At 38.3% G+C, this 144,179-nt stretch overlaps 1 protein-coding gene across 1 annotated transcript; it reads left to right on the top strand.

Moving 5' to 3' along the window:
- Nucleotides 1-101,242: 101,242 nt before the first annotated feature.
- Nucleotides 101,243-143,900, top strand: VWC2 (von Willebrand factor C domain containing 2). The gene is made up of 3 exons (XM_058183377.1): nucleotides 101,243-101,962; nucleotides 124,141-124,270; nucleotides 142,600-143,900. Exons 1-3 carry the CDS (start codon nucleotides 101,243-101,245, stop codon nucleotides 142,749-142,751), a joined length of 1,002 nt encoding a protein of 333 aa, XP_058039360.1. The 3' UTR covers nucleotides 142,752-143,900.
- Nucleotides 143,901-144,179: the final 279 nt, after the last annotated feature.

Here is a 144,179-nt window from a genome sequence, read left to right as displayed (position 1 = left end):
CAAACAGAGAAAGATGTATCAGAGAAAATCTGAAATTCTCAGTAGTACAAAAAAGGATATGAAAAGTGGATGAAGGAAAGTCTGACTGGCTGGAATGAACCCTTGACAAAAACAGCTTCAGAAAGACACACAGATATAATGCAACATTTTTCTTACTGTTCTTCTTATACTTGTTCCTACCTATTATCTTCTATCTTTAAAAAATGTTAGCAAATCTGAGCAATCGCATTGTAATGCATTAAGCCAGCGGGGTCACTGACATGCAGATGTCCTTTGATAGGGGTCTCTTTAGATGCTTCAGAGAGATGAGGGAATTCAGATAGTCAAAATACACTGCAAGCCAACTACTTCCTTTATCCAGTGAATTTATATTCTTTTATGTTATGCAAAGTTGACAGCGTTTCCATAATGCAACACAATGTGGCCCCTTTTTTCTTTTTCTGTAGTTACAAGTACTGAAAAATAAAAACAGAGGAGGAGAGAAGGGGTGGAAAAGAGAAATCTTATATATTTTTTGTCTTGTACTGTTTAAGGTCATGAAACTCATCAAACAGAGTTAACAGTCTAGTTTAGTTTATTGTTTGTGAATCTGCCCTTTGAGAAAGTGTCTCATCCCTTTTTCATCTGTTCCTGACCTGCCACAGTTGGCTAAGCAAAATGATTTGTGTTCACTTTATCAGCTCTGACCTTTTGCATCAGATCAGCACAGAGAACTTTGCTCTAATCTGGGCAGACCCTGGGGACTGGCACTCCTATTCTTGTTTTAGTTTACTGTATGGACCAAACAATCAACGTGAAACATGATTAAAAATTAAATTTTCTGCTTTTTCTTAAAATGGATTCAGAATAATGGAGAGAAACAATATCCAAAAGGACTGGGGATGTGGTGGTGAAGCCTTCAGGGAAAAGAAGTGATGCTGTTTTTACATTTCCTGTTGTTAGAAAAGGTTTTTTTTTTTTTAGTCCAATTCTTTAACCTGGATCATGAATAAACACAAATAGGCAGCAACTAGAAGTAGTTTATCCATTCAACCACATAAATGATTGAAGTAGGGGTCTACCAGTAGAGGTACATATAATGACAAGCAGGCTTTGATGTTTAGAATGTCCTTTTAAAGTAATCCCCGGGAGGGAGGGGGACAGGGGAGGACCAAAAAGGGAGCAGCAGCTCTGCTGTGAATGGAGAGAGAAAAGTTGTGGCTTCTCTCTGCCACAGCATTCACTATGAGCCTTTCTGGTGCTCATACACACATTTTTTCCTACCGGGTTCTGTGGGTGTGGCTTGGTGGGGGGGGGAAAGTGACTGAGTGGGCATGGGCGTGAGTGACATTGAGTTGGCCATGCCCACTCAGTCACAGGACACCACCATCCCCAAGCTGTGTCCACAGATCCAGTAGGGAAAAAATTTAAATGTCACCACTGAATCACATGTACTTGGAGGCTGAGAATTGAATGGGTACAGACCTGTCTCATTTTCAATAGAGAAATAAAAATCCATTCCATATTACCTTGCTCTCCTTTGGCATCCAGATTTGACTCATATTTATACCCTTCAACATAACCCTTTTTGTTATTTAGGAGAGCTATGATTATGCATATGTTAATTACTTCAATAAGAATCAAAACAAATGGGGAAAATAGAAATATGTCTTCTCTATAGGACACGCTGTATAGTATTTTGAAATAAACTTCTAGGCAATACTCTATGGTTTGACCTTTTATGTAACAATTTCTTTAATAATTATTAAATAACAAAATTGAAACTGGATCAATAACATACAAACAGTATATGAATGTTGATTCTGTTTACTTCATATTATGTACTCAATACAGACAAGCCAATTTTATTATACTAGTCATGCAGGCTAGAGAGTATGGGAGTTGTACTCCAACTCAACAAACTAAGATTGCTTATTCTAGTAAAAATGAGTCATAAGCATTTTCATATCCCTTAAAAGCTAAGCTGAACTTAGTTGATTTGTACTAAATGCCTGACTCCTCAAAAAAATACATGTAAAGTGGTACAATGTAATAGAATGTATTTTTCAAAAGAGTGTACATCAGATTTTGCTAAATGCAAATAATGGTTAGTGATAAATAATTCCCATTTAGTTTCTGAAAGCTTATCACTTCATTAGTTTTGCACAGTATTATCAAGTGGGCTAATAAAACTCCTTTCTTTGTATCTTGTTCACTAATTGTTCATTTATCAAAACAGAGTGAGAAATGTGTTGGCATTTACCACAAAATTTATCAAAAGAGTTCTCCCCACTGAACTGTAGCATACTTAAAAGTCCAATTATTTGTTGTAGCTCTATGCTAAAATTTAAATAATCTTTATTGATAGGGAGTTAATTTAGGTGGTTAAATAAAGTAGTTTTTGATAGTAGAAAACAGAGTTCAGGAAAAGTGTAGCCCAATATTTCTATTTCGAATTTTTTAGAATTATTTTTCAGTTTAAATTGTACCCCACTCCAATACCAAATTCTATAGAACCAAGTGACACATACAGGTTTCCTGGAATTTTCTTGGAAAATTACATACATTGAGACAGGTTAAATAAAGTATCAATGTTAAAGGATGGTATGTGTGCCATCTTTGGCTTGGTGCCTTGCCAACATCCTGCCATCAAAAGTTAGTGGGGAGGGGACAAGAGGGACAAATGGGCAATAAACATGTATGGGGATGTGATGAGAAATAGGGTAGGGGGAATGACAGCTTGATGAAGACCAGAGAGGTACAGAAGCAGTTTCTGCCATCTTCAAGGCCATGCAACCTGATAATGGAATGTGAATTGCCCCAAACATATCAGCAATTCTCAAAACTCCTATGCAACTCTTCATTGGCTGCAGATGAAGTGGTCAAGGAGGCAAGGCTAGGATAAGGGGGGAATCCTTGTAAACTTTCACACTGGAATCTTAGTTCGTTTTGAAGATCCCCTGGTCAATTGTAAAGCCAGGACCAGGATCAAGACTATAAACCAGGGCCACCTGTAGCTGGTCCAAGACATGCTGACTGAGTGTTTCCAAGATGGACTGAATGACAATGTCTACAACTCTGGGGGCGCTCCAGCCACTTTCCATAGTCTCAAACTACCAGCTGATAAATCCTAGCTAAAAAGTTGAAATTGACCTGGCCCAGCCATGGCAAAGATCCCTCCCAAAGAGAAGGAAACCCAAAGCCATCCACTTGCAAACAAAACCCACACTGATGTTCTACTGGCTGCTTCAAGGGAGGGAAGGAGGCACCAAGCTGCTGAATGCTGAGTCGTATGCCCAGCCCAAAAGGCACTCTCTATCATGGCATCTGTCCTGTGGAATGAGGTCCCGGTGAAATCTAGGTAACTCTCAACTTGATGGTACTCAGAAAGAACTTAAAGGCCCAACTGTTCTCCCAGACCTTAGAGCAGAGTAGATGGAAATTTCCTTATTAGAGATAATTAATACTTTTATATTGCTCTCTGGGCTGTCTCTCATTGTATTTTTTATTCATGTCATTGTATCTGTCTTCTGTTTTATGTTGTGACACAGAATTTTTCTGCAGTTGGGTGGTGCAAAGTAAAATAAAATAAAATATTAGAATATAAACATTTCCTGGGAAGTCTATAATGCTGGGAAAAGTGAAAATAAACAGGATTGAATGGACTGAATTACAATAATAATGGGTGCACCATTGGAAGACCTGAAGAACAAGGTTGAGGGCTGCTCCCCCAGGAGGACAATTGTGTAGTCACTAAGAATTTATTTATTTTGTCACAACAATATATGTAGGTATCATACAAAAAGATTGTATAGTAAATAAACACATATATGGGTAAATAATCAATCTGACTTGATGACACATACAAAAATTATATACAAATTTCTTTGTGTTGATGATAGATGTCAGCCTCCCTTCTAAATATGAACTAGTAGCTTCAAAATGCTTTTAAAAGAATCTGGCAAATACATCGAAGATTGTTGTATCAAATATCACTGATAGCAAAAAGAAACCAGTACAACTAATGCATCTTCCAATCTTCTTATTCCATCAAAGATTTTAATCATGTTAAATCAATGAAAACCCCCAATTCAGGAAAGGAGTTGGAGGCAAATTTATGATGACTGACTGATCAATTCATTTTCTATAGCCATCCATCAAAGCAACTCTAGGCAGAAAGCTGAATTCAATAATATAAATAACAAATCACAAAATAATCAAAATTACATTATAAAAAACTAATAAGGGGCATCCAAAGATAATTCATCAACTACAATGAACTTCTTTAATGTATCATTCTATTTCTTTAGTGTATCATTCCCAGTTTGCTTTCTTGAAGTTCCACCTCAGTTTTTGAGTTGATCTTAATTGAGGTAATTCAGTCTCACTCATTTGGCAAAAGGCACTTGTTTTGGATTAATTTAACACTTCTAAGTTGCAGAACAAATTCAGAAATATGAACCTTAGATAAGCAGATTGATCTGTCAATCAAACAGTGTCAAGAAATAATGGTTGGAAACTAATTAAAGAGAGATGCAATCTGTATGCTTGAGCAGGGGCCTGGACTAGAAGATCTCCAAGGTCCCTTCCAGTCTATTCTACTCTATGTTGGAGTGCTATGCAGATTGGGAGACGTGCTCAGAGATGCATGAGAAATATCAACATGTGGGACATTTTCAAATGCATTATGGATTTATTAACAACCTTAAACAATTTATGATAAGTCTTTTACAACAGCAACTCATCTAAATTTTTGGAATCTTGAATAAGTTGCCATCACTAGGAGCATAACTCAGGGATTTCTATGAGTTATGTCCCCTGTTATTTGTATTTGTCACTAGGCTCAAACTATTAGATACTATCAATTTAACAAATGAATGATGGCCGCTTCAAAAATGGTATCCACTTTCAAATTGAAGACACAGCCTAGGAACACTGAGGGACAGAGTTGTCTGCTCCTCTTCCCCAATATGAGCTCTGGAAAGCAGACCCCAAGGAATGGGAAGCAGAGCAAAGGTAAAGATGTTTGAGAGGCCTGGGGCAGGTAGCCTTGGACCTGCACTAGGTCTCCCAGGGCTTCCCTACACCTGAGACACCGCATGGTCTGCTTAACACCCCTCACAATTGTTTAACAACTGTATCAGGAAAAGCAAAGATAGGAAGGGGTCACTAACAAGGTGACTGAATAGATGCTTTGCTTATGGATCGTCGCAACTGGCAAGCATAATGGGCAGGCTCCATTATAGCCATGAGTCAATAATGATCTATTTATCTATTGCTCTATCTATCTATCTATCTATCTATCTATCTATCTATCTATCTATCTATCTATCTATCTAATCTTTCTAGTCAAAGTGGATGAAAGATGGGGAAAAACAGGTTATTCACCTCTTGGAAAGCAAAAAACATCAGAAAGAGGTATCAATCAACCCAGTTTTATTGTCAAGAAAAGGCATTAGATAGGTTTTCCAGATTCTCTCAATGTATCCTACAATAAAGCAGCACTGGGAATATTTGTGGTGTCTGCTTCTTGTCCTGATCAGTCTTTATTAATCCCTCCTATCCAAATGCCTCTTGAAAGAGGACTGTCTTTTCTGAAGGATAAAATGGGGGTGGGGTCAACATGAATTAAGAGTCATGCTTCTTAAACTGAGAATGCTGCTATTTATTTATTTATTTATTTATTTATTTACATTTATATCCCGCCCTTCTCCGAAGACTCAGGGCGGCTTACAGTGTGTAAGGCAATAGTCTCATTCTATTTGTATATTTACAAAGTCAACTTATTGAGAAGGTTGTTTCTGATTTCAACATATCCATTTCTCAAAAAATTAAGAAAGGGTGCATTAAGCAGGGGATTTCCCTGCTATATCATACAGAGTATATTAAGAGAAAACAGTCCTGAAGAAAACAAAGTCCCAAGCTGTATCAATAAGTAGTTACCAACACCTCGAATAGGGCAGGAAGCAGTGGTGAAATCTAAATTTCTTTCTTACCGGTTCTGTGGGCGTGACTTGGTGGGCGTGGCTTAGTTGGGGGTTCATGTGACTGGGTGGGCATGGCTATGTGATTGGGGGATCAAAAGACAGAAACTCACTAACAATGTCCTACTGGAGCAGGGTTGGACTAGATGACCTCCAGGTCTCTTCCAGCCCTGGATTGTCCTCTGAAGCTGCATCTAGTGCCAGGTTTGTAGTCCTTCATTCCTTCCTTTTTCCCTCGCTCCCTCCCTCCCTCCTCTTTCTTTCTTTCTTTCTTTCTCTCTCTCTTTCTCTCTCTCTTTCTCAAATGACTCCCCCCATTTTTTGCCTAGGAGGCTTCAGCTTTTTTACCTTTTAAAAAATGCTTTTAAAAGTTTTTTAAAAAGCCTCTGATGATCAGTCATCTCAGCTGGGATCATCAGAGCCTTGTTTTAACCCATTAAAAGCATTTTTTACAACCTCTTCAGCCAAAGAGGTTGTTACAAAAATGCTTTTAAAAATTAAAAAAAAGGCTCCAATGGTCGCATGGCTCAGCTGGGCATGGGGGGGGGGCAGGACAGGGTTTTTTGCTACCTGTTCTCCGAACCACCCGCCACCATTTCTACCAGATCAGCCGATCCGGTCCAAACCAGGAGTATTTTTCACCCCTGGTAAGGAGCCTCCCATCATCCTATGGGGCTCCTTCAAGATAAATACTCTGTGAATAGTCTTATACTTTCCAAGAAACAGGCAGCAATTTCTGAGTTGTCTTCAAGGAGAGACCCAAGCGGAGTTAATTACAACAATCTAGTTGACATATAATGAGGGCAAGAGCTCCTGGCATTAGCATTTCATGGTCCAGGAAGGAATATATATGGAGGACTCACCAAAGCCAGCTTGACGTATATTGAATAGAGCAAAACATGGCAGATATGTTTACATGCATATGAAATCTATAAAATAATGTAATGGATTGTTCATAATAACAACAATCCTTCCTTTTGCCTGTACTTGTTTTGTTGTTGTTGTTATTTCTGGTGGAAGGAGAATTCTCTGCATGTAAGTTTCTACTAAAAAAAAAACTGTTATAAGAGAGAAAACATTGATGATGGGATTTGTTCAAAAATAAAAAAATGTAGAAACAAAAATCATTGAGCAATAATCAGGATATGAAGCAAAAATAATTTCAAGAGTTGAACATGTAACTTGTAGGGGCAAGCAAGAAACAAATATTGCTGAATCTGGAAGAGGAAGCTGAGAGGAAATTGGGAGCAAAGAGCCAAGGTTACCGTAAATGTGTTAGCCAGTATAGCAAGTGCAGAATAGCTTTGAAAATTCACTAAAATTCAACCAGTTATATTATATAAGGTCCAGGATATAATTGGCCAATTTGACAGAGTTGAATCCTGTGACAATAACAGAAAGCTGATAGATGGTTCTCTGGGGGAGGCAGTTATCAGCAACGCTTCTTTGGTGATCTTGGATCTGAATCTCAGAAAAGATAATTGAGGAAATGGAGTTGCCTGAGTATGTTTTGTGCATCAGAATTCTTGTCTATTATATAACATCTATTTTTAAAAAACACCTAATTTTTTTTTTAAAAAAAGCACCACCTGATAAATCAAGCATTTGAGCAGTTAATATTTCCATGAAGCAGGACTGGCAGGTTTCATGGACAGAACTATCTGAAGTACCAGTTGCATCAATCCACATGAGAAGGCAACCCACACAGGAATGAAGCAGAACATTTCATTGACTGGCATTGCTGGTGTGGAAGAAGATGGGCATTGGATATGGGGTGGATCTGAATCTCATTTCAAGCTAATCTCCTTTGCAGGATGAGCCCAATAATGTGATCAATAGAACATAAATCAGGGGTCTCCAATCTTGGTCCCTTTAAGACTTGTGGACTTTAATTCCCAGAGTCCCTCAGCCAGCTGGCTGAGGGACTCTGGGAGTTGAAGTCCACAAGTTCTTAAAGGGACGAAGGTTGGAGACCTCTGACATAAATTATCATCAAAATGGGCAAAACTCCCAAAATTCTTTATTTAGTTAGATCCATCTGAATTCCTTCAGAGAAAATATGGTATACCAAATGATACAATGCATAAAAGTAAAAGGCAAGTTTCTCCAGCTTAACGTAGAAGCTATATTGAAATGCTGCTTATAAGTTTTTGGTATGGAGGGCAGATTTCTCCGAATATATCAGCAAATCATCTAAATCAGAGGTGGGAGCCATGGCCCTTTTATGATTTGTGGACTTCAACTCCCAGAACCCAATGGGCTACCTTGACTTCCTCAGCCTCAGTCCTAATTTCTCCACTGTCTGAAGGCTAATAAGGCATTGAGTCCATCCTGAGTCCAACAAGACTATAAGGACTTCCTTTACTCCTGAGGAGGGAAACAAAATCTCTACCTGGGTTGTCATAGGGATGATGGTGCTATTTACCATCAGGTTGTCTTTCCCTTTGCTGTTGCTTTCATAGAAGACCAAGCCAGGCTTGTTGTGAGTCAAAGTTCCCGCCCCTTTGCTGAATTGGGGAGAGACCTCCATGACCTGTTGAACTACCCAAGTTTTCTTTTTCGGCTTCATTGGTGGTTTTCTCAACTTCAGTTGAGGTGGGCCTCACTGTGCAGATGCCGACCATGGCATGAAGTAATTGGCCTCTTGTTGGCCTTCCTTCCTACATTGGAAACATGCTCCCAGGCTCTGGCAGGGATTCTAACCTGTGGCAGGGGGTATACCCCCTCTTCCTCCATAGGATGCTGGGTGTCTCTCTGGCATTCGGTGGGACTGATTCTCATGTGCAGCATGCTCCTGGTACTCAATGCTCAGGTCTTGCTCCACATTTGTGGCTAACAATGACAACACGCTTAAAGGTCATGAGGCACCCCCTGGGGCAGGCAGTTGTGATACAATTCCTTGTTCAGCTCTTCCTGGAATTAGTAGACCAGCATACGCTAGCACCAATCTCTCAGGTGAGTCACCATGCTATGAAAATCTTGGATGTACTCTGCCATTTTTCCTGATGTAGGGAGCGGATATGGGTCTCTGCCTGCCAAGCTGCTGTAGAGTCTTCAAATCTGTCTCACAATGACTGTATGAAGGCAGTCCAGAGCCCCCTCAGCTCCAGAGCCCCCTCATTGTGGAGAGACACCAGCCATCCTGCTGCACTCCCCTCCAGGGTAGATGTAATGGCATTGACCCAGGCATGCTTGTCTGGGTACATCCCTCCATAGTGTTCCATATAATTCCAGACCTGGGTCAGGAAGTAGGCCAAATTATAGAGTTGCTCATCCATCTGGATTGCTAAGGGATGTGGCAGTTGGTCCTGTCATACGAAGACACACTCAGTCAGCACTCACTGCTGCCGGAGATGCCTGAACCAAAATTCCAGCTGCTGCTGGGGCTGCATGTGCTGGCCCCTGACCCACCAGTGGGAAGGCAGCAGGGGTGGGAGCCACTGTCCCTTGGCAGGGGACTCCCACTGCCCTGAATGGAGTTAGCATCATTGGCTATAGGCAGGGAAGAGACAGGATAGGCAGCAGTTTCATGGCACCTATCCCAACTCCCAGGATCGCAGCGATGAGGTGTGGTGATTCCCAGACTTCCTGGACTTCCAGTCCACTGAACTTCTCTCTCAGTTGTTCCATCAATGGACTGCAAGCTGTGGATGGGAACTTCTACTTAGCTGGATCATCCCACTCAGCTGCTCGTCTAGCTCCCCTGGGCCATCATGATCCCTGTTGGGGGTTCAGTCGGTCCTCTGCTTCTGCTACCTTCTCTACATGGCTCACCCACCAGTCCTTGGGGCCCAAATAGGGTCCTTCCATCACTCTCTCCCTCTTGAGCACAAGTGTTGCTCTAGCTTCTCAGCCTTCAGTTTGGGGTTTGCACCATCCACTAGCATTCGCAGCTTGGGCCACCACTAGAGTCTCTTGAGAGGAAAATTCCCCTGGCTTCACAGCTCCCCCCCCCATTCATTTCTTTATCAGTTGCCAACATCTCAAAATGACCAACCTCCTGTTGGAGTCCAGTTAGGCTGCTACATAGAAGAGCTGTGTTAATGTTAACTGTCCAGTTGGAGAATCCAGAAAAAGAAAATCTTAGGACATTATTTTACCAAGAGTATAAAACTTTATTGAATAAACAACATTGGCACAGAAGAAGCAAAACCAGCTCTGGGTTTCCCACATAAAAGCAAGCGTAGTTAATTCCCCCTTTTCCCTATGGGTCACCCACAGTTCCAATACTCCAACTTCAGTTCATTTTGATATGGGAAAAAGCCAGCTGTCTGCTAGAATCGTCATGAACCTGTCTGATCTTCAACAAGGTGCACAGTTTGTCTTCCAGTTGATATCAGGATAGTTAAAGTTCCCCATTACTATTATGGTGTGCTTCCTGAACTCTGTAGCTAACTGATTAGCAAATAGTTCATCTATTTACCTGTTTGCAGATTGCATGATCTGTGATATACATGTATGGGAATGTCATTCCTTTTTCCTTTTGTACTAAGCCAAAAGCATTTGAGAAGACTCACTGTTTTTCTGTTGCATTTCTATAGAGGAGTAGATATTTCTTACATATAGTGCAATTCTGCCTCCTCTTTTATGGTAAATTTGAATGTTTTTTTTAAAATAGTTTAAATCCCTTTAGCTGTACATTCTAATCATGGGTTTCATTCCATTATGTTTGGATAATGGCAATGATGTCACATTTGCAGCCATGTACTATAATTTCAAGTTCACCCTGCTTGTTCCTCATATTTTGATCATAGGTGTATAGGCATCTGAGGGTTTTTTTATTAACAATGTGTTTTATTTCTGCTTTTCCTGCTTTGTGTCTGAGTTCTCTTTCTTTTTTACCATTTGGTCGATTGCCCTGAGCTTTGTACTTTGTACTTAGAATTAGCTGCTAAAAATTTGTTTTCCTCCCCTTCCAGTTTTAGTTTAAAGCCTACAGATAGCAAGCTGCTTGGTTTCCAAAGATGTTTTTCCTGGTTTTTGTTAGATGTAGCCCAATGGTGAAATCCAAATCAGTTTGCTACTGGTTTGCTGGGTGCACATGCGCACTGCATGCCAAACACACACCAAATGCATTCTTTGCTTGTGTGCATGCATGTGCAATATGCACATGCGCAGTATGTGCCAAAATGAGGCTTGGGGAGGTAAGTAGAAGCGAGGGGGGATCAGCTGTGGCATGCGATTTAGCTTCGCTAGAAAGCAGGATTTCCTGCTTTCTAGCAAAGCTAAACTGCGCTACACAGCTGATCCCCCCTGCTATTCTACTTACCTTCCCAAAATTCCTTTTGGCACATGCTGTGTGCACGCACATGCACAGTATGTGCCAAAGGAGGCTTGGGAAGGTAAGAACAACAGCAAGGTGGGGGATCAGCTGTGGTGCGCAATTTAGCTTTGTTAGAAATCAGGATTTCCTGCTTTCTAGCAAAGCTAAACCCTGCTGCACAGCTGATCATTGGAAATACCGGTTTGGAGAAACCAGTAGCTTTTTTAAACTACTGGTGTGCCCAAACCGGTAGCTTTTTTTCGGTTGGCGGTCCAACCAAACCGGTAGCTGACTACAGGTTCGCCTGAACTGGTAGCTTTTTTTTGCTACCAGTTCTCCTGAGCCTGCAGTTTTTATCACTACCGGTTCGCCCCCATTTCTTTGGCTTTCATTCCTCATTATTCATAGTCTCTTGATTTTGTTTTCAGGGTCTTTCTGATATTATTTATCCCCCATGGAAGAGAAGAAAAAAATAATAATCTGTGGGTTTAATTATTTTAGTTAGCTCTTCAATCACGTCTTTGACAGGTTGTTCAAGACTTCAGTATTCTTGAGCAGAAGCTCCCATCACCAACACCCAACTTTTTTTTTTTAAGGAAAGTCTGGTCTACTCCGGTTGCCTGCACACTTTCTTCCAATGGGACTTATGAAATTGATTGTTTACTCCAGCCGGGCTGGACCAAACTAGTTTATTTTTTCTTCTTCTTATAGATGATATACCATTGGTCTAAAAGTTCATTTTCAGTCTTAGTTAATAGTTCTTTACAGTGTTCAGTTTGGTTACAGTTTTCCTCCTGTAACTTGATTTGCTGTTTGAGGCTATCCTTGTTTCTAAACCCTATGATTTTTCCTCTAGACTTTTAATTTTTTCCTAAAGTGTTTCAATTAATTTACATTTGGTAGATATAATTTGGGTCTTCTATGGGTGTAAGTACTACATGGCACATGTTTTACAAATCAGAACAGAGATTTTTTTGCATGATTATTTTTAGATGTGATCTTTCAAAGGATAATGAAACATTTTACAAAATTTTCTCTTTTGTTCAAAATTAAAATATATAAAATGTTATAAAAATTTTTAAACTTTAAAAATTTGAAATATATGTAAAATGTTAGAAACTGAAAAGTTGTAATATCCATGTAAAAGTTTTTTTTAAATTTACAAAAATTTTAAAATCAAAAATTTTAAAAATTACAATTAAAATTTGTAGTAAACATACAGTATAAGAAAAACATACCAAGTTTAAAGATTTTAGAAATTTATATTTATAATTGAATGCATTTGTATTTTTTTTCCTGCTATAATTCTTTTCTGCTGTACTAGAGTTATTCCTTTATTGATAGAAGACCATTTCAATGTTTTGTAAAGGACAGTAGTATCTAAGCATTTTCAACAAATAAATGAGTAAGGAAGCAAACAAATGATCTGTCCTCTGATCAATTCAACTAGGGCTCCTCATGAGGCAGATACTGTCACTGCCTGACTAAAGAAGTTTTGAAACCCTTCCAATTGCTTTGTAGCTTTTTTATCCATTTTTCTTTTTGAAAAGAGCTCTGCCACTCTTTAAAGCATACAGGGAAATTGCAGCTGGAATGAGCTGGTCCAGCCCTGAAATTCTATTAAAATGTAATGAAATTCTTACAGCAAGCCAAAAGGGAGAGAAGATGCTGATCCAAATCAAGCTTAATGGTCATACATCAGTCCTGTCTCTTCGCTGACTGATGAAAATGTGACCAGTCAGAATGAATTTGGGTTTTGTGTTCTGGGAGAAAAGGAACTAGCTATGTGGTTGTTTCCTTGGCAGAACTAACAATAATTGAGCTGGGCATCTGAGAAACAGAACTCCTCCTATACAGCTGCTGTCATATCGATGAAATGAAGGTTAAGAATACAAATTATATGCTAAAGAATAGAGGCTCTCTTACTATATCTGCAGTCTATTTTTGCAAAAGCCTAAGAACAAGAGAAAATCTTGGAGAAAGAATATGGTCAAACACAGCATTTCCTATGCTTCCAAATCAGAAGGACTAAGAATGACTAGAACGGGGGTACAGCAGCACTTCTCATATCATTCTGGTGTGCTGATTTCTTCCAACTTCAGAATGACTAAGCTGAAAGCAGTTCAGATGGCTGATAACAGGAAAGCATTGTGGAGAGGATCATGCTGTTGCATCTAGAAGCAGAGCTGTCTCTTAGCTATTCCCATGGAACAAATGTAACATTGAATCAAAAGCAAAACTGAATAAAAATGACCGCAAGATGTTCTCTGTCTTAGAATATGGATTTCATCTCTTCCCCACCTCAAACAGAATTGTTGGACACAAATTATTATTATTATTATTATTATTATTATTATTATTATTATTATTATTATTATTATTATTATTATTATTATTATTATTTTATTTATTTATTAAATTTTTATACCGCCCTTCTCCTGAAGGACTCAGGGCGGTGTACAGCCAAAGATAAAACACAATACATATACAATTAAAACCAACAATTAAAACCGAGCAAATTACAAAAGGCTGATAATTAAAAGTTTAAATTTAAAATTATAAAAGAATTTAAAAAACCCAATAAAAACCCCAGTTTAAGATTAAAACTATTAAAACCATTATGCCAGTCCCGCTTGAATAAATAAATGTTTTTTAGCTCACGACGAAAGGTCCGAAGATCAGGCACTTGACGTAGGCCGGGGGAAGTTCATTCCAGAGCGTTGATGCTCCAACAGAGAAGGCCCTACTCCTAGGGGCCGCCAGCCGACACTGTTTGGCGGACGGCACCCTGAGGAGACCTTCTCTGTGAGAGCGTACGGGTCGGTGGGAGGCATAGGGTAACAGCAGGCGGTCTCGTAAGTACCCGGGTCCTAAGCCATGGAGCGCTTTGAAGGTAGTAACCAGAATCCAGGAGGACACCCAAGTTGCGAACCACCTCTTTTGGGGCCACTAACTTGCCCCCAACAGTCAGCTGCGGACGCAGCTGACTGTACCGGGGTGCCGGCATCCACAGCCACTCCGTCTTGGAGGGATTGAGCCTGAGTCTGTTTCTCCCCATCCAGACCCGTACGGCTTCCAGGCACTGGGACAGCACTTCGACCGCTTCGTTGGGGTGGTCCGGGGTAGAAAAGTACAGCTGAGTATCATCAGCGTACAGATGATAACTCACCCCGAAACCACTGATGACCTCGCCCAGCGGCTTCATATAGATGTTGAACAGGGTAGGCGAGAGAATCGACCCCTGAGGCACACCACACGTGAGGCGCCTCGCGGACGACCTCTGCTCCCCTGTCAACACCGTCTGCGACCGGTCAGAGAGATAGGAGGAGAACCACCGATAAACGGTGCCCCCACTCCCAAGCCCTCCAACCGGCGCAGCAGGATACCATGGTCGATGGTATCAAAAGCCGCTGAGAGATCTAATAGGACCAGGGCAGAGGAGCAACCCCTATCCCTGGCCCTCCAGAGGTCATCCACCAATGCGACCAAAGCCGTCTCCGTGCTATAACCAGGTCGGAAGCCGGACTGGAACGGGTCTAGATAGACAGCTTCATCCAGGTGCCGGGGAAGTTGCCATGCAACCACACTCTCTACAACCTTCGCCACAAAGCGAAGGTTGGAGACTGGACGGTAATTCCCCAAAATAGCTGGGTCCAGGGAAGGCTTCTTAAGGAGAGGTCTCACCACCGCCTCTTTCAAGGCGGCAGGGAAAACCCCTGCTGCTAAATTGCTGCTAAAACGAAGAAAGGCAGGAAGCAAAAATTAAGAGTTAGAGAGAATCTTGCTGAATATCAAGCAAGAATTGAGAAGGGGTTATATATAGATAAGCAAAACAAAGAAAACAAACCGAATAGAAAGAACAAGAAACATGGAGTATCATCTTTTTATGCAAAGATGGTCATTATGATGATTGCATACCATCTGTCTATTTCTCATTATTTATTCATTCAATTTGACTATGATCTATCACTATTGTAGGTACACTGAGAGCTTATGCACTGAAGAAAAATTCATTGTGCGTCTAATCACACTCAACCAAAAAGAACTCTAAAGGTTCTAAAATTTCTATAGCTGTCCATGGCTTTGGGTGGCTAAAATTATACAGCAATTACAATTAAAAAAACACAATAGAACACTAAAAACATCCAGAATCTAAATACAAACAGCAGCCAAGATTATTAATCAACTAACAATAAAGCCAAGAATAAGAGCTCTTAACACATTCCAAGTCCTAGTTTTGGGTACATAGCCAAGTTTTTAAAGGCCTGTGAAAGGTCAACAGGAGCCATTCTAATCTCCAAAGGGAGAATATTCCACAAAGCATGGGCTATAGCAAAGAAAGCCCATTTTCTAGTTTCCTACCAGTTAACATTTTTGACTGACAGGATTTGCACCACACCAATTTTGCTGGCTTGAATTGAACAGGTAGAGATTCTTGGAAGCAGATGGTCCCTCAAGTAATCTAGTCCCAAGTCATATAGAGATTTAAAGCTGACAACCGACACTTTGAATTACATCCAGAAATACAATGGCATTATGTCCCTGAAGGAACTCTGTCCATGAATAAATCTGCTAGTACTCTAAAACAGGGGTCTCCAACCTTGGTCCCTTTAAGACTTGTAGACTTCAACTCCCAGAGTCCCTCAGCCAGCAAAGCTGGCTGAGGAACTCTGGGAGTTGAAGTCCACAAGTCTTAAAGAGACCAAGGTTGGAGACCCCTGCTCTAAAATCACCCCTCAAAACTTTCCCCACAACCACCTGCCTTTGAGGGTAATGAAGATGGTGGTCGGTAAGTGAAAAAGGTTAGTCTCTGTTGTGCCATCAAGCTGCAGAATGGTGTCCTTGGGACATTCATTTGATGGCAGTTTTTTTCAAAGCCAGATGACAATTCTTTAATTTCCGTAGGTCTTTTAATGTCAGTAACAAGATCTGTTTTATGCTGATGCCTTGGTCATTTTTAATGAAATTGCACTTGTTCCTGCTATTACTAAATTATTAATGCTGTTATTTATGTTGTTTATGATTTTAAATGATGCATTGCTCTGAAAGTCTCCAAATTGAAGAACAGCTTATAAATATTTAAATATTATTTAAAGAATACTAGAGTTAGATTCAGACTTAGTGATCTCTTGAATTAATTCAGTTTATTTAATTGTTATTGTTGCTGCTACCGCTGTTGCTGTTTCATGATATAAATAAACACAAATAAAATATCCCCGTGAGCCTGTTCACTATCTGCCCATTTTTGGTGACCTTTCTTATCACCTGAAATTTTGCTGGCAGAGACATAATTTTCCTACTGACTGCTCTCATGAATCCCCTGCATTATGTTTTTCATGCATGTGGAAAAATATGTTTTTGTGATTTTGCCCTACTGTTTGACTGGCTGCAGTTCTGTTAGTCTTCTATCTTTTTTATTGTTTATGTTAATTTGTATATGGCACATTAGCATGAATCGACACCATTTTTTTCTGGTTTTTAAACATTTAATGTTAACTGGTTGTGTTTTATAGTTTGTAAAATAATTTTATATGTCTTTTAATCTTTGATTGGGAACAAAACAGAGTTAGAGAAAAATGGGCAGCTATTTTCTATAATCAACCAGATGTTTAGACTGGATTTGCCATTTGTGTATAAGGACCTGTGATAGGCAGGTGTTGTTGTTTAATATATTAAAGGATATATATATATTAAAATATATAAATTATTTTAAAAGCTGCCTTTTTCAATTGACAAGTGGTGATTTTGTCCATGCTGATGAGGTTCAAGTGGTGCTCCAGATGTTTTGAAATTGCACATAATGCGCCTGTTACTATTGGTCCTATCTTTGTGTTCTTTTGCTACACTCATTCCAGTTATATCTGCATGTCTTTATATTTTGTGATTTTCTCCAGTTGTTTCTCTCCAGTTCTTTTTATTTTGCTGTCTCCAGGTTATTATTATGGTTCATCACACAGTTAGCCACATGTTTAGGCTGGATATGGCATTTTTAACCATCTATCCCTCTGTTTTATCCCTCTATTGAATCTTCCCCAAGGACTTGGGATAGGCAGATATTGCTGCTGTTGTTGTTAAAGATATCACAGGGTGGAAGCTGTTCCAAGTAAAGTGGCCTTTTGCAATTGAGTTTAGCTTCCATGGTTTGCACACATCTGCTTTTTGTAGGTATTGACAGTATTTGAAATGTCTTTTCCAAGGTTTTCATGGTTACTCTACCATATGCAGCGTATTTCTTGATTGCTTGTTTTCTTGATAGTTGATCCATCACTTTGATATCTTCATTATCTATTCTAATATTGACATTAAAAAAGTAAATCTAATATAAGCCTTAAAACAACTAACACATGGCATCATCATAAAAATCCAGACCCAAATTCCTACAGAGGAGGAGGAGGAGGAGGAGGAGGAGGAGGAGGAGGAGGAGGAGGAGGAGGAGGAGGAGGAGGAGGAGGAGGAGGAGGAGGAGGAGGAGGAGGAGGAGGAGGAGGAGGATTGAAATAACTCAGAGCAAGGGAGGGAGAGAATTCATGATCTTCTGTGTGGATTAAGGCAATGTACTCAGCATGAGGTTTCCTTTATAGAGTATTTAAATGCTTCAACTGGCTCAGAATGCAGCTTCACAGATAGCTACATTCAACACATGTAATACCACTTATCTGTGAACTCTATTAGATGCCTGTATTTTTCTGGGTGTAATTCAAGGTGCTACTTGTTAAACATCTTGTCAAGCAACTACTGGTTGTTTAAAACCCATCATGAACTTGGGTTTCCTTCCTTCCCCCCAATTGTTTCTACCCATTCAATCCAATTTGCCAGAACATGCATGCTCTGGGTCCCATCAAGAACTGTTTACTGACAAGATCTAGGAGGAAATGTCAGCCAGCCTTCTGCCTCCTGCCATGGAAATGGGGGGAGGGATCAGTGCAGAATTTTTCATTGTAGCGTTGCAACTACAGTCTAGGCTTTGCTTATGTCCAATGCTTATCTTCAATGCTTTGCTTCAATGCTTATCGTAATTTGGTATGTGGCAGCCAGAGATGATGCAGTTGAACCAAAGACTTTCTCAAAACATTTCCTGGCCAGTGGGGTTGGGCTCTATGGTTTGTTTCAACTTACTGCTTCATGCGCTTTTGCCTCAGATCTTGCCTGAAAATTGTTCTCCCCTAGTAAAAGTATTTTTTTCTCTGAAACTATGGTGCCAAGGTTTTTTCTTTCCTAGGAATTGGATGGAGGCAGTCCTAACATTAGGCAAGATATGCTTTCACAGTCAACCCGGAGACAGCAGTCTGCTCTGAGGATCGAGCATCCAATATCCAACCATGGGAGTGAGCTGAGGGAAACTGGAGCTACAGTCAGTTCCCCCTCCCCCCCTAGACCACACCATGGTCAAGATGAGGCAGAGTGGAAAGAGGAGCTAGACTTCAATGAGAAGCCTCTCAGGCTCAGATGGTGAGGGGCATGAGGTAGAAGGAAGACCCTCCCATAGAGAGAAGCCTGGAGGAGGCCATGTGAACCAGGCCCTGTTCCTAATTTATTTTTTTTAATTTTTTATTTATTTTATTTGTCATAACAGTATATATAAGCATAAGCATGAAATAACTATATGATATATAAGCATAAATATAATCATAAGTATTGTTATAACTATATGAAATTGGATGCAATCAAAGGGAACATTAGGACAGGAACGGTAGGCACGCTGGTATTCTTATGCACGCCCCTTACAGACTTCTTAGGAATGGGGTGAGGTCAATAGTAGACAGTTTTTAGTTAAAGCTTTCGGGATTTTGGGAAGGGACCACAGAGTCTAGTAGTGCATTCCAGGCATTAACAACTCTGTTACTGAAGTCATATTTTCTGCAATGCAACAGGTTACGGTGGGTGTTGGCAATCCGCAGCTCCAGAGACATATATGGCTCTTTCATCCCTCTGCTGCAGCTCTCTTTCGCAGCAGAGGGATGAAAGAGCTGTCGCCCTTTCACGGTGGTGACAATAGCCGGAGCCTTAGGACAGGAGCAAAATGCCCCTGCAATTGCCGAAACAGCATTCTGCCTTTGTTGTAGTGCATTTGCTGTTGCTGCCTCCATGACCTCCTACTGCTCTCACAGTGCCTTGTGCAGCACAGTGAAATTTAGAGTGTGCCGCGGTGTGGCGGTGTGGCTCAGGCTGTAAGAAGCCTGTTATTAAAACACAGCTACCTGCAATTACTGCAGGTTCTAGTCCCACCAGGTCCAAGGTTGACTCAGCCTTCCATCCTTTATAAGGTAGGTAAAATGAGGACCCAGATTGTTGGGGGGCAATAAGTTGACTTTGTAAATATACAAATAGAATGAGACTATTGCCTTACACACTGTAAGCCGCCCTGAGTCTTCGGAGAAGGGCGGGATATAAATGTAAACAAAAAAAAATGGGGAGGGGGAAAGAGAAAGATGGAGGGAAAGAAAGAGAGAGAGAGAAAGAGAAAGAGGGAAAGAAAGAGAGAGAAAGAAAGAGAGGGATGGAGGAAAAGAGAGGGAAAGAGAGAGAGAAAGAGAGGGAGGAAAGAAAGAAAGAAAGAAAGAAAGAAAGAAAGAAAGAAAGAAAGAAAGAAAGAAAGAAAGCGAAAGACAGACAGAAAGAGGGGGGAAGGGAGAGAGAGAGAAGAGAGACAGAGACAGAGACAGAGAGTCATGCGATTGAAATAGAATAGATTTTTTTTTTATTGGCCAAGTGTGATTGGATACACAAGGAATTTGTCTTGGTGCATATGCTCTCAGTGTACATAAAAGAAAAGATACCTTCATCAAGGTACAACATTTACAACACAAATGATGGTCAATATATCAATATAAATCATAAGGATTGCCAGCAACAAAGTTACAGTCATACAGTCATAAGTGGAAAGAGATTGGTGATGGGAACTATTAGAAGATTGATAGTAGTGCAAATTTGGTAAAAAGTTTGACAGTGTTGAGGGAATTATTTGTTTAGCAGAGTGATGGCCTTCGGGGAAAAACTGTTCTTGTGTCTAGTTGTTCCATTGTGCAGTGCTCTATAGCGTCGTTTTGAGGGTAGGAGTTGAAACAGTTTATGTCCTGGATGTGAGAAATCTGTAAATATTTTCACAGCCCTCTTCTTGATTCGTGCAGTATACAGGTCCTCAATGGAAGGCAGGTTGGTAGCAATTATTTTTTCTGCAGTTCTAATTATCCTCTGAAATCTGTGTCTTTCTTGTTGGGTTGCAGAACTGAACCAGACAGTTATAGAGGTGCAAATGACAGACTCAATAATTCCTCTGTAGAACTGAATCAGCAGCTCCTTGGGCAGTTTGAGCTTTCTGAGTTGGCGCAGAAAGAACATTCTTTGTTGTCCTTTTTTGATGATGTTTTTGATGTTAGCTGTCCATTTTAGATCTTGCGATATGATAGAACCTAGAAATTTAAAAGTGGGTGGGAGTGAGTGATGCTGAGTTGGCCACGCCCACCCAGGTTTTGTTGCTCCCAATATTTTCTTTTCTGTGAGAAATGGTCCAAATGCTTCTTTGAATGTTTAAGGTTGCAGACCCCTGGGTTAGGGGGAATCAAAGAGATCAGGAAACTCTTGCACAGGCGGCTACCCAAGGTTCCTGGGTCACCCCAGGCAAGGCCATGGACGAAGCTACTACAGTGTGGGGGGGGGTCACACCCACTTTACCTGAACTAGTGCCAGCACAAGTAATGCCACCCTGGCAGAGGCTGCTGTGCAAGTCACTCTGCCTGCAGAAACAGCTCCTCAAAGGCCCCAGGCCCCAAAGATCCCAGCCTTGGAGATGAAGTATGGCAGAGACCCTGAGCAACTGGGGTTCTTCCTAGTGCAAGTCTGGAACTACATGCATATCGGGCAGGGGTGAAATGCTACCAATTTGGGCTGGTTAGCTTGAACCGGTAGTAAAAAAAATGCTTAAAAAGTAAAAAAAAAAAAAATAGTTCCCACGATTGTGTGTCACTCAGCTGATCTTCGGAACTCTTTTTTTAAACTTTTAAAAGAATTTTTAACTACCGGTTCTCTGAAACCAGTAGTTCAAATTTTTTAAAAAAACTAAAAAAAAAAAAAGAGCAGGAAATCAAAAAGCACGTGTTTGGTGTGGACTGTGCATGCGTGGGCAGTGTGCGTCAGTGCAGACTGTGCATGCATGCACACAGCACACGTCTGGTGCTCACCGCGCATGCGCAGGCAGCCAATCGGTGCCAACCGGTGGAGGATTTCACCACTGGTATGGGGATGAAATGGAGATGGGAGAAGCCCAAACAAGACAATGGTTCTGGAGGGTGCAGTGCCTCCACGATGACAACACCCCCCAACTGCAGAATTATGACTATTTTATGGCAGTCCTTCAAGTTCAAGGACCCACTGGCAGAACCCAAAGCTTGGACCCGGATGAAGACCATCACCAAATGACAATGGTCAGTGGCCACATACATCCAGGAATTTCAAGAGTTGGCATGCCAGCTAGCTACATCGCCCAAAGACATAATAATAATAATAATAATAATAATAATAATAATAATAATAATAATAATAATAATAACAACAACAACAACAACAACAACAACAACAACAACAACAACAACAATAACAACAACAACAACAGAGTTGGAAGGGACCTTGGAGGTCTTCTAGTCCAACCCCCTGAGCAGGCAGGAAACCCTACACCATTTCAGAGAAATGATTATCCAACATTTTCTTAAAAATTTCCAATGTTGGAGCATTTATTTATTTATTATTTATTAATTTAATTTATATACCATCCTTCTCCCGAAAGACTCAGGACGGTTTACAGCCAAATAAAAACAAATTTCACAAAAATTTAAAAACATTTTAAAAAGCTAATTTGATTAGGCCAAAACAGACTAAAACTATAATAAAACCCACATTAAAACTACATTAGCCAGCCCTGCGCGATGAAACAAAAAAGTCTTTAGCTCGCGTCGAAAAGTTCGGAGGTCAGGGAGTTGACGTATCTCCGGAGGCAGCTCATTCCAGAGGGCAGGAGCCCCCACAGAGAAGGTCCTCCCCCGGGGGTCACCAGTCAACATTGTTTGACTGACGGCACCCTGAGGAGACCCTCCCTATGGGAGCGCACGGGTCGGTGGGAGGCTATTGGTAGCAGCAGGCGGTCCCGTAAATAACCCGGTCCTATGCCATGGAGTGCTTTAAAGGTAGTAACCAACACCTTGAATTGCACCCGGAAGACCACCGGAAGCCAGTGCAACTTGCGCAGGAGAGGTGTTACATGGGAGCCTAGAGTTACTCCCTCTATTACCCGCGCAGCTGCATTCTGGACCCGTTGGAGACTCTGGGTGCTCTTCAAGGGGAGCCCCATGTAGAGAGTGTTACAGTAGTCCAGGCAGGAAGTGACAAGGGCGTGAGTGACTGTGCATAGGGAAACCCGGTCTAGGAAGGGACGCAACTGGCATATCAGGCAAACCTGATAAAAAGCTCCCCTGGCGACGGGCCGTCATATGCTCTTCTAAAGACAGCCGTACATCCATGAGGACGCCTAAATTGCTAACCCTCTCCATGGGGGCCAATGACTCGCCCCCAACAGTCAGTGATGGAGTCAGCTGGCTGTACTGGGATGCCGGCATCCACAGCCACTCAGTCTTGGAAGGGTTGAGTCGAAGCCTGTTCTTCCTTATCCAGACCTCCACAGCCTCCAGACACCGGGACAGCACTTCAACGGCCTCGTTGGGGTGGTTAGGGGTGGAAATGTACAGCTGAGTATCATCAGCGTACAGATGACATCACACCCCAAAACCATGGATGATCTCACCTAGCGTCTTCATGTAGATGTTGAACAGAAGAGGCGAGAGAACTGATCCCTGTGGCACCCCACACATAAGGCGCCTCACGGCCGATCTCTGCCCTCCTGCCAACACTGTCTGCGACTGGTCAGAAAGATAGGAGGAGAACCACCGGAAAATGGTGCCCCCCACTCCTAAACCCTCCAGCCGTCGCAGAAGATACCATGGTCAATGGTATCAAAAGCTACTGATAGATCTAATAGGACCAGGGCAGAGGAACAACTCATGTCCCGAGCCCTCCAGAGATCATCTACCAACACGACCAATGCCGTCTCCGTGCTGTACCCAGGCCGGAAGCCAGACTGGGACGGATCAAGATAGACAGTTTCATCCAGGTACCGGGGGAGCTGTCATGCCACCACACTCTCAACAACCTTTGCCACAAAACGAAGGTTGGAGACAGGACGATAGTTCACTAAAACGGCTGGATCCAGGGAGGGCTTCTTGAGGAGGAGCCTCACCACCACCTCTTTCAAGACAGTAGGGAAGACACCCTCTATCAAAGAAGCATTGACAATTCCCTGAAGCCAGCCTCGTGTAACCTCCTGGGTGGCCAGTACAACTTCTTTCTTCCATTTACAACTTCTGCAGGCAAGTTGTTCATTGACTGCTTCAAAGATGGCCTCAACAACAATGTCTACCACACCTATGTGTTGCATGACACACACCCTACAACACTGGTATGTGTTGGTAGATGAAGTGCAGAATCAGGATTCTAACCAATAGTCAATAAGTTATCACTGATTTCAACTTCAATATCCAACTGCCAGGTTAAAATCCAGCTAGTATTTTAGAACTTCTTATACAGAATAGAATAGAATAGAATAGAATAGAATAGAATAGAATAGAATAGAATAGAATAGAATAGAATAGAATTTTTTATTGGCCAAGTGTGATTGGACATACAAGGAATTTGTCTTGGTGCATATGCTCTCAGTGTACATAAAAGAAAAGATACCTTCATCGAGGTACAACATTTACAACACAAATGATGGTTAATATATCAATATAAATCATAAGGATTGCCAGCAACAAAGTTACAGTCATAAGTGGAAAGAGATTGGTGATGGGAACGATGAGAAGATTAATAGTAGTGCAGATTTAGTAAATTGTTTGACAGTGTTGAGGGAATTATTTGTTTAGCAGAGTGATGGCCTTCGGGAAAAAACTGTTCTTGTGTCTTGTTGTTCTGGTGTGCAGCTCTATAGCGTCCTTTTGAGGGTAGGAGTTGAAATACTTTATGTCCTGGATGTGAGGGATCTGTAAATATTTTCATGGCCCTCTTCTTGATTCGTGCAGTATACAGGTCCTCAATGAAAGGCAGCTGAGTATTAGTAAAATTAGTAAATTTTAGTAAAATTAGTAGTAGTAATTAGTAAAATTAGTAAAATTATCACTCAACCTACTCATCTAAGGAATAACTGAAGGGAACACTTGTACACCTTCACAATCCCAAGGAAAGAAAATTTCAATTTCACTTGCAAACAGATGCAGTGTTTATATTCTTATGCCTCAGTGTATTTTTTTTCTTTAATGCATTAATTTACATACCTTGTGTTCTAGGTGCAGGCCAAATTACAACAAGAAATTCTTGAATGTACTTAAAGGTGTGTACTTAAAAGTATTGTAACCAGAGGTAGGTTTCAGCATGTTCTGACCAGTTCTGGAGAACTGGTAGCAGAAATTTTGAGTAGTTCGGAGAACCGGTAGTAAAAATTCTGATTAGCTCTGCCCCATCTATTCTCTGCCTCCCAAGTCCCAGATGATAGGGAGGAAATGGGGATTTTGCAGTTTCTTTCCCCTGGATTGGGGAGGTAATGGAGATTTTACAGTATTCTTCCCTTCCCACGCTCACCAAGCCATGCCCACCAAGCCACACCCACAGAACCGCTAATAAAAATTTTTGAAACCTACCACTGATTGTAACATAGACTAGATATGATTCTAGGTAGTTGTTCACTTGCCTGTTCAAAGATAAAAAATATATAGACTATCGAATAACTGTACTGTACATGTTTACTCTTTTAAGGTATATTCATTGGAGGGCAAGTTTGATGCATATTTAAGAAGCCATAGTGCTTTCATATGCATCTTGGTTGGCTCCAGATTTTTTAAATATTTGGACTCACATGCCAATATAATCCATGTGGAATCTCTTTTATGAACCGTCTGAGAAAGAATTCAGAAGAAACCATAAAGTGAATTCATAGATGATGAATGACAGACCTATATGATATATTTTTAATTCATCTCAGTGTAGTGCTTTGTGCCATGAATACAACATAACATGCAATCAGACGATGCAAACACTCATCACTTCCTTCACTCTTGAAAAAGCCAGAAAATTTTCTGCAGGTGCACATATGCACATATAAAAGACTGTTCCAGTTTTTACAAGTGCTAAAAAAGTTAATCAAAACAGACAAACATACACTTTTCAGTCAACTTTTATTTATTTATTTATTTATTTATTTTATTTAAATTTTTATACCGCCCTTCTCCCGAAGGACTCAGGGCGGTTCACAGCCTGATAAAAAATACAAAATAATACAATATAAATACGATTAAAATATAATTAAAAAACTTATTAAATTGGCCATGATTAAAATTTAGAATAAAACCCATTAAAAACCCATAAGTTTAAAAACTAACCCAGTCCAGCGCAGATGAATAGGTGAGTTTTAAGCTCGCGACGAAAGGCTCGGAGGTCCGGAAGTTGACGGAGTCCTGGGGAGTTCGTTCCAGAGGCGGGAGCCCCACAGAAGGCCCTTCCTGGGCGCCGCCAGACGACACTGTCGCGCCGATGGCACCCTGAGAGTCCCTCTCTGTGAGGCGCGGGTCGGTGAGAGGTATTCGGTAGCAGCAGGCGGTCCCGTAGATAGCCCGGCCCTATGCCATGGGCGCTTTGAAGGCGTTCACCAACACCTTGAAGCGCACCGGAAGGCCACAGGTAGCCAGTGCAGCCTGCGCAGGATAGGTGTCACGTGGGAGCCACGAGGGCTCCCTCTATCACCAGCGCAGCTGCATTCTGGACTAACTGAAGCCTCCGGATGCCCCTCAAGGGAGCCCCATGTAGAGAGCATTGCAGTAATCCAGGCGAGGCGTCACAAGGCGTGGTGACTGTGCATAAGGCATCCCGGTCTAGAAAGGCGCAGCTGGCGCACCAGGCGAACCTGGTGGAAAGCTCTCCTGGAGGCGGCCGTCAGGTGGTCTTCAAAAGACAGCCGTTCATCCAGGAGAACGCCCAAGTTGCGCACCCTCTCCATCGGGGCCAATGACTCGCTCCCAACAGTCAGCCGTGGACTCAGCTGACTGTACCGGGATGCCGCATCCACAACCACTCCGTCTTGGAGGATTGAGCTTGAGCCTGTTTCTCCCCATCCAGACCCGTCGGCTTCCAGACACGGGACAGCACTTGATAGCTTCATTGGGGTGGCCGGTGTGGAAAAGTACAGCTGGGTGTCATCAGCGTACAGCTGGTACCTCACACGAAGCCACTGATGATCTCACCCAGCGGCTTCATGTAGATGTTGAACAGAAGGCGAGAGAATCGACCCTGCGGCACCCACAAGTGAGGCGCCGCGGGCCGACCTCTGCCCCCGCCAACACCGTCTGCGTCCGGTCGGAGAGATAGGAGGAGAACCACCGATAAACGGTGCCTCTCACTCCCAATCCTCCAGCCGGCGCAGCAGGATACCATGGTCGATGGTATCGAAGCCGCTGAGAGGTCTAATAGGACCAGGGCAGAGGAACAACCCCTATCCCTGGCCCTCCAGAGATCATCCACCAACGCGACCAAAGCCGCCTCAGTGCTGTAACCGGCCGGAAGCCGGACTGAACGGGTCTAGATAGACAGTTTCCTCCAGGTGCAGGGGAAACTGATATGCCACCATATTTCTACAACCTTCGCCGCGGCGGGTTGGAGACCGGACGATAATTACCTAAAACAGCCGGGTCCAGGAAGGCTTCTTGAGGAGGGCCTCACCACCGCCTCTTTCAAGGCGGCCGGAAAGACTCCTCCACCAAAGAAGCGCTCGTAATCCCTGGAGCCAGCCTCGTGTCACCTCCTGAGTGGCCAGCACCAGCCAGGAGGGGCACGGGTCCAGTAAACACGTGGTGGCATTCAATCTACCCAGCAACCTGTCCATGTCCTCGGAGCCACAGGGTCAAACTCATCCCAAACAATATCACCAAGACCGCCCTCAGGCGCCCGTCCGAATCGCCACAATTTTGGTCCAGACCGTCCCGAAGCTGAACGATTTTATCGATAGATAACGTTAAACTCCTCAGCACGCCCCTGCACGGGTCATCCCGCTCCCCTGGTGAAGGAGGGAGCGGGCCACCAAACAGGGCAGCTGGGCGGTTATCTGCCGATGCAATGAGGGAGGAGGCGAGCAACGCCGCTTCCTCAGTGCCACTAGGTAGGTCCTAGTATAGGATCTAACTAGTGTCCGATCAGCCTCTGAACGGCTGGACCTCCAAGAACTCTCTAGGCGTCTTCTCCGGCGTTTCATCCCCCTCAGCTCCTCGGAGAACCAAGGAGCCGGTTGGGATCTGCGCCGGGTCAGAGGCCGCAGAGGCACGACACGGTCTAAAGCCCCAGCCGCAGCCCGTTCCCAGGCTGCGGCCAGTTCCTCTGCCGTGCCGTGAGCCAGACCCTCAGGGAATGGCCCAAGCTCCGTCCGGAACCTCTCTGGGTCCATCAGGCGCCTGGGACGGTACCAACGTAATGGTTCCGTCTCCCTGCGGTGTTGGGTAGCGGTCAGTTTTAAGTAAAGGAGGTGAGTTACAAAGTGAGCTTTGTAGATTCCAAAAAAAGATTCCCTTAAAATTTCATTAAAACGAAGCATCCTCAAGAATGTACACAGCCTTAATACATAATATACCATTGAATCTTATCTCTAAACTTAAGTTGGTTCATGTCTGAGAATGTTCAAACTCTCAAATTTATAGGATGTAAAAACAATAGAAACTACTGTGCTTTTGTGGTTTGTGTGAGGAAATCAATCAATATAAAATATTAAAAACAATTCAGGTCAGACAAACCTTATTGCCTTATTTCACAAAGTGACTAAATTGGTGGATCAGGGAAATACTGTTTACATAGAGTCAAATAAAGCATACGACAAAGTAGACCATAGCCTAGGTTTTGGTAAAACAGAAAAATGTTAGGTTAGATAATATGACCAACAGATGGATTCTTAACTGGCTGACCAACTGTACTTAACATGTAATCCTGGAACTATATGGAGGGAAGCCTGGAGTGAGGTACCCCAAGGTTCTAAAAAGAGACATAAAAGGAAAGTAAGAACTGGATGGTTTTAATGTTAAAACCTTCTTGGAAACTTTTGAAAAAGAATGCCTTTTAATTTACAATCTCCAAATTAAAGTCTAGACAAAAAATCTAGACAAAAACAACAGTTTTAAATCAATTTAAAGAAGACATCCAGGGATTTTCCCTAACATTGCATTGAATGGCAAGGGACTTACTATCTCTTTTTCTGCTATCTTTGCTGCCAGAACTTTGGCAGTCTGTCCCAATGGATTTGAAAGGAGGCACTTAGGAATGACCCAAATGACTTTTTGACGGCTGTGGAAAGAGAAATCTTGAAGATTCAGCTCATTGTGGAAGCAGCTAGAGTCAATGGGTTTTTTTTACATCTCTTCCTACCAGCAGAACATTTTCATAAGCATACCTGGGACTTGTATTTTTAAGAGAATTTTTCTTCTTAATGCCTTCACTTGTATTTTTCTTCTTTTGCCTCTTTTTAAAAATATTTTGGCATTTTTTATCTTAACTTTCTTTGAATAAACTAAATATTATATAGAAATAAAAGATGACATCCAGATTTAGGTAACAGCAGCTAAATCACTAGCCCTATCTAACAAAATGAAATTCAATGGTGAGATAGCATATGGGGATTGCAGAATAGACTCATATCATCAGAAGACAATGTTGGGAGAGATTGTATTTCAATTTGTGGAGAAACCTATTAAACAACAAGTGCTGCAGGGATATTTTCAAATAAGACTTATGACTTTGGGGAATGAGATGCAAACATCTGAAAAGATCCCAATTATAATTTCAATGAAAAATTTTATTATCAAGAATCAGTTGAGGATATTTGATCTTGGATGATTCAGAGATAAAAATTGTAATAGGTATGTGGAAGATTAGAAGTCATTTATGGATTTTCTAAAAGTTAAATACAATAATCATTAACAGAGGGATTTGAAGTTTAGCTTGCTGTTGGGATCACCTCTTAACTGATTTGATGGTGGTCAAATTTGTTGATTGATAATAGATTTTCATATTTGTAATATTTTAATGTCATATAGTAGCTTAGTAAATAGAGATGTAGAAGTTCATAAATTGTAGAGTTGTTTTGCAAAAAGGGAAATTATTAATATTGAGATATATGTACTGATATTCAACCGGGGTGACAAACCATGTGTATCTTTGTTACTTTGTCTTTTTATGTATATTTTTCTGATTTTCTTTTGTTCTACTTTTGTCTTTTTTCCCTCTCTTTTCTTTTTGGATTTTGTATTTTAACTTTGAAAAATAAAATAAATGTTTTGTTTTAAAAAATATATATAGAAGGTTCTTGACAGAGTTGAATATTGAGCCTTATACAACAAAATGCACTGGTGAGAAAAGTTTTACACTTAGGCAAGAAAACCCAAATGCTCAGATATAGAATAGGTCAGGGGTCTCCAACCTTGGCAACCTTAAGACTTGTGGACTTCAACTCCCAGAATTCTGAAGTTGAAGTCCACAAGTCTTAAAGTTGCCAAGGTTGGAGAGCTCTGGAATAGGTGATACCTGGCTCAACATTGTTAGAGGGATCTAGGTATTTTAATGGACAGCCACTTACATGTAAGTCAATAATATTCTGCAGTTGCTGAAAAATTCTAGCTGCACCAACAGAAGGGAAGTATCAAGATCACATGAAATGATAGTACCACTTTATTCTGGCACAGGTAAGACCATAGCTGGAATACTGCAACCAGTTTTAGTCACAATGATATGAAAAAGATGTTAAGACTCTAGAAAGAATACATAGAAAAGCAAAAAAAGATGATCAGGAGTCTGGAGGCTAAGCCATACGATGAAATGATCAGGGAATTAGGTAATGCCTAATCTAAAGAAGAGAAAGGACTAGGAGTGACATGATATTGGTAGTAGTCTTCTACTATTTATAAATATAAATTAAAAGAGTTGGAAGGGACCTAGTCTAAGCAGACCCTACACCATTTCTGACAGATGACAGTCTAGTCTCTTCTTGAAAGGCTGTCACAGAGGAGAGGAGTCAAGCTATTCTCCAAAGCTCCTGAGGTTAATACAAAACTAAAGGGTGGAAGATTATTAAAGAGGGTTCCAACCTAGAATTAAGGAGAAATTTTCTGACAATGATAACAATTAATCACTGGAATAGTTTATCTCCAGAAGTTGTGGATGCTTCAACAATGGAGATTTTTAAGAACAGATTCGATAACCAGTTGTCCAAAATGGTATAAGATCTCCTGCTCAAGCAGATCTCCAAAGTCCCTTCCAATGTCATTATTCTATGTTCTACTAATATATGGGTGTTTCTTTTTTAATTTCTGCTTAAATTTGGATTTACCATATTTTTTGCACTATAAGACACACCGGACCATAAGACACATATCAGAGGAGGAAAACAAGGGAAAAAAATCTGCCTCTGCCTCCCAGCATCCATCCGGTATTCATCTGGCTAGTGTCCTTGCAGCAAACAGCCTGGTCAGCTTCAGCACGTTATCACAGCCACAGCAAGTGGCTCATCAGGGCTCTGCTCCATTATGCCCACCACTGGTCAACTGAGCTGAGCTGCTGCCACCGCTGCCGGGAAACGCTGTAGCCTTTGCTGCCAAGCAGCTGATTGGTGGTTGGATCGGCCTCCTGGAATCCTGCCAATCAGCTGTTCTAGAGTGCAGGAATCACTACCTATCACACCCTATCACCTCCGTTTGCTGCCATTTTCTGCCGCCATTCACCATCGCCACTATTCATTGCTGATTGCCACCACTGCCTATTGCTGCTGTCCCCATTCAACAGCGGTGATTGGCGGTGGCAGCAAACAGCTGCCATTCAGTGGTGGCAATTGGGAGTGGCAATCAGTGGCGGCAATCCCTGCTGCCTAGAACAGCTGATCAATGGTATTCCGGGAGGCTGATCCAACCGCCGATCAGCTGCTTGGCAGCAAAGGCTTCAGTGTTCCGTGGCAGCAGCAGCAGCAGCTCAACTCATTTGACCGATGGTGGGCACAATAGAGCAGACCCCTGATAAGCCATGTGCTGGGGCTATGATAATGTGCTGAAAGCCGACCAGGCTGTTTGCTGCAAGGATGCTAGCCAGATGAATATCAGATGGATGCTGGGAGGCAGAGGCAGATTTTTTTTTCTTGTTTTCCTCCTCTAATGTGTGTCTTATGGTTCGGTGTGTCTTATAGTGCGAAAAATATGGTAAATCCGAATTCATTGTTCCCTGGCGGTGGTGAACAGCGGCAGTGGTGACAGATGGCGGTGGTGACAGACAGCCATCCCCTCCCCTACCGCAATATTCACTCTATAAGATGTACAGACATTTCCACCCACTTTTTTGGGGGTGATGAAAGTATGTCTTATAGTTCAAAATATATGGTAATACTTCCACTCTTTCAAAAGAAGACTAGCTCAAATCTTAGACCATTATACAAACATACAATTTAAAAATACATCATTTTCTTAGGACTGCATTCTGAAGTATTATTCTCTCCAGTTGCTATTACATAATTATATAATCCATACAGTGATGTGCATGTGCTAAATAGATATTCTTCTTGGCATTTCAGATAAGAGAAGGGACTCAGAGCTATCTGATATAAACAAATTCATTGTGCCTTATTTTTACAGTAAACATTTGAAATATTTACTACATTCTTTTTATTCATGTGTCACGCAAATGGATAAATCAGACAAGTGGTGAGATATTAAAATACTAAAATAATGGGCATTTGGAAAAGGAATTGCTCTTTATATTTCCTAAATGAACAATACCAATGCATTCAGCTGCTTAGGAGGAAAGAAGTAGTTATTTCTATGTCTTGAATAGAACCAGAATTATTCACCCATGTCTGATTCACTCTGACATTGCTAAAATCCCATCTGTACCATGGTGACTATTAAATCATGCAGTTATGTAACCCAGCAATAGCAGAGCAATGTAACTACTGCTCTGCCTTGTTTTGACCCACATGATTTTTCTGCAGGTGTCAATTGTGTGTTAATCATCATCAGTCAATATTATGTCTTTTCCGCTGCTTCTCTTCCAGAGGCATAAATCCCTCTTCATGGAAGTGAAAGGTATTAATCAGCTCTAGTCTCAATGGTATGTGTCTTTGATATTTGCAACAGGATTGCATAGTGGATTGAACAGGAGTGCAAAATAAGACAAAAAATAAATAAACAGTGGGTACAAATCTGTATATCAGGCCCATGAGGCTTACCTCACATTTTCTGAGACTAAAAGTTTCACATTTTCTCCAATCACAGACCTTATAGTTCATTGTTTGGAGAAGAAAAGGTGAAGGTAGTAAATTACAGAAATGGTTATACATAAAATGTCTATATTTCCCACTTGCATAGATTGAAGTTTACAATAGGGCATTTCGATCACATTATTCTCATTTGGGTAAATTTGTGCATGGTGCAGAAAGAATAAAAATAGTGGCAAAAAAAATTCAAGGCAGGAAATCTGACAAAATGTTCTTCTTTTACTTGCTTCGTGCCTTTAAATTTTTGTTTTATTCTTTTTTTAGTTCTTTTCTAATTTGTGTGTTTGTCTACCAATCTCAATCAGTGACTCTGGGCATCATACATCATAAAAACATAAAACAGTTTAAACAATACAAAATAAATACATGATAGATGAGTAAAACATTGGAATCTTCCCAAAGAGAAATACAACATAGATAATTTTTTTGACTGTAAGAGCAATTAATCAATGGAATAGCTTGTCTTTTTAAGTTGTAAGTGCTCCATCACTGGATGTTTTCAAAAATAGACTGAACAATTGTTTCTAGAAGCTTCAATTGATAATAAACTAAAGGGAAATTAATTAAGTAAGAAAGAAGAACATGTTGGACCAAAAATATGAAATCAGCTCATTTTTATAAATCATCTAAAACAAAAATTGCAATTGTCAGATGGGTAATTAGAGTAACTGGTTTCCACTCCTCTAAAACCTGTTCAGCAGTCCAAAAGGGTTGAGAGTGGGACAATTGATCATAGGGGTCATTCTGATTGGAGAACAGAGTTCTGGACTCAGAATTCAGAAGTATCCTTCCCCATCAAGCATCTGCAAATAATATTTTAAAATTTTTCCTTTTTGGAGGCAGTGATAAGATAGCCTGTTTTTTTCCAGCATGCTGACTCCTTGGCTATGCATAAGAGGCACATACATAAAAGAATTTAAATCAGAGACAGGCTAAGTGAGATATCCTTCCAAGTGAGTTGTAAGAAAAATCATCCAATTCAGCAATTGCAGACCTATATCTGAATCAGAATATTAAAACAGAACAGCCAAGATGAACGCATCTTTTCTTTTATGTACACTGAGAGCATATGCACCAAGACAAATTCCTTGTGTGTCCAATCACACTTGGCCAATAAAATTCTATTCTATTCTATTCTATTCTATTCTATTCTATTCTATTCTATTCTATTCTATTCTATTCTATTCTATTCCATGACTGGTTTAGAGATTTAGAGAGGAGCAGAGTGCATAGAGCAGTGATTGAAAGCAGCACAATGGACCAGCAGTGTCTGAGAGCAGCATGACAGACCAATTCAGCAGCGGTAGAGCAGAGCTAAGTATGATAGCAGGCTGCAGTGCTCACAGCAGCGGCTGAGCACAGCATGGTGGAGCAACTGAGCAGCAGCTAAGCACCCAGATCAACACATCATACCTGCAAAACCAAGCAGTGGCCAGGCAACTGAAGGGCAAGAAGGCAGGGAGGAAAAGGATAAGTACATAACACTTGTGGACAGAGGGGAAAGAGATAAACTTTCAAGATAGGATATAGAAGATTACTATTCCTTTCTTCTCCTGCATGTGGGACCAATGTACCACAATGAATCTAAAAACAATAATAAGATATGAACGCCAAGAAAAAAAAAATAAAGAATTAGGAACTCAAGTGGTGTTTTCATCTATACTTCCCATAAAAGGCCAACATCCAATGAAGGAGCAAAGGAGTTTAGAAATGAACCACTGGCTTAAAAACTGGTGTCATCAAGAGAACTTCAGTTTTGTAGACCATGGTCTGCATTACCTACATGAAAGGCTCCTGGCAAGAGATGGAGTGAACCTCAGAAGAACTGGAAATAATATATTTGGAAATGACTGGCTCATTTTATTAGAAGGGCTTTAAACTAAAATTGATGGAGGCAATCTTCAAGACCTTTACAACCTGATTCCAAGCAAAAACCACTAGACAACCAATTATATAAGGAGGTAGGAGTAAAGAGAAAGAAGAAAAAAGGAAAAACATAGTGAAGTAGAGAGTGATGGAAAGGATGGAAAACCCAGATACAAAGTAGGAAATATAAGAAACATACCCAAGATCCATAAAGGATTCAAATGCCTATACACTAACACTAAAAGTTTAGGGAACAAACTTAAAATACTAGTACATAAAGATAAATATGATATAGTTGCCTTTACAAAAAAATAGTGGGATGAAACTCATGCATGGAATGTACTAATGGAATGTACTGATACAAGCTATTCAAAAGAAACAGACCTAAAAAGAGGAGGTGGAGTTGCATTATACATACAAGATCACTGCATCTCTACAGAAATACCACCTAGAATCCAAATGGGTCAATGCAAAAGGAAATAGGGACCTTGGAATCCTCACAGGCAATCACTTAAACAGCCATCAGTGTGTTGCAGCAGCCAAAAAAGCTAATAAAATCCTTGATTGTATAAACAGAGGCATAGAATCAAAATCATGTGAAGTATTAGTACTGCTTTATAAAGCCTTAATAAGGCACCACCCGGAATACTGCATCCAGTTTTGGTCAACACATTACAAAAAAGATGTTGAGACTTTGGAAAAAGTACAAAGAACAACTAAGATGATTAAAGGCATGGAGACAATAACATATGAAGAATGGTTGCAGGATTCAATTTAGCTACTCTAGAGAAAAGAAGGACTAGGGGTGACATGATAGCACTATTCCAGTATTTGAGAAATTGCCACAAAGAGGAGGGGATCAACTTATTTACCAAAGCTCCAGAGGGCAGGACAAGAAACGATAGATGGAAACTAATGAAGGAGAGAAGCAACCTGGAACTAAGGAGAAACTGCCTAACAGTATGGACAATTAACCAGTGGAACAACTTGCCATCAGAAGTTGTAGATGCTACATCTCTGGAGATTTTTAAGAAGAGACTGGACAATCACTTGTCTGAAATGGTATAGAGTCTCCTGCTTGAGTAGGAAGCTGGATTAGAAGACCTTCAAGGTCCCTTCCATCTCTATTCTGACTGAGATGACCCATATAAACTTCCTGCTATTTTCTATGGTCATTTGAAATGCACAAATGTATTGCAATGGGTATACCGTACATCGTCCTAATTAATATCTACTCATTTGTTTCAAATAACGTTTCCAGGTCACCATGACTGGAAAGTTATGAATCATCATTTTTTTCTGAGCTTTCTCTGTTTGCACTCAGATACCACATAGAGAAATATACAGAGACAAAAAAAATAATACACATCTGCAGAGGTCCATCCCTTGACTGGCAATCAAGTAGCAATTTGTAAGCTGCAAAGTAGAGAACAGGATTTCCCTGGAGGAATGTAAGTGCTTCAGAGGCTGATATAATTGCAGATGTCCTTCAAAGGAACCTGTTCCCAAGTTCTTTTAAGCTTTGTACATTAGTGCACTGACTTGAATTTTGCTCAGAAGCTGACAAGCAGACAGTGAAGATCTTTTTATATAGCTTTTAATGAATCTTTTATTGTTGATCCTCCCCACCAACCGCACTCATTCTTTTTTGCAGGCCTTTAAATGAGGGGATCCAATCAAATATGACCAGCTTAGTAAAAAGCTACAGGAACAGATAGTTCTATGGGAGAAGTGTTTCTCTAAATCCAAATCAAGAAATACATCTACAATAAACAATGGCACATAAATAGCACGTATGTGTTCAAATGTACAGAAATATGTCATGTGTAACTTTGTACCATCTAGCGGTTTTGTCAGCGTCTATTGGCTTAGGGATTCATTGAAATATACAATATTACCAGGGATGACCGAACCTTTGCATGGAGCTGTAAATAATAAGTGAAAGCTAACAGAGGTTAAAATAGTGGTATGAGAACAGTCTTTTCTTAAGCCTTAACCAAAACCAAGGTTTAAATAATGAATTAGAACTAATTGAGGCTGGTAGGGTATCTAAAGTGAAAAGCATTTTCTAAAAGTCTAGAAAAGATCTTTCTCAAAATGACATCTGAACCCAGTGAAAAGTGATATCTAAATCACTAGAACTTTATGATAATTTAGAATACCACTAGTAGTCTCTTTCCCAACGCATTGTATTTGTACATATATTTCTTATTTATTTCATCATCTGAAAACATTTTGTGTACGAATTTATCAAAACTGTCATTTATAATGAATTCCAAATGATACTGTGTTAAAAGTAATTCAAAAAGTAGGAGTGTACAGTGCTGTTTATTGCCAGATTCTAGCAAAACCATCAGTGCTCATGAAGATTTTATCAGAAATATCAGTTCTCTGCCTCTCTCAATCTTACTCATCCCTGGATGTACTAGTTCAAAGTGAAGGCACCAGGAGTCGGGCTTTAAAATCAGCTTCATCAGCCTTTTATCACTAAAAGAGTATATGGCTAAAAGCATATGCTTTGATAGCTCTGTGTATGGAAATTATTTTTTATTGACCAAGGTTGTAGACACCTGTGCCAGAAACCCTTTGGAATGGCTCCACTTGAATGTGTCTTAGTAGTTACTTGTTCTACTGTTATTTTGCAAGAGGATACCTTTACATGGCATCCATCCTCTAATCTCTATAGCAGGGGTCCCCAAACTCTTCAGCTCATCAACCCTTTTCAGATTGTTTATCAAGCTACAAACATTTATTACATGAAAATAATATAATCAATATAAGTTAAACGAATAGCACTATGACAACAGCAGCAGCAGCAACAACAACAATGGACATCCCATCTACTCTTGGAAGTCGTGTCTGCACTATAGGTTCCATAACATCTTGCCCTCCTGGAAAGTGAAATGGGAAAATGCTAAAAAAAAGAAAGAAATGACTTCTGTAATACCACCTCTTGGTCCTGTACTATTGAGTTGTATGAATATGGAAATCTGTCCCTTTTTCTCCTTGGTCTAGAATAGAATGAAATGTTATTTATTTTTTAAAAAGATAAACAGAGAATATATATAAAAAACTGTATATCTATTTTAGTCACATATGAAGCAGTGTTTTCTATATTATTATTCTGATACATTCAATTGTAATTACAGATATATAAATGGTGTGGCAGAATTAAACCATTAAAGTTTAGTGACCCAGATCAAAACCACAACTTGAGATGCATCTATTTCATAGTCCTACTTTATTCTCTTTTAGTGGTTTATTTTGTACATCGCAGCAAACCATATGTGACTTGGTTTGCTTTAGCATTCTATGTGAGCCTAACCACGGTGGTTTGTAAACTACAGTTTTGGCTTAAATGGCTGGATTGTTTAATTATCTATGGTTAAACAAAGCATCCTGTACTGCAGTATTCCTGATTTTTGTCCTTTCTCAGCTAAGCCTTCTCTTTTGGTTTATATTAAGTCATGAGAACAAGTCTCTGGGACTTTCACTCTTTGAAGGAGAAAGCTGTCAGCAAGACAATTAGACTTTCCTGTAAGGATCTTCTTGACCACATTATAGAACACTTCTGCATTTTTCTGTACTGCACAAATATTTAGTTAAGACTTTAAGGCAGCCATTATGTGCTTACTAACCAGGAACTATTCACTCACTCACTATGGACAATCAGCAGTTCTCACAGCACATAACTTGCAGTCAACAAGTATTTTTTCCAGGCTCATAAGGCTGCTTCCAGCAGCATGCGTGCTCACATCACACATACAAAGTGTAGAATATCTCCCTCTTTCATTTAACAGGAGGTGTCTGAATTGGAGATGAAGAATCCAGTGCAAGGATTCCCACAAAGTACCTCAGAGAGGAGCTGTATTAGAACTGGGTTTTTATTTGATCTCAACCTTTTCCATTTCAGAGTCAATATGTTCCTTTATTTAGCCAACAAACAGAAATCTCAAAGAGGAACAGGGAGAATAGAGGCAAAAAAAAAAAAAAAAGCCCAGAATCAAAGTTCTAGACCAGGGGTGTCCAAACTTGGTCCCTTTAAGACTTGTGGACTTCAATTCCCAGAGTTCCTCAGCCAGCTTTGCTGGCTGAGGGACTCTGGGAGTTGAAGTCCACAAGTCTTAAAGGGACCAAGTTTGGAACCCCTGTTCTAGACTTTTTTGTAGAGAAATTTGGCAGCCTCTGTTATAACTGATAAAATTAATTTGCTGAGTTCAGCAAGAAAATTTCACATGTAGCACATTTCCAACTAAGATCTTGATTGGTGATTGGCAGATTTTTCACTAATGTTTAAAAAAATGGACAAGGTTGACTAGTAATATCAGGCAGAATGAAATTTCTTCTGGGCTCAGGCTAGTAGCAGACTATTGATGAAACCCAGACAGGCAGTTTTGTTCCTTAGACTTCTTCCATAGACCTCTTCCTTTTTATCTGTTGGTTGGTCTAATAACCTCCCCTTCACCTTTGATTTTCTATAACATTGTTAGGAGTTATTGCTAAATTGACTGTGTGTCTGTTCAGACCTGCATTAGAATTTATATTTCAACAGGCTAAATACTGATATTTCATTCAGGAATCATCATGAATAATTTGCTGCTTGACCTCATCATGTTATATCTCCTTCTTAGGTCACAGACAGTTGAATATTGGAGATCACAAGGATCTGATTTTGAAATACATGGAACAACAAAGACGCAGACGCAGACTAGAATAGCTTCCCAAACAGCTTATAGCCCTTGAAAGTAGAAAACATGGATATAAAGAAAAGGCATCCTTTGTTTTCATAGCAATATAAGGGTGGGAATGCATAGATGAATGTGCATATTAAAGCTGAACTTTTTCATAGATATTAAAGGTACAAAAACAAGTCAAGGAAAAGTTGGCACTGTTTAATATATAATTTGTGGACAATGTTTTAAGTAATGTGCTCTGGGAATTCCAAATAACATATGTCTTCACCACAAAGCTGTTCTAGTATAATATTTATACTCCTTTAGTGTAAGTTATATTATAAATAGTATAATATTTATACTGTCTACCTCTCCTCTCCTTTCCTTTCCTCATCTTCCCTCGCCTTTCTATTCCTCTTCTTAGGTATGGAAATTTTATACCAATTGCTAATGTAAATCTTGCCCTATTCCTGCCTGCAAACTCCTTCTATTAGATATAAAGTTATCAGCTGAACAACTTTTGGCCAAGAAAATAATGAATACATTTTAGGATTGTGTATTAGTCTTGGACAAACCTCACATTCTAAGGCACTGTGGGATTAATTTAGAACATTGCCTCATTGAATCGAGGCAAAGTCAATAGCTGTAATCCACTCTGTTCTCCATTAGAAACATAAAGTCATATTGTTGGAAGTGATTTTGGATGGCATCTCATCCAACTTCTTGCTCATTGCAGGGTCTACAGAAGCATCTATGACAGATGACTATCAAGCTCTATCAGGAAACTTCTAGTGATTCACCAATTTATGTGGCAGCTGATTGACAATTTATACAGTGAGAAATTTCTTCAGATATCTAGCTTTCTTATGATAACTCATTGGTTTCTGTTTCTGTCCTCTAGGAGAATAGAACTTACATTCTATTTCTTTCTCTGCATGAAAATCCTTTAAAGTCTGCTTTTCTATCTGCCCTCATCATCTTTTCCATAGACTAAACTTTTCAAATCCTTTAACCATGCTTCAGAGATCTTGGTTTCCAGATCATTTACCATCTTAGCAGCCCTCCTATGAACTCATTCCTATTTAATAGAATGTTCTTGAGTTGTCGTGCCCATAACTGGATACAGACAAACTGTGTTTGACCAAGACAGAATGAAATTACTTCTATGCTCATGTTAATATATCCTTGACTTTTAGTAGCACTCTGTTGGGGCAAGGAACCCAAGCCTCTTTCATATATACTACTGCCAATTCAGGCATTCCCATTTTCTATTGATGTGTTACATATTTCCTATCTAGATGTATCCTATACATCACCAAGTTCCATTTCAGATCAATTGTTCTAGAAATACCCAACATGCTACAAAACGTGATACCATTGCAGCAATTCCCAAAAAGGTGGGAGAGGAGTGATGTTCTAAGAAGATTGTGCTGGGATAGATGGAGCTAATGATTGTCCTAATTACAATTGTCCTAATGTACAATTAGCACAGGGGCCCCCCAAGGCTGTGTGCTCTCCCCACTTCTCTTCTCTCTGTATACCAATGACTGCATCTCCAACGATCCATCTGTTAAGCTACTGAAGTTCGCAGATGACACAACAGTGATTGGTCTCATTCGAGACAATGACGAATCCGCATATAGACGAGAGGTCGAACGACTAGCCTTGTGGTGCAACCAAAACAATCTGGAACTGAACACACTCAAAACCGTAGAAATGGTGGTAGACTTTAGGAAAAACCCTTCCATACTTCCACCTCTCACAATACTTGACAACACAGTATCAACAGTAGAAACCTTCAAATTTCTGGGTTCTATCATATCGCGAGATCTCAAATGGACAGCTAACATCAAAAACATCATTAAAAAAGGACAACAAAGAATGTTTTTTCTGCGCCAACTCAGTAAGCTCAAACTGCCCAAGGAGCTGCTGATCCAATTCTACAGAGGAATTATTGAGTCTGTCATTTGCACCTCTATAACTGTCTGGTTCGGTTCTGCAACCCAACAAGAAAAACACAGACTTCAGAGGATAATTAGAACTGCAGAAAAAATAATTGCTACCAACTTGCCTTCCATTGAGGACCTGTATACTGCACGAATCAAGAAGAGGGCCGTGAAAATATTTGCAGATCCCTCGCATCCTGGACATAAACTGTTTCAACTCCTACCCTCAAAACGACGCTATAGAGCACTGCACACCAGAACAACTAGACACAAGAACAGTTTTTTCCCGAAGGCCATCACTCTGCTAAACAAATAATTCCCTCAACACTGTCAGACTATTTACTGAATCTGCACTACTATTAATTGTTTCATAGTTCCCATCACCAATCTCTTTCCACTTATGACTGTATGACTATAACTTGTTGCTGGCAATCCTTATGATTTATATTGATATATTGATCATCAATTGTGTTGTAAATGTTGTATCTTGATGAACGTATCTTTTCTTTTATGTACACTGAGAGCATATGCACCAAGACAAATTCCTTGTGTGTCCAATCACACTTGGCCAATAAATTCTATTCAAATTCTATTCAAATTCAAATTCAAATTCAATTATCAACAGTCTAAGAACACTGGCTAACTTAATTATTATCTTCTTTTATGGAAAACAGAGACCACTATGATACTTCCACAGTATCAATTCCTTAAAAAAATCAATTTATGAAGACTCATACTTTCTTACAGTTTTTTCTTTTTTGCCTAATCTTTTCAGAAAGTCAATATGAAATTTGCCTGCTATTCCAATTTTTGCTGCAAATGTCACCCTATGATGTCTCAAAACAAAAATCTTACTTTAAAATATATATTCTTCAAAGGAGTTTAGCATGGAAAAAATAATCTGCTTTGACTTTTATGAAATGTGACACCTTTTCTAGTCATCAATCTAGTCATCTAGACTAGACAAAGTCATTTTCTTTCCACAAAACATCAAAATGTTTTGTGGAAAGAAAAAGACAGCTGTTGAGACATATATATCTTCCCCCAATTAAGATGGAAAGACAGGAGAACAGAGTATCATTTTAATCAGTTCAGATAAGATTATTCCTGAAATGAAACAGGACACTTTTTGGAATCTAATCCTCAAAGCACATGATTCTGTCTATGCGTGATCCTAGAAGGGTATATTAAGGGCCAGCACTTACATTAGCACAGCCTTGAGCATTTGACAGATAATATTTGTAGTTTGTAGCTTGTGGCATTATATATTTAATTCTTCTCAAAAAAATTGTGATAAAAAAGCTTAAAGTTTTTTAGATTTCTTGCAAAATGTCTATTACTGAATGTGCAAAATCTAATGTTGAATATAGCATTTTATCTTCAAGGCAGCATTCTACTTGGTAAATGCCTTGGAAATAGAAGTTCTTACTGTATTTAAATCTTATATCCCAGAAGATGGAGAAGTATGAATTTTTTTTAATTTTTTTTTATTTTGTCACAACAATATACACAAGCATCAACATAAAATAACTACATATTGTATAAGCATATATATGAGCAAAAGTATGCAATAACTATATTAATTTGATGAATTAATGAATGAAAGGAAACAATAGGACAGGAACAGTAGGCACTTTTGTGCTCTTATGCACGACCCTTATAGTCCTCTTAGGAATGAGGTGACGCTTTGGTTAAAGCTTTTGGGATTTTGAGAAGAGACCACAGAGTCAGGTAATGTGTTCCTAGTGTTAATAACTCTGTTGCAGAAGTCATATTTTCTGCAATCAAGATTGAAGCGGTTAACGTTAAGTTTAAATCTATTGTTTGCTCTTGTATTATTGCAATTGAAGCTGAAGTAGTCTTCAACAGGAAGGACATTGCCATAATGATTCTATGAGTTAAGCACAGGTCTTGTCAGAGTCGGCAGAGTTCTAAGTTTTCTAAACCCAGGATTTAAAATCTGGTGGTATAAGGTATTTTGTTGTTTTCAGAGGAGCGGAGAATTCTACTTGTAAAATATTTCTGGACACATTCAATTGTGTTGATGTCAGAAATGTGGTATGGGTTCTAGACAGGTGAGCTGTATTCAAGAATAGGTCTAGCAAATGTTTTGTATGCTCTGGTTAGTAGTGTAGAGTTTTTGGAAAAGAAGCTATGCAAAATTAGGTTTACAACTCTTAGAGCTTTTTTTGCTATGTAGTTGCAGTGGGCTTTGGCACTTAGATCATTTGATATGAAAACTCCAAGGTCTTTAACAGGGTGGGGGTCATCTGTAAGGTAATGTCTATCAAGCTTGTACTTAGTTTTTAGGTTCTTTTTTCCAATATGTAAGACTGAGCATTTGCTGGTTGAGATTTGGAGTTGCCAAGTTTTAGACCAATCGGATACAAAGTCAAGGTCTTTTTGAAGGGTAGTAGTATTGTTGGTGGTGTTGAATAGTTTAACATCATCAGCAAAGAGAACACGATAACTTGAGATATAGTCACAGAGATCATTTATGTATAGTATGTAGAGCGTTGGTACAAGAACACTGCCTTGAAGAATGCCTCTCTTGACAGGAACAGGATTTGATAGAGCACTGCCTATTTTGACCACTTGTCTGTTTGACAGGAAAGCAGTTATCCAATTGGGGAGGGGTCGTAGGATTTTAGTTTTAGGAGAAGTTTGTCATGTACCACAGAGGCAAAAGCTTTACAGAGGTCTATGTAAATTGCATCTATTGCTTTGCCCTTTGTAGTCCATATGTTTTTGCAGTGCAGAAGTTATAAATTACAGGATAATTTTTTTTCTGAAACCAAATTGTTTATTAGAGAGTAGGTTGTTTGTTTCTAGGTGGAGGGTAATGGATTGGTTGATGATATATTCCATTACTTTGCAGGTGATGCAGCATAGAGAGATTGGTCTGTAATTTTCAACTAGGCTGGGATCTCCTTTTTTGAAGATAGGGATGACTGTGGCTAGAGACCAAAGTTTGGGAAGGGAACTAGTCGTGAAAGCTTTATCAAAAATTATGCTTAGGGGTTCTGCTATATTAGTGGAAAGTTTTTTTTTAAGAAGTATGCACATAGTCCATCAGGTCCAATAGATAAAGTTGGTTTCAGTTCGTGAAGAGCTTTTGCAACATTATCTTCTGTGAAGTTTATATGTGTTAAGTCGTTGTACTCATTGTTGGTACGATTGGGGAATGTCGAATATGAGCCATCACTGTTAACAAAGACTGAGCCAAAGAATGTGTTAAAGAGGTTTGCTTTAACTGTTTCATCATTACATTCTTTGCCGTTAGATTCCTTTAGTGGTGGGATGGATCTTGATTCTTTAAGTTTATTGTTCACAAAATTATAATTCCAATTACGATTTGAATTTGTGCACAGAAGGTCTTCTTCTTGCTGGTGTGGTAAATGATGTATTCAGTTTTTATTTGGTTGCAAATACTTCTGTATTTTGAAGTTTGCTACGTAGCCCTTTTTGTTTCTTCTCCAGAGGGTTTTTTTTTTTTTTGGATTGAAGCTTTTTTATTGATATGGGTAATTTGCTTTTTTTGATTTTGGTGGTGATTTGTGGTACGTATAGTTTAATGATTCTATTGATTTCAAGTAGGAAAACTCTATAGTGGTCATCGGCAGTGATATAGGCTGAGAACAGATTTTGCCAGTCAAGAGATGAGAGGTAGTTGAAACTTCCCAACTGCCAGATGGCTGGGAAAGAAATAGGCTTTTGAAGTGAGAGCAGAGGCCAAAGCAATGGGATCAATATTATAAATTCAGGAATGAACATTAGAAAATGTTTTGAAAAAAATAGTTGATTTACTGAATACAGCACCATCCTTAACCAGGGATGTTCCAGCTGCTATACAGGCTCTGAATCAAATGACACAGAATGAAGATGAGTCACCTTAATTTAATAGGTCTAAGCTTTATCACTGCATTAGGAAGGATTATAGAATGGATTAATGTGCCATTATTCTTTCTATTGGTTGGGGAACGCATACTGTAATTTGGCTACATATTGTGGCTTAACTGGTACCTGAACTGGAGAAATGCATTAAGAGATCAATCTTTTGAATATGTTCAGAAAGCAACTGCAGCTTTACGGACAATAATTTTAAAGGAATTAATACCAAATCCTATATAGTACAATCAATATTAGATTTTTCTAAACAGCAACAAAATAGCAGTTGGATAGAGACATAGGTGTTTGTCAGATCAACCATGTATATCTCTTCTTCATGAAGAGCAGCTGCTGATATATGAGATGATACTTGGAATTTTTTGCATTTGAATACCCAATTCTGAGTAAAAAGCTGTAAGTTTTATTTTCATACTCCAAAGCTACCAACTTAGATATTTTTGAGAAGATTGTGGAATACAAATATCTCAATTATGCTCATCATGATAACAAAATGGCACCTCCATATACCAAGGCAGCTAGACACTAAAATTTCAGGACAAACGGGAGATGGCAAACTTTCTGCTGGCTGTAAATGCTGGTAAATTTTACCCTAATCCAGCAGAGCAGCAGTTCTTTTGCTTGTGATAAAATAGAGCACTGATGGTTAACCTTTTTGGTGCCAAGTGCCCAAAGCACGCAAGCACAAATGCACACATGCGTGCCTGAACTCCCAAAATGCAATGCGAGCATCCCCAGTGCATGCATGGGCATCCCCTATGCATGAGCCCGGCCCCCCATGCATGCACCCCGCCCCCCATTTTGGGCCTGGAAAGCCTTCTGCACCAACCTGGAAGCTAAAACAGGGCACGGAGGTGCGTGAGGCCCCTCTGCACCACATTTTGGGCATGGAAAGCCTCCTACACCAACCTGGAAGCCAAAATGGGGCACAGGGGTGCTGCATGAAGCCCCTCCACACCATGTTTGGGTCTGGAAAGCTTCCTGCACCAACCTGCACCCCCGCACATGGGCCCAGCCCCCCATGCATGCACACGCATCTCCTGCATGCACCCCGTCCCCCACACATGCACAGTAGAGACTTAAAGATCAGCTGGCCAGTGGCATGCATGCGCAATGGAGCTGGGCTGGGGCAACAGCTTGTGTGCCCGCAGAGAGGACTCTGCGTGCCACCTGTGGCATGCGTGCCATATGTTCGCCATCACAGGAATAGAGCATGAATGGTCTTAGCAGCTACTTAGAGAGTAGACAGTCTAGCATGAATCATTCCAAAGAACATCTAATACTGTGGTAGTGCAGTGGTGAGAATGCGTATTGCAGGCTAATTCTGCCAATTGCCAGCAGTTCAATCCCATTTCCCATGTTATTGTTACTTTTATTCCATTATTAAGAGCCGTGGTGGTGCAGTGGTTAGAGTGCAGTATTGCAGGCTATTTCTGCTGATCACCGGCTGCCAGCTTGGCAGATTGAATTTCACCAGGCTCAAAACTGACTCAGCCTTCCGTCCTTCCAAGGTTGGTAAAATGAGGATCCAGACTATTGGGGGCAATATGCTGACTCTGTAAACCACGTAGAGAAGGTTTTAAGCCACTACGAAGCAGTATATAAGTCTAAGTGCTATTGCTACAACCAAGCTCAGAAAGCGCTAAGAACCCCACAAATATGGGTTACCAGTTGGCTAGAGAAACAAAAGTCTTCAAAAAAGATCAGAAGGTATATGAGTTATAGAATTGCTAGACAGGAAAATTGTAAAATTGACTGAACTGCAGGAGTGAAGAACTAGTAGCTAAGTCCACATTTTAAAATTTAATGAACAAGCAAACATTTGGTTGCAAACCTCTACTAGTAAATCAGTAATCAGCTATATAGTATTTGCCTTAGAAGAAATCTGGTTTCTCACAACACTTGAACACAAACATGAAACCAGAAACTGATCTGCATAATAAATTGTTTCAATTAGTTACATCATCTGATTTAAATTCAAGAGCATATTCACTATTAGCATAAATGTATGGGGAATAATATATTGTGAAAAATGGAAGTGTGGAGCGACACTCTTGAATAACAGATGTTGCTGCTAATGAACTAGCCAAAAAATCTATAGGGTAATGGTGCATTGCAATGATTATTCTGCCAAAGCAAGTTCACTGCAGGTATGGGTATTTTTCAAAAGGTCATTTTTGCATTGTTCTTCAACACACCAATAAATATATACAAGTGTAGCTAATGATGTGTTATAGCTGGAGCCTAAACAGTATTGATTTTTCCCCAGCAAATGAAATAAGGAGGTGGGGAGATTCAAAACTCCCCACCTAGTTTAATATTTAGCCTGTCAGCTACAAGTTTGTCTTAACTGATCATAATACCTAAACCTTTTTCCCCAACTATGAGACGTCATATATAAGTGGAGTGGGTTAAATAGAATTGTCTTGGTTACTGTTTTTCTAATGTTTCTGGTCCAAAGTTTATAAAACTAGCTTAAAGTTTTCAACAGCTAAATTCTCACATTGTGCTAAGGTGGGTTTGTTGAATCAACCACAATTGACTAGTCTTATAAATCATACTAACTTTAAGTGCACGTAAGTGGAATTACATGGCATGCAAAGTATTATATGGTTGGTTCGATGTTGGCTTATTACACTGCATGAATTCATCACTTTGGTTTATAAACCCTGGATTTTGGCTTAGTATTTTGTTCCTGGACAATTGCAATATATTTAGAAAATTATTATAGTTTATTTATTGTAATGTATTTAATAAATTGTAGTTATATCATACTTCAGCCTGACATAGGACCTACTTAAAATGTTTAGAAACCACAGTCAGATGTAACCAACATGTTGAGCCAAACCCAGGCAGATTCATTATACAGCTTTTGGAAATATGTCTCAGCTGGGTTGTCTTTATTTTTTGTCCCAGAGCATACACAGTGCTCACTGCAGATTATGCTTATACAGATTTTATTTTCATATTTCTCTTTTCACTTAAGTTGGGTGGTTTTATGTTGTTGTTTTTTAAGAATCTCTTCACTTCTCCTTGGAATCCTTTGTAGGATGTCCTGTCAAATATGCTAAGTTGCACATTCTGTTCTTATGGGATGTAAACCAAGTCTCTCTGGCTGCAATGCCAATTTTAGGTTCTGACGTTTTGGGATCTTATGCTTAATGTAGGCATAACACAGTCAGACTGGCAAAAGAAATCACCTCTGACCTGTCCGTGCTCTTATTTGCCATGCAAAACTACTGCTTTGCATCCTTTCTTTGCTCATTGAAAACATTAGCTTCTTCTCCATCAATAAGTAAACAACTCAGCTTTATTTTTGGCAAGGTCCCTTGAAACAAAGTTTCTTTAGTCAGCCTCTGATAGAGGCAAATACCACATGAATTAGTTTTAGCACTTGTTTTAAGAAAATAGGAACAAAATCTCTTTCATAAAATGTGGATGAAGATTACCTGACCATGGTAACAATTTTTTTCTCATTCTATTCAAATGTTTTACAGCTTGTGGTGGCATTATTTCATTTTCTTCTCAACTGAGGGCGAGGGGAATCCAGGTGCACTGGTTTTCTCTTTCCTTGTTTAGTTAGTTGATTGAACCATTTTTCTCTCCAAACATTCAGGGAATTTTAATTTGTCTGAGTATTCTAAAGGTAGAAACTGTGTATAAAGTCCTGCCTCTCCTCCCCATGCAAGAAAGTGCAGACTCTTGAGACAGCAGCATTTCAAAACAAACCTTTTATTGAAAGGGAGTGTTTGCAAGACAAAAGCAAAGCGGGCTCTAAGGTCTCCTTAGGCAATTCTGTTAGGATAAACGAGTTAGAAACCCCTCCCTTCAGTCAGATGGTTGAATGAGCCAATCCACAGGCATGAAGATGTTGTGAAGATGGTCATCCTGGGAAGGAGTTAAGGAATTTTCCCCATGCACTTCTTTTAGGAGGCTTCAGTACTGAGACAAAACAGATAGTCCTCCTCCACCACCACCCCACCCCCATTCCCCAAAGGTAAATCAAAGCACAGGGCAGATAGATGTCAGAGCTAAAGTTATAAACTAAGGGATTACAGGATATGTAGGAAAAGGAAGAGGGTAATAAGTGAATAAATGATCCAGCCTCCCACCCCTAAGTGTCAGTATCACGATAGGGACCTGACATGAGACTGTGTTTGAATTCTACCAAACAGCTGCAAAGATATTAGGTTGCTTTGAGTACTTAAGATAAAGCAAGCTAGCTCTTTGCAAAAAGTGCTGAGCTAATCAGTTTTCATTTTCTGGAAATCAAGGGCGTGGGGGGGGGGGGGGAAGGAAGAAAGGAAGAACTAGATTGTAACATTGCTAACAATTCCTGTCTGGAATGAATCGATATTTCATTTTCTGGCATCACTTTTAAGGATGATGCCAGCAATGAAAAGAAATGACATATGACTTCTGTATTTTCTGAATCAGAAAAAATTATTATATGGCCTTCTAAGAACGCCCACAATGTTTATGAAGGGGAAATAAGGATGAGAATAAATTATTTACAGCATTTGAAAAATAGTAATTCATTACTAAGATACAAGCATAAGCATATCTGTAATTCTTGTATCTTGATATAAGTACTTCTACAGGGTTTTCCTTTGATGCTTTATAAAATAACTGCATATTTTATCTTTTTTAAGCAAAATATTTGTGCCTTTAGCAGATGTAAAATAGACTTATATAATCATCTATAACAATGCCTCCTCTTAATATTAATAAACCGATATTAACAGTGCACCTTTTAGTTTAAAGATTAGAAGGATTGCTGCAGAAATCTGCTACAGCTCTATTTTTTTTAAGGCAGATTTACCAGATAAGGTGCTGATGTGTAAAGTGGGAGAAAAATTCCTCAACAAAAAAAAGCATATATATCTTTTGAGACCTTAACTTAAACCGTTTTTGTTGTTGTTGGTGGTGGTTTTCTTTTTGCATTTGGTTGATATCTTAGCCTTTGAAGATCATCCCCTTCTGCATATCACTAACTGGCAGGAAAAATATAGCACTACAGCAAGAACAAGTGAGCCATGCTGTCAGATCCTGACCTTCCTAGATCCTCATTTGTTATAATCTTTATTGAAAAAAAGTTTTAAAAGATCACTTTCATTAAGGGACATTTTTATTTAAGGTGTCAATTGCTTTGTTTTATGTAAGTGCTGTCTTCCAAATTTCTTCCATGCTTTGTTCAGGAGGCAACAGGAACCAGTCCAGTCCTATTTCCATATCACACTATCCCATTGCTTCTACAGTTTTGTTATTGGAGCCTTGCTATAGATTTACTTAGTTGAGGCACTTAGAAAACTGCTGACTGAGCTCGCTACTGCTATTCATAGATCACTAGCACAGCAGGGCAATATCCAGCCCCTTAGAGAAATAATAGCACAATGGTGGCTAACCAGATACCAAAAAGGGATCTGGCCACATAAATTTTACATGAATAATAAGCACAAATGAATGAAGAGAATGAATGAATGAATGAATGAATGAATGAATGAATGAATGAATGAATGATCTTCACCCGCAAAGCAATGTTAACAGAGTTACCACAGAGAATAGGTGCACTCAAATGGTACACCAGGCACCTGAATAAGAGAAAAGAGCATAGGAAGTACATTACATCTGAAATAGAGTGAAGAAGATATACTCTGAAGCTACAGTTTAGAGCAGGGGTCTCCAATCTTGTCAACTTTAAGACTTGTGGACTTCAACTCCCAGAATTGAAGTCTGGGAGTTGAAGTCCACAAATCTTAATGTTGACAAGGTTGGAGACCCCTGGTTTGGAGGACTTGCTAACTGATGGAAATAGCGAACTTGCCTACAAGAAAGACCAAATGAAGAATAGAAAAGAGATATGGCAAGGCAAAATATTACATGGTCACTACATAAAAAAAAAAGCAGGCAAAGCAAATAATAATATCTGGTAATGCCCCTGAGCAAGAAAATTGAAGAAAGGGATAGAGGTGCTAATTCTGGCTCCACAAAGTATGCCTTAGGTATGCCTAAGAAGAAATGTATATAAAGCCAGAATTGAAAAATCAGAAACAAAATGCTGCCTCCGCAAAGAAGCTTAAGAAACAATGGACCACATAGTTACACTGACTGCAAACAATGGCATGACAAAATAACAATAATGGTGCATTACAAGATCAACAAGAAATACTTTTCACCTGCAAACAAGAGGGTAGGACTATAAAATAGAGGAAGTAATAGAAAACGAAGAAGTTAAAGTATTCTGGGAGTTTAGACTGCAAACAAACAGCCACCTGCCACATAACACCCCAGACTTAATAATTGTTGATAAGAAAGACCAAAACATCTGTATAGTAGACATGGCAGTACAACAAAATAGAAGAGAAAGAACTGGAGAAGATAACAGACCTGCAAATTGAAATATCATAAGTCTGGCAAAACAAGGCAGAGGCAATACTAATAGTCAGAAGCACTTTGGATGCAATCTCAAGACAACTGGAGCACCATTTGAACACCATTGGCATTAACAAATTCACCATCAATTGCAAAGGCAGCTTTACTCGAAACAGGTTACATCCTGCAATGATACCTCTACTTCAGTCAAACATCTACATCTGCCTTTCCCTGATTCTTGGGAAGAATCAATAGGCGGACAAAAATGTCAAATCCAGTCTGAACGTTGGCTGATTAATATGAAATAATTTACTAAATGATATGCTGCCTAACTCCCAGCAACTCTGGATTCCTATTGCTCAGATAGCAGAGGAAAACACCTGTAGAGTGATTGATTAGTTTTGAATGAAGCAATATCTAAGATATCAGATGTCATATCATTGACATCTGCCCATTCATCCAGGTAAACAAAGCAAGACACAACTCTTGTATTGCCTATATTTGTTAGCATCTGAATTATGAAGCATAGCCGTGATTGAAATTGATAATTATGAAATTATCTACTTGACAATTTGAAAACTGTTGCCTCTCCAATACCTTTTGACTACAACTTTTCCATTGTTTATCCAATGTCTTCCTTTCCTCTCAGTGGCGCTTGATAAATTACCAAGGCTGTTTAAAACTGAACATTTTAAAAGTACACACATTTTGGCATGTTAAACCTTTTGCTTATACCAAGAAGAGGGCATTAGTTGGAACTTAAACCAACATAGCATTTAACATTGAGTAAAATAAGTGGTTATTACAATAAGGCTCCTTTTATCTACACTGTTTTGGCAAACCAAAATGGGTTCAGTAGCTTTGATCAATGTGCCTTTTGGAATTAATCTGCTGAAGAAGGCAACAAAGAAAGGATATGTGTGCAAGAAATTTCCTTTCCTGAAACCAACAAATGCTGGAAGAATTTTCATTCATCAGAATGCAGGAGTTGCCTAAAGGAGTATTAGAGTTACCTTTGCTGCATTTCTTTTGAAATAAATCACAGTTTTAGATCCTACTTTTAGGTATGCTTCTCTCAGCGTGGAGGACATCACATAATAGCTATTTTTTTTTAAGGTAATACTTTCATAGGAAAAAATTATACATTTCTGAACTGATGTTATGGTTCAAAAATATAGAACACATACCGGTACTTTAAAATTAACGATAATTCAGACAAACTGGGTAGTAGAGAATCACTAAGTTAGTGGTTAATTTTTTTAAAAAAAAAACTGGGTTGGAAACAAAAACTGGGCAAAGTTTCATATGAAAGGCTAATGGGAGGCTGATTTATCGGCAAAGATAATTGCTGAATTAAGTGCAGCAAGATTCCAAGCTGCTTATTTGCTCTGTTATATCTGTCCTGTAACAAATAGTGCTGCCAAAAAGAGGCTTAATAGCTTGTTGTTTAACTGTTGGGAGAAAATGGGAGCCTGAAACTGAACTTGAACTACTTTTATGCAGTTATAAAATATTACAGTGCTGACAGAGCCCACTCTAATTAGCAAGAGTGTATAATAACTGTTATTCTTGTTCAGCCCTTTTGATTGTTAATAATAGTAATAGCAGCAGCAGCAATAAGAAGGATTTCATTTGGCAACTGTGAAAACAACCTGATTTCACCAGATGTTTTTGAGATACATGATTTGAATCAATTTAATTCCAAGCAAGATTGGGAGAAAAAAAAATGAAAAAGCTGTATCTCATTGAATACTATGTGAATAGCATTGCTTGTTTATCTAATGACTTTTGGAGATAAAAGTAATTTTTATCTTTTCTATTTTCCATGTTTCTTTTTAATAGTTAATTTCAAGTTTATATTCTGAGAGTTAATATTTCTCTCCAAGATCGTATTAACATATGGAGCAAACTGAAATCAAAATAAGGCTATAGTGAGCAAAACCCAATCCCATGAGTTATAAATTTGTTAGAATATAACATAAGGAATCCAATATCTGTCACCTTTTAATTTATTTTTCAAGAGGCCCAATAAAGATAAAATAATATTTTCTAATGAATTAATCTCATTTTTAGGTCATAAATGTATTTCACATTTCTTACTCTCTGGACCAGTGGTGGGTTTCTATCAGTTTGCATCGGTTCAGGTGAACAGGTAGTGGTAATTTGGCTTGGGTCATGTTTCAGTGGTATATATTCCCAAGGTAAGTACCACGTAATTTCTCATAAACCTTAGAGATCAATTGATCTGATGTGTTCAATTTTTATTTAGCCCAAATAGTTCTATAAAATATCTCCAATATTTTCAAATTCCACTGTGCCTGTCAAATTTTCAAGGTGGAAAATGAAGATCCCAGATTAGTATATCTAAAGTCTAAAAAGGTATCAGACATGTTGCACATTTGCTCTCCAAATGGGTCCAGAGGGTGGTCCCATAAAAAAAAATCTCATTCCCCCAAAATATTGTTATTAAAATGCTGCAATTGAAAAGCTAGTAGGTTAAAGCCACCCTCAACATTTTAACCAATTATATCCTAGGGCCTGCCATAAAATTTTGTTATTACTTTCCTTTTATATCTAATAGGAATTAAAATTAGAATCCCTCTTATAATAATGTAATATTCATTTTATAGCATTAATGTTGCCCTAAAGATTTAATAGGTGCTTTAACCACTGATTTATATCTACTGAAATTGCATCAATATATTTAGACATTTTTAATTCTATGTATTATGATAGATTTTGAGAAAGACATAAACCCAGAATCTGTTCAAATTGTAATCAGTAAATATAGCAGACCCCAAAGGGAGCAAATTCAACTTATTCCAGTTAATGATATAATTCAAATGTAAATCACATTGTGCATTATTATAACAAATTTTGGTAAGAGCATTACACTAATATCAAGAAGAATCAAAATATAATACATGTATTAAAGCAATTTATATTCAGTATTGAGTGCCATCTCCACACCTAATAGATGCAGATGCTAAGAAATGGATGAAATAAAAAATTAGAGATTTTTATATTATCTAGACTGGAAGAGCATCTTAATTTCTATAGCAAGAATGTCAATGGACTTTAAATTATAACTTTTAAAACAAAAAATAACATTTAGAATGTTACATTTATATAGAAAAGGACTGTCCAAAACATCATTTTGTCGAAGATGAAGCCCATATCTTCTTAGAACACCCTTCATAATCCAGTCTGTACCATACTAATTTCCAATGAAATTAGAAAAGCTGATTCCAATTTATCAGCAGCAATATCCATAATAACAAGCACCAGGCAATTATTGTCAGATGCTTGTCTAATTTTTCTAAATACAGACTGGGATAGGTGAGTTATGGTACTATGTTTTGTGGTCTCCTGCCTAATGTAATAGTTAACATTTAGCATTCACATTAAGTTAAATAATTTGCATAACTTTGGAGTTTTTCTAAGACTTTAACAAACACACACACACACACACGTGTGTGTGTGTGTGTGTGTGTTACTTGTGTATGTGTGTGTGTGAGAGAGAGAGAGAGAGAAAGAGAGAGAGAGAGATTAAATTAAATTAAATTAAATTTAAATTAAATGATTGATTGAAAACTTTCAGCAAAGTAGATGCCAATAAGTCTAAAAATGTTGTATATAATAATACTGATAAATCTTTTCCATTTCATTATGTCCCAGGGAAACTGATGATTTGCTGTTCAGTTACTGGAGTTGCTAGTGAGTATAATTGAGTGAAGCAATCATAAAACTGATAATTAGTAGATTCAGTCTCAGTAAGTATCTATGCATTGGACTGAATGCCAAATATAAAATGTAATTGTTTTTGTGTTTCAAATAATAAGCCTATAACTTTCCTAGTTCCTAGTCTTTCTGGTGAATACATATAAAAATATTTAAATTGTTCTAATATAAAAGCCCCATTTCAGTTTTGTTACTATAAAATCTTGATAGGTTTAACCAGTGGATTTTTGAGTATATGATATAAGAAAAAAATTAACCTTCTTTTCCAACTGTTTAAGATTACAGTCATTGACTCTTCTGGGCTGAGGCAAAAGCAATAGTGAATCCTCTAATGATGCTTTAAACATATCCCAGAAAGTTGACATATTAGTTGAGCCTAAACTTTTGTTTTTTTTAAAAAGAAGAAATTTCATTCATAATATATCTCACAAAAAAGCTATTTCCTAACATACTGTAGAAATTTTCAAGTAGTATCCCAAATTGGTTAATGTAAAATTATTAAATTTGGGGGATTGCTGAAGAGTCAATTACTAGATCTAGAAACTGTAGACACACACACACGGGCGCGCGTGCACACACACACACACAGACACAGACACACAAGAGGTGATGTGTGTGTTTGTGTGTGTATTTACTTTATACATTTTAAATGGGATCCATAGGTTTAATCAAGCTCCCAAAGGGGACCATGCAACAAAAAGTTTAAGAAACCCAGCTTTGAGAAACAGTTATGAAATATTTGCTTTAGTATCATTAGATGCTTTAGTATCCACTAATATAAGCTTGTCCAATCCAGCTCTTAGGTTTAAAAAGAAAAAGCATAATTCATTAAATAGAACATATATTTTTTGCAACATGACAATATCTGATTGTAATTTTTCCAATGCATTATAAATTTGTCCATTCTTATCTAATTCTTTGACATTGCACTGATTATTGTAAATAGCATATTATAATCCAAAAAAATTATTATTATAAAAATTTATTAGAGTTAGTTTTCCAGAATTAGTGGTGTTTTGTACTGTAATAAGCATACTAGGAAATAAATATATGAGAAAAAATAAAGAATAATAAATGTGGATCTATGTTAAAGAAAAAATTATAAGGAATACATAAAGAAAAAAGATGTCCTTCCAATTGTGTTAGTATTAAGAGAAAAGATTCCATTTTTCCTTCCAGTTCCCTTCATCTTCTGGGAATACAGATTTAAGAAAATAGTTGTCATACACTGTAGTGCAGGAAAAAAGGGAAAGGGCTGGGGGAAGGAAAATCGATGGATGAGAAATAGTTATTATCTTTCAGTTAAGAGCAGAAACTTTAAAAATGCCACAGTGGCAAATGGTTTTGTAAATCCTTTGTTCTCATCTTCATCAAAGGAAAAAACATTACTGAATATAGGAAAAATATTTAATTTTCTCAGTTCTTGTGAATGTATGTGCCAAGTCAAAGACTTTCTATAACTGGGACCAGAGATCTGGGAAAATCATAACTTTATTCTGACATTTCAGTTCATCAGTTTAAGATTATTGAAATTTATCTTGTTGATTTCTGCCCATTATTCCAGTTTGTCAAGTGCTCTTGAATCAAAGAGAAAATGTCTGTGTCTGTTTGTCTGTGTCAGAGTTTCTTCAGTCTATGATTGTGTAGTGTAGTGGTTATGTAAGCACAGTCACATGTTTCCATTAGAGCTTTACTACAGGCTGGGAAGTTTCTCAGTAGTTACATTTAAAACTAGGTTCATCACAAGTTTGTGAAAGAAGAAAGAGAAGAAAAATTAAATTGAGTAATCAGAAAAGTCTATCAAAGCAGTTGTCAGTAATATGTATGAGGCACTAGAAAACTAAGGTATGAGGATTTTCATTTATTAATAATTATATTCAATAATTAGGAAACAACATTTGCTGTAAATTTAACATGGCAACAATTAAATCTTGGAATTCTTTAAAAGTGATTTTATTCACATTGTGTCTCCGTTTTTAGTCTTTTTAACAAAGTAAGTCCTAACGGCTTGTCTTTGTACAAATATTTCTTGTGGATCAAGATGTTTAAAAATCTATTATTATGCATGACAACAGCACAAACTATATTTTCTAATTGTCCTTCTTTTTTTCTTTTGTGTGCTTTCTGCTTTTTAAAAAACAACAACACTTAACTGAATTTATTTATGTATAAAGTGTCAAATTAAAGAATGTGGAGTGGTAATATTTTAATAATATACTGGATTTAATTTAAACATTGAGTACAGCCAAAATAATTTTGGCAATTTTAAAAACAAGTCATTACAAGGTCTAGAGAATTATTTATTTAGGTATCATAGACAAATTTTAATATAATTGTAGCATTAAAATGAATGAAGAATTTATATTTCTGTCCTAAAAGATGTAGAAATCATGAACATTAGATAATAACAAGAATTATTGACAGGGTAGAAATTATAAAAACAATAAAATATCTATTTAACCATAATTACCATGAGTGATTCTAAATTCTTGTTATGCTTCCTTCTTAAAAGAAAATAAGTAATTAAGACCACAAAACTACTTTAGGACTATTATGGGAGAGAACATTTTGGAAGGCAAGCAAACATGAAAGAAGCCATAAAGGCACCAGGTAATTGAAAGACAAAGGGAATAGGATAGGCCAGAGCAGACTACAAAAATGAACAATGAACATGATACTCTCTAGACAGATGGAGCATTATTTTCAATAAGAAACTTTCATGGGAATGCAAAAGCACTTTGTACATTGAAACAAAATATAGTCTTGTCCTGCAAAACTTGCTGAAGAAACTACTTTAATGTCTACTACATTTTTATTGTGATGTAAGAGGACATTCTAAGGCAAGACTGGCCAATGAGAATTAAGCAGTGGTGAAATCCATTTTTTTTACTACTTGTTTTCTGGGCATGGCTTGGTAGGCATGGTGTGGCTTGGTGGGCGTGGCTTGATGGGCGTGACAGGGAAAGAATACTGCAAAATCCCCATTCCCTCCCCACTCCTGGGGGAAAGATATTGCAAAATCTCCATTTCTACCCCACTCTGCAGCCAGCCAGAGGTGGTATTTGCCATTTCTCTGAACTACTCAAAATTTCCACTACCAGTTCTCCAAACTGCTCAAAATTTGTTACCTGTTCTCCAAATCCTGCTGGATTTCACTCCTGGAATGAAGGGAACATTTTATATGCCCAACTATCATTCTTAAATTGTATATACAAATTATAAACAGACACCAGTTAAAATGCACATAAAAATATGGAAATACAGTGAAAATATGAACAAAAAATTATTTTTGAGGAGAAAAGAATCCACAAAATAGTATTATAAGTAAAAATTGCTTGTAAAGTCTGCTACTTTAGAGGAGCATCACATGAAAATCCATATATTTCCTGCAGCCTTTGCTACAAAGTGGGTGGTGAAGCATTGCCAAGGTATAGAATGAAGGCACAAAATGACTCTGAACAGAATCATAAGACTATTGGCATAGGAGGCAATAACATACGTAGTTAAGTTTCAAAGGGCCTGAAGACCAGGTTTTTTCCCCAAGACTTTGGTGAGACTTTTGAAACCCACTTTTGTCTTTGCTTCAATCCAGTTGTGTCATTTCTGCAAATTTCATTCTTTTACAGGAGGGTTGTGGCAGAGGTGGGTTTCAGCAGGTTCTGACCAGTTCTGGAGAACTGGTAGTGGAATTTTTGAGTAGTTTGGAGAACCAGTAAATACCACCTCTGATTGGCCCCACGCCCATCTATTCTCTGCCTTCCGAGTCCCAGCTGATCGGGAGGAAATTGCAGTCATCTTCCCCTGGAGTGGGGAGAGAATGGAGATTGCCATGCCTATCAAGCCACACCCACCAAGCCATGCCACGCCCACCAAACCACACCCATAGAACCAGTAGTAAACATTTTTGAAACCCACCACTGATTTGTGGTTATTGTTGTTGTTTGTGATTATTATAAACTATTTTTAACAATTTATAAAATGCCCTGCCCAGAATCATTAGGAATCAGAGGGCATATCATTTAATAAATTATCATTATCATTACAGTAGCATTATCATTTGGTTTCTATAATTGTGTCAAGATCATCCAGTTTTCTGTCCTAAGGTTGGAAAGCACTACCCTGCTTGAGTTGTATAGTATTTCCACAGTGCCCAAAGCAAGCGGCATGGAAGAATATTTTAAGATATATATTATACTACTAACTATAGCATACAAAACATTTGCTAGACCAATTCTCAAATACAGCTCATCTGTCTGGAACCCACACCTCATTTTGGACATTAATACAATTGAGCGCGTCCAGAAATATTTTACAAGAAGATTCCTCCACTCCTCTGTTCGCAACAAAATATCTTATGCCACCAGACTTTGAAATTCTGGGTTTAGAAAATTAGAACTACGCCACCTTCAATATGACCTAAACATAGCTTATTGTTGTGACTCGTCCTCCCTCCTCTCCTCAGCTGGGCCCCACCCATCTCCAACCGGGCCTGTTATCAGACTCGGAGTCTGATAATGAAGATGAACGGCCTGTCATGCCTCCAGCCCCCGGCCCTGGCCTCATGCCTGGAGAGGATTCCAGGAGTGAACAAACAAGCCCGATAAACCTCACTCATACGGTGTGTGTTCCTTTGGCTCAGCCATCAGAGGAAGCCAGCCAGGGATTGGAATTGCTCGGGCCTACTCCTTCTGACCCCTCCCTTTCCCAAACAGCAGAAGACAATTCAAAGTGGGAGGATCCTCGCTTCCGGAGATCTGAGAGGCGATGCCAGAAGAAGGAAGGGAGGATAAATGCTGAGTCATGGAGCCACACCCCACAGCCTATATAAAGGACCTGCTTTTGGCATTCCAACCTTGAGTCAAGCAAAGTCTCATCTAGTTTGCTGATATCGGACTCTATCACTGAAGTCACAACTTGGACTCCTGCCTGCCCTGATAAACCTCGAAGGAATTTGGCAAGCTGCAGAGGCTTCGTTGCCACGTTTGATACGGACTTTCTTGACCCGGTCGTCGGAGGGGGAGGGGGACACGACACTTATAAAATCATCTGATACAATGTCCTACCTGTCAATGATTACTTCAGCTTCAACCACAACAATACACGAGCACACAATAGATACAAACTTAAACTCCAAACTCGATTGCAGAAAATATGACTTCATAACAATTGTTAATACCTAGAAGGCACTACCAGACTCTGTGGTCTCATCCCAAACCCCCCCAAACTTTAACCTAAGACTGTCTACTGTTGACCTCACCCAGTAGTGGGATTCAAGTAATTTAACAACCGGTTCTCTGCCCTAATGATTTCTTCCAACAACCAGTTTGCCAAACTGCTCAGAAAGTTAACAACCAGTTCTCCCGAAGTGGTGCGAACTGGCTGAATCCCACCACTGACCTCACCCCATTCCTAAGAGGTCTGTAAGGGGTGTGCATAAGAGCACCAGCGTGCATACCATCCCTGTCTTAATGTTCCTTTTAATTGTATTCACTTTATGTATTCAATTTATGCTTATACTTATATATATTATCTAATATGTACTCAATAAAATAAATAAATAAATAAATAAATAAATAAGAATCTGAAAGCTGACTAGATCCAACTATCCAACACTGTCTAAATGTTGCCAACAAGTAAAAAAAGATTAAAACACAGAATCTAGAGTTTATCATTTTACTTTTGGAAATATTTTCTTTTAAATTTATACATGTTTTCTTTTCTTTTCTCTTGGTCTAATGGCCATAATTAAGATTAGATTTGATCTGGAACTGGAAATATCCTTCTGCCAAAATCTGAGAGTAGCTTGGAATACAGTTTAGTGGAAGCTGATTTACACATAGGCAGAACCTCAGATATTTTGCAAGCAAACCTGAGGCCTAAATGACCAGTATCTCAAATTCAGTCTTGCATGCCCACTTTTCCACATGTCTGGTCTAACCAGCAATATCACTATATATGCTGGCTTGAATTGTACAAAATAAAAATGTGATATAAATCTAATATTGTAAAATCTTTCCAAACAGCTGCAATATCTTACAACTTTTTAAAATGAAAAATGTTTAGCTTCTAATTATAAGCAATGCATAAATGGCAAACCTAAATGATAGTTCTTTAAAGGCAAATATTTATAGCTCAGGTTTGAAATGATAATTTCTTGGTGCTTTTAAAGTTCGATTGTTTTCTGGCGGAGGTTTCATTACCTAAACTAGGTAACATCATCAGTGCTAGTAAGGAGTAGCATTTCTTCACATTTTATATACTGGTGGTTTGCCCAGTCAATGTTGGTGGGAATGGTATTGGAGGTTCTTTGGTTGGGCTATTTAAAAAGGTAAACATTCCCCTCGCACATATGTGCTAGTCGTTCCTGACTCTAGGGGGCGGTGCTCATCTCCGTTTCAAAGCTGAAGAGCCAGCGCTGTCCGAAGATGTCTCTGTGGTCATGTGGCCAGCATGACTCAACGCCAAAGTTGCATGGAACGCTGTTACCTTCCCACCAAAGGTGGTCCCTATTTTTCTATTTGCATTTTTATGTGCTTTTGAACTGCTAGGTTGGCAGAAGTTAGAACAAGGAACGGCAGCTCACCCCATTATAAAGCACTAGGGATTCGAACCACTGAACTGCCAACCTTTCAATCAACAAGCTCAGCATCTTTTACCCGCTGAGCCACCACGTCCCTATTTACTATTTACTAAATAAATATTTACTATTTACTGTTAGCTTATTTGGGCAGTTCTTTGATTGGGTTATTGTTTATTTCTTGATTGTTCATCTGATGTTAATCTTGGTCTCAATTTTTGCTCATCAGATTGTTGATTGATCATGGGATGTGTTTTGATCTTTTTGTTCACTTTTTGTCTTTTCTTGAATGGCTTATAGATATTGTTTATCTCTAATCTGTTTGTTCATGGCCAATGTCCAAGTGCCAGACTTCCAGGAATTCTGTAGCATTTTTGGACTTTGCTTGATCTAGGATCTCATAATTTCACTATTGAAATTATGCTTAAGTCTGTCCATGTGTTAATTAAGGCGTTATTATCATGTATTCTGAGTGCTACTTGCTTTTTCATGGATGCACTCTGATTGTCTTCTGCCTTTTCCTACATAGCAATAGCAATAGCATTTAGACTTATATACTTCATAGTGCTTTTACAGCCCTCTCTAAGCGGTTTACAGAGTCAGCCTATTGCTCCCAACAATCTGGGTCCTCATTTTACCGACCTCAGAAGGATGGAAGGCTGAGTCAACCTTGAGACGGTAAGATTTGAACTGCCGAACTGCAGCTAGCAGTCAGCTGAAGTAGCCTGCAGTGCTGCACTCTAACCACTGCACCACCTCAGTTCAAGAATCCAATATTCTTGCACTTTGCAGCTTTCCTTATATAATTAGGGTTAGGTTCTTAAGCTTTATTTTGCCTTGGGACCTATTTCATCTATAAATCTCTCCAAAGAGAAATAAAACCTGCTGGTTGAAAAGGTTTCCCTGCTGCAACTTCTTCTCTCTTCCCTGATAAACAAAGTAGTATATATTCCACACCTTTTTAAAATAAAGGCATACGGGATAACAGCAGGAGTGGTATTCGACTGGTAGGGACGATTTGAATCGGTTTGCCAAACTGGTAAAAACCACCCCTGGTTTGCCCCACCCACCCTGCCCACTCATCCCTTCCGGCTGCTCGCTCACCTCTTCTGGCTGCTCGAGGACAGACTTCCTGACATTGAGAACAATTAATCAGTGGAACGGCTTGCTTCCAGGAGTTTTGGCAGATCCATCACTGAAGGTTTTTAAGATGAGATTGGATGACTATTTGACTGAATACACTCAAGCAGGGTTTCCTGCTTGATTGGGGGGTTGGACTAGAAGACCTCCAAGGTCTTCCAACTCTGTTATTCTGTTATATTTGCAAAGACAAATGAGGAGCTGTTGGAAAAGGCAGATAAATGTGATACAAAAGAAAAGCAATTTTAGAGCAATTGGTTGTGAAACTGAGTATAATACCAGCTTCAAAAAAAGTTCATGTCCAACAATACAATTATTGAATCAACCAAGAAAAGTATGTCTCTCTATGTTATTTAAAGCCAAACAATTGTAATTTCTGTAATTTCAATCCACACTGTAGTTTCTCAGGAAAAATGGTAAGTGCTAGTATTTAGACTTACAACAATATGCCTCACGTTTAGACACACCAGATGGGCAAGTTTGGCAGCATATCACAACTATTATACTGCTGTAAGAGTGCAGGAGATGGATGAATAAATAGAGTTATAAAGTTATTTCCTAGAATGGATTGGGAAGATGTCCAAAACCACGCAAATGAATTACATCCCACCCCCAACATGAAGAACATGATATTTTAAATGAAGCAGTCCCACATAGCAGAGCTGGCAATATTTCAGGGGAGGATACACTATGTGTTGGATCCGATGATGGAAGAGACAGACACAGCTCTTCCAGTAACAACAGCTCTTCAATAGTAGACCAGTACTGAGTGCTAGTCTGGCAACTAGCAGTTGCCAACTGAGTGCTAGTCTGGCAGTGTCCTCTTTATATAGAGGGCTGCCAGACAGCTTAGCCAATGAGATTCAAGTATTTTTCCGCCTTTTTGGAGGACCTGAGCGAAAACTATAGCACACTCCTTATATGGTATATAACACTATGGAACTCTTTAGAGCGAGAGCCATAGGCCACTAACATTAGCCAAGGTATTGTTAAGAATTGGGGAGATGAACTGATTAGAAAACTGTAAAAATATGCATATCACAGGCAATATATGATCAACTATAATTGCATCTTATATTACCGCTAATTGTACAAAGTTAACAAAAGCCATCAGTTTTTAGAGCATGGGTGTCAAACTCGCTACTTCATGTTGCTGTCATATGACATTTCATGACATTTTTCCCATTCACGGAGCTGGGGATGCCATGGCCTGCATATGACGCATCTGGTCTGCAGCTGCCAGTTTGACACCTCTGTTCTAGAGCAGGGGTCTCCAACCTTGGTCTCTTTAAGACTTGTGGACTTCAACTCCCAGAGTCCCTCAGCCAGCAAAGCTGGCTGAGGAACTCTGGGAGTTGAAGTCCACAAGTCTTAAAGAGACCAAGGTTGGAGACCCCTGTTCTAGAGTATCCCACTAGAACTTGGAGTTATGATCTATAAGGGTTCCAAACATACAATAAGCATTTTTGAGATGCTTTGATATCTCTGCTGAGGCCTTGAATGCCATTGATATTGAAAATCTTCATAATAAAAGCTAAGAAACCTAAATGCAAGGACACACAAGCTTTTGGCTCAGTGGGAAAACTTTGTAGCTTACTTAACAGTTAAATCAGCAAAATCACAAAATCAAACAAAATATATTTTCAAACCATTATTTTCCATTCATAAAAGAATTGGGCTCTTAATTTTTTTATTGTTTTGGATTTGACATATCTTAGTTTTATTGTTTTGAACAAAACCGATTTATTATGGGTTAATTAGCACTTACTTTGGACAAAAAGCAGCATGATAATAATTCAAAGCATTGCTGCTTGAATGCCCCAATACTGGTACATGAAAATCAATGGAAAACACCAGAGTTCAAGATGAAGGTTATCAACTGGCTTGAAGGGATGGTGGGCCTTGGTGAGAGATTACAATGGGAGGAAGCTGTTTATGGAATTTCATGTTTTGGAAGATTACAAACAACATATAGGTATGGTAATAATGGGCTTTAAAGCTATTGTGATAATTCTTTAGTTGCCAATGCCTGTATCAAATTTTTGTTTGTCAGCTCTTTCATATACCACAGAGTGACATGATACTCTCATAATCAATGTGAACTACTTGGTTGTTTCTTTGCTTGTCTGCAATTACATTACAATTACTTCTTAATTAGTGGATAGGAAAATACTATGTTGTTAGTGGACAAATAGTTGCTCCTGAAAAGGATAGCCAGTGAACTCATTAACAATACTGTATTTACCTGATAGGAAGATATGGCTTTTCTCCCAGATAATTACTAGAGAATTGGATTGGAATTAATACCACATCCGCTGAGAATAAAAAATGCATTGAAAACAAATAGCTGGGCAGGTGATAAAAGTGGCTACAGACATGCTCTACGGAAGTCTGGATGCCTTTGAAAATTAACCTTCTAAACAGTGGTGAAAACCAATTTTTTTTTACTACCAATTCTGTGGGTGTGGCTTGGTGGGCGTGGCAGAGGAAGGATACTGCAAAATTCCCATTCCCACTCCACTCTGGGGCCAGCCGGAGGTGGTATTTGCCAGTTCTACAAACTATTCAAATTTTCCGCTACCAGTTCTCCAGAACCTATCAGAACCTGCTGGATTTCACCCCTGCCTTCTACCCGTTCAACCTGGAAAGATGGAACTCATACCTATTGTATGCCTACTGAGTTTTAAACCTTTTCTCAATGACCTGCTCAATTACTTCTTTTTTTTTGCCTCATGCAACTCCCTTCTCTCTTTTTTCTTGATTTTTCTCATGCAGCTATCCCTTCTTTGAACTCTGTCTTATTAACTTTTTGAAGTGTGGTTTTTGGCAGGCAAATAATCGCTCTTATAAATATTCATGCAGATATATAAACAGATCAAATAAAGGTATTTTATTTGTACAAAACCCAGGTAGTGAAATCCTGGCACTTAACCACAGTGGTTAAGCTTCAGATTGGGTCTATATTTCAGTGAATGTAATACACATAAATACAATATGTGCAGTGCTACCTCTGAAAGGACTGCAAGAGTCCAGATCCCTCTGTCCTTTTCTCCCAGGCAATTTTGTGTCTTCCTATACTTAGTGACTGGCCTAATGTCTCAGGGTCTTTTGCCGTGTGCCTTGCCCTGGCCATCATCCTATTCTGGTCATTCCCCTAGGCAACTCGCCCAGCTCAGTTCACCTCCACTGTCCTCTGCTGGATCAGCTCATCTCCACTTCCTTCTAGTGGATATGATGCTCCCTCTGGTTGCTGCTCATTCACTTGCTTGGATCAGCTTTCATCTGCAGCCTCCTGGTGTGCCTGGCATCCCTCAGGTTATTGGCTTGCTTACTCACATGGAACTTCTTCACTTCCTTTGTACCTTGGATGACCTCTGCTCTCTCTCTTTTTCTGGATCAGCTCCCTCTGGTCCCTATCACATGTCAAGGCAGGATCAGGAACCCTTCCTCCCCTCTCCTCCCTTTATCTCTGCTTGCTTTTCCATTGGTCTCTGCTGTCTCCCTTTCTTTCACACTGCTTCTCTGCTTGCTTTAGTCTCTCTCTCTATCTCTCTGTCTTTTTGCTTTTGTTCTTCCACTTTGCACTACGTGCCTCCCCTCTTTATATCTTCTTTCCCTGGGTCACCCCTTCGCCCTAATTTCTGCCAGGTCTCCTGTCCAGTGGATGAGCAGCCCCCTTGTATAGCCAAGCCTCCAGAGTGCTGCACAGATGGATCAGGGCTGCCCAAGACACCCTGCAGCAATAGGAGCTGCCTGAATGCTGTGCAGTCACCCTGTGTCAAATCAGACCCCCACCCCAAGTCAGCCTGCAGCACGCAGGGCTCCCTGACACTGCACAGCCGTCATGTACCAGTTTGGGGCCACCTGTAGTGCTGCATGCTGGATTGAGGCCCCCTGCAACACTGAATGCCAGATCAGCCCATCCCAAGCCACCCTCATGGTGCCTGGGGCCATCCGAGCAGCACTGTGTACTGGACTGGGGTCTCCTGCAGTGCTATGAGCTGGATTGGAGCCATGCAAGCTGCTCCGCAGCATTGCGCCAGATCTGGGTACCCGCAGCACTGCAAGTCAGATCAGGGGCTCTGCCACGTGTTGGATCAGGGGATTGCCCCACTACATTTGCAACATAGTGAGATAACCAAACAATGTCTCAAAGAGATAACCAAACAATCTGCTTCTTTCTCACCAGAGAAAGAGAGAGTAGAGACATGTTTTATTTTCTACTTTACTAATGAAATAACTTTTATCACATTAAATATTGGGTCAGGACTTTATAATATGGAGCAGCTAGTCATCAAGCAAACAAGTTTCCAAAATTACAGAATCACACTTTTGAAACTACCATATCCTACAGGATCAGGTTCTTGGAAATGCAGAAAGAACATGAAAGAGAATGGCAAGAACAAGGAGAAAAATTTCACATGCAGAATTATTTATGTCTAAGCAGTATAATCAATATGCTATCAGATGCAGGAGGCTGCTGAGTTCTAACCAGATTTTTGCTGTAAGCAGTGTAGGTTCTATTTTAATCTTGTCAAAATAATACTTTCATCAGTTCTGATTGTAGGGCTTTTGCCTTCTTGCTTGCTTGCAGGGCTTTTTTTTCACTCAGCATGCCATTCCCAACTCTGTGCTTTTCCTCATTAGCTGAAATATCTTTTAAAAAAATTGGAGACAAGAAGAAATAAATAGGAATAAAACAAGAATAATGAGACAAGAATAAACAAACAAACAAACAAACAAACAAACAAGAATGAAAAACAGTTTCATCTAGCCATACCCCAAGCTGAGTTTCTTCTTAAAAGGCTGCTTACAGTGTCATTCAATACTTTCTCACTTCTCAGTTGACCATTTACCATACATCTTTAAAGCTCTAATACTGTCCCCAGCCTAAAATAACACAATTCACTGCATATTTTACATGATGAGGTTGAGCAAATAAGTATAAACTCAGTTCATTCTGCTGTCCGATTTAGAAAGACAATATTTCATTGGGATTTCTAAAACAAATTTTGAACGAAATTGTAAACATTGATTTTGAAAAATATAAATTCATTTTCACAACTATCACTGTGTGCATGTAATTGTTGATGTCAGTTCCTAGAAACTCTTTTTATAACTTAAGTTATTCTATCATTTTTCATTATGTAGGATTATCTAATATCATTTTTTTAAAAAAAATGTAAATACTATTCTTTCCAAACCAATGGAACACAGATAGTCCTCGATTTACAACCGTTTGTTTAATACCATTTGAAGTTACAATGGCCCTGAAAAAAGTGATCTAAGACCGTTTTTCACTGCTGCAGCATCCTCAAATAAAATTTGGTACTTGGCAACTAGCACATATTTATGACAGTTGCATTGTCCCAGGATCATGTGATCACCATTTATAATCTTTCCATCCAGCTTCCCAAAAGCAGTAAATGTAGAAAGCCAGATTTGCTTAACAACCACATAATTCACTTAACAACTTCAGTGATTCAGTCATAAAATGGGGCAAAACACACTTAACAACTGACTTGCTTAGCCATAGAAATTTTGGACTCAGTTGTGGCCATAAGTCAAGGACTACCTATATTAAAAAAAAATATGTAAAGGTATTGGGCCTCCATCTACACATATATCTGTCCATCAGAGCAATAGTTATTTGATAATTGAATAGAAGGGACCAGATTTACTGTAATAAGAGAAGCAGACAAAAAAAGAGAGATTGAATTGGAATGTGATTTGGCAGAAAAAAATCCTTAATATTTTTTTCAATGCATCTTTATATTGAACAGACTCTCTAAATTTTACTAACACTTCCACTCTAAGTACCCTTCCTCATAGTTAAGTGATCTAGAGAATATCTATTATTTTTAAATTTATTTTAATTTTAGATAGATAATTTAGATAATTTTAGAAACCCAAGTTTCTGTGTACCTCAACTACTGATTCTAGGTAGGTTACATTCTAAAAACTTTAATATGAATTACTGAACTTGCATACTGCTAAGGTTCAGATTTATTTCTTATTCTTTTTCATCTTCAAAGAAAAAGTGAAATTGCTTTTGACCAATTGAGTCCCAAGAATACAATTAAAATACACAGTGAATAATTAGCTCAGGATAAGCAGATCAGTGAAAATCGAATGTGTGTGCTGTTAATGCTGTATTTTCTTACAGATTTTCATTTCATCTTATTTCTCAGTGATTCATTTGAAGATAAATGCCTAAAAAAATCTATAGATTTTTTTGGAAAATTTTAGTTAATGCAAATTGCATAAATGCCCCCAAATATATACCAATATCCCCAATATTTTTCGAAGGTGATGCAGTTTTCTTTAAATTCCCCTTATCTAACTAGAACACCCCTGTTTCTTTAAATTCCCAAATGCATACATTTTAGACATTTATATTCATAATTCCATGAATTTTTATTTTTTTTTAATTTGGGAAATAAGGCATAGTGTTCATTACTTCTATAATTATTGTCAGTATAATTCTTTATTTCTATCCTGACATTGCTTAGACAAGGATAAGCCCTGTTGCATTTTTAAAACCTTTCAATTACTGATCACATGATTGAGGCATTCTTGTGCTGCTTATTTTATCACAATTAAACTGAAATTCTGTAAAAGAAGGAGGTGTTATGTTATATATATATATATATATATATATATATATATATATATATATATATATATATATATATATATATATGTAGGTCTTTGGTTATTCAGGTTTTCTCCCGCGTAAAATTGGAAGTGTCTTGGCGGCGTTTGACGAAGTCTGATTCGTCATCTTCAGGCTTCAACCGTGCTTCTAGGAGCAATGTGTGATTGCAGCTGTTTCTTCCTTTTTAACTGCTACTGGGGGTTTGAACTGATTGGGTGGGAGCTTGGCTGTGCTCTGATTGGATGGGGTTTTTTTGTGCTCTGATTGGCTCAGGGTGTGTCCTGTTTGGGTGGGGGCTTGGTTGTGCTCAGATTAGTCTGAGTTGCAGGGGGATTTGAGCTGGTGAGCTGCATTGCTGTTGTTTGGCTTCGTGTTCATGGTCGTGCTACATCTTCATAGTGGGTGTCAGTCTGCTGCATGTATGGATTGGAGGGGTTTGAAATGGCTAATGTTGCAGCTGCAGTCTGGCTTCTGGTTCTTGGTCGTGCTTCATGATCAGTGTGGGTTTGGGTCTGCTTTCTGGGTGGATGTGTGGTGGTGACATCCTGTGTGGACCTCGTGAGTGTGGGTCTGGTGTCATTCCTCGTGTTAGGGACTCGTTTGTCAATAAGGGCGGGTTTCCAAATGACTGGTAGGTGGGAGGTATCATCTCGTTTGTTCATGCTGTGTGGGCGTTTTTCTATCTCGATGGCTTCTCTGATTATTCTGTTGTTAAAGTGTTCAGTTTTGGCGACAGTTCTGGTCTTTTTAAAGTCAATATCGTGTCCTGTGGCTTTAAGGTGTTGGACCAGGGAAGAAGTTGGTTCCTCTTTTTTGACTGAGTTCTTGTGTTCTTCAATGTGTGCAATGAGTTCTTGTGTTCTTCAATGCGTGCAAAAAACCCCCATCCAATCAGATCACAGCCAAGCTCCCACCCAATCAGTTCAAACCCCCACTAGCAGTTAAAAAGGAAGAAACAGCTGCAATCACACATTGCTCCCAGAAGCACGAAGCTGAAGCCTGAAGATGACGAATGAGACTTCGTCGAAACGTCGCCAAGACACTTCCAATTTTACGCGGGAGAAAACCCGAATAACCAAAGACCTACATACAAACACCCGCGAAAACCTCAGAAAACAAATATATATATATATATATACACACACACACATACACACACACACACATACACATCTTGAATAATATCTGAATGAAAATTCTTATAATGTGGAACTGTCATTACAGAAAATTTTCACAGAAACCTAAGCTGAAAATTAATAGGTACAAGAGTACAAGAAGTTTTGATCAGTAGGTTTATAGTAGAGAAACTTAAAAAGCCTTTATGACAGAATTCTAGTAAGGCCTGTGTCCTGTATGCAAGACCTATTTAAGCTTCACATCCTTGTGACTCTCTGACTTGTGATATAATGGTAAAAGCCAATCTCCTCAGAGAGAGATGGTTTTCATTTGTTTCCTCTTTTGGTAAGTCAAACTTCTGACATTGGTTATCACATATTCCCTTTCCCTAAAAGTAGTTGTTTTCCTCAGATATTTTTTTAAAACATTGTGTTGCAGCAATTCCTTCATATTTCAAGGATTACTTCTTACAATGAGCATTTTTAACAACAAAAGGGTTATATAGACTTTATAACTCCAGAACTCTAATTAAATAACGTTCTATAGACCAAATATTATTTTGCCAGCTGAACTATCAGCTTCAAAATGCTGTTAACTTACATGGGAAATCAGGAAATGTTCACTCTTCATTCACTCTTAAGAGAAGCTTTTTCATTTCCCTTTTAGGATTCAGTGCTCCTTATTATTTTTCTGTAACCATCAAGCTTTCAGTAATACTAGATCATGCTATTCGTAACAGGGGAGATACTTATGTTGCTTCACAATCAGGCTATTTAGGAACAGAAATCGGTCTGCATATAGAGAGATTGTATATAGAGATTTCATATTTCAGCCTTCATTTGTCATCCTTTCCTAGCCTATTCCATGTCCAGTTTTATTTATTCTCATTGTTAGTGCACCAAATCTCATCTTTGCTGATCCCATCAAACCAATTAACAAATAAATTTCATTGGGTCTGTAATCCATCAGCTAAAATGATTGGCAAAATGGCATCTTAACATTGAGGGAAGATTGGAAAAGCTATCTTTTAGAACTAATAATACAATACAAGTTCTACCTATCTAAATATTCCTTTTCCCAAACGGCGGGCTACCATCTATTTATAGAAAACCAGCAGAGGCAGTCCAATCCCGCTAATGCATCTGATTAAAGCAACTGACCTTCAAAAATCTTCAATAAATTTCTGGAAGAATAAATACCTAATTTTTTATAGTGCAACTAAAACATATAAATATTTAAAAATAAGCCAAGACAAAATAATTCTAGCATTCAATTGTTAAGCACACTTCAAGCTGTATGGCTCATCTAATGTAGCACTATGAAAGTGATAAACAGCAAAACTGACTGTTGTTAAGGTAAAGGTAAAGGTTTCCCTCGCACATATGTGCTAGTTGTTGCCGACTCTAGGAGACAGTGCTCATCTCCGTTTCAAAGCCGAAGAGCCAGCGCTGTCCGAAGATGTCTCCGTGGTCATGTGGCCGGCATGATTCAACAACAAAGGCGCACGGAACACTGTTATCTTCCCACCAAAGGTGGTCCCTATTTTTTCAACTTGCATTTTTACGTGCTTTCAAAACTGCTAGGTTGGCAGAAGCTGGGACAAGTAACAGGAGCTCACCCCGTTACATGGCAGCACTACAGATTCGAACCGCTGAGCTGCAGACCTTTCGATCGACAACTCAACGTCCTAGCCCCTGAGTCACCGTGTCCCTTTGATTGTTGTTGTCAACCAGCATAATGACATAGCAACATTTGTTGTTGAAAAATTCAAGCCATGGAAAATATATTGAACATAGCTGACTATTAAGAGAGTAGGGGTATTTTATTTATAACATTAACAAAACATTTTGTAAACTGAAAAAGCTGTACTGTCAGTTTACAGACATACAATAAATATAGACATCAGTGATGGGATTCAATTTTTTCTACTACCGGTCCTGTGGGTGTGGGCATGGTGGGCATGGTGTGGCTTGTTGGGTGTGGCAGGGGAAGAATACTGTAAAATCTCCATTCACACCCCACTCCAGGGGAAGGTTACTGCAAAATCCCCATTTCCTCCTGATCATCTGGGACTCAGGAGGCAGAGAATAGATGGGGTGGGGCCAGTCAGAGGTAGTATTTACCGGTTCTCCAAACTACTCATAATTTCTGCTACCAGTTCTCCAGAACTGGTGAGAACCTGCTGAATACCACCTCTGATATACATATATCAAAATTAAAAACAATGTTGAATAGGAGAACATTTTATCATATTTAACAAATACACTGTGTGCACAAATATTAGGCAAGTTGTATTTCTGAGGATAAATTTTATTATTGAACAACTACAGTGTTCTCGGTCAATCCAAAATGTTAATAAACCTAAAACATGAATATTTAAGAAAGTAAAAGTAAGGTTTTGGCTTTCTTAGGAGAATATGTGTGCAAATTACTGGGCAACTATTAGTGTGCAGAATTCTTATGCAAGTACAAGGTGTTGCAGTTCTTGAATATGACAGCACTGGAGGATAACAGATTCCTGGTAGCCTCACATTTGATGCTACCAGGAATCACAAATCTTTGGCAGTTAATGTGTGTTTTTTCTCAACACATTTCTTGCGACCCTGTTGACTATTTGCAACAAAACATTTGATGGCTCTGTAATCATGCCCTAATATCTTAGCAATTTCAAGAATGCTGCATCCCTCTGAAAGACTTTTTCCAATTTTGAGTTTTCAGAGTCAGTTAAATCTTTTTGGTTCATTTTGCCTGAGGAAAAGATGCTGCCTAATAATTATGCACACCTTGATATAGGGTGTTGATCTCCTTAGGTCACACCCTCCCTTGTTGCACAAATACACATCACCTGATATGCTTATATTCAATAAGCATGCAAGTTTACACAGCTTGGAATGGAAGAGATGGAAAATATGCATTAAAATGATGATATGGTCAAAATACTCACTTGCCTAATAATTGGGCACACACTGTATTTATAGCTTTCCAACTCACAAGCAAGTAACCCTGGACAGTGTCATATAGTATGACAATATAGCAACAATGGTGCATTGGAAGAACTGCAAGAAATTACCATTTATCTGCAAGCAAGAACTGTTTGGAACCATAAAATAGAAAATGTGATAGAAAATGAACAAGCTAAAGTGGTCTGGGAATTTAGAATTCAAGCAGACAAGCATCTGCCATATAACACTCCATTCTTAACAATTGTTGATAAGAAAGACAAAAAACGACTGGATAGTGGATGTGGCAGTTCCAGGAGACAGCTGAACAGAAGAGAAAGAACTGCAGGAAATAATAAAATATAAAGACCTATAAACAGAAATAGAATACTTGTGGCAAAACTAATACCAATAGTAATAGAAGATTTGTGTGCAATCCCAAAAAAACTGGAACACCACTGGCATTGACAAAAATCGCTATGCAAATTTTGTCTCTTGGCAATGGCAAAAGGCAAATCTATATGGAATTGCTTACATCTTGCAACAGTATCTTTAACACTATCTGCCTATTCCAGGAAGGAACTAACAGGTGGATAAAAATGCCAAATCTAATCAAAACATCTGGCTGACTATGTGATGAACGATAATAACAACAATAAATGTGTCTCCACCATAATATAAATCAGAAAAATTCAATGGTTGTGAAATTTCATCCAATAAATTAATTCAAAATTTAACAACCAAGCCAATAAACAAAAGTTAACACAAAAAACAATCACTAAGCATAATTTAACAAAATAACAATAACACAGTTGGAAGGCCCCTTGGAGGTCTTCTAGTCCAACCCCCTGCTCAAGCAGGAAATATCAGTCATGTCCTGAGCTACACATATTCTACTATTAATATCAAAACTCCAAAACTACACTGTGTACTTTAAAAGGGACCTCGGAAATTCAAATATTGGACAATGCTATTATCTTTTTTGGCACCTAGAAATTCAGGATCTGTCCTTTATTATCTCAGAATATACAGAATTCAGAATAACAAAATTGGAAGGGACCTTGGAGATCTTCTTATTCAACCTCCAGCCTAAGCAGGAGAGCCAAAACCATGGGTGTTAAAATTGTAGCGTCACGTTGCCGTCACATTTGCACATTTTTCCCTTTCGTGGAGCTGGGGTGGGCATGCTCTGTGTGTGATGCATCTGGCCTGCGGGCTGCCAGTTTGGCACCCCTAGCCTATACCCTTCTGGACTAATGGTCCAGTCTCTTCTCAAAACCTGAAGTGATGGAGCACTCACAATTTTTGAAGGCAAATCATTCTACTGATTAATTGTTTTTACTGCCATGAAATTTCTCCTTAATTCTAATTCTCTTTGATAAGTTTCCACCTGTTACTTCTTACAGCACCCATGGGTGCTGTGCAGTGGTGGGATTCAAGTAATTTAACAACCAGTTCTCTGCCCTAATGATTTCTTCCAACAACCAGTTTGCCAAATTGCTCAGAAAGTTAACAACCGGTTCTCCGGAAGTGGTGCGAACTGGCTGAATCCCACCACTGGTGCTGTGGAGAATAGATTGACCCCCTCTTTTTTATGGCAGTTCCTCAAATATTGGAACATTACTATCATGTCACCATTAGTCCTTTTCACTAAATTAGCCCATACGCAATTCCTCCAAATGTTCTTCATACATTTTAGCCTCCATTCCCCTAATCATCCTTGATGCTCTTTTCTGCACTCTTTGAAGTGTTTCAACATCTTTTTTTAATATTGTGATGACCAAAATTGGATGCTTCATATGATCTTGAGTCTATCTCTCTATAAATGTAGCCTAGGATTGCACTGGCTTTTTTTTTGGCTGATGCTGCACACTTTTGGCTCAGATTTAATCGATTGTCCACTACGACTCCAATAGTTACTGGTATTCACCTAGCCTGTATCTTACTTTTATCCACATTGAATTTCATTTTGTTAAATAGAGCCCAGTGCTCAAGTTTGTCAAGATCCTTCTGTATTTTCTGGAGTGTTGGCTATTTCTACTAGCTTGGTGTCATCTGCAAATTTCATGAATTCCCCTTCTATCCCCTCATCTAAATCATCTATGAAGATATTGAATAGTACCGGGTTTAGGACACAGCCTTGGGTAACATATTTACTTTTATGTGGATGTAGTTCTATTAAGGATCACACGCTGAGTGTGGTTGGTCAGCCAGTTATGAATGCATCTGCTGGTACCTAACCCATGTTTTTAATCTTATCAAGTTGGAATGTGACAATTGAATGTGGCTGCCTGATCATGTCTGCTTCACCTTGGGGCCCCCACTGCAGCCAACCCACTCTGGACATGCTGGCATTTTATTTTTTTTTACATTTATATCCCGCTCTTCTCCGAAGACTCAGGGCGGCTTAAATTGTGTAAGGCAATAGTCTCATTCTATTTGTATATTTATATACAAAGTCAACTTATTGCACCCCCCAACAATCTGGGTCCTCATTTTACCTACCTTATAAAGGATGGAAGGCTGAGTCAACCTTGGGCCTGGTGGGACTAGAACCTGCAGTAATTGCAGGCAGCTGTGTTTAATAACAGGCTTCTTACAGCCTGAGCCACACCGCCTGCCACTGCTCTCCTGCCACTGCTCGCACATCAGTTTTTTTTTAAATTTGAATTTATATCCCACCCTTCTCCGAAGACTCAGGGCGGCTTACATTGTGTTAAGCAATAGTCTCATCCATTTGTATATTATATACAAATTCAACATTTATTGCCCCCAACAATCTGGGTCCTCATTTTACCTACCTTATAAAGGAAGGAAGGCTGAGTCAACCATGGGCCTGGTGGGACTTGAACTTGCAGTAATTGCAAGCAGCTGTGTTAATAACAGACTGCATTAGTCTGTTGAGCCACCAGAGGCCCTTTGTTTCTTCCCTGGGCTATTCGCAGAGGAACCTTTGTGTCCAGACAATTGGCTGCACAAGACAAGTAGCTGGGCATCCCAGCAGCCAATCTGCACACTGAGGGGTGAGCCTCTGCCTTCCCATTGGATGTGGTGATGCCGGGTGGGCCTCAGGCACTGGGGAGGCAGTGGTTTCTGTGCATGTCAACTAGGCCACTCCTCTCCACCAGGGAAGAAATGATATAGAGTCTCCTACATGAACAGGGGGTAAGACCTCCAAGGTTCTTTTCAAGTTCGTTATTCTGTTCCTTGGTATGGCACACACTTTAAAATAGTAGTGTAAGGTAGAAGACATATGCGTAATTAAAATAAAACAAGTATTAATCTATGACATTTCAAGATCAAATAATGTATTAATTACTCTATCTGTGCCAATAATCCATAATTTAAATGGGGACTGGCTGCAGATAGAAGAGCCTGTAAAGCTGCTTTTAGATACTCCTATATAAATGCAAGGCTATGTATCACATAAATTCAATTTCTTATGTAGAAAAAAAATCTAGCTCTGCATTTGAGGAAAACATTGTAATTGGGGGAGGGGGAACTTGCTGATTCATCAGGATGTCAAACCTCCATTAAGATGTAGTTTCTAGAGAAAAATGTGCCCCTGGGTATATAATTACAGCTGTTCTCCAGTTAGAGAAAAAATTCAGTCAGTAGCAAATTAGGACACTTCTAGGCAGATTTTTAAAGGTAGATCTAATATGACTAATATTTCAGTTGGTTATAACTGTTTCCTGGAAATGTGTATTTTGTATTGTATTGTATTGTATTGTATTGTATTGTATTGTATTGTATTGCATTGCATTGTATTGTATTGTATTGTATTGTATTGTATTATGTGTGTATGTATGTATATGTGAGGTGTGTGTGTGTATACATAAATACACATACATACACACACATACATACATACATCTTACAGAAATACTAAATGCAACTTATTATTCTGGCTGAATAGACTAAGAACCTTGCAATATGTTTTGGTTTTTTATATATAGCTTTATTAAAATTTTAAGAAGAGATAAATCAACAAGAACTAGTATGTAAAATGAAGAGGGGGAGGAAAAGAAGGAAATAAGAAAAGAACAAAGCCAAAAGTGCAGAATCTCTCTCTCTCTCTCTCTTTCTGTGTGTGTGTGTGTGTATGTGTGTGTGTATTAACTTCTGGTTTTCTTTTATATCAGATACAACTACAAATATAAATTAACAACTTATTCTATGGTTATAGCATTACTTAACATTCATTTTGTATTCTATTTTTAAAAAACATCAACACCATATGTCATAATTTTATTGTTTTTTCTGTTTCATGCAAAATTGGGAACAATTTCCAGTCAGCATTAGACAATGTCTTATCTCTAATTAAAACTGTCAATTTGGTCATCTCAGCAAGTTCTACCACCTTCAACATCCATTCCTCCATCATAGGTACAAATAGTCATAGACTTACAACCATTCACTAAACAATACTTAAAAAACCATTTTAACACCTATAACTATTGCAGCATCCCTATGGTCACATGATCAAAATTCAAATGTTTGGCAACTGGTTCATATTTATGACTGTTGCAGTGTCATGTGATCACATTTTGAGACCTTCTGACAAGCAAAGTCAAAAAAAAGAAGCCAGATTCACTTAACAACATTTTTACCAATTTTACAATTGCAGTGATTCACTTAATAATTGTGACAAGAAAGGTCATAAATGGGGGAAACTTACTTAACCATTTGTTTTGCATAGCAACAGAAATGTTGGGGTCAAATGTGGTTGTATGTTGAGGACTATCTGTAAGGTCAAATATTTCTACCTTTGTGTTTATAATAATCTCACTGCAGTTGTTATATAAAAATACAAACCACTAGGTGTTTTTTTTCAGCTGTTTATTTATCGATTCTAAAAGAAAAGACTCTGGCACCAATCATATATTATTCTTTAAAGAGTATGTAATTGAGTCCAGATTTCTAGTTGTTTACATGTCCAACAAGCATAATGAAATGTTTCTTATTTTTACACTTTGAACATAAATTTGAAGTACCTATATATACTCTAATTTTTCCAGTGACAAATAACAATACATCATTTAATAAAAATTGTTTTTAAGATTATAATACAATGTATATTTCAGTCCTTTCAACCAATACTCTTTCATTATTCTATTTCTATATTATAATAAAAAATTTCAACCTATTTGGTCATATATTCTTTCACTTATTTTTCTGCTCAATAAAGGTTTACATGTTTTAGCAATAAAATGTTCTTAATTCTATTTCAATGTAAAGTCTTACAATGTGGAAAACCTAAAGTCATTTTATCTATCATAATTTAAAATTGTATATAAGAAAACTATTGACATGTCTTTCCTTCTATCTTCAGTACTTTTCAAGATTTTATTTTACATTGTTCATGACAAAAATACAGTATATAAGATATTTTTATGTTAGTTGACATTTCTCTTCTATAAAATGCTTCTTAAACTGAAAGCCACAAAGGTATTTTGGTTATATCCTAGGTTTATATTTGTTCTATATAGTCTCAGTACAGCATGTCTAACAAAATTATTTTTAAATTATCTACATTAACTTTAACTTTGTCATTCCAAACATAACCATGCTATCTAAAGCTTAAGTCATGTTAACTTTTTTTTCATGAAGTACACTAATCTCCCAATCTTTCTATAATGCAGGCCAAATGTACCAACAGTGGAGAACTGACCACATCTATGCCAATCTTACCAGGCCTTTACAAAATTGATCTTTATCCTCCGTCCCTGGCTCTTAATTTAATCTCTATAGTATTATGAGCTGAAAATGCTGCTATTTTTTCTGCATCCTACATGGGGCTGTGACAAAACCTTTGTGTGCTACACTAAAGTGACCAGATTTCAGCGATGGCAAAGCGGGACACCATTGACGGGGGGGGAGGGCTGCGCATGTACGCTGAGTCTTGCCACCTGCCTGAAGGAGAAGGAGCGGCTACTGCTTCTCCGCTCTTCCAGGCAGGCTTGGCTCTCCTCGGCTCTCCTCTCGGCTCTTCTCTTCCCCTCGGGTGAAGTCAAGTGGCGTCTCTCCTCCCTATCGCGCCCCCTTCTCCGCCACTCTCCCTTCTCCACCTCTTCCTCTTGCGTTGCCGCCTCCCATTTTCAGAATGGGAGTGAAACAAAAAAAAATCGGGACTTTTGGAATTGCCGCAGGATGTGGGACAAATTATTAAAAAGCGGGACTGTCCTGCCAAAAGCGGGACGTCTGGTCATTATATGCTACACTGTTTGTCAGACCAAAATGTTGGAAATCAAGTCCACAATAACTACGGTAGTGATATTTCATAAGCAGCATACAAATCACTTTTGGAAAGTTAATAGCAACCAAGTCAAGCAGGCAAAAGCTTTCAGGTATTTATTTTCAGGCCTCTGCCTCCTGGAAACTCCACTTTCTAACTTCATGCTGCAGGCACTAAAAGCTTCCAGTGCAGTAACCTGATTTTCAAGATGTAAAGAGAATAACGATGTGCCTACAGCAATTAAACTATTCAAGGCTAAAATGCTAAATATTTTGTTCTCTAGCTCAGTGTTCTCTGTATAAGGATAGCCCTGCACTAAAAGCAGTCTAGTCTAGATTCCTGAATTCCTTACAAATGCATATAAATTGCATGTTTTTCCTTTGAAACTAAATAAAGCCTGAAGTGATGCTAAGTAACAGATTTTAGATCTTCATGTGCAAACTAATAGAGCTAACAAGCCACAATTCTGTTTTAATGCCTTTGTTTATCCAATTGTTATCATTCCCCAAATATTTTAATAATGTCTTTCTACTTTCACATAAAATGACACTGTTGCACCCAGATAACATGCCTTCAGTGAAATCAAAAGGGAGATTGAAAATATTCCCTATCAAAAGTGTTTATACATTTGTTTGTATCTCCAGGATTGAGACAAATCATACATGTACTCTTGTGTTGTCCTATCTATCACTCTTGGAGGACGGAGCTCATCTCGCTTTTAATTGCAGATTATTTGGGTGATTTCAACAGGCGCCGCTGCTTCACATTAAATTATTACACCAGTATTGTGAAGACTCTAGTAAAGGGGCCAAATTTGGAGTTGTAGTAGAACTGCAGTTGTTAGAATCTACTGGATGTGAATGAACGTAATGTTCTGTATGTTTGCTTTTTTCTGCAGTGTATGGGACATTTACACTGGATATTTTATATTTTAATTCTACATTTTGATCAATAACTATATAAATAATAAAACACTAAACTAGGATACCCTGTCAACATCCAGTTATGGTGCTGGGAGTATTTAAAGTTCTTTCCTATAACACCCAAATAATAAAGGGCCCAATACATCATCTGGTTTTTGTCTCAAGGCAGTGATACTGAGAACTATTGTGGGAAAACGTTACGACTAATCTGTTGCCAGCTTTTTTTTGGTTTCCCTCTGGCTTGCTGGACCACCTGACATACCTGGCCCAGCTTGGTCCTTTAGGAAAGAAACACTCTCAACTCTATTTATAGCAAAAAAGTTACTTTTATTAAAGCCAAGGATTTACAGGAGGCAGGGCCAGATGTAAGAGTTTCTGCATGAAGATTCCCTAATTAAGTCCTGTTATGCAGATTGACGTGTAGCTCAGTAAAATAAAAGACAGAATCTAGATGTATGTGATGATAAGCCAATGTGTTTATTCAGCTGAACAAAGATGGGTCCCTCAGAAGGAAGGAACTCAGAGCACAGTGCAAGGCAGTTATTTTTATACATTTCTTTTCTTTTCTTTCATTACCTAGTATGCATCTGACAGCCTATAGATAAAGATATGGAAAATATAGAAAGCATCAAAATAGTCAAGCACTCCTTGATCTCTCCTAACCTGGAGGCAGTTCCTGGAAAGCAGTAAAATCCCATTCGAAGTGTGACAGATCATAAAAACCTAGAAGCGTTGAAGATTCCACAGAAGCTGTCTCCTAAGCAAGTACATGGGCTCAATATTTCAACCGCTTCAACTTCACCCTCCACTACATATTGGGGAGGGGGGAGAACTTCTTGGTGGATGCTCTCTCCCGCATACCACAGCATAACAGTACCCCAGAGGAAGTCGTCAACTCCATGATCCCATCCCATAAAGCAGAGGTCTTCAAACTTGGCAGCTTTAAGACTTGTCGACTTCAACTCCCAGAATTCTCCAGTCTATGCTGGAGGCCACACAAGTCTTAAAGCTGCCAAGTTTGGGGACCCCTGCCATAAAGGAATCATAAAATTGTCCTTTTCAAAGAAAAATCAAAAGAGATTATTTTATAATGGAACATTCCTAACATTAAGACTGCAATTTTCTGAAATGTTTCACTGATCAATATTTGTGTTGTATTTATATAGCACTTTGATCTGCAGGGTTGTTGTTGTTTTTAAAGAAAAACAACGGCTCTTCAGGTCCCATTACTTTTTATTCATCAAATTTAGACTCTGCTGCATTAAGTCACATTCTGTGGGAACAGTGGCAGGTCTCTACATAGCTGAGTATTCTATTCTTCCCTGACTCTCAGCTTTGTTTATTGCAGAGCAGCTGGTAATAAATCTTCAGACTTGACAAAGTCTATCATATAATTCCTGTTGCTCTACGTAACTGAGGTACATTCCTGTTTAGAAGGAAAAGTTTTGTTCTTATCGAAATAAGTATTTTCTAAATCAGGATACTTCCTGTTCAAGTCCAAACTGGTAATAAGGATTGAACTCATCATCCTTAATTCAAGCACTCTGCTAATAAGAAGAGTTATGGAGGTTTCCAAAGCATCATCATTCGAGAAGAACATTTGTTGTGTATCAAATATAAGATTAAAGTTAATGGATTTATTTCATTGCCATTATGTAAATGAATGCTAATATTGCATATGAATTCTGAATGCCACTTATCCATTCATCATTTTTTATTTATTTATTTATTTATTCGTCGTAACAATATATACAAGTATAATATAGAGGATTATATATAAACATATATATGAGGAGAAACAAGGTAGTATAATCACATATATATATAGGGGAAGAAACAATAGGACAGGAACGGTAGACACGTTTGTGCTCTTATGCACGCCCCTTAGAGTCCTCTTAGGAAAGTGGTGAGGTCAACCGTGGATAGATTTAGAGTAAAACTTTTGGGGTTATGAGAAGAAACCACAGAGTCAGGTAATGCATTCCAAGCATATATAATTCTGTTACAGAAATCGTGTTTTCTGCAATCTAAACTGGAGCGGTTGACATTGAGTTTAAATCTGTTGGTAGCTCTTGTGATATTGTTATTGAAACTAAAAAAGTCATTAACAGGAAGGACATTACAACGGATGATTTTATGAGCTAAACCCAGGTTTCTAGAATTAACTCAAACAGTATAGGTTTTGGGGACAGTTAAATGAACAATAGAAGTTCTGGCAATTTATACTAACAGTCTTGTTGACAGATCACTCATAGTCCAAGCTTAGGCACAGAATACACGTTTCCTTGCTTCAAACAGAAACAAACATCTCAAACATTTCAAACATCTTCCTGAGGGAGGTATGCCTTTTTTATCAAAAGACACAAACAGACAACTCCAACTCTTCCCTCTCTCTAGAGAATCCTTTTAGAATGAAGCACAAATTCTTGGACAGAGGCTGGGAAGTAAGTACTATATACCATTTTCCCAGACTCTGATAAATAGGTGAGGAACAATCTGCAGCAGAGTTCCCTTACCTTTCCAGCTTTGTAAACTGGCGGGAGAAGTGGAGGAGGAATGGTTCTGTGTGAGTGGTGGGAAAATGCATATGCATGCATGCAGCTCCATTTGCACAAATGGGGTACGTATGCTCATCCCCTGCTTGCACAAGTGGGGATATGCACACACATGCACAGTCCCCCACTTCTGCAGCCTGGTTCCGAACAGCTCATAAAAATAATTTGGAATCTCTGCTGAAATTCTAGCTGGAAACAAGCCATTATTAGCAGATGGCACAATTCTGCTTTTATTGTGTGTGTGTTTTTTTAAATTATCTCTATTTGGAAATCATGCTCATTTATCTCCACTGACTATTACATTTTTAGCATTTAAGTACTAACTTAATAACTTACTTGAATTGTGAATATTAAGCAAGAAGCTGGGCAAGGATATGAAGAGCCAGAGGGTTTCTGAAAGAAGAAATTAAAAAAAACTTCTAGGGAATTAGTTGTGTCCATTATAAGTTTTAAACTGAAACTCACTCTAGCAAAGTAGCCATTTTTTAAAAGTCTTTTTTTCACAAGCAAAATGGAAAGAGTAGAGTAGAGAAAGGTTATAAAGAGGGTCTGAAACACTTGTCAGCATTCCAGAAAAACCCCTCCTGCAGAAAAAACTCCAAAGCAAACATCTTTCAAAGTTCTTTTACTAGCATAGGTAAACTGGCACAACTGGGGAAACTCCGAATCTGAGGATCCGGGCTTTTTCTCAGTAAGACAAACTCCAAAAACACCATCCCCTTGACCCCTCTGCCAATCACATGCTCCAATTGCCAACCGCCCCACCTCGAGACATCATTCCGGCCACTCCTTCTCCAGATGCAGTCCTGGCCTGACCTTGACTGGCAGGAAGAATATTATTATGTCTAATGGCCCCCTCTACCAAACCCCCCCCTCCTACTTTCCCACACATGGGAAAGTGGCAGCGCGGAAGTCTCCGGCCTAGTATGGCTTCCAAAGCTGACACTTGTTTTGTTTCACCTTTCTTCGATACTAATGATTTGTAGATTCTTCTATGTTTTGACCTTATTTGTCTTTATATAAAAACAGTTCCCAAGAACTCCTTTAAGTATTTCAATCCATTCCTTATTTCTTCTGACATTTCATACTGCCACTCTACTTAATTATTCATACTTTCCCATTTTGATAAATATATTTATTATAATTTGTATTCTTTGGCATAATTTATTCATTAATCCTTATGAAAAGTTGGGATTAATTGGTCTATGCTTTTGAAATATATATAAAATCAGATTCCTTTTTTCTGTCTGAAATTTGACCAAATTAATGCTTTGGGATAAGGAGAATGGATTAAAACAATTTTGTCATACAAAAGGTAGGGAAGACAACTAGAGAGCAGAAAGGGACAATTCTGGGTCTACACTGCTGAGTCACCACCATGTCTCCACACCACCGCTGGATTGGGTTGGACATGTCAACCTTGCTGGCTCATCTTGCTGGGTCTCCACTGCAAGTCCGCTGCCATCGAGTCAACTCAGCTCGGATAGCCCAGCTGGGTTGGCCTGACCAGGTCCCCCTGAGCAACTTGCTGTTGGATGACTCAACCTGGGTGACTTGCCCTGTGGGACAACTCACCACAGGTGAGACAAGTTTATTAGGGTGCTAATTCTCATAACGGACTTGACAAGAGCAGGCATCTCCCTTTGCTGCCTCTTCTTCCTCCTCGTCTTCCTACCACTGCTGCTTCATTTTGGCCAATAACAGGTTGGCAATGCAAAATAATGGTGGGCCAAACTCTGTTCTTGGGGGCTAAAGTGGAAAGAGCAGGGCAGGTGGGTGAGAGGCAAGGATATGTAAAAGCCTGGCTGGGCTTTGGTGCCTCAATCTTCTCCAGACCTGGCACTGGCCAGTTTCCCCAGGTAGGGAAAGCTCCTGAAATGAAAACCTGGTATCTGACCAGAACAGAGTGCAATGTGAGCCCAGTGGAAGTCTTGCTTTGCTGTTTTAGCTTGTAATCTCTTTTCCATCAGGCTCATCAGGAGATGGAAATGGTGTTGAAACAGACCACACCAGCAGATTTCCCTAGGGAGGGGAGCTCCTGGAGCAAGAGCCCAGTACCTGGTTACTTTCTCTCTGAAACCCAAGGCCTCACAGTGTCAAACTGGACATGAGAGAACTGGAGTTGACAAAGGCATCAATCAAGATGCAGCAGAGAAATTCTCCTTCGGCTCAAGGGTTGAACATGGAGGTACGCTGCATTGAGCCCAAAGCTAAGTGATGACACTGGACTTGATACGGCATTTCCTACCATTGGCAAGGCAGGGAGGGGAGGGGGCAGTCAGCAAACCAACTTGAAAGTAAAGCTTTGGAATTTTTCTTCTGGATGGAATTTCTCTCCCTTAAGCAAAAGCACACTTTGTTTTTCTGCATGGACATGGCTTTCTCCTGCACATAAGAATATCTTAATGTATGTGCAACGTTTATGTTTCTTGGGCTACGGAATCACTGTCTTCCTCCCTACTTTAAACCTGATGTATCAGAGTCCCTGCATCTCAGGACAGTCTACTCCATGAGTTGTTTAGGAAAACTAGGAGGAAATGTTACTCTCAAGTACTGGGGGTGGAGGACTAAAGGAGGGCCAAGGCTTGGATTGGGGTGGGTAGACCCCTAGCTCCTGACCAATAGCACTTCCTTTTCAGGGAGAACAGCACAGCCATAAAACTTTACAATTTACAAGACATTGATGCAAATTCTCTATGGGGAACAAACAGGGTGTTGTTGTTTTTTTGAAGAGTCTTTGGAAACCATAAAAACAGAATTCCTGTGATCCGTTTTAGCTATACCTAGCAGAACATCAAACACCCAGTTGAGAACTGAGACAGAAATGTCTCAAATTCATGGAATGGAAGGGCATAGAAGATGATAATTTACTGGTTGAAAATACAATTGTTCCCAGAAGGCTTGCCCCCTTTAGTCCTGAGATATAACTTCCCCTCTCCCTGAAAACAGGCAATAGAGCACAAGCTGGCCTTCTATGGCTTTCCTCACTGTTTTTAACAACCCTAGGCTATGATAAAGCCAAGCAAGTGGTTACCAATAGAATAAGAGACATGGAATTCTATCTAGAACTTAGCAGAACACTCTCCAAAGCAGAAATCAGATTAAATGAGGTATGTGGGAACCATCAAAGTATTTGAAAGACCTGCATTTTTTAGTGCCAGACTTAATATCCTCCCCTCAGGAATCCTGCAGGGCAGGTATGATAAAACAGCTGAGCGAGTGTATGTGGCAATGTATATGTGGCAATGGGGAAGCTGAATAACAAAATAGTTGGAAGGGGCCTTGGGAATTTTCTAGTCCAACCCCTTGTCAAGCAGGAGATTCTATACCATTCCAGACAAGTGGCTGACTGGTCTCTTCTTAAAAGCCTCCAGAGATGGGCCACACATAACTCCTTGGAGGCAAGCTGGTATTGGGCCTAAGCCGAACCTTAGAGTACTCCACTGCTTACTTTCCCTCCATGTAGATATAGTTCCATTTAGGACTACACACTGAGTGCAATTTGTCAGCCAGTTATAAACCCATCTGGTGGTGATGCTCTCTATCCCACGTTTTTCTATCTTAGCAAGAAGTAGGTTGTGGTTTACTTTGTCTTGGTAAATGCAGTGGTGGGCTGCAACTGGTTTAACAACTGGTTCTCTGGCCCTGGGATACAGAGCTAGGCCCTAATCTAGCTGGGCTCTTCCCCGCTGCTGGGCTGTTTCTGATTTTGCAAAGCATTTTTCTGTGTCCTTTATGCACCAGCTGAGAGGTACCATGAAGTACCCCATGTTCACTTAATGATCTATGCATCCGTTAAATGGTAGCAATAGGGAGAGCAGGTTTATAGGTCATTAAGCAAGATTGCCTCACTTAATGGTTGCCCCAAATGCTACCATAATGGCCAGGTTCACTATGTCCCCATAATGGGCAGAACATAGATTGAGGACTACCTGTTTAACCTACTGGCTCTGGTCCTGCTTTCACTTTTTTATATAATACTTCTTCAAATATTTCAAGACTGCTACTGTATTTGGCTTCAGTGGCTAAGATACTAAGCTTGTCGATCAGAAAGGTTGACAGTTTGGCGGTTTGAATCCCTAGTACAGGTCTCCTGCTTGAGCAGGGGGTTGGACTAGATGACCTCCAAGGTCCCTTCCAACTCTGTTACTGTTACTGTATCTCTCTTCAGTCTTCTCCTCAGCAGGCTAAACAGAACCGTGTAACTAATGATAACCTTTAATCATTACTCAATAGGACTTCCAATAATATAGTTAAGCCCTATATTCTTATTTGCCCCAAATATTAGAATAGACAGATAGGACCAATTGACGTGATCTTGTTCACCTTCTATGTATCTTTCTATACAATGAAGATATGGTTGCATGGTTTCTTTGTAAAGCATTGCATAAACCTTAAGAAAAATTATTAAGACCTGAGAATTAGATGCAAGAACACCTCTATTGTTTTCAGGCCCAGGGTGACTAAAATGGCTTTAATCCCAAATTTAGACTTGAGATAAAGGTGTGGCACAGCAACATAATTTTCAATTTCTCTCAAAAGTCTTTTATGTTACCTAGCCTTTTCATACTCTTCCTAATACTCAACTAGAATCTGACTTTCTATAAATTAAGTGGATTATTCCATTAACTATATTGGATGGATGAAAATCTTGAAAAAGGGAACAACAAGAAGCTTAGGAAACTCTGAAAAATGAGATTATAAAATCCAGCACAATATACTGAAAGACAAAAATAAGAGATCCAAGAGGAAACCAGCATGGTTGCATAAAGAGCTCTCTGATAAACTGAAAAATTAAAAAGGACAAGTATTAAAAAATGGAAAGAGGGATAATAACTAAGGCGGAATGCCAGCATAAAGCCCCGAATCTGCAAAGATGAGATCAGGAAAGTTAAAGCTTAGAATGAACTAAGACTTGAAAAAAAATGTCAAAAATAATTTTAAAAAGTTTCTTTCAATTTATAAAAAACAAGAAAAAAATCAAAGAAATTATGTCACAAATGGGAGCAAGCAAAGCTGTTAATAGAAGCCATCTACTTAAAAGACAAATACAAATGCATAATAGATTGATGTTCAATGTCCAGGTATTGTTTGTGGAACTTTTAAAAGTAATTTAGAAGCTCTAATGTGTTGTGAATCCACCCATTCTGTTTCAGACAATAGAAAGTCTTCCCGTGTCTAAGTATTGGGTCCCCCCACCCCCAATATGTTCATGAATCCAAAATGTCTTCTACTTCAAAATGTTGCTCCCCTTCAACATAGTGGGATTGGGAAGTGGTTTAATTGTCAGATATAGAGAAAAGGTGGTTGTTGGTTTTAATAGATTGCAATGGAATACCAGGTGAACACATCTGAGGGTTTTGGCCAAGGGTGAAATCTAAATTTTTTCCCTATCGGTTCTGTGGGTGTGGCTTAATTGGTGGGTATGGCTTGGTGGTCAGATGACCAGGTGGGCATGGCCAATAACAATAAATAATAAAAATAATAAAGTACACAAAACAATAAGAGGTACCAAAAACCAACTTTCACACTTTACACACACACAACACAACTGACTCACACACAATGTAAATGCAGCTGTATTTCACCCAAAATGGCCCCTGCAACAAGCAGGAACCTCACACAGCCACAAAAAGCTCAAAAACCAACTTTCACACTTTATACACACACACACAACACACTGAGGCACACACAACGTAAAAGCAGCTGCACTTCACCCAAATGGCCCCTGCAACAAGCAGGAACTTCACACAGCTACAAAAAAACTCAAAAACCAAATTTCACACTTTATACACACACAACACAACACAACTGACTCACACACAAAGTAAAAGCAGCTGCACTTCACCCAAATGGACCCTGCAACAAGGAGGAACCTCACACAGCCACAAAAAGCTCAAAAACCAACTTTCACACTTTACACACACACAACACAACTGACCCACACACAATGTAAATGCAGCTGTATTTCACCCAAAATGGCCCCTGCAACAAGCAGGAACCTCACACAGCCACAAAAAGCTCAAAAACCAACTTTCACACTTTATACACACACACACAACACACTGAGGCACACACAACGTAAAAGCAGCTGCACTTCACCCAAATGGCCCCTGCAACAAGCAGGAACTTCACACAGCTACAAAAAAACTCAAAAACCAAATTTCACACGTTATACACACACAACACAACACAACTGACTCACACACAAAGTAAAAGCAGCTGCACTTCACCCAAATGGCCCCTGCAACAAGGAGGAACCTCACACAGCCACAAAAAGCTCAAAAACCAACTTTCACACTTTACACACACACACACCTTACACACACACACACACACACACAAAATGCCACATACAGTTGTGTGAGATTTTGTGTGTTTGTATAGTTAGAGTGAAACACTACAGAAACACACCAAATCTCAGAAAGCTGCACAAATATTTTATTTTATTAATTTTATTTATATTTTTTAGATAAAAGCAGCTAAATTTAAAACTTCCTTAACTTTAAATTGCTGTCTAAAAAAAACTCCTTAAAAAACCCAATTAACTATTTTTTAAAGCTCCCCGCCCCAGTTACTTATGCAATTGGAGGCAGGCAGATTCAGTTGCTCACTGATGAGATGGATTGCAGGCAGGCAGATTCAGTTGCTAGCTGATGCAATTGATTGCAGCAGCCGAAGCAAGGCTTAGCGAGCCCGAAAGGAACAGCAATTAGGCAAGTGGGGACCGGGCAATTGCGTGGGCATGGGTGGGGGCTGTTGTAAGAGGTTGTAAAAAAATGATTTTAAAAGCTTGTGATGATCAGGCGACTAAGCTGGGATCGCCAGAGGGAAAAAAGCTTTTAAAAGGCTCCACTGATGATCCCAGCTGAAGTTGCCTGATCGCCATAACCTCTTGAAAGGATTTTTTTAACAAAAAAGAGCTTGTAGAAAACATGCTCTTTAAAGGTTCTGGTGATCAGGCAACTCAGCTGGGATCGCCAGAGGAGCCTTTTAAAAGCTTTTTTTTTTTACAACCTTTTTGTCCAAAGAGGTTGTTTTAAAAAAGCTTTTAAAGGGTTCTGACCATCCCAGCTGATCATCCCTGCTCGATCATCAAAGGCCTTTTTTACTTTTAAAAGCATTTTTTCGGCCGAAGAAAAAATGCTTTTAAAAGTAAAAAAAAAAACCCTCTGATAATCGCGTGGCTCAGCTGGGGCAGGGGTGGGGCCAGGGATTTTTACTAACGTTCTCCGAACCACCTGCCTCCATCGCTACCGGATCAGTTGATCCGGTCCGAACCGGAAGCATTTCATCTCTGGTTTTGGCAATTCAAACTCAATAGTCATCAGGTTAATAAGTCTTTTTATGGAGAAATGACCAACATTGGACTCAGTTTCTTTGAGGGTTGTCTAGATTGTAGATATTTGGTAGATAGACTTTATCCCCAATTTTAAAATCTTTTGGTTTGAAGCATTTCTTATCAGCCTGTTTTTTATACAATTCCCTTGCTTCCTCTACAGACTTTCTAACCATTGGCCAGGAGATTTGTAATTGTGCAATTCATTACTTTAAAGACACAGTTTGTGGGGTAGCCTGGGGTAGCTCAGGAATAGATACAAAGCCCTTCCCAGTGGCTATCTTGAAAGGGGTGAATCCAGTGCTACTATGTACTGAGTTATTATAAACCACCTAAGCGAAGGGGAGGATGTCCATCCACTCATCCTGCTAATAGTTAATATAGCACCTGAGTTATTGTTCTTAGACCCCATTTGTATGTTCACAGGCCCCGTTTATTTTTGAATGATGCGAGGAGCTAAGCCCCAGCATGGTCCCCAAACTTTTTAGGAATTCTTGCCAGAACCAAAAACTCTGTGAATGGAACTCCATGATCCGATATAATTCTCTCTGGAGTCCAATGGATTCTGTACACATGCTGCATGAACAGTTTAGTTAAGGTGTGAGCAGAAAGGATCTTTTGGCATGGCACAAAGTGGACCTATTTAGAAAATAAAGTCAGTGCCTATCACCCAAATTATAGTCTTCCCTGAACTTTCTGGTAATTCTACTATAAAGTCCATTGAAATCTCTTTCCATGGCACTTTGGGCTCTGTCACTGGCTGGAGGAGTCCTGGGGACTGTAATTTGGGTCTTCCCCTGGTGACTTTTTGCAAATGGACAGCTAGCTACATAGCCCTCTATGTCCTTTTTTAATGACATCCACCAAAACTGATATTTAATCAGGTGAAGAGTTTTTACAAAGCCAAAATGTCCCACCAATTTTGAATCATGACTTTTCTGTAAGACCATTAAGCACTGGCTTTCTGGGACATATAGTTTGGCTCCAACCCAGGCTAGGCCATCTTGCATCATGCATTCATTTTTATGGGCTTGGAACCCATTTGTCTTTTTCTAGCGCTACTTTTAATGCATTGCTATTTGGCATTGTCACTGCTATTTGGCGTTGTCACATGGTGACAGGACCTCCCAGCTGCCAGGATGGGATAACCAGTCTAACAATTTCAGGCTTGGAGCTATTATACTACGGCAGCCTGGACAGAGCATCTGCCAAAATGTGTTCCCCCCCCCAGCAGTACCTCCTGAGTAATGTGAAATTGAATCGGTTGAAGTATTAAGCCCAGCGGTTCTGTTCCGGTGATAACTTCCTGGGGGTTTCAGGACTTCCAGATTTTTGTGGTCTGTCTGTACCTCAAGAGGCTTTACTCCCTTCTAGGAGTGCCCAATGTACTGCTTATCCTTCCTTTTCACATACTGCCCACCTGCATTCAGTCTCAGTGAGCTTTTTGGAGGTGTATGTGCGTGGTTCCAAGACCCCTTTCTCAGGCTCATTCTTTTTGAAGTAATATGGCTCCAACTAGCTCCTCAGCGAATAACCGTTTGAGCTTTTCGAAGGCTGTCTGACACTCAATTGACCACTTTAGGGGCTGACTGGATTCAAGTTTCCCTTCACCTCTGGTGTTTAGGAAGTTCATGATGGGTGGTACTAGTTGTGTGAATGGCAGGATAAACTGCCAGTAAAATCTGGCAAACTCCAGGAAGCTTTGAATCTTCTTCCTCATACAGGGCGGAGCCCAGTCCAAGACAGCCCACACTTTTTGGGGATCCATTTCCATGCTCTCATGAGAAATGTGATACCCTAAATCAGGGGTGTCAAAGTCTATTTCATTGACTTGGGCTGCATCAGGGTTGTGTTTGACCTGGGAGGCTGATGGGGAGGCGTGGCCAGCTCGACATCACTCATGTTGGGGTTCCTGTGGTGGCCTGACTGCTCTGCCAGCGAAAACGGGCTCCCAAGCTCTGTTTCTGGCTGTGACTGCCTCCTGCAACCCTCTGCCAGCAAAAACTGCCACACAAAAGGTTACAAAATTTTCCCCTTCCTTCCGGCCCTCTCCCCTTGACCAGTTTGTCTTCGGCCAATGGTGTGTCACATAGGTGTTTTGGGAACTGCTCAGTTGCTTGGGGCAATTTGTATTTCTTTCCCAGGCTCTGCAACTTTGAAGACTGGAACGAGGTGGTTCTCATACTTTGGTTTCTGTCAAGTCTATTACCTCCCTCCTTTTGGTCATCTCTGCCAATTGCCTATTTCCTCTCCTCTCCCCCCACTCCAACAATTGATGATATGATGCAAGCGAGATATCAAGATCGCATATCGGACACCACACTTGGATTACTGTGTCCAGTTCTGGTCCCCATGATACAAAAAAAACATTGAAACTCTAGAAAGAGTTCAGAGAAGAGCAATGAAGATGATTAGGGTTCCAGAGGCTAAATCATATGAACAGTTGCAGGATCTGGGTAATGTCTAGTCTAACTGAGAGAAGAACAAGGGATGAAATGACAGCAGTCTTCCAATATTTGAATAACTGTCTCAGTGACGAGGGGGACAACCTATTATGCACAGCACCTGAGGGCAAGGTAAGAAGTAGCAGATGGAAACTTATCAAAGAGAGATCCAATCTGGAACTAAGGAAAGATTTCCTGCCAATGAGAACAATTAACCAGTGGAATGGCTTACCATAGTAGTTGTGGATGTTCCATCGCTGGAGGCTTCTGCGAAAAGACTGGAGAGCCATTTACCTGGAGTAGAATAGAGTCTCCTGCTTGGGCAAGGAGCTGGACTAGAAGAATTCAAAATTCCCTTCCAACTTTGTTACTCTATATTTTGTATATTCTGGGATGGTAAACGACAGATCCTGAACTCCTGAGTTATAACTTTCCAGGTACCAAAAAATATAACAGGGTTGTCCAATATTTGAATTTTCAAGGACCCTGTTTGAATTACACAGAGAGGTTTTGCAGTTATGATGGTAATTGTATATAATACATATATAATAAGTATATATACTCTATTAGTATTAATAATTACTATTAATTATCAATAATTATTATATTTACTATACCTGCAAATAATAAATTGTTGTTGTTAGTTGTGATGTCGTGTCCGACCCATCGCAACCCCGTGGACAACATTCCTCCAGGCCTTCCTATCCTCTACCATCCTCTGGAGTCCATTTACGCTCATGCTTACTGCTTCAGTGACTCCATCCAGCCACCTCATTCTCTGTCGTCCCCTTCTTCTTTTGCCTTCAATCTTTCCCAGCATTAGGGTCTTTTCCAGTGAGTCCTTCCTTCTCATGAAGTGCCCAAAGTATTTCAGTTTTATCTTCAGGATCTGGCCTTCTAAAGAGCAGTCAGGGTTGATCTCCTCTAGGACTGACTGGTTTGTTCTCCTTGCAGTTCAAGGGACTACAGGAGTCTTCTATAGCACCAGAGTTCAAAGACCTCAATTCTTTAGCACTCAGCCTTTCTTATGGTCCAAATTTCACAGCCATACATTGCAACTGGGAAAACCATAGCCTTGACTATACGCACTTTTGTTGGCAGGGTGATGTCTCTGCTTTTTAGTATGCTGTCTAGATTTGCCATAGCTTTCCTCCCCAGGAGCAAGTGTCTTTTAATTTCTTGGCTGCAGTCCCCATCTGCAGTGATCTTGGAGCCCAGGAAAATAAAATCAGTCACTACTTCCATTTCTTCCCCTTCTATCTGCCAGGAATTGAGAAGGCTGAATGCCATGATCTTAGTTTTCTTAATGTTGAGTTTTAAGCCAACTTTTGCACTCTCCTCCTTCACCCTCAATATACTTATTATTTATAATATTACACACATACATACAAACTGATTTAAAAAACTATAGTGGTGTTAAGAAATGAATTGATGGCAGATGTTCAGAAGAAAAATGTTTCTTAGATGAAAATCAAATTTTAGTATGGTTTAAAAGTTGTATTTTATTCAGTGAACAACTGTCTGCTATAAATGTGTCACAGCAGGTGACAGCATCTACTGACCTTGTCTGTTCCTCCCAAAAAACTAAGTGAGGGGTGGGGTGGGGTGGAGTTTGGACACCAGGAATCAAATTATCACCTTTAGGATAATAAATGAATGCCAGTTTCTATCTTGAAATAATATGCTTATTACACAATAGCTGTTTTCTGTTTTTATCTGCAAAAATAAAAACTCTAAAGCATGCATACAGAAATGGAAGTATGGCATTTAGATGGAGTTCCCAATAGAGTGCAGACCGCTCCCAGTCTGTACACCTGGGGCTGGGGACCCCTGTTGTCCATCACCAATAGAAGTCAGGAGGAAAAACAGAATAATAGAGTTAGAAGGGACCGCGGAGGTCTTTTAGTCCAGCCCCCTGCACAAGCAGGAAATCCTATATCATTACAGGCAAGTGTCTCTCCTGTCTCTTCTTAAAAAGCCTCCAGTGATGGAGTATCTGTAACTTCTGAAGGCAAGAACATTCCACTGGTTAGGAAATTTTTCCTTAGATCCAGGCTGCTTCTCTCCTTGATTAGTTTTCATTCATTGTTTTTTTTTCTTGCCTTCTGGTACTTTGGAAAATAGGTGGACTGCCTCTTCTTTGTGTTTGCAGGTTTGCAGTTGTAACACAGACAATTTATATATTGACTAACTAAAACTAAAACTATCAAAATGGTCCTGCAAGAATCTGAGGAACCAGCAAAGGACAACACTGACATTGTTTTCTTGCTGCCACAGGATGGCTATCTGGATTTTTGCAGCTCAAACCCGGTAGCATTGAGCAATCTAACAAACATACCAAATTTGTATAGATAAATTCCATTGTGTCTGGGACAAAAAAAGTAAGCTTGGACTGCACAAAATTCTATTTCCTAACTTGGATAATTAATCCACATATTTATTTTTATGTCTTTGGTGTTTATAATATAAGAAGAGAACAAGGAAGGGCAGATCCTTTTCATTCAGATTTCATAGTACATACTGGCCTCTATTGGTCAGTCCTATCAGCTAAAATTTTTTCCAGATACCAGTTTTCCCTGAATGTCAGTCTTCTTAAACTTATATATCTAACATTTTCATTTAACATAGGAGTAAGCAACTCCAAATGATTATTTTTTAATCAATCCTAGTTTTTTCACTAGAGCGCCTAAAATTAATTTCAGTCATATAATGTATGTTCATCCAAGGGGATAAAACTGTTTGCATAATCTCTTCATATTTGTATATTATTTACTGAAAAATAATTCAATTGCTCAAAGCAGCAAACAAAATATAGGGTAGCTAATACCTTTTTAGTGTCAGCAGAAAATACATTGGCTCACAGAAATGTGTATGTGAATGCAGAAGTAGAAGGACAAAAAGGGAAATTTGTGAAGCCAGAAATTAAGAGATATTCAGTCAAGGTTTAAAGGAACCTGGTATAGTGGTTGCTTCAAAATTGGTGCAAACATATGTTTCCTCCCACTATGATTAGCTCTCTCATATTCTGGCTACAATAGATGACCACAAAGAAGTAGAGGCCTAGCAGTTTTACTGTCCATATATGGTGGCTCTTTTTAATTTGAATGGAATTACAAATCGTAGATTGGTCTTTTCTTCAGAAAAATAAGTATTCAAGATTTTGATGATGATTATACTTCAATCTCATTTTTTATTTATTCAACTGTATTTGGTCAGTTCAAGATGGCACAGATAAGGAAAATGAAAAAAAAACACCATGTTTTCCTCATCAAAACATCTTCTCATATATTAGAATATTCTTGTTTGAATAAAAGTTATACTAGGATGGATTAGTTATAATATATACTAAAAATGAATGGCCATGAGAAGCTATAATTTTTCCAAGCATCGTCATCTTCTTTACTCTCTTGATTCTGCATTAGGTATCCGACTACTGAAGCCATAGTGTCATTATTAGTGTTTCAAATCAGTTTCTAGTTTTACTTGAATGATTGAATGATTTGAACTTCATGCTGTTCCAAGGTACTCTCAACAATTTTCTCCAGCACTGCAGTTCAAAGGCATCAATCTTTTTTCCTTTAGCATTTATAATGATCAACTTCTGGAGTTATACTTTATAACTCAGACTATGACCTTGATAGTATACCGTTGTGAACAATGTGATGACTCTAAACTTTAATGTTTTGTTTAGAATTTTTATGGTGTTTCTTCCAAGAAGCGATTGTTATGCAAATTATATAGGCTGCAAATCTGATGGATTTGTCCTATATGAAATTCCTTAAGTGGCAAGTATTGCTACTTTAATAGATATGATCTTGTGTTAAAACATTTATATATTGTACAACTGAAATTTGGCCCAAAACAATGTTAAACTTAATAAACCTACACAGAGTGACTTGAGGCAGAATCCACATTTAAGGCTTTTTCCACTGCTGAATGCTTCCATCCTTGAGCTGGAAGGAACCCATCAGCTGACACCTGATATCCCTATTGTTCATTCTACCCAGCTTTCTTCACCTGTTTCTAGTCATTGGAGTCATTTATTTCAAGGTAGTAGGCATTAAAATCTAACATATTATTACATTTTAAAGCTGCCTTTACAGTTGGGATACTTTCACACCAGTAATGAAAATATATGAAGGCAACATCATAGTATTTCCAGAAAGTGTTTGTGCTGTAGGTAAGATCACTTAAGCAAAATTTGGTAACATTTTAACTATTTTGGTCCAACATTAACATTTACTGAAAAGTATACCATATCTTAGAATTGGTGGGAAAGGAAAGGATAGTTCACGGGGGTCAAACTTGATCGCGTCACATGATGTATTATGACATTTTTTGCCTTTGTGGAGCTGGGGTGGATGTAGCCTACACATGATGCATCCGGCCTGTGGGCCACCAGTTTGACACTCCTGGGATAGGTAGTCCTTGACTTACGACAGCTCATTTAGTGAACTGTTCAAAGTCACAACACTGAAAAGAGTAACTTATGGCCATTTTTCGCAGTTACTTTGCAGCATCCCCATGATCATGTGATCAAAATTCATATGCTTGGCAACTGATTCCTATTTATGACGTTGCTGTGTCCCAAGGTCATGTGATCCCCTTTTGCGACCTTCTGACAAGCAAAGTCAATGGGGAAGCCAAATTCACTTAACAACCAAGTTACTAACTTACCAGCTGCAGGAATTGACTTAACAACTGAAGCAAGAAAGGTTGTAAAATGGAGCCAAACTCACATAACGAATGTCTCACTTAAGAACATAAATGTTGGGTTCAGTTGTGGTCGTAAGTCGAGAACTATATGTACTTGCATATTCTTCCCGTAGAGCATAAGAAGGGGATAAAGCAGGGAAATTACATTACATGCATAACCAGATACCATGGCTACTTTTTATTAAGGGCAAAACATGGAAATCAGCACAGTTTTGTCCTGGAGAGAGAGAGAGAGAATTTAAAGAAATGAATGAATTGGGAGCAGCATTTACCTACAATACCATCTGAACTGTTACAGTATATGCAGGTTAGGTGGCACGCGTGTTTCTCATACTGATGTCTCTTGTTTCCAACACAATGTTGCTTTTTGAAAAAGCAGTAGAAACGCCATTGTCCGGGCTGCCGCCTTTCTCACATTTCCTTCGGGTCGTCTTGTCTAATGTGCAAAGCGCTGTATAAATTAGAGGACGATTTCATCATCGACATGAGTCCTCGGCCAGAAATAAGCCTCCTCTCGCCGCTTCATGAAAGCGGGAACCAGAGCAGGCGATAAGGAAGCAACCCCACAGCTGCTGCAGCTCGAAGCCTGCTTGCGGGCATCATTTTTTGCAAGCGCTCTCTCACCCCTGGCAACCCGGGCCGGTCATTCTTCCATGGGGCAACAAATGACGTTTCGACAGCAGGCAGCAATTCCGGACGTCGGGCAAGTGGCCGAGAGAGGGACGGAGCCACTCAAAGCGGTGGGAAGCGCGCTTCAGGCTACCCTTTTTATGCGGATCGAGGAAGGAGGTGGCAAGCGTGGCTGCGAGGAAATCGCAATGTGAAAACGTCAGGGAGGAGCCCGTCTTTGCGCTCGGGTGACTGAGGTTGAGGCTTCGCTTCTTAGACGACGAGAAGTGGGCAGCGGGCGGGAGTGGCGGCCCTAGTCGCCGGTCGGGTCTTCTCTTTTCCGGACGGAGGATGGGAGACAAAAGACGAGTTGCTTGCTTTCCCGGGCAACCGGCTGACTGGTCTGGAACGCGGGGAAGGAAAGGATCTGCCTAGTAAAGGCTATGCAGTGGAAGGTAAAGAGAGGAAGAGCTCTTCCGGTCCTTTGGGGCGCCGGTAGTAGCGGGAACTTTTGCACTGGGGACGGGGAAAGGGACGGGAAAGTTGCAGTGTATGTGTACTGTATGTGTCCAGAGATGGAGGCAAAGCACTAAGCTTAACCCAAGAACGAGCTTATTGCTGCAAGGCTATCATAGACGTGTGTTTCCTTTATTTGTTAAACTACAAACCGTGTAACTGCACTGATATATATTGTTTTCCATCCTATCCTTGGCTCTGTCTGTTCACTCACCCCCAGGCTTCCTTGAAATGAGTATTATTCTTTTTAAAAAAAAAAAAAAAATTAAAATGCCATGTCGATTGTGCTTTATAATGAAGATGAATACAAAATGGAGGGGGGAATCTTCACAGAGAGTAAGACATATGAGCATTTGATTTATATTATTTGCTACATTTTCTGCCCTGTTTCTATCATAATGAAATTCAACATTCAGTACCTAATTCTCAGATAAAAATCAGGAGGAGTCTGGTAGAGCCTCTCCAGAATAAAGCATTTTACTACAAGCTATAAGCTTTTGAGAAACACATCTCATTTCCTCAGACACTTGCAGAATCCAAATTTAACTTCAGCAAATGGACTAGACATTGGTATTAGAACATAGGTCTTTTTAACACACACACACACACACACACACACACACACACACACACACACACACAGTGTTTTATTGATCTAAGTGAAATATTAATATATTTTGCTAGGCCATGTATGATATTCCATGCGTTAAATAAATAAATAATTGCAGCAAAGTGGTTGCCTTATATGATCTTGTGCGCTCGTGTGTGTGTGTGTGTACACACTACAATATATATATTGTTGCAATATTTCATGATCCTAACAAATCTGATTGATTATTGCAGTGTTTAGGTGTAAAATTTAGGGTGAATAACATATTCTGGGAAGTCAAATCCATGAATGTTCCTCTAATTTCCCTAGGATAACTCTCCTCAACTCACTCTTACTTTTGAAAAATTGAGTACCTCAGTTTGAAAGACTTGTTGAAAAGAAAGACTCTTTGGAACTTCCTTCATTAGGATAGGGAACTGTTTTCACATTGCAGTAAACATTCTTGTCTTTTAAGGTTTTGTTTCTGCATGCAGTTGCTTGGGTATAAACTTATGGAGCAACAGGATTAATTTCTGAGTACATGATACTACATAACGCTGAAATCTAGAAATTGAAGATAAGATTTTTATTTACTATGATCATTTAAAATGATTCCTTGCCTTTTTTCAGCATCTTTTTATATGTTAATAAGGTTTGCTTCCTTTTTTTGAATGTTAGACAATAGGATTTTTCTGTACTAAAAGAAGTTTTATGGATTAAAAAATCTTTATTAACTTAGATGTCCACTGAGAATCTATATAGCATATCAGCAATATAGTGTAGAAAAAATGATTCAGATGATTATTTTTGAGTATATAATTTTTTTAAGCATCCATTGAGATAATTGGTTATTACAAGAAAAAGACTTCATGTTTTATGAACTAAGGAATAGTGGGGTGAAATACATATAAAATCAAATATTTATTTTGCTCATTGACTTGCATAACAAGAGGGGGGAGGGAGAGGGAGAGAGAGAAGGGGAGAGCGAGATACAACATTTCATATCTATATTTTGGCGTTTACAAAAATCAATGCGCAAGCAGAAATGTAAAATATTGATGAATTTATAGTGCATGTTCTAAATTCTTCTATGTTCTGGATAATCTTATTTCTTTTGGTTTATATACAATTTGCAGAAAAGCAAATGATTACTTCTCTCTCTCTCTCTCTCTCTCTCTCTCTTAAACACAGACACACACACAGACACACACACACACACACACACACACACACACACAAACCAATATTTTAAAGGCAAATTCATTATCTTATTTAGAATTTACTACTATTATGAAGCAATTGTATCCCTTCCTCTTCTCAACTTCTTCCCTCAGTTTATGTACTTTTAATTTTTTTGTATTGACATCTAAGCATTACATTGATTTTTCTTCCTCATCAATATATAATTACTAGGAGAGCAAATTTCTCACCTTGCTTTATTTTAAAAAGTTATTTAGCTGTTTAAATTATATAGATCCTTATTCTCCTCTCTGATGTGGGAAACAAGTTGAAAAGCATCAGTCTATTCAGGAATGGCCAACATGTCCATAGTTAGGCTATAATTTGAAACTAAATCTCTAAGACCCAGTGTTTTTCTTGGCCTGCTTTTCATTTTACACATACTGGATAAAAACTATATATACTGCTTTCTATGTAAAAATGCAGAATTATTTGAAGTATCCTAACTCATCTCTTCCCAGGGACTGTGTATTGACTGGCCGACATCCTTTGCTTTGAATGAAATATGTTTTGTCCATCTGAGATGCCTTAGATGATGCCCAGTAATACTGCAATGGCAATTGGGGCTCTTTCTAGTTTCCTTCTTGTGACATGCTGCCTGATGGTTACTCTGTGTAATTCTACTACACCATTGCAAAAGCTATCCAAGGCTCAAGACAAGCAGGAGATAAAAACAAGTGAGGAAAAAATATATCAATCATCAGTCCAGGAAAGACAGAATCATGGACCAGGAAAAATGAATGAAATGACTATGAATGGAAGAGAAGAAGGCACCAGGGACTGGAAAAACAAAGGGAACAGAAATTACTCTAATAAAGAATCTTGGACAAAGCAAAAACAGGTTTTGAGTATTCAGGCAACAAGTAATAATAAGTTTGGGAACCTTGAAGCTCATAACCAGATCAAAGATATTGAAGAGGAACTTCCTGCTGCTGAAGATTTCTCCGTCTTAGATATTATTGCTGGTACCACATCTGAATCGCCAGAGGAATATGTTTATCCAGATTACCGTGGAAAAGGCTGTGTGGATGAGAGTGGCTTTGTTTATGCAATTGGGGAGAAGTTTACTCCAGGACCCTCTGCATGCCCTTGTCTTTGTACTGAAGAAGGCCCACTGTGCATTCAGCCAGAATGTCCTAGACTCCATCCTCGTTGTATTCATGTTGACACTACTCAATGCTGTCCACAGTGCAAAGAACGTAAAAATTATTGTGATTTCCGTGGGAAAATCTACCAGACACTGGAAGAATTCATGGTAAGGCAACACTGATTGTGATGAATTAGAGGCTATTCATTCATTGTTGATCAATTCTTCCTGTTGGCTTGTGTATTCTAAGTTATGAGGTTATTATCACATCCTTCTCTTTTTGCACTTTAAGTACTACAAAAACAACCTACAATGTTAATTGAAATGATATATTTAACAAGGAAGGCTGTGATCAGTTTCAATTACTTGATTTTATACACTACCAACTTCTGAAATCGCATAATTCTAGATATGTCATTTATAGTAATATCAGTGCCTTTTGTTACCAGAATATGTTTTAAAAGTATTAAAACATATTGGTCTGGAGGAGAATATTTTGACTTATACTAGAAATTTTACAATATTCCATAACTATTTTCCACAAATAAGAGTTGTGGAAAAAATTTATTTAGGTAACACATTATATTGATTTATTTTATCATTTTCTTCATAAATGGGTGGCAGACTTTTATAATCTGTATCATACTTATTATAGGGCTTGTAGTAAAATACATTAATAACATTAAACTGAGAAAATCTAGACCCGTTCTATCTAGACCCGTTCCAGTCCAGCTTCCAGCCCGGTCATAGTACGGAGACAGCTTTGGTCGCGTTGGTGGATGACCTCTGGAGGGCCAGGGATAGGGGTTGTTCCTCTGCCCTGGTCCTATTAGACCTCTCAGCGGCTTTTGATACCATCGACCATGGTATCTTGCTGCACCGGTTGGAGGGTTTGGGAGTGGGAGGCACTCTTATCGATGGTTCTCCTCCTATCTCTCTGACCGGTCACAGATGGTGTTGACAGGGGGGCAGAGATCGACCGCAAGGTGCCTTACTTGTGGGGTGCCTCAGGGTTCGATTCTCTCGCCTCTCCTGTTTAACATCTATATGAAGCCGCTGGGTGAGGTCATCAGTGGCTTCGGGGTGAGTTACCATCTGCACGCTCATGACACGCAGCTGTACTTCTCCACCCCGGGTCACCCCAACGAAGCTGTCGAAGTGCTGTCCCGGTGTTTGGAAGCCGTACGGGTCTGGATGGGGAGAAACAGACTCAAGCTCAATCCCTCCAAGACGGAGTGGCTGTGGATGCCGGCACCCCGGTACAGTCAGCTGCAACCGCAGCTGACTGTTGGGGGTGAGTTATTGGCCCCAATGGAAAGGGTGCGCAACTTGGGTGTCCTCCTGGATGGGCGGCTGTTGTTTGATGATCATTTGGCGGCCGTCTCCAGGAGGGCCTTTCACCAAGTACGCTTGGTCCGCCAGTTGCGTCCCTTCCTTGACCGGGATGCCTTATGCACGGTCACTCACGCTCTTGTCACTTCTCGTTTGGATTATTGCAATGCTCTCTACATGGGGCTGCCCTTGAAGTGCACCCGGAGGCTTCAGCTAGTTCAGAATGCAGCTGCGCGGGTAATAGTGGGAGCCACCCATTGCTCCCATGTAACACCAATCCTGCGCAGTCTGCACTGGCTTCCTGTGGTCTTTCGGGGGCGCTTTAAGATTTTGGTTACCACCTTTAAAGCGCTCCATGGCTTAGGGCCCGGGTACTTACGGAACCGCCTGCTGTTACCTTATGCCTCCCACCAACCATACACTCACACAGAGAGGGTCTTCTCAGGGTGCCGTCCGCCAAACAATGTCAGCTGGCGGCCCCCAGGGGTAGGGCCTTCTCTGTTGGAGCTCCTACTCTCTGGAACGAACTTCCCCCTGGTTTACGCCAATTGCCTGATCTTCGGACCTTTCGCCGTGAGCTGAAAACGCATTTATTTATTCAAGCGGGACTGGCTTAAAAGTTTTATTAAATTTTAATTGGCGTTTTTATGTATCTTGGGGTTTTAAATTGTTTTAAATTTTGACCATTTAATGCTTGGTTTTAAGTTTTGTTTTAATGTGTATATTGTGGGTTTTTTTATTATTTGGCTGTACACCGCCCTGAGTCCTTCGGGAGAAGGGCGGTATAAAAATCTAATAAAATAAAATAAAATAAAATAAATAATAAGAATATGGGAAATATAATCAAACTCAGCATTTGTACCTGATAAAACTTTCTAGAGAGACAGTATTTTAATTATTCTAAAAAAAAATGTAATTTATACTTGCAGGCCTACTGACTGATTTCCATTTGAGGCTCAATCGGAAACATATTTTCAGTCAAACTGTGTTCTTAGGTAATTACATTATTTAGTACTGGAAAATTTATTTGTAGAGAATTGCATTGTATATAGATTGCTTAAAGGGCATGCATCTAAGATTAAAACGATACTGTGCAGTAACCCTAATTTTTAATCAAGAACAGTAATGGGGTGATCAGTCTTAGGTAGATTGCAGCAAGGAGGGAAACTGCTGAGCAAAGGAGCAATTATGGAAGCACGAGACTTAGAAATGGAACCAAGGAATGGAAGACATGTAAAAGATGGATTGCATAAAACACTATAGGGAATGCAGGAGAGAGATTCTGGAATAGTCTAGAGCAGTGATAGCGAACCTTTTAGACACGAGTGCCCAAAATGCGTATGCAGATGCCCAAACTGAAAGGTGTGTGTGTGCGGGACATGTGCACCTGCATGGACGTGCACAGGTGCACATGCATGGACATGCGCGCATGCGCAGCAGAGACCCGGAGACCAGCTGGCCGGTGGGAGGCGTGGCATCCTAACACCGGCAGCGCAGAAAGAGGTAAGATCTTTTTCTTTTGTGAGCTTCTGTTTCATCATTTGCTGGGAAACAGAAGCTCACGAAAGAAATGCCACGGAGATCTGACCTGGAGTGATGGCGTGCGTGCCAGCAGAGAGGGCTCTGCGTGCCATAGGTTTGCTATTACGGTCTAGAGGGAAGAGGAATGGGGAAAATTATGTTTGCATGATAGGGAAATAGAATGCAAGCCGATGTCTATGCAAAGGGATGGTGTCAATCGTATTATGGGAGAAAAGCTATAGTCTTTTGGGAGGGAGTAGCAGTTCCAAGGAATCCTGAGAAAGAAAGACAAGAAAAACTTGAAAGATGATCCCCAAAAAGTAGTATTTATATTGAACAATTCTTGGAAATAGTAGTGAATGAGAAAAGGAATTTATCATAATTTGTCTACAAATCCTTAATGGAAGATTATTAGTTGGGTGATCTTGAGCTAATCTTGGGTAGAATGGTTGTCAAAATATATTGGTTTTATTGAGTCTATTTTCTGTGAAATGTGTATCTAGCTTGGCAATTGATACTTAGATTGATCCACCACCTTAAACCTGTTTTCCTCGGCAATGTATTTCACCTTAAAAGAGGTCAGGATTACTTATTGCTAAAGAACCAGCTGATACATTTATTGTGAAGATTAGATTCATCAATATAACCAAACATTTTTTCTGATGAAATATCAAAGGTGCAAACAAGAAATGTGTGAGTTTTCTGATATGGGCAGTATTAAGGAAGTAATGAGATCCTCCTTACATCCATTTTCCATTTTTGTGAATTATAGACTGCATTATCTAATTTAGAAATTACAGGCATAATATAAATTGCCCTTCGCGGAAAGTGAGAAGAATGTGTTCAGTAGGATCATGGCAAACTTGACTAGAAAGTTTTAAAACTGAACATTGTTGGGAGTTTAAAAAAATAAAGCAAAACCTTGTGATATTGCAGAAGTAAAAAAGAGTAATGCTATTAGAATCTGTTGATGCTCTTTAGTTTTTCAGTGAATAGTTTAACTCAAAATTCATAGTCTTTTATTGTGGCTTCAATATATGGAATATAAGCAAGTATATTAAAAAAAATAATAAAGCCAGTTTAGTGTAGTGGCTAAGTTGTTATCCCACGTTCGAAATCAGTTGGGTGACTGTGGGCCAAGTCACCTCACAGGGTTATTGTTCTGGGGAAAATAGGAGGAGGAAGAAATAGTGGTGTGTTTTCTGCCTTGAGTTAAGTAGGATAAAAATCTAAAAAAATGTTGATCTTCATTCTGAGGACTAAGCTAGATCCTAGAAAGAGAGATGGATGAAACTGGCTGTTTGTTTCTCTTGAGAAAGATGACAAAGTTAGTGGGTATGAAAGCATTTAAAGTAGTTGGAGAGTACAAAAAATGGCCATAACCTGTTCTCTGTTTTCCCAAAGTACAGGACAGAGAACAGTGGTCAAGTTACAGGAAGGCAGATTCCAGTTGAGATCAATTTGACAATGGAACCAGTTACTGAGGGATATGGTGAGCTCCATTTCACTGGATATGTTCAAGTGGAGGTTGGACAGCCATTTACTCAGGATTCTCTAAATTGGACTCGTACACCAAGGAGGAGGTAATATATATTATAATTTGTCAGTTTAGCCCAGATTTTCATTAAGAATGTAAAAAAAACACCCCAAATTAACAAAAAGAAAAATTTCAATAATTATCTAGAAAGCTCATAATTTGTGTAACTGAAACACTTTACCATGTTAACTTTGAGTATTTTGAGATTTTTGAGTTGTAGGAGAACTCAAACTGCCTAATAGATGTGACAATTGTTTAATACATCTAATCAGTAGATGAACCTTAGCACATGAGGCATTTATTTTTTTAAAAAATGATATTGCATGCCATCTGTCATTTCTGTTCAGCTGTAGAAAGCCTTCTGCAATACTAATTATTTGGTATTAGTAAGAATTTAAAAGTGCAGCAGCAGCAGATTTTTAATTTAGAATTACCATCTTGAATAAAGAAATATATATATGTTGTTTAAAAAAGTCCAATATTATCATTATTTTCAATTACTTACTCTCTCAATTATTTCAATTACTCTTCACAGCTTCTTTTCCACTACTTAATAAAGTCACTGGGGCAGAAGTTGAAGATAATATCTCATTGTCTTTGCGTTTGAGAGACGAGATTTAATTTGGTGTGTGGGAGAAATACTGTCTGTAGAATACATGAGAAAATGAAGGACATTTGAGAGAATAAATGGGGATTTATTTATTTATTTTATTTTGTTGAATACATATTAATTAATATATATATATAAGTATAAGCATGAATTGAATACATAAAATGAATAAAATTAAACGGAACATTAGGACAGGGACGGTAGGCACACTGGTTCTCTTGGATTGTTCACTTGGGATGATGGTTATCATAACTAATAAAGAGCCAAAGTGTTTCTTTACTGTTAGTTTTTAATTTTATTTTAATTGCACATGCTCAGATTCTTCAGATTAGTTTATATTATTTCCTTCTTGGTAAGCTTTAAAATTGAAGGATAAACAGCATCACCAATGGTGGGATCCAAATAATTTAACAACCGGTTCTCTGCCCCAGTGACTGACTGGGTGTTCATGGCCAAGGGGCGTGACAGCACTCAGCCTCCTGCAGCACTCTGCCAGTCAAAATGGGGCATGGGGGTTAATTAGAAAATGTGGGCTTTGCTTTGTGACATCCAGATCCAGCGAGCAAGGAGTGTGAACTGAATAGAAAATACACTTTTGTTTGGTTATGAAGAAATGTCCCCAAAGTCAGATGTACACTAAATGTAGACAGACTTTTAGCTGTACATCTTCCAAGCAAACAGCAAATTTTGAAGCTCCAGGTAAAAAGGATTCATTTTAGGATGAGTAACCACAGTTTGCATATTAGAGGCTCCTAAAGGAATGCTGGGAAACTCTGTATTTTAAAGAAAATTTGAGGGAAGTGTGCAAGAATAGCCCTTCTCTGCTTAAGGCTGTAGAAACCTGGCACCAATCAAAACACTTGTGAAGCAACTGATCAACACTGACAGTATAAGGCACTAGTATATGAAAATAAGAGCAAACTCCAGAGAAGGGCCTTCTCTGTGGGGGCTCCCACTCTCTGGAATGAACTTCCCCCAGGACTCCGTCAATTGCCTGACCTTCGGACCTTCTGCCACGAGTTGAAGACATACCTATTTATTCGCGCAGGACTGGCATAGAAATTTTTAGTAGTTTTTAATATTTGGATGTAAATTTTATGGGGTTTTTATGGTTTTAATATAGATTTTAATTTTGGCCTTATATTTAATAAGTTTTTTAATTATTGTTTTATTGTGCACATTTTATTGTTTTATTCTGGCTGTGAACCGCCCTGAGTCCTTCGGGAGAAGGGCGGTATAAAAATCTAATAAAATCTAAATCTAAAATCTAAATACGCCATCACCCCAGCTCAGCCAGCTGGCCATCAGGTTTCTGATGTGCACATGCACTCCAGCCAGCTAGTCGTCGGGTTTCCCAGGCATGCATGCGCACCGGCCTGCTAATCGTCAGGTTACCTGCATTTTGGTGCACGCATGCACACACATTAGCACACACCTTCTGGTTTGGGCACTCTGTGCCTAAAAGGTTCACCATCACTGCTCTATACTATATAGTGTAAAGTGGATTTTCTGTTAAACTGGCTCCATCATCTCTAGTTGTGCTTACCAGGAATGGAGGAGTTTCTTAGGATATGTAAGAAGAATTAGAGTAAAGAAAGAACTTAGGTTGATATATAATTAGATGTGAAGTATCTGTCTTATTTGTACAATAAAACCTAAAATTAGCAGTAAGATCCCTAAAATTTAAGAAATGGCCAAACTGTTCCCTAGGATTATGAGTATATATTAAGAAATAACTGAAATAAATTTAATCCTATAAAACATTTTTTTTTAACTTTCCAAGCATTACTTACTTTCTGCAAGTAATGCTTGGAATGTGATCAGGAAGTACTACTGTGGTTAGTCAGCATTGAGGTGGGACAATGCAATATATTTTGCTTCAATGAGCGCTAGTTTGGTCTAGTGGTTAAAAGCACCAGGCTAGAAATCAGGAGGCAGTTCTAGTTCCACCTCAGGTATGAAAACCAATTACCGTATATACTCGAGTATAAGCCGAGTTTTTCAGCACGTTTTTTGTGCTGAAAAACGTCCCCTCGGCTTATACTCGGGTCTATACGGCTTATACTCGAGTTTTTTTTTTTTTTTAAAGCCCCTCGGCTTATACTCGAGTATATACGGCTTATACTCGAGTTTTTTTTTTTTAAAGCCCTCGCTTATACTCGAGTATATACGGCTTATACTCGAGTTTTTTTCTTTTTCACATTTTACCGGACGGAAGCCCTGCGGTGCAGTGAGAGGCGGGCGGGAGCCACCAGCCTTCTCAGCTGAGGGAGGAGGGTTTCAACCGGTAGGTGCCTCATTTCCCACCCTCGGCTTATACTCGAGTCCCCAGTTTACCCCAGTTTTTGGGGTAAAATTGGGGACCTCGACTTATACTCGGATCGGCTTATATTCGAGTATATACGGTAGGTGACTTTTAGCCTGTCATTTTTCTGAGCTGAACTGACCTATATAGTGTTGTTGTAGGGAAATAAGAGGAGGACGTTCATCATTTTGTGTTATCTATAAAAATAATAAGAGTGGGATTTAAAAAATGTAATTAAATAAAACTTCAAATATGATGGAGCCATAGAAAGAATGAATTTTTGTTATTAGTTCTGAAAAATTTTGCAAGCTGAGAAACAATCAATATCCCTAGGCATAAAAGTGTACCTAGGTGATGTGATACGTATTATATCATTCCTTCAAAATCCATACTTCATTTCATTTGAAGGAGCTTGATTATTTAAATTTTAATGAAAAAAAAGGACAAGCACTGACAAAGGGATTTAGATTGAGGCTTATATTTTTCGGGGGGCGGGGGGGAGAGGGAAAACAAAACTTTAATTTAGATATAAGCAGAGGCTGCTTGCTTTGATTTATGATGGCAAGATTCCAGTTGACTAGCACAGAAAACACAGATAAATTTCTTTTTGTGGGGGAGGGTCTTTTTAAAATGAAAAGAACTGAAGTAAAATACAAATTGTTTCCTGGGCTCCTCCTATGAGAGTGATTTCAATCAAAATTTCTAGTAGATGCTGTGTATGTGAAGGAATTTTTTCCCCAAGAAAATCTTTACAGATTGAGAGATTTTTAAAAATCTTTTGGATCCAATATTGATGAATCTAGTGGTTACAAGTGGCCTGCTGCCTGCTGTTAATAACCTTACCAAATATTGGTGCAATTTTGCTGTGCGAATTAAGAAATCTGTAAGCATCTTTTTTGTTGTTGTTGTTAATGTCTTTTTCCTTTATGAAGGAAAAGAAAGCCTTGCTACTAGAATCCTACAACATTCACAGAATCAAACCATTGTGAGGGAGCTGGGTTAGGAGAAGAAGATGCGCAGAAAAAAGTGTAGATTTTTTAATGATATATTCAGAAAAAATAGTTCAAAATTGTGCAGTTTTTGAAGTGTTGCTAGAACAATTACTATTTAAAAAAGTTTTAATTCTTAAAAACATAAACTGTGTTCATCTTGAGAAACATTTCTATTTAAAAATTACTTTAAAAATCAATACATGCTAACCTGTGGGTATTTGAAATTAAACAATAATTGCAAAAGACAATAAATGATTTTTTAGTCCTTTTAAGTATTCAAAGTTCGATATGCTCTCTGTCTTGAGTTATTTCTAAAAATTATAAAGGCAGGATACAAATATGTAAAATAAAATTTCCTAGAAATCCTATAGATCCTATGGCTACAGCTTTGCAAATCAAAGCTTTGTAAAGTGATGCATAATATTAGTTTGGCTTATCATAGATTTTACACTTGAAATTTGAAAGATTGTTAAATTCTCAGATGACTTGGATCCTGTAAGAGAAATTGAGTACTCTATTTTGAACTTGTCATTTCCTTAATAGATATATTTATTTCATTTGGGAGGGTTTTTTTTCTTTTTTGGCTGCATGTTTTTACCTCTGCTGAAAACTGTGAAAATTGTGATTAAGAAATTACAAAGTTAAAATCAGATTTTTTTTTGTACAAAATCTTAATTTATTAAAATAAAAAAGGTTAAAATACAGAACACCAAAATATTTAAACTAAAAACAACAATAGAGAAAATACAACAAAAAAGACATTAACAGAAAAAAAAGGGTCTTAAAGAAACTAAAATATACACCTACCTTTCTCCCTAGTGGAATGCTGATTAGTATAATACAGCAATGTTGGCTTCCTACCCCTTGTGTAACAGGCCAGAAAAATTTCAAACTGTTAGAACTACTAAATCTGCTTACAAATTGTTAAGCTGTCATTTATAAACTATATTAAAAACAAAATAGTTAACAGCAAAAACAATAATAATACGTATATTATGTAAAAGTTTAAGAATAACAGAAATTGTAAGTAGTAATAAGAAAAAAAAAACCAAAATTGAAATTCCAAAACTCTTATTGTGATCAACTTGTAAAAAGTTTACCATGGTTTCAGTCCTCAATCATCCCAAATATTAACCCTAATAAATCCTGACACCCAAACATGTTTGCTTCTTCATAACATCTCTTATCAGTTGTTGATTGATTTAATACAATAAGTCAAGTTTCCAAAGCCAATCTATCTTACCACCACCCCCAAAACAGATAAAATTGTTCCTCAGTTAAATGTATGAAGTCCATTTCTCACTCTCCATCAAACCCCTCACAAACCCAAAACATTTGCTATTCATCCACCCAGAAATTTTCTGCTATTATATAAAAGTACAGTGTTTAAGCTCCCGGAAGGTGTATATAGTCGGCTCTATGATTTCTGATCTATATTTCTTCCTGGCCAGATTAAACTTGGAAAAACACACTGCTTTTCTACGTTCTCAATCATCTGTATTATTTCTGTGTCTATATTTCTTCTTGACAAATCTGCTGCTTTGAAAACAAATTATTATTTTAGATTTGAAATGTTTAATATTTGTTTTTTAAAATGTCTTGCACAGATTTTATAAGTTGATCAAGCTTTTTTGAAAAAAAAATCAGCTGAAGATTGTATCTTGCTAGCCAAATGTTTTCTCCCTTGGGTGTCAGACTCCTCCTTCTCACTGTAAACCATCTATTGTTGCTCAAAGCAGGGAGAGAGCAGGGAGGCAGTGAAGAAGACAGAAAATACATTTTCTGAGTATTTTGATCCAAAAAGTTTTTGCAAGTTAATAAAATACAAATCGAAAGTCACATGCCGTGTTTTCATACAGAGAGCAAAAATTGGTAAGAACAGTCAAATAAATCAAAGAAAAACATCTAAACAGAAAATAGAAAAGAATCCAGCAGGGGTTGAAATAAATTAGCATTCAGCCAGCTAGTTAATCTTTGAAGATATTTTTTTTAAAAAAAGGAAAAATTCAAAAAGGGAGCTTAAAAATCCCAGCCACACTTACAATAAAGTGCTTCTGGTCATGCCCAATGGTCGTGCCCATTGACTTTTCAGCTACTTCCACAGGGGCACTGCAATCTTCAAATTCTCCCTTGAGGTATAGCATCAAAATTACGAGGAATGTTAGTAAAACTCTATATTGCACTAGTAAGGCCACACTTGGAATACTGCATCCAGTTCTGATCACCATGATACAAAGATTTTCAGTCCATAGAAAGAGTGCAGAGAAGAGCAAGTAAGATGATAAGGAATCTGAATGCTAGACTATATGATGAATAGTTAAAGGAACTGGGTATGTTTAACCTATCAAAGAAATAGTAGTGGGTACCATGATAGCTGTTTTACAGTATTTGAAAGATTGTTACAGAGAAGAGGAAGTTGACACTCTGCAAAACGCCTTAGGGCAGGACCAAAAGTAACAGGTGGAAGTTGATTAAAGAGCTATCTAGAACACAGGTGTCAAACTTGCAGCATCATATTGCCATCAATACGACATATCGCGATGTTTTTCCCCTTTGTGGGAGTGGCTGTGGCCTGCATGTGAAGCATTCGGCCTGCGGGCCGCCAGTTTAGCACCTGATCTAGAACTGCATAAATTTCCTGACATTGAAAACAGTCAGCGAAATGGCTTGCCTTCAGAAGTTGTGGATCCTCTGTCGTTGTAGGTTTTCAAGAGGAGATTGGACAACCATTTGTCCCAATGGTATAAGGTTCCCTGTTCAAGCATGGGGTAGTACTAGAAGACCTCAAAGTTCCCTTCTAACACTATCCTTCTATGCACTGTCCTCCACTTGCATTTCCTTTCTTTCTAAAATGTAGCCCAAAGCACGACCAGATCAAGGATTAATAAGGTAAACAGGTTGAAAAGGAAATAATGACTTAAATATGTGGCTGATGCAGAAGGTATATGCTAATGAGGGCACTAATGATGGTGACTCTGATTTTTATGTATCTGCAAAATCTTTATATTATTTATTCAGTTTTATTTCTTTCTTATTAAGCATTATCAATATTTCAATATATAAGCTAGATATAAAAAAATCCAAAATTTAAAAATGGCAAATAGTATTACGAAATCCTACAGAAAATCTTGGGGTATCTTGCTCTCACTAACATACATTGGAATGCATTAAAAGCAAAATACCATATTTTTTGGAGTATAATATGCACCTTTTCTCCCCAAAAAAGAGGATGAAAATCTGGATGCATCTTATACTCCAAATGTAGCCCTGCTCAGCTTCTCAAAGGGAGGTTTCAGAGACTGAAAAAAGCATCAGAAACGAAGCTTCAGAAAAGAAGCTCCCAAACAGAGCTTCAGAGGCTTTTTTTCTGAAGCTCTGTTTTGGAGGCTTTCAGAGGCAGAAGAAAGTTTTTAGTTTCTTAGTTTCATAGTTTCAGAAGCAGAAAAAAAGCAAAAAAAAAAAAAAAAAGCAAGGCACAAAGGAACCTGTTGCTAAAATTCACCTCTGGGAACAGCTGATTAGAGGTATTCCAGGAGGCAAATCCACCTGCCAATCAGCTTTTTTCTTATTTTCCTCCCCAAAAACTAAGGTGCCTCTTATACTGAAATCTTATTGAATATGCATACACTGTCTTACAAAATCATTGGTTTCAAAGCAAAAAGTATAAATAATCAAACAATTAATACTTCCAGAGGAATGTTGCCATTGAGGAACGAAGAACAGAGAATTATTTTGTAATCATGGATAAGTCTTATGCTTTTTGAGTGTCTGTTTGATATTAAGCTTTGAAATCTGCTTAAGTATAAATAAAACAGTTCAGACTTAATGCTGATATTTGATAATGCATGGAATGAAAATATGAGCATTCTGAATGTTGCTATCCTTCAGAGAACTAGTTCATAATGCAGAATTGTTTTAAAATGTTAATTAACATTTAAAAAAACATGTTAATTGCCTTCTTCCTTTTCTCAATGGTGACAAGTAAAAAATGGAATAAAATGTCCTAATAATTACTTCAAGCACTCACATCATTTCCAGGTGCATGGAGCTGCCTGGAAATCTTTAGAAAATTCTCCAGGTGTTCACTGGAACCCATACAGATCCCTGAGGTGCTTGGGGTAGAGTATTTTAATAGTCTTGTTCACACCAAAAGCACATGTGAGGACCTGCCCCAGTTGGTCACTCAGGAAAACTCTTGACTCCATTGAGTTGAATCGAAAGGACTTTTACTGAGAGAAAGTGGGTGCAGTAAATTTAGGCAGAATCTGAAGGTCTGGCGCAAAGCACAAAACAATTCTTCTGTTTCCCTAAGCCCAACCCCCAAGCCCAACCAGTCCACCAGCAGCCAATGTGATGCTGCAAGGTTGTTTTGAGAACACTGAGGTGCTAGGCAGATAACAATTCACTCTCAGGGCATACAGACTTGGAACCAGATTGGAACCAGCTGGGAGGGAGTCTGCTCCACCTACAAAGACAATCCCCTTCCCTAATTCCCAAGCAGTTACAGCAAAAGCATGTGAAAAATGCCCTCAAACCATACTCTCCCCTTTCCAGGAGAAAAGGGACCTGACAGCAGAGGTGGCTGTTAATCTCTTTTGGACCCAAAAGTGATCTCACCAAATGCCTGAGAAATCCCCTTCAGTTTATTAGAACAGAACAGAACAGAACAGAACAACAGAGTAGAATAGAATAACAGAATAACAGAAGGGACCTTGGAGGTCTTCTAGTCCAACCCTATACCATTTCAGAAAAATGGTTCTTCTTAAAAACTTCCAGTGTTGGAGCATTCACAACTTCTCGAGGGAAATTGTTCACTGATTAATTGTTTTAACTGTCAGGAAATTCTTCCTTAGTTCTAGGTTGCTTCTCTTCTTTATTAGTTTCCATCCATTGCTTCTTCAGGTACTTTGGAGAATAGCTTGATTCCCTCTTCTTTGTGGCAACTCTGAGATATTGGAACATTGCTAGCATGTCAGACCTAGTCCTTACTTTTTCACAACTGAATTTCATTTTATTAGATAGCACCCAACATTTGAGTTTGTATCTCAAGCCTATCATCTGAGTGTTGGCTATTCTTGCTGGCTTGGTGTCGTCTGCAAATTTGATGAGTTCCCTACCTATCTCCTCATCCAAATCATTGATGAAGATGTTGAAGAATACTGGGCCTAAAACAAAGCCTTGGGGTACTCTATTGCATACTTCTCTCCATGTAGATGCAGTTCCATTAAGGACTACACATTGAGTGCGGTTGGTCAGCCAGTTAAAAATCCATCTGGGGGTGATGCTGTCTAATCCACATTTTTCTATTTTATCAAGTATTTTATCAAGGTTGTGGTCTACTTTATCAAATGTCTTACTGAAATCCAAGTAAATTATATCCACAGCACTCCTCTGGTCCACTCATTTTGTCAAAGAATGCAATAAGTCTGGAATGATCTGTTTTTGACAAACCCATGTTGGCTTTTGGTTATGACTTTGTTTGCTTCTAGGTGTTTGCTGATTCATTGCTTATCTTTTCCAGAATCTTCCCAGGTATTGAGCTCAGGCAGATAGGTCTGTACTTTCCTGAATCTATTTTTCCCCCTTTTTTTGAAGATGGGAACTGCATCAGTTCTTTTCCAGCCCTCTGGTAGTTCCCTGAAGCTCCAGAATCTTTGAAAGATATAGTTCAGGGGTTCTAAGATCACATCTGTCAATTCCTTCAAACCTTGACAGAATCCATCTGGTCCTGGTGATTTGAATTTGTCTTGGATGGATAGGTGCTTACTTACATTTTTTTTACCAATATTAATTTGTATCCCTAATCTGTTTTTTACAGTATTGTTTTTGATAGGTTGGAATGTTTTTCCTTTTGTGTAAAGACTGATGCAAAAAACGAGTTAAGCAGTTCTGCTTTCTCCCTGTTGCTTGTCACCTTCTTGACATTTTGTCCCATTAATGGACCAATCATTTCCTTGGCTTTTTTCTTGTTTCTTTCATGTTGAAAGAACCTTTTTTTTTTTTTTGGTTATTTTTCACTTTTGTTGCAAGCTTTAGCTTTTGAGCCTTAGCTTTCTTCACCATCTTTGCAGGCTCAATTTATTTGCTGATATTGTGCCTTGGTTATGTGCTCCTCTTTCTACTTTTTATATTTGTCCTTTTGTCTTTCAATTTATCAGAGAGTTTTTTGTGCAGCCATGCTGGGGTTTTTTGAGACCTATTATTTTTCTTCCTCATTGATATTATGCTAAATTAGGCTTTTATAATCTCACTTTTCAAAGTTTCCCAAGCTTTTAGGGGTTGTTTTACCCTTGAGGTTTCTCATCCATGGAATCCTTCCCAAGTTCTCTTTAAGTTTATTGAAATTAGTTCTTTTAGTGCCCCAAACACTAGTTTGACTTTGTTCTATTACTTGTGTTTGCATAATGTTGAATTACATAACTTCTCTCAGACAAACATGGTCATTTAGGTGTCTGCTTATATATTTGGGCCAAGATTATTTGGGACAGACCCATAGTCATAAAACCAAACAACAAAATATTTCAAAAGTTTTGTTTACTGAAAAACTTTTTATGATTATGATAGACCTTTCAAAGTGACAAATATAATTTCAGAATAACTGTATTATGTAGGAATCTTGAGAAATACAAAATTAACTTTTAATAACTATGTTTTTAGTTACATAATGTTGCTGACATGCTGCATGAATTAAAGATGGCCAAGTGTTTTGCTACTGATTTTCATTTGTACTGAGTGTCTGATACATCTCACTGCAGTTTCCAACAATAGTCAAATAGCATTGATAGATTCTACTAGCCTCAACATTGTTTTTCCATTGTGACAATGTCCTGGTGAAACCTTTCACCATGTTTGTCACTGACTGAAACTAAATTTTCAGGAACAAAGTCCAAATGAATGCAGAAAATCAATCTTCAGTGACATGTTGTATACATCTTGTATACTGTAAGAAGTTTGTCAACCATTTTGTGCTCTGTAGTTGCCCAGAAAATTCTTAGCAACATCCTTGAATGCTTTCCAGACAATTTTATCTAGCCCCAGTAACAGATCTTCGAACCATTTGTCATTGATGACATATCTGATTTGTGGACCAACAAAATACCTTCCTTAATCTTGGCATCAGTTACTATTAGAAACCTGAGCTCAAATAATGAAAACCTTCGCTGTCCTTGTACATAAAATGTTTCATTAGTGTGTGTTTCATGTAAAGAGAAGGAAGAAATATTTTTGTCAAGTCAACAAGTGGTTCATGTGCTACATTTTTCTGTCCTGGAACCAAATTCCTTCCGAGTGGTCATTTCTTTTTAATGCATTGGGACTTATGTGGCTGTCCCTTCACATAAGTAGCAACAGTACACGGTGTATCTGAGTGGCATTCCAAGCAGTAGAGCCACAAATATTCCAGTTGTACTTGGCGTATTGAATATACTTCAACAACAGTTCCATGTTTTTGTATGCTTCTTTCATGAATGCAACATCACTAACAGGTACTGAAGGGTGTATACTGCCATTGTATAAACACATGGTATATAATCAGTCAAATTACAGTTTATGTTTGTGATTAGCAGCCAAAAATCTATACACCCAAAAATGTTCAGGAAGCAAAATCTTTGTTGTCTAGTATAATTAATATCACAAAATCCTGCACTCTTCTCTTCCTGCAGGGCATGGATGTTGAAGTGATTCAACATCAAAAGTGGTGCTTTGACATTAGCTAAGAGATAATGTTGAGCAGGTATATAGGCAATAATTCCACTGAGCAGCAGCAAATTTCCAACTTGTCTTTGCTGATTCAAGTATATGTATTCTCTCACTACAACCTCAGAAATGGAGATCCTGCTTATAAGGAAGTTTTCTCTCAAGGTCACTGGCGCACATCCCTAGTCTTAGTATTCAAATTGCTGAAGGACCTGAATACCTAAACAGCAACTCCAAGAGAGCAGTATTATCAGGCTGTGAATTAACAGGTTCATATTTTACACAGATGTCATGTTTATCAACACAGCTTGAAGCTGAAATCACCAGTGATCCAATCATGGTGACCCAGGTAAGAAGCAGCTGAAGATAGAATGAAGATTAGTGCTAGATTGTTGAACTCACTTACTCTGTCATGGCAAACATGATCCCTCCCATGTCTTCTTTACCCTGGGATAAGTGAGATACATGTGGCAATTACTCCACTTACATATTTCAATATTCAACATATCCATATAGTATCAACTTTGTTAACTCTCAAGACTTTTTTCTTCTAGGTATTCAAAATGGACTGTGATCGGTGTTTTGTGTGTGTGTACGCGTGTGTGCGTGTAGTGTATATTATGTACGTCTCTGCAAGTATATGTATAGCTATAGAGATATATTTTCTTTTCAGACAAGGCATCAGAATTTCATTTTGTAATGTGTGTTCACAGAATAATGTGAAAATGAAGGTTATCTTATCCACGGAAGCTACCTTCTTCCATATCAAAACAGCCAAACTAGTGCCAACAATTTGGTAAACCATTCATGATGGAACTTTCTGAATTCCAATGCTATAATAACCTCCTTCTGCCACTTCCATAACCATAATACAATAGGTTTAGGATAGGAATGTTCTCATAGTTACACTAAAGCTAGGGGTTGTTCCCTCCCGCCCCCCTTTTTTTTTACTGATGATGATCGCCTTGTCTCATACACAACATCCCAACATCACAACTGACTCCACTAACTCACCTGCTTCCTGAAAGTAACCATATAGATCAGACCTACATAACTCATAAGGGGGAAGGGCCAGAATGATACCTTAAAAATACAGAGAGTCCCCAACTTACAACCACAACTGAAGCTGGAAATCCTGTCATAAATTGAGACACCCATATGCAGTGATGGGCTCCAAATTTTTTAACAACCGATTCTCTGCCCTAATGACTGGCTATGCGGGCGTGGCTGGGGGTGTGTGTCATGTGATTGAATGTGCATAGCCAACTCCATGTCACTTGTGTGGGTGGTACCTATATGGGACAGGCAGGGTTGGGAAGGGAATCCAAGGGTCTCCGGTGGGGAGGTGGGAGAAAAGAACATTACAATCTGTTTATGTGTGTGTGTGTGTGTGTGTGAGAGAGAGAGAGAGAGAGAGAGAGAGACTGTATCAAGCTAGACTGGGAAAGCTGGCTGCGAGAAGAAAAGAAGCTGGGTAAGTAAGCTGGTCCCAGATACTTCCCTGGTTCCCTCATCCCAGAAGCAGCAACGTTGCACTCTCCCATCTCTGCTAGCCCCTTGCATGGGATATCCGAGCAACAAAGACAGAGAGGGAGAAGAGAGCAGTGCTAGCATTGAGGGCAGAGTGCCACACAGAAACGGGAGCACACAGAAACACCATCCCCTTCTCCCTCTCCCTTGCTAAGCGATCCCGTGAAAAGAAAGGGGCTAGCAGAGAGGGGAAGTGTGTGAAGTTGATGCTTCTGGGATGAGGGCACCCAGGACACGTCTGGGTCCAGCTCACCTGGCTTCCTCTCACAGCCAGATTTTTTGAGCTGTTTTCAGGCCATTTTGGGGGTGTTTTCAGGGCTGATTTTGGCCTGAAAACAGTCTGGTTTTTGTGCGGCTTTTTGGGCAGTTTTGCGCTGATTCCAGGCCTTTTTTCAGGCCATTTTCCAGGTGAAAAATGGCCCCCAAACAGCTTGTTTTGGGGGCATATTTTTTTTGGCCGATTTTGGTCAGAAAAATGGCCTGAAAAATGGATGGGAGTGGGGCCAGCCGGTGGTCCGATTTTCCGGTTCTCTGAACTGTGCAGAATCAGAACAACTGGTTTGGGCGAAGCAGTCCAAACCAGCAGCAGCCCACCTCTGCCCACCTGACTAGGCTGTTTTTTCAATATTTAAGCGAACCACCAGAAATCAACAACAAAAATGTTGCAAATCTTGATCATGTGACTGGGATGCTGCAATTAGTCAAAAAAGTATGTAAAAGGGAAATGTATATCTATCATTAGCGTTGTGATACTATATCTAGAAGTGTAGAATATTTTAGTAAATGGGGGGGCATGTAACCAATATTCATTTGGAGAAACAAATTCATGGGTGAGATGAAATGAGGAGCAAGTCTTCTTCAGCTGATCTTTTGACACAGTTGATTTTTTTTTTAATTTGTGAATGCTAACTTATATAAGATGTGTGTCTTGGCCAATAAAAATTCTATTCTATTCTATTCTATTTGAAGATAAAAGGCACTGTCTTGAATTGGACAACTATTTGTTTGAAATGGTATAGGTTTTCCTGTTTGAGTAGGTTGGACCAGAAGACTTCAAGGTCCTTCTAACTGTTATTCTGTATTATGCTTGATAGTTATGCTTTAAATTTCAGTGTTATATAGTCCCTTTAAATAATTAGGCATTTAATTAATTAGTTATCTGCATCCAGAAGTTCCTGGAGTATCTTTAAATGAAGTTCCAAATAGAGTGCATATCAATAATTCAATTACGTTATTAACTGAATGGATGAGTGCTGATTTCATATCACCAGGGATAATTGGCTAGACTATTCTATATTAACCAAAATTGGACGTAGGGCCTTCTTATCACTGATGCCATTTATGAGCATAGAGAATTCCTGGGTTACAGAACAGCCCCTAAATCAGCTATCTCTTCTTTCAGAAAGGATCAATGAGAATAGAGCTGGAAGGGATCTTGGAGGTCTTCTAGTCCAACCCCCTGCTCAAGCAGGAGACCCTATGCCATTTCAAACAAATGATTATCCAGTCTCTTCTTTAAAACCCCCAGTGATGAAGCACCCACAACTTCTGATAGCAAGCTGTTCCACTGGTTAGTTGTCCTCACTGTTGGGAAGTTTCTCCTTAGTTCCAGGTTGCTTCTCTCCTTGATTAGTTTCTATCCATTGTTTCTTGTCCTGTCCTCTGGTGCTTTGGAAAATAAATTGACTCCCTCTTCTTTGTGGCAACCTCTTAAATACTGGAAGACTGCTATCATGTCCCCACTAGTTCTTCTTTTCTCTAGACTAGTCAAACCCAAATCCTGCAACTGTTCTTCATATGTTTTAGTCTCCAGGCCTTTAATCGCCTTAGCTGGTCTTTGCACTTTTCCTAAAGTCTCAACATCTTTTTTGTGATGCGGTGACCAAAACGATGCAGTATTCCAGGTGTGATCTTACTAAAGCTTTATAAAGTGGACTTTCTTGTTTTTTCTTTGAAGACGTTTCACTTCTCATCCAAGAAGCTTCTTCAGCTTAATGATTCTATAAAAGAATGCAAATGACCAACTGTCTGCAAGGAATATAAATCCTTCCATTCCCCACCTTCCAGTCAGAGCTGAAGAAGCTTCTTGGCTGAGAAGCAAAACGTCTTCAAAGAAAAAAACAAAGTACACTTGCCTCCTGAAAAAGCACCTTTGGGACAACTATGACCTGGGTGACTGAGAATCTCCATAGACTTTCAGCTATGCACTTTGGGATGAACACCTTTCAAATGGTGTCAGCATATGAACAGATTTCCAGAAAAATTGAAGACTACAGGAACCATTTGCACTTCAGTTTGAGAAGCAGACAACACGGACTCATGCCCAATAGCCTGTGCCTGTCTTCAACAGTGAAGGGATATAGAGCAGAAAACTGCAACCAAGCAGGCTCCACACCCATTTGCACTACTCAGTTGACCCTGAGGACACAGTTAAACCTCCAAGAATGCAAATGACCAACTGTCTGCAAGGAATATAAATCTTTCCATTACCCACCACCGAATTAGAGCTGTAGAAGCTTCTTGGATGAGAAGCGAAATGTCTTCAAAGAAAAAAACAAAAAGTTCAGTTGCCTCCTGAAAAAGCACCTTTGGGACAACCATGACCTGGATAACTTTGCCTGTTGGAAGCTGGCAAAGAAGTTTGTAAATGGTGATCATGTTACTATGGGACACTGTAACATTAGAAGTTTATGATACGACTAAAGATTTTAAATTTATAAACATTAGGAATCTGCTTCAGAACTGTGGCATTCCAGAGAAGGCAAAGTACATAGAAGAACCAAAGGAATTGGAGCCAATACACTACCATAGGGTAGTGTATTGGCTCCAACTATTTTTAAATATTTACACCAATTATCAGCCATTTCCTGAAGGTAGCAACAACTATATGTATGTTGATGATCAAGCAATGGTAGTACAGACAAAAACATTTGAAAAGATTGAACAATCCAGATTGACTGACCCAGATTAAATCCTGCAACTTTATTCTGGGACAGATATATTTACCTTCATTCATGAGGTTTAATAATGTTTAACTGACAGAGCTGAATCGATACTATTACGATAATTAGTTAAGACCAAATGCAGCAAAAATTCAGGTATGCACCTTCCATTTTTGCAAAAAGCAGGCTGCTAGGAAGCTGCAAATTACATGGAAAGGGATGTTATTAGAACATTGCCACAAACCTAATGTTTAGGGGTCACTCTATATAACATATAAGCAGCACTATATCAACACTAAACTGAAGGTCAGTGGATGAAATAACATGTTCAGGAAATTAATGAGCTCTACCTGGGGTGCCAAACCATGGGTCCTTAAGACAACAGCTCTAGCTCTTTGCTACTCAGCAGGTGAATATTCTAGTCTGGTATAAATCAGCGCATGCTGGGGAAGTAGATATTGTTATGAATGAAGCTAGCAGAATTATTACCAGATACTTTAAACCTTAAGATCTATCACCTAGCTGTTATTGCCCTACTGCTGTTCGCAGAGAAGCAGCAGCATGCAGAATGGCTCTCAAATCATCAATATCTAAACAACACCCTTTCCATGGCCACAACCAGCTCAGCAGAGACTAAAATCCAAGAAGCTTCCTTAGGTCAACAGAAGACTTTGAAAGCAGAATGGATCTATGGAAAGCTTCAAAGAACCAACACTAGATGGAACCAATGGAGGAGCTGGCACTTGGGGCTCATTAAAGCAGGAAAGTATGGAAATCATTGAATAGACTGCCCATGGGTACAAGATCCAGAAATACTCTAAACAAATGGGGCTATCCAGTTGCTTCTGCTCTTTGCGATTGGGATGACATGGCAGACAAAAACACATATGTATACCTGTCCTTTGTGCTCCAATCAGTGTAAACTTGAGGCCATTATGACGGCACAACAGACTGCAATTAATGTTGTTTGTTTCTGGGAAAGATCTGTTTAATTTGTACATATTTTAATATTGTTTTTATATTTTAAATTTTATGTCAGCTAGTATGCTTTATTTTAATTGTAATACTTCTGACAAATAAACTGTAAATCATTATTGTGAGCCGGGTGCTAGGCACCTAGATTACAATTACATGATTGCTGTGTTGCTGCAACCATTGTAAAGTATGAGGATCAGTCATAAGTACCATACATTCAGCTCGGTCGTAAATGCAAATGATCCCTGAATGAGTGATTATTAAATAAGAATCACATGTAGTTACACAGAAAGTATTCTCGTTCTCCTTTTATCTTTTTTAATTTGCATGTTTATAATTCTTTCCAGAATATAAATCCAAATATGCATATATAGCACAAATGTAGTACAGGTAGTCCTCAACTTACAACAGTTTACTTAGTGACTGTTCAGTTACAATGACACTGAAAAAAGTGACTTAAGATCATTTTTCACACTTATGACCATTGCAGCGTCCCTATGGTCATGTGATTTACATTTGGATTCTTGATAACTGACTCGTATTTTTGACGGTTGCAGTGTCTTGGGGTCATATGATCGTTTTTCTGCAACCTTCTGATAAGCAAAGATTCACTTTATAACCGTGATACTAATTTAATAGCTGCAGTGATTCACTTAACCAATGTGGTGAAAAGTCATTAAATGGGGCAAAACACACTTAACAAATAAATTTTGGATTCAATTGTGGTCGTAAGTTGAGGACTATTTGTATATAATTTGCTCTATCCCTTGAGTCACCATTCTGCAGCTATATTCTCTCTCTCTCTCAGTTTGGTGGACCTCAAAGATCCAGCAGGAAAAAAAAAGGCTGATAATTAAATCAAGAATTTTCAGCACCTTAACCTTAATACGCTTTGATTTATTTTTAGGTTTCATCTTGTGAGAAATGTCGATGTGAGGCCAATGGTGAAGTAGTGTGCACTGTGTCTGCTTGTCCTCAGACTGATTGTGTGGATCCTGTATATGAACCAGATCAGTGTTGCCCCATCTGCAAAAATGGTAGGTAACAGATGCAAATTTTTGTGCTTAAGCACTTCAGCCCTCCCGCAACCAAACCCCAATCCCATTGTTACATGCAGTCATTAGCTGAATAATTACATTCCAAAAACATTTTTGTGTGCACATGATCCAGAAGTATAAAGCTGAGCAAATATAGCATAATTGAAATATGCCATATTCCTAGTATAATGTCTAAAGAAAGAATTACTTCAGAATGATCTAGGGAAACTAAGGATGGAAAAAGAAAAGAAAACATGTGAGAACATGCCTGGCTGAGGAACATGCAAAGCTGGCTGAGGAACTCTGGGAGTTGAAGTCCGCAAGTCTTAAAAAGAGCCAAGTTTGTAGACCCCTGGTCTAGAACAAAGAATATAAATTTTGTGGCATGTCTAATTTGGTTTTTAATTCATGTGTTATTATTTGAAGTATCTAATAATAGATTATTGATTTAATAGATTGTTTTAAGTATATATTGCATATTTTTCTGGTTTTAAGTTGAGTATAAAACTTGGATATGCTATCTGTGCTAATTTATACAATTCATTTAAGTTTCCCCATCGTATTAATATTAACTTCTAATATTTTCAATCTTATTTTATCTATTTTATTTTTGCTACAGTTAATCTCTATTTCATAATAACTACGTTTTTTTATTACAGGTACTCCTCAATTTGCAATCATAACCGAGCCCAAAATTTCCATTGTTAAGCAAGACAGTTGTTAAGTGAATTTTACAATATTTATTTTTTTTGCACAATTAAGTGAATCATTGCAGTTAGTAAGTTAGCAACACAGCTGTTAAGTGAATTAGGCTTCCCCCACTGACCTTGCTTGTCAGAAGATCACAAAAGATGATGACAAGACCCCAAGCATTGCAACCATCATAAATACGTGCCGGTTGCCAAGCATCCAAATTTGATCAGATTTTCTTTTCCTGTTCCAAAGCCTTTTTCAAGGTTTTAACAAACCTTTTTCGTAAATCCAGGTCGCCGTTTTGGCTTATCATTTGTATTTCTATTTTAACTGTCATCTCTGTCTTATAATTCATTTTTGTTTAACTTTCCAATATTTCATCTTTATGTTTTAGTTTTTCAGCATCAAATAAGTCTTGTTTCAATGTAATGGTATGTGGGTATGACCTTGGCATACAATGGATACTGCCCAAGGAATGATTAGATAAGAGAGGGCATAACCCACAGCTGCACAATGGGCAAAGAAACCTCCTTAACTCTTCAGGTTGTAGAAGAAACAGTAGGAGATTTGTATTATCAGACTTGCAAGATTCTATTAGTGTATCTAGAATTAGCTCATCTGGTCATGTTTGCTTACCTGGGAAACATTCAGTTGTTTATCCTGTAGATCCTCTAAGATATTCTTTTTGCACACCAATCATTTTTGAAAATATCTTTTGGGCATAGTCTATCCATAGAAGCAGAGAACATTGCTGACATTGCAGCTGCTATTTCCTGTCCCAATTCTTCATTTATCTCCTGGAGCATTTCAGCTGTCAGATCGTTTCTGTCATTTTGTCACAATGCTGACCAAAGGCAAAAGGCAAGCCTGTCTCTTTTTTTCTTTTCTTTTCTGCCTAGAATCTTTAGTCCCCTCTGGTATCCAATTTCTGGAATCATAAAATCTTGATTTTTTCTTATAATTTATTTAGGGTAGACAAAGCAATTTAGTTTCCACAAAGGAGCTATTTATTATTTCTAAAGTCTTATGGCAAAATTCTTAATATTCCAAATTTGTGTGGTTCCTTAATTTATTAATAATTTTCTTGAATTAAAAATTTAGATTTTGTTATTTATTTTAGAGTCTTTCAATTCTTAAACTTATCATTAAATTTTCCTTTGTACTAGAATGAAGATAAAGTCACTAGATGCACTTTGATTTGCAAACTTGACTTTTTGAACATGTCTATTAGCTTTGAAGGGACGCGGTAGCTCAGGGGCTAGGATGCTGAGCTTGTCGATCAAAAGGTCGGCAGCTCAGTGGTTCAAATCCTAGTGCTATTGAGTAACGGGGTGAGCTCCTGTTACTTGTCCCAGCTTCTGCCAACCTAGCAGTTTCGAAAGCACATAAAAATGCAAGTAGAAAAAATAGGGACCACCTTGGTGGGAAGGTAACACCGTTCCGTGTGCCTTTGGCATTGAGTCATGCCGGCCACATGACCACGGAGACCTCTTCAGACAGCGCTGGCTCTTCGGCTTTGAAACGGAGATGAGCACCTCCCCCTAGAGTTGCCAACGACTAGCACGTATGTGCAAGGGGAACCTTTACCTTTACCTTTATTAGCTTTGAGATAGTTAGATAATTTCTGAAAGTTATTAGAAAGTGAAGTTTGCAAAACCAATATCCTTGAATAGACTGTGCCACAGATAAGTATATGGATGGTTTCATTTTGTCTCTCAGAACCAGAGGAAATCACTATTCTGCAGTCTCTTTGGAAGGAGCAATCAGCAACAAGTAGACAATCTTCCATTTCTTCTAATCAGGAGATACTCCATGGGAATGATCCTCTTGCTGGTCCTTTGGTCATACCCACATCATCATCTCCACTTATTCAGAGATGTGCTAGCTTGTTATTCTCATTAAAGAGTAAATATATAACTTAATCTTCTTTCACATGATGTCCTTTCAGATTTTTGAGAAGTATTAAAATATCCACCCTATCTTCTTTTCTCAAGATCAAAAAAATCTATATTTATAGGACTATTTATTTAATGAATACAAAATTAACAAAACAACCTTTAAATTTTTTAAAAATTAAAAATGTAAACTAAAGAAAGAAAAATGTACATATTTTATACATCCAATAGTCACACATTTAGTAATGAATATATTACAATTATATGAATAGTATAATATATTATTATAAATATTACAAAATCTGCCATTCTAACATGCATACTCTTCCTTTAGAAAATACTGGCCTTTCCAAAATATTGTCACACAAGTCCAACAACTACATCTAGAATAATATCAGATTTCAATTTTTCAATGTGATTCTTCTAACCATTCCCTGCCATGCTTGACATAAATATAATTCTTGATTAACAAGTTCCAAAGTTATAGTACGTAATGTTGAGATCTTTAGCATTTAAAGATTTTCCCATAAATCTGCTTTATTCATTAATATATTGGTGGCACAGTGGTTAGAATGCAGTATTGCAGGCTAATTCTGCTGACTGCCAGGAGTTTGATTTTGACAGGCTCAAGGCTGACTCAGCCTTCCATCCTTTAAGGTCGGTAAAATGAGGACCCAGATTGTTGGAGGCAATATCATGATTCTGTAAACTGTTTAGAGAGGTCTGTAAAGCATTGTGAAATGGTATATAGTATAAGTCTATTGCTGCTGTTATTATCCTCAAAATAAATCAAATAATAACATGACCATATCATAAGAATCAATGAATTCTCAACAGTTCACACCTCCAGGAAATAAAATCTGATGTCTATCCTTTCACATACATATCCGGGAAGTCAAGTACACTCTAAATATATTTCACTTGTCCGCTTAATTGCAGATTTGTTGATATCATTTTAAGGTTGTTTTAAGGTCTTTATTGGAGATTCCAGTAAATGTTTAGGATATCCCAGGAATATCCACTTTAAAAACATTATTAAGCTTTGAAAGAGATGTTATATGTTTTAATTCTGTTAAGGATTGCTTCATTTCATTCTGTCAGAAATAATGAATTGGGTAGTTGTTTAAAATGGATCTGTAAAACAGCAACTGCTTTTTGGGGGAAGTGGACAGTGCACATATGAAATTTTTTATCCATTTGTTAAGATGATCAATAATTTCTTCTGATATTTTAGTCAAGCATTGTTTTTTGAGTTAGTGGTGTGGAGAATAGTTCTAGATCAGGGGTCTCCAACCTTGGCAACTTTAAGACTTGTGGACTTCAACTCTCAGAATCCCTCAGCCAGCAAAGCTGGCTGAGGAATTCTGGGAGTTGAAGTCCACAAGTCTTAAAGTTGCCAAGGTTGGAGACCCCTGTTCTAGATACAATCATAATATATGCAATATGAAGGGTCTGTTCAAAAGGACAGATGAATGTCCCTCATTTAGAATATTAGAAAGAAATAATGAATATAAAAATGTTTCTTATGGAATAATACTATTGTATCACAACAGCATGAAAAGAAATTAGTATAAACTATTAACATATTTCCAGTATTCGTAAACTGAACAAAAGATATAAATGTCATTTTGAAAAATTATTCATGTATAAGTGGGCATGTTTGTGAATATATACACACACATACATACCCACACAGAGATGCATTTATGAACATTTATTATAAAACTCAATCAAGCAGTTAGTCATTGACCAAATAAATAAAATAAAAAGAAATTCAGCAGTTTTCTGAATCATGGTTTAAAATTAGCAACTTCTCTAGAATCAACAAGATGTTTAAACAATTATACTTACATTATTTTTTTATTATTATTTCAGGATTTTAAAGCATTACAGGCAATGTTCCCTCTAATTTTTCACGAGTCTGAGCAAGCACACTAACTCCCTGAGCGGTCCCTTGGACCACTGTGAGCAACATCAGACGTGCGCATCAATGACGTTGATTAGCTGCGCAGCACAGATTCGGCTAGCTAAAACACGCCACAAATGGACGCCTGTCAAATGACGTTGATTAGCTATGCAGCACAGATTCGGCTAGCTAAAACACGCCACAAATGGACGCCTGTCAATGACGTTGATTAGCTGCGCAGCACAGATTCGGCTAGCTAAAACACGCCACAAATGGACGCCTGTCAAATGACGTTGATTAGCTGCGCAGCACAGATTTTCTGTGCGCGGAGACCGTGTCAGCAGTGCACATTTGCGCACGTGCGCAGTTTAGAGGGAACAGTGATTACAGGCTATATGTAACAAAATTATTCACAACAAGAGAATTGCTCTTGATTGTCATTCATATTAGGAATCTATTAAAGTTAATTTTTAGCAAGATTAAGATTTGGAGAATATTTCTGAAATAAATTAAAACCTCACAGAGAAACAGCCCTAGTCACTGTGTAACTGACTTCTGGTAATGATGAAATTATTCAATATATGTACATTGAGCCAAGATGACTGGGGAAACAAGATTAAATAGTTACATATTGTTCTTCACATTCGCTTTTTCTCTTTGATATTTTATGATTTCTTGTTTTTTTGCATTCCTTCTGAGGTATAATTGTGCTTAAGTTATTGTTTGTTCTTTGTCATGGGCATCTAATGTATCAGGAATAATCATCACTGGGCTTTTATCAGCTGAGAGTTAGAAAGATAGCAATCCATTTTCTGAAAACTATATTAGCTGTGAATATGGTGGAAAAAATGGGAGAGAAGTTTTTTTTATAGAAAAATTAAAATTATACATAGTTTCATGTAAACCTTCTGAAAATATCTTCTTTTCTGTGGCTATTTTCACTGACAAAAAATGACTTTGAAGCCATTTTTTGAGGTTAAATTTCTAAGTTTGCTTGTGTTTTAGTTATTTAGAAAGGAATGGATATATGCAGCACATATGTGGCACCAAGGACAACATTGAAAGGATACCTCAACCTGTAACATTAAATCATGGTTTATTTGTTGTTTCAATATAAAATACATAGGATGCCTTATTTTTCCATTTTTCTTACAAATCTAGAATATACTCTTCAAAATGTAAAAAAAAATGTTCTTTTAGTAAATTAAATAGGTTTTGACTGTTCCAATAAGATCTACCCAAATTATGATACTTCTGACTTCTGTTTGATAAAAATGTTAATTTTACTATTAAAAATAGTGAAGTATAATAGAGATTGCTTGCCTTTAGTCACAAAATCGTAGTGGATTTTTTAAAAAAGTTGCTATGGATTCCCATGAGAATTCCTCATTTTAAAGACTAATTTAAGTTCGTACCAAATAGATGTTACATATATTTATTAGTATTATTTGTTTTTCAAATATAGTCACATGCAAGGAAACAATACCTTACATAGCATCCAGTTTGCATTTTTTTATTCTGTAAATATAAAAAATAAAGCAGAAACAGTTCACTTATTCTGCAGATGTGGAACTCTCATTGCCTCAGCAAATGGCAAAGAATGCTAGTTTTCTCTGAGGCTTGGAGACCAGACCATTTTTTTAAAAAAACCATGTTTAAAATTAATCAGTTTTCTAAACATCAGAATTACCCTTATTTTAATAATGAGAGGTGTTTAGAGCTGTCTTATGAATGGGGAAACATGGTGTACATTTGTTAGTATTGGCATACAATTCTAAGATTAGAGACAGAGGGAGGACTACAATGATTGGAGGATGAACCTTTTCACTGTATGAACTCTTGTTTCACCCTCTAAAAGAATTTTCAGACTCTCAAATTCCCAGATTGATTTTTGCCTGCCAAAATACTTCTGGTTTGGACATCTGTACCCTATTAAAAGGTAAAAATCTCACATTTCTGCTCAAAATTTCCAAATGTGAGATATATTTTTGTCAGTGGGAATGCTTAAAGTTGCTTCAAGTTTATTACCAGTGTGATGGATACACAACTGTTTTCACTTATTTTGCTGGAGAGAAAAGGATCCAGTGAAAGGTTTCTCCTTTCTTTTCCATCAAGAAACTGAAAATTGGAAGATGGATGGATGTGGAGGTCAGCTGGGTAAGTGCTTCCAATGGGCTGATTAGGGCCTGGTACAATTCCCAGGACCCTGGAAGTTGCGCATTCTTAGAAAGGCTTTTCCATCATAAATATTACTGCTGTCTAGAAAATATAGAGTTCTGTTGTATTCCACCAGACCAACATTTCATTCTATTTTAAGGTTTGCTTCTTTCTTGACAGTTGGTATATGTGTCCAATCACAACTTGTCAACGGAATTTTATTTACTGTGAATAAATAGGGCATACCGTATATACTCGAGTATAAGCCGAGTTTTTCAGCACGTTTTTTGTGCTGAAAAACGTCCCCTCGGCTTATACTCGAGTATATACGGCTTATACTCGAGTTTTTTTTTTCTTCTTTTTTTCACATTATACCGGATGGCGCAAACTTGGCGGGCTTTTGCATTAGCGCGGGGAAGCCCTGCCGGTGCAGTGAGAGGGCGGGGCGGGGGAGCCGCCAGCCTTCTCGGCTGAGGGAGGGAGGGTTTCCCCGACCGGTAGCTGCCTCATTTCCCACCCTCGGCTTATACTCGAGTCCCCAGTTTACCCCAGTTTTTTGGGGTAAAATTGGGGACCTCGGCTTATACTCGGATCGGCTTATATTCGAGTATATACGGTAATTAGTTTTTTTTAAGTATTATGGAATTATAGGTGTATCATAAAGTTGTTTTATTTTATAACGTCATTTCTCAGGAAAAATGTCAGACTTCCAAAAACATGTAAAAATTTTAAATTCTACATTTATTAAAATGTTTATTTAGGTATGAGTAGCAGTTTTTAATCTAACCTAGTTTCTATAGTCTTTCAGAGTCAGGTATTCTTAATATGAAAGAATACTTGACTACTTTCCATCTTGATATCAACATTTTAGTAGTTAAAATATGCCATAATTTCTCTTTAAACATCTCATAGACATTTTTCATTTAGAGATATTTCAAATGCAGCTGACGTTTAGTTTCTAATTTTGATCAATGTTTTTATTTCCTTATTGTCAACTAAATCTTATTTTTGACTTAATTTCAGAGTCATTTTAACTATACAGATAAATACTTGGATTCTTTTGGTTTGGAAACCATAATCATGCCTTATGTATTATCCTTCCTTATATATTATATTACCACATTTTCTTTAGCTGCAATAATATTAACTTTCCCATAACTTTTGGCATTATAATGATTCTATATATTCCAGATTGGTAATTTTATTATTCTGTTATTCTAAACAATTATTTAGTTACCTTGTATATCATATTTTACTACTTTCATTTTTACATCCCAAATTCTTAAACTTTAACTTACAATTTCACTAGTATTGTTTTATGATTTTATAGCTTGATTTACTCTAATCAATTGTGACTCTTGTTTCTCCAGTTAATGATTGAAATAAAATGACTGATTGACAGATAAATTGCTTTATTTTATTGCTATTATATTTAAAAAAACACTGCTCTAAACATGATGGAATTAAGCTAAAATGGAAACTTTAAAAGAAGTGAATGCATTTTTCAATGCAACAAAATCTGGTAGGTCAGGTCCACATACAGTCTTCCAGAACCTCCAATACCAGCCTTAGAGCTCCTGTTTGTATTTTTAATACTTAGGAAGGGGGAAATTACATTTATTTCTGATATTTGTAATTGAATGTGGCTAATTTAATTTCAATTCAGTTTACAGATAATGTACTTAAATCAACTTAAGTTTTTTACCGCTGCCTAGAGATATAAAGTTGAGTAACACCAGCATACTAATGATACCTCAACCCATGGTAATGGGATCTCACCAGCAGCTTCATGTAGATATTAAACAGGAGCAGAGAGAGTTACCGAGCCCTACAATAGCTGCACGAGAGCAGCTGGGGGAACGGGGAGTGGATCTCTCATTCTGTATCAACATTAATTGGACCAGTCTTAGAGAAAGGAGCCAAACCAATGCAGACCTATGCTGCCTAGCCCCTAATCCTGCAGCTGACCCAAAAGCATACCATGATCAATGGTATCAAATGCTGTTGAAAAGTTAAGGAGGGCAAGGATGGTTGCACCACCATTATCCCACTTTCGCCAGAAAGTCACATCCACAAGTGTGATCAATGCTGTCTCTGTCTCATAGCAGCTCAAACCTGACTAAAAGGAGTTCAGAAAATCTGTTTCATCCAGTACCCTCTGAAGTTGCCAAGTAACCAGCTTTTCTAAAAAGGGAAGATGGGAAACAGGATGAAAATTTTCCAGCCAGGTAGGATCAAGCAATGGTGTCTTAAGGAGAGATCAAATCACGGCCTCTTTAAAAAGCTCTGGGAATGTTTCCTTTTGCAGTGAGGAATTTATCACTGCATGAACCCACCCAGTGGTCACTGTCCTGGAGGCTTTCACCAACCAGGAGGGACAAGGGACTAATTGATAGGTAGTTGCACTGACAAGACCAAGGACACTACCCACTTCCTTAAGTCCAACAGGATCAAGCCATTCCCAGATCACCAAGTAAGGCCTTTCCCAAGGCATCTCATGACGACCTACACCACCCTTAGGTTCCAACTTGGAACAAATTCAGGTGACTTGATCCATCAGTAAGTTCCTCTGCACAGCCCTCAAAATGATTGTCTGAGTCTTCCTGGTCCAGGAGGGGTTAGGTGATCTGGTCCAGGGTTCATGGGTGAGACACAATAAATGCCATTTCTTCACTCTTATCACCACAAGGTAGGCCTTAATAGTGCTTGTAAGTCATGTCCGTTTGGAGTTATCCATCTTTCTCCAGTGGCTTCTCCTAATCCTTTTCAAAATCCACAGCTCCTCCATGAATCACCAGGACTAATTGGATTACATCCCAGAATTCTTAAGGAGCTGGCAAATGTGATCTCAGAATCACTGGACCGTATCTTTCAAAGATCCTGGAACACCAGGGAGCTACCAGCGGATTGGAAAAGAACTAATGTGATTCTCATCAAAAAAAAAAGGGGGGGGGAATGGATCCAAGAAACTACAGAGTAATCAGTCTGACATCAATATCTGTGAAGAACCTGGAAAAGATAAGCAATGGATCTGTGAACACCTAGAAGCAAGTAAAACTAATACTAGAAGCCAATATGGGTTTGTCAGATCAAATCATGCCAATCAAATCTTATTTTATTCTTTGACAAAGTGACTAAATTAGAACCAGCGAAATGCTGTGGACTTAATATACTTGGGTTTCAATAAGGCATATGATAAGGTAGACCATAATCTACTTCTTCTTAAGATAGAATAATGTGGTATCAGTATCTTCACCAGATGTATTTGTAACTGGTTGACAAACCACATTCAATATGTAATCTTCAGTGGAACTGCATCTACATGGAAAGAAGTACGCAATTGGGTATCTCAAGGTTCTGTCTTAATCACAGTATTCTTCAATATCTACATAAGTGATTTAGATGAATGGGTGGAAGAGGAATTCATCAAATTTGCAGATGATGCCAAATTTGGAGAAATAGCCAACATTTTAAAACATAAGCCCAAGATCCAGAAATATCTTGACAGACTTGAACAGTGAGCCCTAGGCAACAAAATGCAATTCAGGGATGAGAAAAGTAGGTTTTACATCTAGGCAAGAAAACCCAAATGCAGAAGTATAGAGTAGGTGGTACCTGGCTCAATAGTAATAACTGTGAGCAGGATCTAAATGTCATAGTGAACAACTACTTAAATATGAGCCAGCAGTGTGTTACAGCTGCCAAAAAAGCCAATGCAGTCATAGGCTGCATGAAAAGAGAATAGTATCAAGATTATATGAAGTATTAGTACTGCTATACAGTAACTTGGTAAGACTACACTTGTAATACTGCATCCAGTTTTGATCATAATAATACAAAAAAGATATTGAGACAACTAGAAAGAATGTAGAGAAGAACTGGGTATGTCTAGTCTAACAAAAGAAAAGGACTAGGGTTGACATGATAATCTTCCAATATTTGAGAGGCAGCCACAGAGAAGAAAGGGATAACCTATTCGCCAAACCATCTGAAGGCAGGACAAGAAATGGATGGAAACTAATCAAGGAGAGAACCAACCTAGAAATAAGGAGCAATTGCCTAATAGTTAGAATAATTAATTAGGGAACAGATTGCTATCAAAAGTTGTGAATGCTCCATCCCTGGAGATTTTAAAGAAGAGACTGGACATTCATCTGAAGTGGTATAGGTTCTCCTGTTTAAGCAGGTGATTAGACCAGAAGACCTCAAGGTCCCTTCCAAATATGTTATATTCTGTTGTTTTTTTAGCTTCTTAAAATATCCACTTTTATCATTAATTTGTTGGACTTTTGTAAAGTGCCCTATAGATTCAATTTTTTAGTAACTTCTTTCCTCTTTACAAACCTTTTCCCATTCAAATTCAATTGATTTCAGATTCAGATTCCACTTTCCAACTCTTCAAATAATTATAGTAATATTTTTGAAGTAACTTTCTATTCTGTTGGTTTCTTTAACCACATAAAAGTAAGTATCAGCTAATGAGATTCACTGCAAATCAGACTGGGGAAAAAAATAGACCTCAGCTGTACTTATGCTGCCTTGGAATCTAAGTGGGTTAGGAATGCTAAGAAGATGTCTTAGATGTCTTGTGTTGAGCTGTCTAAAAACAGCTGCAAACAAAAAGACAGTCAGTGTGTTAAGGACAATTGAGAAAGCAATTGAAAATAGCAGACGATAGGATCAAGCTTTTTTATAAACTTTATATTTAATCCTCATTTTTGGTATTATTTTGGTCAGACATCTCCAAAATAATGTAATAACATAACATAATATGTTTTAAAAATAGATGATAAATAAAGCATCTTCCACATACAAGGAATTTTTTTTTAAATCACAGTGTTTCCATTCAGAAGAGGTAGAGACAAGGTGCTTTGAGTTTGGATGTTTTTTCATGTATTTCAGTAGCTGCATTCAGGAAAGCAACTTTGGCTATACATTTTATTCAATTCCACAAAGAAACCAAAATGTTAGCATTGGTTCCCTTAAATAATACTTCAAATTTCACTTCAGGTTTAATGGAACCACCCTCTTAAGCATATTCATTTGATATTTAATCTTGCAAATTTCATTTCAATAGTTGCTTGTTAATTTTCAACCATTTTAAATGGAAAATTCAAATTTCCTTCTTGAAATTTGGATTAGGTCCAAATTTTATTAAAGAGGCCTCACTCAAAAATCATTTTTTTAAATGGGGAAAAATCATTTTTTTTAATGGGAAGGTGTTACAAATATATAATACAAGGCGATGTTTCTTAAACTTGGGTATATGGACTTCAACTCTAAGAATTTCCCAGCCAGCTTTCTTTGCTACGGAATTCTGGGAGTTTAAGTCCACACATTTTCAAGGTTGAGAAATACTGATATAAGGCACTTACTAAACCCTAGAGCAGCGGTTCTCAACCTGTGGGTCGGGATCCTGTTGGGGGTCGAATGATGATTTGCAAGGGGTCGCCTAAGACCATCGGAAATATGGGAAGTATACTTGCGAGTCGAAGAATTGCGCTCCAATAGTTGACTCCACAAGCCAGCTGCAGGCTTTTCAAATCGCTAGCCGAATTCGGCTTCAGGCGCAATGAATTAAAAAAGAGAGAAATCTTTGCTCTGATGTCTCCCTCTCAAGCCAGCTGCAATCACTCCCAATCGCTAGCCTAATCTGGCTTCAGGCGCGATAAACTTAATAGGAGTCTCCACTTTAATGCCTCTGTCCTCAAGACAATCGCAAGCAGTTCAGATTGCTAGCCAATACAGCTTCAGGTGCGATAAATTCAAAACGAAAATAATTTTATGATTGGGGTCGCCACATTGTGGGGAATTGTATTAAAGGGGTCGCAGCACTATAAAGGTTGAGAACCACTGCCCTAGAGTACAGACTCTTTTTGCCTCTTCGAATCTCTTCATAGATTACTGAAAAGAAACATTTATGTACTTATTTCCTTTCTCTACCTAATCGTTATCTTTAACAATCTATCTCTCCAATTTAATTCTTAGGTGTCAGCCAAATATTTAATATATGTACTTTTGGTATAACATGTTAACTGGTTTGTTAGTCTTAGACCAGTACAAGAAATGTGTCTGAGTGATTTGTGAGCTCTTCTAAATTTATCCTAAGAAATCAGTAAATCAAATTAAAATATATCTATAAAATAATCTGAATAAAGTCCAAAAGATATGATCTGTCTAGGTTATAAGTGATATAGTATCTAAGATTATTTAAAATAATGATAACATCTAAAATTATAAAAATACGTTACCTAAAATTTATGTAAAGTGATATCTAAAATTACATAAAAGTTGATAATATCTCAAATTACATAAAATACATCTATGTAGCAAGAACTTAGCTTTTTAAGAGCAATTGGATTTTATATGCTGCTGCACAAATTCTAGTCATATGTGCTGTAATAAATGGTACTTCATCTGTAATCAGCATCTGAACAATCAGGATATCTGTTGATCAAAGAAAGGATGAATCTGGTTAAATGTCTTTATAAAAGAAGAGTAAGTTTTGTGATTTCCATGTCTCCAGAATCAAAAGGATAGTGTTTCATCCAATGCTCCCTTTCTCTATTTTCCATTTAGATGAAATAACAAGGCACTGGATGAGAGACCAAGCTTTCTGATGACTAGGTGTTTCTAGCTTTGTGAGATAGCCAACAAGAATGAATACAGGTAGTTCTGGTTTAGCAACTGCAACTAATTCAGGCAAAACAGTCACCAAGCAACATGGTCATTAAGCAAACCATGTGAATGAAAGACTGTGAAGACACTAGATTAAATTCTCTTGTGCAGTAATGTCAACAATACTTCCACTCTCGTGGCATGTGTTGTCAGGTGCAGAAAATTTTATGTAAGTGCACATTTTAGTTGAAAATTTTTTTTTTTACTATTGTTTATTATTGTCATATTTGCAAACTGCTTCATGAGGCAGTTGCTAAATTAGGATTATCTATTGTTTGCGAATGAAGCATTCCCTAGATCTTCCTGATGCCAATATCCTTGATACTCTGCTTCAGGGTTTGTTTCACCTGATCATTCCATTCTTGAGAACCAAAGATATTGAGAAACCTAGACTTAGGAGTTTAAATAGCTTTAATGCAGATAGCTTGAAAGTTGTCCTGGAGAATCAAGGGTGCTTGAAGGTAAAAGTTAAGCTTTGCCAAAAGTTTATGGAAACATGACACAGTCCTGCCTCAACTTTTATCAAGCCTGTTTCAGTCATAAATAAGTATTTGCGACCCAGCAGGATATTCACTCCTAGGCAGTGAAAGAAGCTGGAGGGCCAAAAGAAGAGTGGGGCTAATGTCTTAGCCTGAAAGTCTTACACATGGCTGGGATCCTCTCTTGAAGTGAAAAATATAATAGCATTGGGAAATTTTTTTAAAAATTTCATTTGTCACAACAGTATACACAAACATCGACATAAAACAACAACACATCATAAAAGAAAAACATATATATGAGCAAAAGTATACAACTATGTTAATTTGATATAATGAAAGGGAACAATAGGACAGGAACGGTAGGCACTTTTGTGCTCTTATGCACGCCCCTTATAGTCCTCTTTTGTCCAGTTGACAATGGCAAATCTGTAGTGAGCTTTCCTTGAACCAGTGGCATGCATTGCTATTCCGAAATATTTGAAGTCTGCCTTGTGACCATTAACATACTATGAACAGAGCAGCATCCTCTGGCAAATTTCATGGTTTTAATAAATAGTTTATTGGCAGATTATCACTGTTGCAGCGTCGGAGGTTTTTTTTTTTTTTTTTAAGGCCTATTGATGTTCTGGGAAGAACCATAGAATCAAAGGACTGGAAGGAACTTTGGAAGTCTTCTAGTCCACCATCCTGCCTATGGCACTGCAGCAGCATTTCCATAAAGCAGCAGGGATTAACATTTGAATCGTTTATACATTTCATCATGCCACGGATATAAAGCTTGAAAGACAAAGTGGCCAGAATGCACCCGTTTCATCATTTTGCACCTGTAACTGGCTTTGTAAGAAACCCTTGTATGTTGCATCTGACCTTAACAGTTATATTGGGATTTCTGGTTGGGGAAAATTGTAAGCTAACAGGTCTTCAAAGAATGGAGACAAAACTGAAGTGAAGACTGAGGGATGTGTGACTCCATACAGGGAGAAGCCAAAATATTATTGTGTGTGTGCTGCTTCTCACAAGGAAACCAGCAGATTCTAGGAAATCTATGGACAAACCTCAAGTACACTACTAGAGGCTGAGAAAGAAATTTTGAGCCCCCAGCCTCAGACAGAGCCTGTCTTTCCCTTCCCCCTTTTTTAATTGAAGTTTATTAAAATATTCAAATCGAAACAAAGATCAGAAAGGAAAGAACAAAGGTGGGTGAGAGTGTGAGGGGGGAAAAAGAAAGAAAAAAACAGTGATGTGGCCTTTTTTAGTGCCGTAGAGTACAAAATAAAGTTACAGCCTCAACTTTTTGCTTTACAATTCTTCTAGATACAAGTCATTTCTGTAACAACAGAGTTAATCTAATCGTCGAAGCCTTAAAAACAAAGTTTCATATTTTTTTTCTGTTTCGAGCATAAAGTCCCAGAAGTGGTTTTCAAGTACAAACAAAACTGAGTAAGTTCTTTAATTAAAACAGTCAATTTTGCCATCTTTGCCACCTACATCACATTTTCCATCCATTCTTCCATTGTGGGAATTGATGTGTCCTTACATTTTTGTGCATACAGGATAATCAATACTGTCAACATAAATAATATGTTCCAAATTTTCTTTCTTTATCTAACAGCTCTAAGAAAACTTACGGTTTCAATATTATATTTATTTTAAAAACCTTGTGAAGATAAAGAGCTAGCCTTAATATTCCCTTGCTTTATTATAAGCTCAACAGGAATAACTGTGACAGGGATCTGGGAATTCCAGTGGACAGCAACTTAAGTATGAGCCAACAGTGAACCGCAGCTGCCAAAAAAGCCATGCAGTCTTAGGCTGCATCAGCAGGGATAGTATCAAGATCAGGTGACGTGTTACTACTGCTTTATACTGCTTTGGTAAAACCACATTTGGAATACTGTATCCAGTTTTAGTCACCATGATATACACCCAAAAAATGTTGAGACTCTAGAAAATGTACAGAGAAAAGCAACAATGAGTAGGGGACTGGAGATTGAAATATCTGACAGTTACAAGAACTTGGTACTTCTAGTTTAACAAAGAGGATTAAGGGTGACACCATAGCAGTCCTCCAATATCTGAATGGCTGTCACAGAGAAGAGGGTATCATCCTATTTTTCAAAGCACCTGAGGGCAAGACACAAAGTAACAGACGGAAACTTATCAGGGAGAGAATCAACATAAAAGTAAAGAGAAATTTCCTGAGAGTGAAAAAATTAACCAGTGCAGTGGCTTGTCTCTAGAAAGGGACATTTTTAAGAAGCCATTAGATAGTTATTTGTCTGGAATGGTATAGCATCTCCCCTTCCCTTGAAAAGGGAACTGGAGTAGAAGAACTGCAATGTCCCTTCTGATTCTATTATTCTGTATTCTGAAAATCCAAGAAAGATAGCACTTAGCAATAGCACTTGGACTTACATACTGCTTCACAGTGCTTTACAGCTCTCTCTGAGTGGTTTACAAATGTCAGTATATTTCCTCCAACAATATGGGTCCTCATTTTACCGACCTCAGAAGTATGGAAAGCTGAGTCAACCTTGAGCTGGTGAGACTCAAACTGCTGAACTGCAAAATAATAAAAAAGAAACTTGTTAAAAGTTTGAATTATAAAATTTAAAATGGGTTAAGGAATATTTGGAATATTAGTTATTTTAAAGTACTTGATTTTAATTAAACAAGTATCTTCCTGGGAAAATAGACTGTTTAACTTTCTTAAGAGGGCTAATTGGTGGATTTTCTTAAAAAGATGAGTGAAATGTGACAATAGAATGATGGAGAGCTGGATATAAAGAGTTAAGAAAAGAAGTGACATTTTTGTTGCTTTAACTTTTTGAATTACAAGTTTAAGGAGAAAAATGGTTAATATTGGGAAAGAAATAAAAGAAAGAAGGAAAGGACTGTCAACTGAGCAAACCTGAATTTTCCCAGAGACTGTATGAAAGATGATGCACAAATCTGAAAATAATATTTATTTACCAATAAAATTTATATAATTGCCCATTTTACCAACAACAACATTATTGTGGCAGCTGTAGTATCATTGATTGAATCTATTCAGAGAGATTTGATTTTATTTGAAGGAAGAAGGGAAATAGATTTAGAAATACAGAATAAAGGAAAAATTCAATATAAATTTGAAGTATCTGCAATATAAACGAGGCGAGACAGAAACAATGATTCAAGAAATGAAAAAAGATTTAGACAATGTGACATTACTGGATTTAAAACAAAAAAGATTTTACTTGACACTGTGAATAGCTAAAGAACTATCTAGTGAAGATAGAAAAAGGGTAGTGATGTTGAGGCCCTAAATGTTTTTTCAGAATGAGAAATATGGGTGTAGGAGTAAAGTTATACAGAATTAACACAGAAGAATGAAAAGTTAAGACTTGTACTAAGAAATACACTGTGGACTTTTTCAGGAAGAAGACAAGAAACCAGTTTCTAAGGAAACGTCTTAACATTAAGCTAAGGATATCAGAATAAGAGAAAAGAATTTTGACCAGAAATAATATTGTATGTCCTTTATAAAACATCAGAAACCTTTTGTGAACTTTTTTGCTGAAAGTGAACAGAAATGATTTGATGATTTTTGGATTTGCCGATTGAAAAGGATTAACTATGGGAAGAAGCCATAATGTAACGTAATCTTGAGGATAGAATGATACTAAGTTCATTTGTAACTATGCTAAAGATCCGAAGTCATTTTTAAAATAGCTTTCCTTTTCTCTTTTTAAAATTTTCTGCAGTTTCTCTCTCTCTTTTCTTTCTTTCTTAAATCTCAATTTCTGTACTTTTTCGTATTTTTGGGTAAAAATGTCTACATAAATTTGCCCAATTTTCCCCAAAACTTATTTTTAGTTTTTCATTTATCACCATTTCCTGGAAAGCATTAATTCATAAGACATAACTACCTTCAGATTTCTTATATCATTTTCCTTTTGCTTAATTTCAAAAATGTCTTTCTCTTTATTAATTCATGTTATCCACCATTTATTTCTCTTACACAGTCATAGTATTTCATATGCTCTGATCATCAAGAAGCAAGGGCATGGATAATGATCATTGATGCTGCTGTGGTTAGTTAAGCTTTCATATGATATTTTTAATAAGATAAAGAATAGACTAGGTTATCAATTAAGTGATTATTTAGACCAGTATGTCAATGAAAGCCTACTTTTCACACTGTTGTACTCAAGTTAGGATTTCTAAACTAGAGATGATCTTGCAAGCTAGCATACTGTTGCTTGCATCTTTTCAACGGGGAAATATATGGAAAACTAATATACACTTGGAGACACCTCATCCAGAATCATATGTAGAAATAATTTCATTAGTATTTTAGTGTACAGCGTATCCATCCTTGCAACCTTCTGATATAGATCAAGCAGAAAAACCTATCTACTTTAGGGCACATAGTGAAATTTTGGACATGGAAGGGATTTCAGTTCACCTATATATATGCCAGCCAATCTCATGGAATCAGGGTCATATGAAACACTTCTTTTTCTTTTGTTTTAGGGCCCAATTGCTTTGCTGAGACCATGGTTATCCCAGCAGGTCGAGAAGTGAAGACAGATGAATGTACTATATGCCACTGTACTTACGAAGAAATTACTTGGAGAATTGAACGACAAGCTATGTGTACCAGACATGAATGCAAGCAAATTTAGATCTACTAATCTAGGGAATCAGGATATTTTTATAAAATATTTAAATCCACCAGATGATTTGGTGAAAAACAAGAGTCAATTACAAAGGATAATTTTGTTGAAGATTAAGTAGGCATCAGATATTTTGTTTTTGATAGGGAGAAATATATATGTCAACATTTGCACTTAAAATATTTATGTCATTGTAAGTGTTATATTTCCAAGTGAGTACTTTACAATAGACTCACAGATTATATTATTTCTACAGTGCCATTAGTTTAAATTTAATGTTTTATATAGATGATACTAATTAAAGTAACATAAATGGTTGACTGTCTTCTTGCATATCTGACCATGCATAAAATAAATAATGTTTGTTATATTATATAGACTATTTTTATGAAGAAACAACAATAGGCATAGAAAAGGTAAAAAATAGATATTATTATAACCACTTAAATCTGCAAGGAGTGAGGTGCTTACCTATTAATGCAACAGAACATTTGTTATTGACTTTAGTAATTTTTATCTGCGCAGAAATATACACATAATATGTGCCAATATTTCTTTACTATTGACATATACTGGCATGAATATACAGTAATCTGAGAGCAACTGGACTACTTCATAATCTGCTGGATAATTTTTATATTCTGTTACAAGAAATTTAGTCTCCCATCAGTAGTCTAGAAATATAAGTCATGTATTTTCTGTGGTTAAGCATTTAATGCATATGAATAAATCACATAATTTATGTTTTTTCTATTTTAACTTAGTTGAAATTACTTTTCCTGATAGGCAAATAATATCTGACAAAACATATCCTGTTTCAACTGTAAAGTACATAACATGACATGTGGCATTCCCGCTAACATGTGATTTGTGAAAAGGCAGATTGTCAGTCATTTTCAAGCCAAGTGCTCCCATAACATCATTTTCAAGAGTTCAAGACACAGAATGAAAAATACTAAAGTTCTTATGTTAGAAAATTACTAAATTCTGCGAAATCCTGCCAGCTCTTGTTCTATAAAAATGGCATTTTTAAATGAAACCCAATTAAGCATTTTTAAGCATTTAATTAATTTAGGCATCTTTCCAAAATATCGCAAATAATTTACTGTTATTAAAACAGTTAAACCTGTAGAACTAGTATTTCTTTTCAATTTCAAAGTTAAAGAATTGATATCATTCCAGTGAGAAATAGCATTTTTCAAATATACCTCAGCTCTTGACAAAGAAGTGGAAAATATTTGTTTTTGAATTTGCTTATTAATTAGCTTGCTCATAACTGTTTGTTTCATAAATAAATTTACATTCAGTATTTTGAATATTTTTGAACATTCTAAGGTGTTTCTTATTTATTGTATTTTCATGATAAAACAATGATACAAATTTTACAAACAATTTACTGTATAAATTCGAAGATTATGTTAAAAGAATGGAATAATA

Source organism: Ahaetulla prasina, chromosome 4 (genome assembly GCF_028640845.1).
Source record: "Ahaetulla prasina isolate Xishuangbanna chromosome 4, ASM2864084v1, whole genome shotgun sequence".
Lineage (NCBI taxonomy): Eukaryota > Metazoa > Chordata > Lepidosauria > Squamata > Colubridae > Ahaetulla > Ahaetulla prasina.
The sequence above is the reverse complement of the archived record's forward strand: the minus strand, read 5'-3'. Positions and strand labels throughout refer to the sequence as shown.

Excerpts from the sequence above, each read along its gene's own strand:
- VWC2 (XM_058183377.1), top strand. The coding sequence starts at position 101,243 with ATGCCCAGTAATACTGCAATGGCAATTGGGGCTCTTTCTAGTTTCCTT. Across the intron at positions 101,963-124,140 it reads AGACACTGGAAGAATTCATG|GTTTCATCTTGTGAGAAATG; the intron begins GTAAGGCAACAC and ends ATTTATTTTTAG. Across the intron at positions 124,271-142,599 it reads TTGCCCCATCTGCAAAAATG|GGCCCAATTGCTTTGCTGAG; the intron begins GTAGGTAACAGA and ends CTTTTGTTTTAG.